This window comes from Magnolia sinica, chromosome 1 (genome assembly GCF_029962835.1).
Source record: "Magnolia sinica isolate HGM2019 chromosome 1, MsV1, whole genome shotgun sequence".
NCBI lineage: Eukaryota > Viridiplantae > Streptophyta > Magnoliopsida > Magnoliales > Magnoliaceae > Magnolia > Magnolia sinica.
In genome coordinates, this window is record NC_080573.1 from 112,668,959 (window position 1) to 112,790,854 (window position 121,896).

Genomic DNA, 121,896 nt, shown 5'->3' on the forward strand with positions numbered 1-121,896 from the left:
GCGTCTCCCACTGTGTCGTGGTCGGTTGGGAGGGGGTACGACCTTACCCACCCGAGGGTAGGGGGCATAGCTAGGCTGAGTTTGACCAGCTCATAAATGGGTCCGCTATCGACGTGCCGGATAGGTATTTACAAACTATTAGCCAGGCGGATAGTGAGGTTTCTTAATCTCACTTGGACTGTGTTGATGGGAGAGGGGCAGTGCCATTTGGAGTGTATTAAACCCTGATGATGATCCCAGAGATGAACTGTACTGATATGTGAATTTAGTGAGCAGGAGTTGCATACTCATTCATGCATTCATTAATTCACTATTCACTCGGGTTGGTGGTGCACAATTAATTGTTACGTGTGCCTTCGCAATGGCTAGGATTTCGATTGGGGCGCACGACTAACTTGTGATAAGGAGTTTACCACATTGAGTCTGACTATCCAAATTTAGGTATGAGACTAGTTTGGATAGAAGTCCCTTATAATGGACCCCATAGCCTGCGATATTACGTACTATCATCGCGACTTCACACTCTAGTATGGTCATTCCATTTGCACCGCATATTACATGACATTCGTGGCATATGGCATCTTGGGTTATTGTGTCTCTGCATTTATATGGTCTAGGTACGGCTAACGCTATTTGTGTTACTCATCAAGAATGTATATTCCATTGCATCCTCTGCATTTGATATTTGGCTCTCTTGGACTCTTCATTTGCATAGTTGATTTGTATTGTGTATTCTAACGTTGAATGACTCATGATCTTGTTAATACTTCTACTTACTCTGACATTGAACGATTTATGGATTACCAGTATTTTCGGTATTGTATGACCATGGCATTGTATTAAATACTTGGCACTTACCTTGTGCACACACTTACACCACCCTCTAAGCTTTCTATAAGCTTATGCACGATAGATGCGTCCAGGTGATGTTAGGTTGCAGCAGTGTTGAGCTTGGAGCGTGCAACGGTCTTCTAGAACTTGACTTTCGATTTATGTATTTCCCTTTCAGCATTGTACTTAAATGATTATATTAGTGGATATATGATGATGATGTTGCCTTTGTGAATTGGGTAATCTTGTGGTTATGCTTATTACAAGTTAAATATACAAAAAAAAATCCTCCTTATAGGATCCCAGGATCGGAATCTAGCGTATGGACGCTAAGAGCCGAGAATGGGGTACTAAGGAGGCTGTCAGCACCGGATTCGGCGGTCGGGATTCCTATGAAACCAATTTTCGGGTTTGGGGTATGACAATAACTGTCGACAGTGGTTAGGCCACAAGGAATGCTTACGCGCTCCATATTGATTAAGTTAGCGTGCGCTCATACCAATCGAACTTGTCTAATAAACCGATTGGCCTATTGTGTATTTACCATGTATGGACATCATTACTTGAATCTAAGGTACCACTTACCAATGTAAAAGCCCGTTTTAACCATGGTACCACGATCCGCTAAGACCCATGAGCCGAGCATGGTGGTATGGGACACCGTGGTCGAGTTGTCGGCCTACGTTGGGGTGGCAAGCCTCTCCGTAGTGACCAGTGAACAACTCAAACTCGTGAACTGAGCATGGTAGTATGGGACACCGTGTTCGAGTTGTCAGCCTACGTTGAGGTGACAAGCCTCCCCATAGTGACCGCGAGTATAAACAATGAATTTGCCTATCGACTGCTTTCATCAGGGGTGATGCCCTACAAATTGCTTATTGTATGTGATTAACTAGGATTGACGACCTTAGATGGATCCTTCGGTTGGGTCAATGATATAAAGGGAGGTACCTTAGCTTCCCAAATATGCTGTATGAATGAGCCTACTTAATTACTTGGCTAACACGACCATGCACCGCATTGCATTTGCTTTGATGAGGAAGATGCACTTTAGGGAGCTTGTCAAGCACGAACTTGGTTGTCGAAGTCGCTTGTAAGGGAGATTCATGCGAGGGCATGCGTCATTACTACATACCACCCCTGCATTAATAAAAGTAGTTAGGAAATTATTGTTGTATTGCTTTATCATTACTGCTTGATTGACTTGATAACATGTTAACGTTTGCATTTTGGTACCACTGAGTTGATTACTCACTCCCACCCTGGGACGATGTTTTAAAACATCAACCAGACTCTGTTGTAGATGCAGGTGATGACAAAGCCTATACGGCGAAGTTGGACTTCATAGATGAGGAAGAAGAATTCTCCTACGTTCAGCTCTCAAGCGGGTCTATGTAGACCTCATGCTGATTCGTCGGGACTACAGGGACATATGGATTAGTTGAACACTTCACATTTTAATATTGTTTATTTTGAAACAATACATATATAATTTCAGCCCGGTTACATGATCATACTCCAAAGGTTGTAAAACACTTACTTGTTCGTACACATATGTTTTAGTCTTCCACTTGCTTGATTTAATCATATCTAGAGTATGATATACTGTTTTGGTATAATCCTACTCATGTTTAACTCACTAATATGGATGAAATCAGAACATCATTATCCATGTTGCATAAGTGATGTGCTGGATCTCGGGAGTGGAGCTTTGCTTAACACTTGAAATCCAGGGCGTTACACTAGTATTACAAGAAGCTCCCGCCTATTTATTCCGGTAGGACCAAGTAAGGTGACAGTTTTAGCCATGAACATTCAGTTTTCTATCAGATCATATGTGCTCAGAGATCAAATCGGTATTGGGGTTTATCCCATACCATTGAAGCAATCAGGTACATCCGATTGCATTAGATGTGTACCTCATAGTATTGGAGTGACCCATAGTCCATGTAAGCTTGATAGGAGTAGAGAAGTGGTTCTCAAAAAGTAGAGTGGCAATCCACATTCCGGTAAGAGAATTTTGGAAGTCTAGATAGGGCTTACAGTTGAAATTTGAAATATGTAAAACAATAAAATTAAAAATGATGGCCTTACAAGTGGTTTGATTTGGTCAGTACTATCTACCTCAATAACTAATTTTATTTTTTTTTAATATTTCAAAAGTGTTGTTTATTTAGTTGAGTTCCTAGTTCTTTAATAAAAAAGTGATAAACTAAAATTGGAAATTTCAAGAAAAACAACTTTTATAGTTTGGGTGGACTATGTTAAAGCCTAAAGGAAGCAACTGTCTCCTGCAATCAATTACACTCACAGATCTGATTTTACCAAAAAAAATTTCCTTTATTTTCAATTAGAATACATTGAAACCATCTCTTCTTAGTGAATTTGACATTGTATTGATTGATATGACTGCAGTCGAATCCAGTTCTTAAAGCATTTGGCAACGCTAAAATATTACAAATAATAATTCTAGGTCAGATACTATTCCAAGCATTTATTTCTTTTTGATGTATGTTGCTCTTTGAATCCAACGAGGTGTTCAATAGATTAATACTTAACACAATGAACTTCCCATCATTTGTATTGATTCTTGACAATTATTTTAGTTTGTAGATTCTAATATTCAAAGAATTAAATGTGAAACGTTCTAAGGTGCTTTTGCGGTTTTTCTTTTCTCATAATCTTGGAAAAATGCCATTTTTAATCTGGGTGCCTTTTTTTCAGCGAGGCATTTTACAATCACGAAGGAAGACCAGGGAGCCCAAGGACGAGAATGTGACACTTAGACCAACTGTATGAGAGGGAGAGAATGTTTACGGTGTCGCCCACATCTTTGCATCTTTTAATCATAATTTTATCGTAAGTCCCATTTCTTTTCTTTCAGTTCCTTTTTGCTTCTCCTAACATTCTTAGAGGCCCCAATCTTTTCTTCTTCCTTTTTGTTTTCCCTGGATTGCAGCATGTGACAGATTTATTTGGAAGAGAAACCATGGTCCGCTTTACTGGTATGAGATGCCTTTAGTTTTGAACTTTTTTGGTTAGATGCTTTTTGGAGAAGAGTTGGTGCAACATCGATGCTAATTTAAGTGAACAAGGTATCCTTTTTTGCTATAAAGAATATAAAAACAGCTGTATAAATTTACTCCCAACTTGCAGGATAAAATTGATTTTTCTATTTAGAAAAGAAAACATACAGCTGCATTTGAAATTGACTGTTTTGAAGTAAGGCTATCAATGGGCAAGTCTTGGGCCTTCCAAAATCAATATTTTGAATAGGACCTGCTCGTTAGGCTTAGTCTAAACATTTAAAATACAAGCCGAAGCCAACCCCAGGCCTGGCCTGTTTCCAGCCCTATGTCAAAGTAGATTTTTAGAGACTATTTGGGAGCTTGTAAAATAATATGAGAGGAAGTAACAATTTCTTTTTCAAGAAAGCATTTGGAGAGAAGATACAAAAAATAATAAAAATAATAAAAACACCAAGTGGAGAGTCGGGAATTTTTTAGGATCTCTATGGAAACACATTCTTGGAAAATATTTTCCACCAAAAAGCGAACTCTCAATTAGGGGAAAATGTCATTTTCATGGAAAGTATTTTCCGCCCAAATACTTTCCAAGCTTCTGAAACAGGCCCTTGAATTTCAATTGTAATGAGAACCATATATTACTGCATCTTTCTGCGTTAACTTAAAACGCGTCCAAGAGACGCTACTTCTTTGAAGACTGCTGTAAAAATTTGAAAGCAGTGTTATTATTTGTTCATAAAACTTAAAGTCTGATTATTGGTCATTTAATTTTCTACCATTTTGCGATTCTATTTCCAGTTTTAGGACTTCATCTTGGTTAATATTGATGAAGCTAAAATGATTGGTTACATCTTTATTTTATATAGGCAGGATGAAAGTCAAGGCAGACAGGGATGAGTCTTCCTATGCTGCCATGCTTGCAGCACAAGATGTTGTACAACGCTGCAAGGTATGCACTTCCATTTCCACTCTCACTAGTTGGTATTTAGGTGAAATTGGTAAATCATTGGTTGAGATTGCTTTCACTCTTGTGAATTGACTGAGGTCATTGGTATGCATGTACATGCATCCATTGTGTGAACTGGAAATCTTCTTCAATAGTTATTTAGGATTCATGCATATTTTTCCATACAATCACATCGATAACTTCATCACAGATTAGAACATGCATACTAGATCTATGATGATGATAGAGGTGATGGTGTTTTGAGCAGTGACATTCATTGTTGATGTTCATTTTCTAATGCTTTTTGTAGGAGGTTGGAATCACTGCCCTGCACATTAAGTTGCGCACAACTGGAGGTAACAAAACAAAGACGCCTGGTCCAGGTGCCCAGTCTGCTCTCAGGGCCCTTGCTCGGTCTGGAATGAAAATTGGCCGTATTAGTAACACTCCTATACCTTTTTGTGAGCCTCTAACAAACTTGTCTTTGGTCGTCTTGTTTATTAGCCTCAGTTATGAAGGTCCATTTATTTTTTTCTAGCTGTCAAGATCTAGTTAGGTTCCATTACCATTGCATTTTATCTTCAATATGAATGAATTTTGCAATTCAATACTACAAATTATTTTCACCATCCTTACATTGGTGGAAATTAAACTTTATGGGTTCTTGTGTGGGTAAGAGGGGCTACCCTGTGGTTGGAATTAATTGCAATGATAATGGCCATGTTCGCAAGTCTGTTGAAGGTCAAATATTGCATATCAGACCCTATTATTACCTGGGTTTTCAAACATGATACTGTTTAACGGCCCGATTTAAAACATGTTTGTGTTGCAGGGCGTGTTTACGAGCCTGGACTGGGAAAAAGGTACTAAAAGCATGGATTTAGTGCTCTGAAATCACCAAGGCAAGCGACGGACCCCAGGAGACCAAGATCGACGGATGTGCATGCCAGGGATTCAAGAAAATCAAGAAATTGGAGCTTAAGTGGCCCAAAAGACGTCCAAAATGCAAGATCACAGGGTTCTCGCCATCCGATCAGCTCAAAACTTTATACATGGCCTGAGGGTCATAAATTAACCGTACACGTAAATTTTCATCCATTGGATCGCTGTGGAAGGGGCTCAACGGACAGATCAGCCCACAATTTACTGATCTAGGACCCACCTGATCTCTGGATACTCCTCATCTTATGTCTCAACGCCTTAAATCATGAGAAGAACAAGATGGATGGTGTGGATTTCTCATAATCATCATACAGTGTACATAGTACACTTTTTGCACTAAGACTGCATGGCAACACAGGGACGTCTTCCTCTCCAATTCAAATTTTCGCCAGCGCGAAAACAGAGCTCGCGGCTGGCGTTTGTGGGGCCCAGGCATTGTTCAAAAGACAGATCTGGACCGTCCATTGTGACGAGAGGTTGGGGTAGACCCTCGCCTAGGTGTCGTTTTACCACCATGCAAGCTATTGTAAGATCCTAGCCGTTAAACGTAGGATGGACGGCGGAATAAAATATCGTATGGGCCACTCCAATTTCACTCCAAAAACATCCCTTCCAAAATGTTTTTTTGAGTAGATTCCAATGTACGGAATGGATTTTTGTCCTGACATCAATCAGTGGGCCGCCATCCATCACAGCGCGGACGCAGAAGCTCTGTTCGCAAACAGAGTTCGCGGTTGATCTCTATAGGCCTCCATAGGACAGCAACGGTCTGATCTGGACTGTCCATAAGAAGCCCACGCTCCCCATCATCCTAACCTAGGTGACGAATTTTCAAGAGGCAGCAGAGATATATTTTCATCCGTTCAAACGCAAGATAGACGGCAGTGAGAGAGATATTCCGTACCACTAAAGATCCGATCCAAAACCATCCATATACGACCGGTTTTTCTAGGTGAGCTCAGTGGACGGAGTGGATTTCCTGTCCAACTTCGATCATGGTTGCATGTGTAAACAAAACTAAAAAATTGTTGGTTTTCTCTATTGCGTAAAACGTCTCCAACTACGAAACAACCGACTTGCTTGCTGTGCAAACAGCCCGGCCGACCTACATCGGGTTATAAAAGGAGAGAGAAGAGAGAAAGGGAGCCATCATCTGGGACAGGGAGTGCAGCCGTGAGGGCTGGAACGTGGGATGAGCGTAAGGAAGAAAGGAAGAAAGGAAGAAACGGGAAGGAAAGACTAAACGTGAGGCTCGGTTTTGAGGTTAGACAGGGAGCTTGGGCTTTCTGCAGGACGGGTGGATTGAGAGCTGCCGTGGAGCGTGTGGAGAAGTGCTGGACGTCAGGGCTGAAAACGAGAGAGAGAGAGAGAAAAGATGAGAGAGAAAAGATAAGAAGTTTTTTTTCTTATTCTCTTTTATTTTTCGTTTTCTTTTTCTTTTTATTCGCTTTGAGTTCAAGCCATTCATGTTTGGCTGAACCTCTTAGCTAGGGCTAAGAGGTGAAGCCTGTAGCGAGATGGGAGACTTTATTTAATTATTTAATTGTGAATTAAACTTGATTGTGGTTGATTATTCAAGGAATATTTTTCTTAGTCTTTAATGGTCTGTTGTGACTGAAATTACAATGGGTTTGCAATGGCTTTGAATATTTCTTTCCTCTTTTTTTTTTGTGTTTATGAAGTCAGGAAGCCTTGTTGTTCATCATTGTTCCATGGGCATGGTAGGATGACAGTACCTTTCCCGATCTTCATACATTGTTGGTTGGTTGGTAATTAGTTTAATTCTGTTGTTTACTTTGTCTCCTGGGCATGGTTTGGTGATGGAATCCATTCTAATTCATATACCTCTCATCTCTTGAAAATCAGATCAAGTAAGTTCAGTTTGAGTTCCATAATCCTTGATGCAGGCATAAGATCTCCCTGATCTCTACAAGTGGATCCTCTGAAACCCTAGTTTCCTTCCTCTGAATTCCTTAAAGCTTTAGATAATTATTCCACAATTATTTCTTAAATTCTACTTGGTTTAGATCACATCTTAGTCTATTTCTAGTTCTACTTGGTTTCAGATAACATACAGGTATCAGTCCCTGTGGATTCGACCTCGGTCTTACCGAGTTTATTACTACATCACAACCCTGCGCTTGGGGTGTGAACAAGTTTTTGGCGCCGTTGTCGGGGACTGACGGTTACGTTTTCTGGGATTAATTAATTTTAGAATTAGGTTAAGATTAGGATTTTACTAACTTTAAGTTAAAGTTTTTTGTTTATTTTATTTTTAGAAACTAACATGTTTTCCTATCTTGTAGGATCCTGACATAAACTTTTAAATTGGTAATCCCTTTCTAATTCCTCTACTTTTTCTATTTTTAGAAAATTGTTTATTTTTAGAAACTTCCCTCTTTTGTTTTTAGAAATAAGGTTAGTTATTTCCTTTCTTTTAGAGATTCTTTCTAATTTTAGAGACTAACTCATCTTTCCTTTATTTTTAGAAATTTTCTAATTCTGGAACTTTCCTTCTTAGAAATTAACTTTCTAATTCTAGGTCTCCTTTTTAGAAACTAACTTTCTATTATTTTCTTTTACAGGATCTTAACATAGGAACTTCTCAATTGGTACCTTCTTTCTAACTTCTCCTCTTACTTTATGTATTGCTGTAGGATTCTTCTTTTTTCTAGGATTAGACTCAGAGTTAGGGTTCTACCATGGAAGCGTGGGTACGTACATATGCCGAGATGGATAAGAGATATTGGGGAATGCCTGAGGGTTGTGGAATTCAACGTATACCTCAAGATTTTTCTCCATCAAAAACAGACATTGAGAACCGACTAAAACGTTATGTTCCATCTGTTAATAGGGCCGTATATGATCGTAATTATGGAAACGAGGATTATTATCAACCATCATATTCTCCCATGTATGATCAGTATGACTATTACCAGGGGAAACATCAAAATTTAGAAGATGAACCAACTATATGTTATAATGATTACCCTCTTGGATACCCTTCCATTGATATCCAACCAGAAACAATCCAAGAGGATTTAGCTCAGCGTAGCCTGGCCTATCTCACGGAAATGAGAAAATCGTTGGAAGCGCTTAATTCGCGCCTTGATAAGATAGAGGAGGCTCGGTTATCTCAACCACAATTCATTCCAGAAATACAATGCGAGAAAAGTGAGCCTAACTCGCTTTGGAAGAACTCTGGAATTACAAATGAGGAGTTGGATTCTATCAATGAGCATATGGTTCAATTTTCCGATGAGTTGATCTCGATGACTGTTCAAAGGAATGGTCAAGATGCGTGCGATGATGCTTATTGGGATGATGATCATGAATATACAGCCCAAAGTCCCCTAGAATCAATCTCAAGTTTGGTCCAGGTCAATGATCAAGATGTACATGAAGTGGTCGGTCATAATGAGCCACTCCCTTCACCTGACATGTCTGATTTTAAGGTAGAGGATGAACCCCTTACAATTGGCCCTTCTAACTCTTATGAAACATGTTTGGACCACTCCTCTGAATTAAATGATGATGTGATTCGGGAGAAGGACGAGTTGCTCGCTACGACCTTGGAAATTGAAACCACTAAGTTGAGACCACCATCTGAGCTGTACACGTTTGACAATTCAACACCTCGATTGAGTAGTTTCAATGAACAAAGTAATCATATCGATGCTTCCCCTATTGATTTTCAATCTATCTGTGTAGGGCTGGAGTAAGAGAGCACACCTCCGTTTACCTTTAAAGACAATGGATTCCTTGGGCAGATCATCACAAGCTTTAATGTGGAAAATGAGTCACCCTCAGCTGAATGTCCCAACTCTTTTGATGATTGTTTGGCACACTTTGCAGATTCAAATGATCCCATGATAAGAGACATAGTGAATGCCTTGCAAGACGACATCTCGGTAGTCATCACTGACCGAGAGAACCCTTACTTTGAAGCCCCTTCTTCCACATACCCTGAATGTTTACCATTAAAGGAGGAGGAGCTGAAAATTGAACCGAAATCTGACACTTCGGAATGTGTTAAGACTACACCACTTCCTAAAAATTTTTCTCAATTTGATCTACCTGTAGTCTCTAATTCACCATGGGATACTAACTTTGCAACTTTTTCTGACACAGGTGAATCATATATACTTTGGTACCTCAAGCGAATCAACAGCAAAATTTTAATAAGGTACATAAGTTTCTCTGGAAAGTCAAGCTCCAGGGCATCCAAGCCTATTGCAAAAAGGGCTTTTGGATGATCCTATTGAGAAACTTACTGAGAAACTTATCACGATACTGGCCGGAAGAAGAACCTTGCGACATGATCGAGTAGTTTTTCCCTGCTTTCATAGGACTAAGATAGTTGCTTTATTTGTCTGGTTGAAGACGGTAAACTTAGCGCTCCTGGGAGGCAACCCAGCTCTTCATTTCATTTCGTTTTTATCATTAGTTAGTTCAATGTTTGTGGGTAACATTACTGCAAACCCTCACGAGACTACAACTTGTCCACTAAGGGTAACCTAGGGGTTTAAAGGCTTGTTGCATATGCTAAATGCAATCGAGAGCACCTGCGAAAGTGGTACAGGTAGGGTTTTATTTTTGTCATTTTTGTGTTACTTTCTCTCTCGTGCTGACCGACGCCCATGCTGCGATTTCTTGGAAAGTATCTCTCGATTCATCAGCCAGGTACTATCTTCCCATCACTTCATATTCATTTTTTGTTGCCCTAAGTGCATTGCACGCTCATATCTTTTACATTGAGGACAATGTAGATTTTTGATTGGGGATGGGAGATTAGGTTTCCTAATCAGTGTTTTTCTTAGTCTTGAGCAGAAATTGTGAAAATTTTTAAATTTTTCTAGAATTTCGTATGAATTCGAAGCGATTTTGACGGCCATCTTGGACTTAGAATTACAAGATAAGTGATGTTGGAATTAATGACTCTTGGATTCAACTATTTGTTAGATTTCACAGTTAAGTTAACACTATTAATCCATGATTAGAAGTTTTAAACACTGATTGAATCCTAATTTTACATGTCACATCTCGCTTACACATTAAGGTTTCATTCGATATTGAAGGATTAATTTGGTGATCACTAAGCTTGAAAGAAACCAACTTGAGAAATTGAAAAGATTGGGCGAATGGTTTTCACCATAGGTTTGCTCCCTACAGGTGAAGGTTTGATTCCCCAAGGTTGACATTCATAAACCGATCTTTACCATAGGTTTGCTCCCTATAGGTGTAGATTCGATTCTCCTCCTTGGCTGTACTTTTAAACAAGTTGACATAGTGTGAAAATCATCAAAAGCTGGAAGAATGAATCAAGCTTTGGTTTAGGTGTTGGTTATCATGAATTCTCTTGTGGTTGCCAATGATATCCTGAAATTAAGAAGTGAACCTTAATGATAAGCCGAGATTACATGATACACCCATGGAATTCAATATTTAGAATCGTTCTAATTAATGGATTAATATTTGAGCTTGATTATGAAGTATCATGCGCTTGATTCCAGGAGAAAGTAATGCCAACATTCATGAATCTTAGAATTCGAGTATCTGAATTGTTTTCATAAATCTCTTGAGTTTGTAGAAATTGTCCTGTAATTCTCAATTTATTTTTCGCATACCTTGCTCAGGACTAGCAAGATGCTAGTTGGGGGTTGTGTTGAGGGTCAAATATTGCATATCAGACCCTATTATTACCTGGGTTTTCAAACATGATACTGTTTAACGGCCCGATTTAAAACGTGTTTGTGTTGCAGGGCGTGTTTACGAGCCTGGACTGGGAAAAAGGTACTAAAAGCATGGATTTAGTGCTCTGAAATCACCAAGGCAAGCGACGGACCCCAGGAGACTAAGATCGACGGATGTGCATGCCAGGGATTCAAGAAAATCAAGAAATTGGAGCTTAAGTGGCCCAAAAGACGTCCAAAATGCAAGATCACAGGGTTCTCGCCATCCGATCAGCTCAAAACTTTATACATGGCCTGAGGGTCATAAATTAACCGTACACGTAAATTTTCATCCATTGGATCGCTGTGGAAGGGGCCCAACGGACAGATCAGCCCACAATTTACTGATCTAGGACCCACCTGATCTCTGGATACTCCTCATCTTCGGTCTCAACGCCTTAAATCATGAGAAGAACAAGATGGATGGTGTGGATTTCTCATAATCATCATACAGTGTACATAGTACACTTTTTGCACTAAGACTGCATGGCAACACAGGGACGTCTTCCTCTCCAATTCAAATTTTCGCCAGCGCGAAAACAGAGCTCGCGGCTGGCGTTTGTGGGGCCCAGACATTGTTCAAAAGACAGATCTGGACCGTCCATTGTGACGAGAGGTTGGGGTAGACCCTCGCCTAGGTGTCGTTTTACCACCATGCAAGCTATTGTAAGATCCTAGCCGTTAAACGTAGGATGGACGGCGGAATAAAATATCGTATGGGCCACTCCAATTTCACTCCAAAAACATCCCTTCCAAAATATTTTTTTGAGTAGATTCTAATGTACGGAATGGATTTTCGTCCTGACATCAATCAGTGGGCCGCTATCCATCACAGCGCAGACGCGGAAGCTCTGTTCGCAAACAGAGTTCGCGGTTGATCTCTATAGGCCTCCATAGGACAGCAACGGTCTGATCTGGACCGTCCATAAGAAGCCCACGCTCCCCATCATCCTAACCTAGGTGACGAATTTTCAAGAGGCAGCAGAGATATATTTTCATCCGTTCAAACGCAAGATAAACGGCAATGAGAGAGATATTCCGTACCACTAAAGATCCGATCCAAAACCATCTATATACGACCGGTTTTTCTAGGTGAGCTCAGTGGACGGAGTGGATTTCCTGTCCAACTTCGATCATGGTTGCATGTGCAAACAAAACTAAAAAATTGTTGGTTTTCTCTGTTGCGTAAAACGTCTCCAACTACGAAACAACCGACTTGCTTGCTGCGCAAACAGCCCAGCCGACCTACATCGGGTTATAAAAGGAGAGAGAAGAGAGAAAGGGAGCCATCATCTGGGACAGGGAGTGCAGCCGTGAGGGCTGGAACGTGGGATGAGCGTAAGGAAGAAAGGAAGAAAGGAAGAAACGGGAAGGAAAGACTGAACGTGAGGCTCGGTTTTGAGTTTAGACAGGGAGCTTGGGCTTTTTGCAGGACGGGTGGATTGAGAGCTGCCGTGGAGCGTGTGGAGAAGTGCTGGACGTCAGGGCTGAAAACGAGAGAGAGAGAGAGAGAGAGAGAGAGAGAGAGAGAAAAGATGAGAGAGAAAAGATAAGAAGTTTTTTTCTTATTCTCTTTTATTTTTCGTTTTCTTTTTCTTTTTATTCGCTTTGAGTTCAAGCCATTCATGTTTGGCTGAACCTCTTAGCTAGGGCTAAGAGGTGAAGCCTGTAGCGAGATGGGAGACTTTATTTAATTATTTAATTATGAATTAAACTTGATTGTGGTTTGATTATTCAAGGAATATTTTTCTTAGTCTTTAATGGTCTGTTGTGACTGAAATTACAATGGGTTTGCAATGGCTTTGAATATTTCTTTCCTCTTTTTTTTTGTGTTTATGAAGTCAGGAAGCCTTGTTGTTCATCATTGTTCCATGGGCATGGTAGGATGACAGTACATTTCCCGATCTTCATACATTATTGGTTGGTTGGTAATTAGTTTAATTATGTTGTTTACTTTGTCTCCTGGGCATGGTTTGGTGATGGAATCCATTCTAATTCATATACCTCTCATCTCTTGAAAACCAGATCAAGTAAGTTCAGTTTGAGTTCCATAATCCTTGATGCAGGCATAAGATCTCCCTGATCTCTACAAGTGGATTATCTGAAACCCTAGTTTCCTTCCTCTGAATTCCTTAAAGCTTTAGATAATTGTTCCACAATTATTTCTTAAATTCTACTTGGTTTAGATCACATCTTAGTCTATTTCTAGTTCTACTTGGTTTCAGATAACATACAGGTATCAGTCCCTGTGGATTCGACCTCGGTCTTACCGAGTTTATTACTACATCACAACCCTGCGCTTGGGGTGTGAACAAAGTCCTTACCTACAACCACCAAGTCGGTGGATTCATGAAAATAGTCGGGATTATTTGGAGCAATGGATTTTGTTCTAAAAAATTTTATTTTGTTCTGTTTGTTTCTTGGCTTTGAGATGGGAAAGGGTCAAGGTTAAAGGGGACTAGAGGAAAAATACCGTTTTTACAATTTGACCGTTGGCAAGTTATCAAAGCTGATCATTGGCACCGGCACGGTTTAAAACCGTTCCTAAAATTCCATCTCTAAAATTTAAAACGGTACCCACAACGGTTTTGAACTGTTCCAGTTATTTTGCAATACCTCTTTTGGCAACGGTTTTAAACCGTTCCTAAGGGATTTAGGAGCCCTTTAAACCCATTCATAAATAATGATTTTGGTGTGGTGTCAAGGTAGCAAGAGAAGCCCATAGAAGTCAATCATGGACCCCACTGGTCTAGCCATGAGCAGTGGAAAAATAATGATCAATGGCTGTCAAACATGATCACTTGCCACGCTGCATGCTGGATCTAGCTTACATATATTAGACACAAGAACCTACTTAGTTCCTTATTATCCACAAAAAAGAACCTATTTTATTCTTATATATATATATATATATATATATATATATATATATATATATATATATATATATATATATAACATAGAAATTTTTTAGTGGTCAAACTAATTGTTTTGATGGAGACAAATCTATTAAAGATGATAACAATTCTGCCATGATATCATATTAAAAAAAAAAAAAAAAAAGACCAAGAATTTAAAAATAAAAAATTGAAAGAGAATGTAGAGGAGAGTTAGGTAGGTAGTGGGAAACCCTAACTCTCTCTAGCTTTATTTATAATAACAAGTGCGGTGTTACAATGGTGTTTGTGTGCCATGGAACGTAATCTTGGTCCAATAATCATTTATTCAACTAATTTGATTTATCTACTCATCCATGTGAGAGACTTATTCAACACTTTCAACATTACTATCAAAGGCTATCTTAGAGGCGGGGTCCAAATTAACATGGTTGGACATGGCATACCAATGGTCTGGATTACTGATTCATGGGTCCCACTGTTCATAACTTAAAAACCATGTGTGTATACCATGCACAGATCTGAGCCATATATATTAAGTAGTTTTGACACTCTCCTTGGCGACCAAGGCTTTTAGCCGTTGCAACAGCCAGTCGAAGTCATCTGAACTCTTGATGAGGCTGAGACGCACGTAGCGGGTTCCCGCATCAAAAAGGCTGCCCCTGCGGCCGATGATGCCTGCGGATCTCAGGACACTGTCGCAATCTTTATCTTCCTTCCTCTCACACTTCAGCCAACCATAAGCTGCCACGTGTACAATCATAACACTAGTCAGCAGAGTTCACACGTGCTAATGTGGCATGCGTATGTGATCAGGTGGGCCACATTGTTTGGGTGCTCTGGCTCAAAATCAGGCTGGTTTATTCCTTGGGTGGTCCATGGTGTTCGAAAAAAGTGGACGGCTGAAACGGGTTCTTTCTGGCCGTCCATTTTTACAGTACGTCTGAGCTTCCGGTTTGCACAAATGGGCCTATCTTTAAATGATCCAAAACGTTAATATGATAGGCCCCACTATGAATAGCCCGCGTAACAAAAATCCCACTGCCTTTCTCTTGATTGAATCTGAACCGTTTGTGTTTTCTGTCTTAACCGTCTATTTCTTAGCCACCTATTGAAGCCTCAGGATTTCCAATATGAGGATTTTTGTTTCATGGACCGTCGACGGTGAGGCCCACTGCATCCGCAGTTTCTGCTGTACAACCATTATACCTGAGCACTGTACAATCAGAGCCTAGAGATTGCACGGAACTTACAAGTGGGCCCGTTTTTCAGAGATCTAAACCGTTGATATTATGTCATGAGGTGGCTACTGACAGTGCTATGTGGGCTCCAACCTGATATGTGTGTCCTATCCACGCCATCCATACATTTTTTGATACTATTTTATGTCATGAGCCCAAAAATAAAGCAGATAAAAATCTAATATGGACCACACCACAGGAAAAAATGTGGTGATTGAACACTCACCATTAAAAATTTCCGAGGGGCCACCAAAAGTTTTGGAGTAAGCTGATATTTGTGTTTTCTCCTCATCAAGGTGTGCGTGACCTAATGAACTGGTTGGATGACAAATAAGCATTACAGTAAACCTTAGGTTTTTTAATGATGGGCATTCAATCTCCACTGTTTTCTTGTGGTGTGGCCACTCGAGATTTAAATCTCCCTTACTTTTTACGCTCATGATCCATAATGATCTAAAAAAATAGATGGACGGCTTGGATAAAACATATATATATCATGCGGGGCCCACAGAGCATTGTGGGTAGCCACCTCGCTACGGATTGTCAGTAGAGCATTGTACAGTCACGGTCTAGAGATTGCACAGTACGTACAACTGGGCCCGTTGTTCAGAGATCTAAACTGTTGATATTATGGGCCATCTCTGTCTAAATATAGAAAAGAATTAAGACTTTCGGTGGATGGCCAATAAAGAAAACAACGGGATCCTAATCAACAGACCAAATATTCTGCACCAATGATCAACAAATCTACTGGATATTTCATGCATGGGCCATCCAACGTGAGGCACATCACACTAACGGTTCTGATCGTTGAACGTTGCCCCACAACCATAAAATAGAGACTAATAAGCATGGATTCTGGTTGGGTGAGAGTTAGAAAGAAATGCACCTGGAGAAGGATCTGTGATCTTTTTGAAGTAAGAGCAGTACTTAGGAGCCAGTTTCTGGAGTGAGAAACGTTTTGACTTGGATAAGATATTGTTTAATCTGACCCATCGATCCCTCATCGTGTTGTGTCCAAATTCGAAGAAGTCTCTTCCTCCATCTTTTAAGACAGTTTTGAGAAGCTTGAAAGCCCTCAATTGGGTGTCGCGTGAGACACCTTGGGTGTTTTGCTCTATATACATGCTCATCTTTTGATACACGTCCTCATCTTTTATCAAGGCCCACCTGCAGAAAATTCATGATCATGAGATACCCATGTTATGGTCACCCTGATCAACGGTTATGATTACAAAGGAGTGACAATGCTGCCTGATGGGCTAAACATGTAAGACAATACATAAGGGAAATACAGAAGATCAAGATTCTCGTCAGTGACATTAAGGTATTGAAAATGTTTTCCTTATCAGGTACACTTTAAGGTTATGGCATTGAATTTCAATTATCAATGCATAGACGATCCATGAATTCCACAGTACAGATTTAGAAAGACATATAAAAACAATCTGAACCATTGGTCAGTTTATCTTAAATCATTTTTGTTTAATTTGTATATGTTTAGCCGGGCCTGATTTTTTACGCATGACATACGCATTGCTGGGATTGCCTGATGAGTGGCTATAACTTTCCAAGCATGTTTTTTTTCACAGGGGAGATGAATGTCACTTTGCAACGATAGAGTATATATAGCACTGAGAATTACCCGAATCTACTACCAGCATGGCCGGTAGTCTTCGACAGTGTGAAAATCATGACATCTTCATCAGCTGGAGCTGGGATCGCGGTGAAATGTGGCCAGTAGTAAGTACGGTCATGGATTGTTTTGACAGATGGGCCTCGAAGAGTAGGTTGATGTAGCCGTCCATCAGGATTGTTGGGTGAAGTTACAAATTCAACAAATTCCATGGATGAATCAGATTTGTTTTTCCACATGCGTGCGTCTCCTTCCCATTCGTATTCATCTGATTCAAAAAATTCGGTCTGGGTTCTGAATGCCTGTAATTTGGTATCTTGGTCAGGTTCAATCTCATGAAATATTCACATTTTCTAAGTGTGAAAAATATATAGATTAAAGTAGAATTCTTTTTTTTTTTTTTTTTTCTTTCAATATAACACAAATGAGACTATCTTTTGCAATTTTTCAAAAACCTTAGAAATTTGAAAATCACAAATCACTTTGAAGCTTTCTTGAAATGGGCTACAAGCCAAAAGGTGGCCCAAAGTATAACTCATTGATACACCACACTCTGACAGCTTAAGCTTTTAGAGTAAATGGTTGTTTGACATGGTATCAAAGCGAAAGGTCTTATAAAATGGAAGGTCTTATGTTCAAATCTCAACAATAGCAAATATGCCTGAAAAATCAGGTCCAGCCCAAGGACCTTGACAATCAAGCCCAACCTATTTATTGTGTGAGTGTCCCTCCACCCTCGTACAGAGACATGTATGAAAGTTGAAATTGGAAATTAAAACTAAATTTTTTTTTTTTTTTTTCAATTTCCCTAAATTTAAACATTGGAGTTCAAAAACAATAATTAAAAATGCAAAATATGCAAAATCATGAATCAGTAAATACTGTAAACAATCAAATCAATTGAACAATCTAAGCCTCTGATTGTGATGATTGAACACTAGTTTGTTGAAATATTGCCCCTAGATTTTATTTTATCTTTTTGCATTTTTCACCATCCAAAAAATCAGAAAGCCAAATCACAACCGACCAAATTGTAGAATCCACTGTTTGAAAGTCACAACACCAAAATTAGATCAGCTGACAAGTCGTTGCTGGGCAATTTCATCATTTAAGAAAAATAACCTATTTAATGTAATTGTCGTTGGAAATACCCAACTGAACGCATCGAAATGAAAATCACTTAATAAAATTTGTTAATAAAAAGTTTCTTAAAAAATAAAAAGATACTGGGTTGTCAATTCCAAAAAATGAGGTATTATTTTATAAAATTCCCCAAATTAAAATGCAAAAGTTTTATTTAATCCTGTTTATATTCCAAATTAAAATGCAAAAGTTGTATTATTAACCGGGTAATAAGGAGCTGCCGCTACGACGCTCGCCGGTTGTGACGAATTATCTTCCGAGAGTGCATACACAGCTGCATTAAGAAGTTGTGTTGCTCCATCACCAAAAATAATGAATCTACCATCTGTAATTGCGTTTCTGGCGATGGCGTGCAGGCGTTGGATGAGTGTCCTGAGCTCGATTGAGATGGTTGAACGATCACTGAAACTGTAGCTCATACGGTGCCATCCCGCTATGACAACGGCGCTGCTGGCTGCGTGCTTCTTCCAATATGGCTCCAAGAACAGTGGATCTCCACTGCAAAGATGGTATAGACAGAAATAAATCATAATGAATGAACTGACCAATTACTGAAGGGTTATTATTCTTCTTGTTTTAAATTGGGGTTGCACATGCCGAATTTGCGAAATACCATCAGATTGGCCATCGATTCCTATTTTAATTTCTCTTTTACTATTTAAAATAAGTTTTAGTTTGATTATAACTCTTCATCGGTTGGGCTTTAGGAGTTGCGCCAACATGAAAAGTGATTAGAATAATTAGGAGAACAGCATGGTGAAGCCAAATAGTACACGCAGAAAAACATGCGCACTAGTAGGAACCACAACCGTCTATTTATAGTTAGTTGCAAGGGTTGTAAACTCATATAATCATTCATAATCAATTTACGAATTTTTTAGAATACTATTTCTATTTTCTTGCTTTATTTTTTTCCTTGTGGATTCAAAAAGTCTATGTGAGGAGTCCAATGATCGGGGAAGATTGTGATCAACCTCATCATGTTCATCCCCGCATCACATAGTAACTCCTAATATCAACGGTTTGGATCAACTGAATCTTCGCCTCACTTGGACAAACTGAAATTGGAATAGTGATTACACCATCTCCTATCATTAAAAGATGGTTGGTGAGAATCTAATAAGAATCTCAAGATGTGAATTTTTATACACTCATTTTGAAATGAGGAAGTAGGCTACAAATTGTAGTTACATCTCTTTCAAGAATGTAAATTTGTGTAACTTATCAAAAGTTATGATAGTTAACATCTTCAAGCCACTACTCGACTCGAATCCAAATGAGTAAGTACAAGTCACCAAGGAATTAAAAACCATGGTTGAAACAAGAACGAAGCATACCTATCAGCATCGGCAGGACAATCGGGTGTGAATTTGGAGCAATCGGGCCCTACGTAACAAGAATGACACTCGCAAATGGGCTTGCCGTCCGAACCAATGGACCCATCTAAGAAAGCTTCCCCATGACCAGAGCAAGAAATAGAAGCAACAGCTTCTGCCTCCAAGGCAGCTTCCTTAGTCCATGTGAGTTCATTCTCATGGCTTGAGCATGAGCCAAAGAAGAGATTGAGAGAAATAAAGATAGAGAGATAAAGAAAGTACTTGAAGCAATCCATCTTGAATGTGAGCTTCTTTTGTGAGGTTTGCTATGTGAGATCTTATCTTTTTATAATGTTTATAAGTAATGGTCAAATATTCTTAAAGAACTTCTCGGAGATATTGTCTTGATTTACAAGCAAATGATCTTTACTCTGGCCATGTGCATGGATTCATATTCAATAATCCCTGCGGCTTTCACTTTGACACGCATTCTCTTGGAAAATGAGAGAAATCTTCAACGCTTGTGTTTTTGTCAAAGAAGCCCTCTCTAGAGTTCCTCATTCTCTGTTACTTGCTTTGTGGTGTCTTCTAATCTAATTACGGGTAGCTTTGTAGCCTGTATTTGGATCTATTGCCTCCTTAAATTTTTTGGATAACCTTACTTTTTAGGTGGGCCACAAGGGACATCGAATGACTATTTTTTTTAAGCCATTCATTTGTTTTGATACCTTGATCTAAACAAGGTAGCTCAGCTGATCCAAAGCTAAGATGTCACACGTGTCATAGGAGTGGATGTGTGCGTGTTTACATGATGTGTGGAATTAGCAGACGTTGTTGTGTTGTATGTATTTATGTCTAGATCTCACACGCAATTAGTTGGTTGTATTTGTGTGGAAGCGGATTGGCTGCTGTACCGCACACCGGCGATCTAGCTAGTGTGTTGACGTCAGCAAGTTCTGTGGGTCCCATCATGAGGTGTGTGTTATATCCAAACCGTACATTCATTTGGAGAGCTCGTCATAAGGCTTGAGACGAAAAATAAGATAAATATCAAGATCAAGTGAACCACACTGCAAAAAGCAGTAGGGGACTGAACGTCTAACATTGAAACCCTTTTAGGTATCACAGAAGTTTTGGATCAATATGATATTTATTTTTCCTCTTCATCCATGTCTTTGTGACCCTATGAACAGATTGGATGGAAAATAAACGTTATGGTGGGCCCTACAAATGTTTTAAGAGTGAAAATCACCATCCCGCTGCTATTTGTGGTGTGGTCTAGTTGAGCTTTGGATATAATTCACTTTTTGGCTCATGCTGTAAAATAATCTCAACAAATGGATGGACGGTGTGGATATAATAAATACATCATATTGAGGCCCATGTAACTTTGATCTCCTTTCAATCAGACTTCGAGGAACATCAGCGCACGCCTTCGCACGGAGCTTACCAGGGATGAAAGTCAAGCGGGTTGGGTTGGGTCACTCAACCTAGCTTAACCGAAGGTTTCTATGCTTCACCCCTAACACAATCTTAAGTTAGAATTTTCAATACAAGTCCAACTCATGGTTGGTCTAATATTTTTGTTATTATATTAATTTATTATATTTCAATCCAAATTTTATTCTTTTAACTATGATTTTATTAATTATATATGTAATTATTTATGGTAAACAACTTTTTTTTTTTTTCTAAACAAATAAGCTAAAATATAAAACTACTCTTTTAAAAGTAGTGTTGTGTAATATGCAAACTATTTGACAGAGAGAAATCCGGCATATTTTGATAGTTTGAGTCATAAAAAATGAAGTGGACTAATGAGACTTGAAATTTCTTATGCCTTCAACACAGACAATCTACACTTAATTATTATTTATAACTTATATATTGATTGGTTCAAGTTAGGTTGAACAACCAAAGATCTCAGCTCAAGGTTGACCCAACCTATATAGGGTTAGTGTTTATATAGCCCAAGCTTAGAGCCAAACCCAATTTATCCCAACCCAATGTCCAGTTGGTCACATGTGGTTGAACCCGCCAGACTTTCAGCCCTAACGCGTACCCACACTAGCTGGTGTGCGGTACACCAGCCAATCCGCTTCCATATGTAATGCCGTGCGGGTAACATTCTACTCGTCGAACAGGTTATGTCATCATGAAAGTATGTGGTGGAAAAATGAGGTCCATGCCTGTACTCGACCAGATTGACGGCCGTCCATTGTTTTCTACGGAAGCGGATTGGCTGGTGTACCACACACCACCAATCTGTCTGCTGTAGATACGTGTCTTGCGAAGTCGAGTGCTGCCGCTTCTCAAGCTCCGAAGTTGTATGAATGGTTCAAAGGATATCAAAGTTAAATGTCCCTCAAAATTATGTATTTATTATATCCACAACGTTAATTTATTTTTCAAGGCCATTTTAGAATGTAATACCAAAAATGATTCATATCCAAAGCTTAAATAGACCACACCACAAATAACAATGGGATAATGATTCTCACCGTCAAAACATTCTTTGCATCAAAACATTCGTTGCGCCTCACTATACGGTCTATTTTCCATCCAACTTATTCATAAGATCACACACACTTTGGATGAAGATGAAAAACAAATATCGTATTGATCCAAAACTTAAATGACCCCAAAAGGGTTTCAAGGGTAGACGATTCAATTCCCTGCTGCCTTTTGCACTGTGGTCCACTTGATCTTTGGATCTTTCTTAGATTTTAGTTCACGCTTTACCACAATCTCGTCAAATTGAAGGACGGACGGTTGGGATATAACACTTACTTGTAATAGGACCCACAGAACTTGGTGACGTCAACACATAAGCTAGATTAGTGGTGTATGGTACAGCAGCCAATCCGCTTACGTAGAATCTACATGTGGCCCACATGATGAGAGGATTGCCTAATTTTTCTGTCCTGTATGCTTATTTGTGATGCTAACGGATTAGACAGGTTGGATGTTATTCAAAGATCACGTGTTGACAATTAAATGCACGTAAATTCGTGGATTTTGACTTCGTGGGATTTGATTGGGCCATGTGAATATGTGATAATGTCGGCGTTGAGAAGATTGGTGCATCAAATTGCAGTTGGATGTCTTTTTTGACTGGTATCATCGTTATCCGATTGATTGTGCGTGAGAGATCATCATCTGTTTCAACGTTGCTTATTTTGCTACCTACTTTATCAGTTCGTGCGGCTCATTTTAGTATTAGATCTGCCTCATTTTTTGACTCATGGCTTAATATGAGCTGGTAAATATGATGGACGGGGTGGATTTCTTATAAACAACACGGTGGACCCCACCTAACATCTAAGAGCAGAAACTTCCCACCACTTGGCATCCCAGGTATAATGTATATCTCTTGGACGCGAATTTCCACGACTTGCGGGGGAACCATGCAACGAAGGTCACAAACAAGGCGGCTTCGGTGGATCCCTGATTGAGGGGCCCAACTTGATTATATGTAATATATCCATGCCCTCCATGCGTTTCACCGGATTATTACAGGGCATAACATAAAAAAGTTCGGCGGCAAAAAATCTCAGGTGGACCACACCACAGGAAACATTTGTGAGTAACATTAAAAACTTGTTGTGGGCCACGATCAAGCTGATATATGTGTTTTCCCCTCATTCAAGGTTTGTGTGACTCCATAAGTTTGATGGCAACGAAAAGTTATGGTGGGCCTCAAGAAGCTTTAAATTGTGCATGTTCAATTAGAAGTGGGCACTGAGTCACGTCGGACCAAGTTAGGTCCAACCCGACTCAATCCGGTTTTGAAAAATGTCTAACCGGAACTCGATCCAGCTCGGTACCGAGTCCAGCATGCCTAACTCGTTTTGAGTCTGAGTCGAACTGGGTTGATTCGAACCAAGTCCAACCCAGAGTCAGATCGAGTTGGCACCGAATTAGATAAGGATAAAATGGATGAATGGGAGGGGATAAAATAGAGAGATGGAGGGAATAAAATACATATATCATAGTGGACCTCATATAGTTTACTCGTACTAAGTTACTCAGTATGCAACTTACTTCCTTCCATCTCCACCATTTCATATGCGTAGTCCATCCTCTTAACATAAAAATAAAAAACCTTAAAGAATAAAAAAAATACACTTGATCAGTTGTTGGTTGCCACTTGCAGGAGAGAGAGAGAGAGAGAGAGAGAGAGAGAGAGAGAGAGAGGACGAGGAGGAGGAGGGCTGAAGGGTTGCTGCCGCCTGCCAGACAAATGGAATGGCTGATGGGTGCCGGACAGGAATGGGTTGGATTTTTTAGATCAGGGCGTGTGGCCAGTAGTATAGAGAGGATTAGAGTCGGGTTTGAGATCGGGTCGAGTTGGGTTGAGTTACTTAGTAACTCAAACTCAACTCGGTTTGAGTTTGAATTGGGCAAAGCCTACTTGGTTCGGACTAGGTGTGTACACGGGTCGATTCGAGTTGAACTGGGCTCAACCTGGCCTGGCCTGGTCACCAGCCACACCTATCCTGAACTCAGCCCGGCCCGATCACCGGGCCAACATGTCCAGCCCGAACCCGGCTCGGCAGCAATTGGGCGAGTTCGGGCCGAGTTCGGGCCAGTTTTGAACCTGAGTTCAGGCCAATTTCGAACTTTCGAGTTCGGGCCAGTTTCCTCATGTGTTTTTAAAAAAAAAACACTTGTAGTAGTAGACATTAATATTAAATTTGACACTCCACTGATAACGAAATGAATAAGCCTTTTCCAACATCTTTAAAGAAGGAAATATTGCATGAGGGAATTTTTATTTTTTATTTTCCTTTTCATTTCTTAATTTAATCAGTAAAAAATAGGTATAAATACACATTCGGCAAGTTCTTCAACATGCATGGACATGAATGTGTGCATATGTGATTGGAGCCATGTCAATTACATATCACTGCAACAATGTGACAATGGTTATGCTTGGGTTTTCCAAGTTCTGTCCAAGAACCATGATATAAGTGTGTTGCTTTTTTTGTCAATATAATTTGCTTTTCTACTACAGGTATACTTCATGAAAACAAACACAAAGTTATGGGTGACAGAGTTCATCATTCACACCACATGATGCAGATGTTGTGACCATCGACTACATTGAGTGACAAGATCAGGGCCGTAAGTGTCACTGATAGTCTGGCAGAGCGGTGGACATACTATTTCTTCCTGATTTGCTCTGGATCACCCTGGATGGTGGACATCCAATTTCTGCCACAATGCTGATGTCCAAATGCAGTTCTGGATGACGGACATCCCATCTAAACCAGACTATTTTGGTACAAATCCAGTTCTGGACGGCAGACAATGCATTTCCACAAAGTGAGTTTTCTTATACTTCACAGGAAACCTCCTTGTTTTAGTTCCTTTACTTGAACAACAAGGGAGTTTAGTAACTTTTCGTTGATTTTAGCAATGTGTGGATAACATTAGATGTTAGGAAAAGGATACAAGAGTCCAAAAACGCTTGCTAGATAGGCTAGAATAAAAGTGTTTTGTAATGTATGAGAAAGGGACTATGGAAATCAAAAGTTTGTAATAGAGAGGAAAACAGAGTGGGCTCTCCTCCTCCTTCCTTGAATTGGGTATGGTGTTTGGGTCGGGCTGAACTGGGCTCTAGCCAAACTCGGCCCGAGCTCAGTTTCGGGCTGCGAAAAATGGCCCATCCCGACCCGAACTTAATTCCGAGTCGGGCCGATTCGAGCTATTTCGAGCCGAGTCGAACGAGCTAACCGGGCTAGCCCAGTTCGTGTACACCCCTAGTTCGGACCAACCCATTTGGTTTGGATCAAGTTGGATCCGAACAGTCGGACAAGTCAAGTTAGGTGAGTCGAGTCGGTTTGTGCTCAGCTCTATGTTCAATTACCCCTATTTTTTAAAGGTTTGGTTCACTTGAGATTTTGGATCTGCTGCATGTTTTTGGTTTCATGCCCTAAAATGAGCTGCTGAAATAGATGAACGGCATGTATCAAGGTAAGCCCCACAGTGTGATTGACAATTAAAATCTTTTCACGGATCACAAAAGTTGTAGATAAGCTGATGTTTGTTTTTTCCCCTTTATCCATATACTGTGGATCACAAAAGTTGTAGACAAGCTGATGTTTGTTTTTTTCCCTTCATCCATATACTGTGGATCACAAAAGTTGTAGATAAGCTGATGTTTGTTTTTTTTCCCTTTATCCATCTATTGTGGACCTTATCGATGGCAAATAAACATTACAGTGAGCAGTAAGGTGGGCCTAGAAAGTTTTTAACTGTGGACGTTCAATAACAACCATTTCCTATGGTGGGGCCCACATGAGATTTGTATCTGCTACATTTTTTAGCCCACGCCCTAAATGGATCTATAATACATACATCAAGGTGGGCCCCACCGTCAGGGTCGCACCTAATCCGCTCCCTGCAACAAAAGAGTCTGCGGGGCTCACCATGATGCGTGCGGGGCATCAACTTGGTCCATCTTCGGCGCAATTTCATCTTTTAGACGTGAGCCCAAATATCGGGCGCCGCTTCAGTGGATCCCTGACTGTGGCCATACCATGATGTATGTGACTTACATCCATGCCATCCATCCGTTTTGACATATCACTTTAGGGCAAGATCCAAAAAATGAAACAAATCCAAATCTTAGGTGGACCACACCATAGGAAATAGTGGTGATTGAATATGCACCATTAAAAACTTCTTGGGGGCCATGCGAATGTTTATTTTCCTTCTAAGCTGTTGACAAGATCACAAATACTGGGATGAAGGGACCACACAAATATCAACTTGATCCAAAACTTTTGTGGCCCTCAAAAAGTTTTTAATGGTCAATCGCTATGTTTTCCTATGGGATCATTCACCTTAGATTTGAATCTGCTTCAAATAAAATGAGTTATTTCAAAAGTCAAAAACATGGATGAACGGCATGGATTTAAGGCATAGACATCAGGTTGGGCCCCACAATCAGGGATCCACCCACCTGAAGCACCCTGAAATATCAGGGCTTCCTAAAACTTAAGTGGGCCGCACCACTGGGAACAACAAAGCTGGGCACGGCTTCCATCGAAAACTTCTTGGGCCCACCAAAGTTTTGGATCAGGCTAACCACAGCCATTAATTTAGAAGGCCTTCGTCTTTGAGTTCAAAAATTGCAAGCCTAGATTGAACCCAAATCATCATGGGTGAACTCAAGACCAAGTCCAACCCACATGCCTCAACTTCGGCCCAAGCCAGTGACAATGGTGTATTTTTCACGACACGATTCGCATTGACCCCTCTAGTACCCACGTCAGTGTTGGAAAAGCTCCATGGGCCCATCATGATATCATGATGTATGTGCGTTGTCCTTTCATTTTGCGCCCTCCTTTCAGGGCATGAACCAGAAATGAGGCAGATCTAAATCTCAGCTGGAACACCCTGTAAGGAATTGGTGAATGAACATCTACCATTAAAAACTTCTTAGGGCCCACTGTAATATTTATTTGCTATCCAACCTGTTGATTCATGTTGATTAGATCACACGTACCTGGACGAAGGGAAAACACAAATATCAACTTGATTCAAAACTTAAGTGGCCCTAAGAACTTTTTAGCGGTTGTTGTTCAATCACCACTGTTTCTTATAGACTCGAGATTTGGACCTTAAACTCTAAAATGATACGGATAAATCACTACCAAAATAGGACAAAAGCTACGAATAAATACCGTAGTGAAATATAACTACGGTTATCCTCCATAGCATGACTGTAGTCCATCCATATTCAAAATCTTAGCTAGGGATACTAATAGCTACGGATTATATCCGTAGCTATATTTTCTGTAGCAAACTTTATATCCAGCTACAGATAATATTTGTAGCTCGAAGTATGACTATATCCGTAGCTATTGGCCAAAGTGAAAGATGGCTACGGTGTTTAGATATCAAACTACGATTATTAGCCGTAGCTAGTTTCTATTTTTTTTATAAAAAAAAATAATGGCTTATTGTTGCTAGTGCATGCCCTGATAGATTAACTCATCTAAAAATTCTGGATTCAACAATAAAAGAAATACGCACAACAAAGAATACACAGCAATGCATCTATGTAGAGAGTACCAAAAGCTCAAACACACATGTTGTTTGAGTATTCATCCAAGTGAAGCCTCAGATTGTCATAGTAACTGCATTTCCACAGAGTGCAAGTACTCGCACTTGGTCATTCACTAAGTCATCATTGGCCAGAAACACAAATAAAATCATCAAAGCAGATTCCAAGTAAAGGTAAACACACGTCCAAGACAGAGCAGGTGAAAACAACTACATAACCATGCAAACACAGTTTGAAACCAAAATAGCACATACAAAAACGTCAGACTTGAAAATCAGCACTTAGGATCCAATAAATCCAAAAATGCAAGCTTTGTTTTTTGGAGTTGTTGTGCATATTGGGGTGCCTGAGAACTTAATATATCACAAACATCTAGCACTGTGCAAGAAAAAATAAATTTGGCTGTTCTTAAGAAGTATAGGTGACAATCAACAGTTGGATCCAGTGGTGATGGCTGACTGATAGTTCAATCTTGCAAGAACATTGGTCAAATACGAGTGATGAAAGTTCAGTAATCAACACTTTCTCCACGCGTGCACAAGTAGGCAGGCATACATATACAAAGACTAGTTCCAGGATGATTACCACACGCATACAAAATTGTTGTAGGCAAGTAGCTTGTGCTTAACAAACCATAGGTAAGCTTTCCAATATTGAAACATCTGATCAAATCGGACTGTAGCAAAACCAGCTATCCAAACAGACCACAACCCATCCCCTCGACAAAAAACTAGTAGCAATCAAATGAATCCTAACAATTTGACGTCCAACTCATACCTGTTGACAATAGAATTGGCATTCTGCCATGCTCCAACAGCCAGGCCCTCAGCTGGGACTGCAAAGAAGTATCGAAAGGAAGAAGTCAGGCCCTCCTGGCGCACAGGCAGAAAGCCAGAATTTGAAAACGGTCATCTGCAGCAAAACTCATAGAATTCCTTTAGAGTTTGAAACTCTTTTATTTTTTGTGCAACCCATTAACTGATCTGGTAAATTCTCATAGGAAAGCTTCTTCTCTTCTTTTTTTTTTTTTCAAAGACATCATACTTACTAGTCTAATCCAGATCTTCAGAAATATGAACCCCAGTTCCCAATCCTGATACAGGAAGAAAACTGAGCTTTTATCCACAGGCACTCGCATTAGCATAATTAGCAACTCGAACAATAAACCAATCAGCACATGGATGATAAATATCTGAAATATGGACATGCTTGCAATTAATCATCATGTAACAAGCAAAATTGTTATAGCAGAGACATTTTAACCAAGGTGAAGTTACTTACCCATATTGACAACAATTGTACACACTTCCAGATTTGGGCTGACAGATCCGCCGCTCTCCGAGTTTTAACATATTCAATTGAATACCTAGCCCCAGCTACGGCAGTCCAGATGATGTAGCATCCAATATTAAAGGCATATAGATCTCAGGAAAGAAGCAAAGAACCATATTAGTTTCTCATAACTTTGAAAATGCAACTTAAAAATCTTTAGTTTAACTTTCATTTTGCATGAGTATGTACATGCGACAGCATTATTCAGCAATCTAAACCACTCATCTTACTGGCTTGTTGTGGAATGTGTATGAACAACACCACAAAAGTTTTCTAGGTTAGAATATCCTATTCATCCATTATTTGGCCTTTTCTCCTTGAATAACGACTATTGGTGTGTCATTTTTCTCAACCACACATTTACAAGCAACAACGGAGGTTTAGATTGTCCCACTGGGAAGAATTTTGGCACATGGTCTGTCCATGATGGGGAGAAGGAACCAAGAGCTATTACTAATAGAGAAGTTTCCTTCCATATCGCTTTCTATATACACAGGTGTGCATGAGTGCAAGTAACCTTAATTCAATTTCAACTTCCAATCTCCAGGTTTTGCTCTCTAATACACCCTGCCCAAAAAATAATAATAATAATAATAATTAGAGAAGCCATTCAATTGCATGAACCATATAATCACGAAATAGACTATACGACATCTCTAATTTCTTTCAGAATTACTTGTAAGTTCATTTTCTTCCAAATAGACTATTCCTCTCTTATAGCCATCTGTAGCGGATCCCCTCTTATAACCATTTGTAATGGATCAAACACCAGATCTTACATCCCAGGCATATGTTCAAAAGTAAAATCTAAAAGAAATGGTAGTTGAATCATAATTGTTATTATCAGCCCCTGATAAACGGAAAACTACCTACATTAACATGTTTTCTCATGCCTTCCCAACACTGAAACACCATAACTCGACTCTTTACTCAACAACATTAGTAAGGTCAATTTGATTGAAGTGCTGGGAAGACGACGCCAAAGAACATTTTACCCTTTCTAAGAAACCATGAATTTGTTAAAAATGCAAGAAGAGGCATCAAGCATGACAAGAATGCACAAAATAATCATATCAACTAAGGGGTAAACATAGGCACAAAATAATCATATCAATAGAAAAACTAAATCATGAGAAGTAGTTTCCCCATATCCTCCACAAAATGCACATCTCACCTCTCAACGACATTAGTTTTATTCAAGATCTTCAAAAAAGGTAACAGTGTAGAGCAAGTTTAGATTGGTTTGCATAAGCAGCTTCCTAATCCTTGAAGAGATCTCAAAAGTAAAATTAGTTCTATTGGCATGAGAAGAAAATGGTTTTACCTATTAAATATAGATAAACAAATATAGTGGGTTTTAACTATTAAAGATAGATAAACAAATATAGTGGGTTTTAACTATTAAAGATAGATGTTTAATTCACACTCTTTCCTGTGGTGTGGTCCACTTGAGCTTTAGATATGCTTCATTTTTGGGCTCAAGCCCTTAAATTAAGTGGTAAAATGGATGGACAAAGTGGATAAATTACATAAATCACGACAGCCCCCATAGAGTTTACTCAGTATGCTTAGCATATACCGAAATGAGATCAACTCATTTTTAGTGTCTACCAAACAGGCTAAAACTAAACAAAGAGCAAGCCTTACAAAAAATAAATAAATAAATATGAGGATGACAAGTCTCCGATCCAAGTCATGTAAGCTCATACCATATTTATGATGCTTCGAATGAGAGCATGATGATACATAAATGGGGTGACTTGGCCCGACTTAGTGTCGACTCAGTCCTACTTAGATGACGTACAAAACGAAATTGACAAGACTTGAATGATACTGAATCTTATAGGATGATATTGTAAAACATGTTGGCTATTGAACAATGAACTAAAATATGGTTCAATTTCTTCTTTTTTTTTTGGACGGAACATATGGTTTCATTGTCTCTTCCTTCTTACACAAAATGCATGTATTGAGAGTGACAGCTCCATCTTTTCTAGGTTTTCCAGCATAAGGACTTTATTAGCGGCTGATATTTGTGTTTTAGATGAAGCTGATATTTGTGTTTTCCTTCATCCAGGTCTGTGCGACCTAATCAACATTGTTTTCTTGTAGTGTGGTCCACTTGAGATTTGAATCTTTTTCGTTTTTGGGCTCATGACCCGCAATGATATGGAAAAATGAATGGACAACATGAATAAAACAAATATATAGAGCCATTACAACTTATCGCAATAATTAGCCACAAAAAATCTTGCACAATAATTAGCCACAAAAAATCTCGTACAAGTTGGATCTCAAATCTAATACACACAGGACTTTTAAATTATCCAAGCTAATCAGGCACTTAACACATCTCAAAACACAAATTTTTTGTATTTGGCCACACAAATACCAAAAATGAAAAATCTAACATCAGAATAAATTGTATAATCACTTCATGACATCAACCATGACCAACAGACTTGAGATCATGTCAAACCAAAATCCCTGAAAATTGTTCCATGGCTGGGCAACAAACAAGTATTACAAAAATCATCACCAAGAGTTCAAATCTTCACGGATATGAGAAATTTCACTTTTGGGATTTTGCAAAACATGCACCGTAGGGATGCCACAAATCTCCCAAAAAACTATGCATGAGTTGTACAGGTCAAAAATCAAGAATTGGATTTTGTTTTTGAATTTTTTTTTTCTTATTTAAGAAAACATCATCTTACCAAAAAAAATAAAAAATAAAATAAAAATCATGATAATTCCTCTTAAATCATCCTCCACTAGGTGATATGGTTCTTTTCATTCATGGATACCACTGGCCGTACAGTGTGCATCAGCAATCTTATCGCATTTCATGTGTTTTCCCATTCACTTCAAGGAACCAATTGTAACACTAGTGATTAAAAGCAAAAAGAGAGGCTCCTATTTCCAAATCCAAGATTTTTTTTCTTTAGTAAATATCAACAATAGAATATATTTAAACATATATGGGCAATGCTAATGTCCCAACCTTCATGGGGATGTTAGCAATATCCCCAAAGGTCTTGAATGACACGTGGAATAGCCAAACATGGATTAGGACTGTCCATTCATTCAATACCACCATAGAGATTGAGCACTTAACAACTACTCACATTTAATCAATTAGCAACCAATATCTTCTCTTAATCTGTGTTCTAATGAGCTAACTTTCTTTGATACTAATTCTTGCTTTGGTCAATAAAAAGGCTATGTGAGGGAAGAATCTAAGTGGATGGAGGGTGTAACCCGTCCCATATTTGCAGGGGCAATGATGAAAGCCATATAGAGAAATCCATCACAACCTTTTGGGATTTCATAAAGACAGACAACAAGTAGAAATTAAGAAACCTTTTATCGACCAATCCACAAGTGGAAGACCCAAAGGACTTACATTTGCTAGCTGACCTCACAAAGGCTCTCCAAAAGGTGCATTCAACTCATCTTTTTCTCTTCACACCTTACTTCTCTTTAGTTAGGTTAAGATAAATTAATAACAAACCTCTTATATGAAAACTTGTATAAACGAGTCGATCTTTTGTATATCAATGAAAAGAATTACCTAGTAGCTCCAATTACAACTGTTATATCTAATAATAGCATATTACAAGATATTTATAGCTAATAACACTTATCGTGATACACATTCTTGAGGCATCATCATGTTAATAGTGTCCATAAACACTGGTTTCTACAAATTAGGCCCTTGGTATGGTGATCCAGACTATTGATCTTATATTCCCTACTCTTGATGGTGGATTCTACAAATTAGGCCATGGTGATCCAACCCTGTCCTACCAAGATTTGACTATCTATCAATTGCATCACTTGGAATGAGATATGGTCCTATGGATCTGACGCATCCAAACATGCATTCATTGCTTGTACAAAGCTTTTACATAATAATTAAAAAAAAAAAAAACATTTAATCTCAGATTCAAGGTGCAGTAACAAGGAAATCAACAAAACCCTAGAAATGTAAGGGAGAGAGAACCTTTGAAGAGGAAGAAGCCTCAATGTTAGGGGGAGTGAGGGTGAGGGAGAACCGGTGGAGGTAGCGCTGCTGAAGATCCGGTGCTGTTGAAGAAGATGTGAGGGTGCAGGAGCTCGAGAGAGGGAGAGGGAGACGGCGAGGGAGAGGGAGAGGGAGATGGTGAGGGCGCTGACGATGGGAACGGAGAGAGAGAGAGAGAGGGAGGAAGATGAGAGAATAAAATAAGGAATGGAGAGAGAGAGAGAGAGATGGGGGGAGATTTGGGCGCGACTCTGTTTTGAGCGAGCGCCCATTTTTGGGCGCAGGGCAATGGACGGTCCTCTTAGGGGCTTCATGGGGCTCACCATGATGTATTTGCTTAATCCATTCCGTCAATTTTACTAAAACATTTTTATCCATAATACCAAAAATAAAGTATATTGAAGGCCTAGTGGACCGCCATAGGAAGCACATGTGATTTAATCTCCATGTTTCTTACCGTGTGGTCCACTTTAGCCTTTGATCTAGCTGATTTTTGGTTTCATACCCTATAATAATATCTAAAAATAGATGGACGGTTTATATAAAACATATATATTTTTTTAGGCCCTAAAGAGCCCCTTACACCACCGTTAAGTATTAATGGTGTGTCCCATCTTTAGCTACAGATTAAATCCGTAGTAAATATAGCTACGGTTTAAATACATAGCAAAAAGATAATGTTATTTGTAACCTTTGCCCCTTTTCTGCTAGTGAATGGATGAATAGATTAGATAAAACACATACACCATGGTTGGCTCACAGGGCTTTTCCAGCACTGACTTGGTTAATGGAGTTGTTACTAACAAATTCAAGTCCCATTTTCTAGTCAACATCCCTTTCAAAACCACATAGCTACGTTGAATGTTGGAGCGGATTAGGTGTTATCCTTACTGTGGGGCTCACCTTGATGATTTGTTGTGTATCCATTCTATCCATCCGTTTCTCCAACCCATTTTAGGGCGCAGTTCCAAAAATTAAGTAGATACAAATCTTAGGTAGACAACGCCAAAGGAGAGGCCTTACCATTAAAATTTTCAAAAGTCCCATGGTAAAGGTTTTTCGTAATGCTTAATTCCCATCCAACTTATTCATAATGGTTCTCGAGATTTTGATTTTCTTAAAGTTTGGGTTTGCATACTAAAATGAGATGAAAAAATAGATGAATCGTGTGGATATACAGAAAATATATTACAATGGGCCCTACATAGTTGGGGTAACACTTACTAAGGGGGTGTTTGGCGCGTGGATTTAATAGGAATGAGGTGGGATAGAATTGTCTTAGTGCAATGAATACCCACTAGAGATTGTCTTAAAATCCCTAGTTTGAAAGGACATTGCATTCCATTGTATGTTATGTTTGGATTGAGCTATGGATGCAACGAAAATCTATCATCCTATTAAATACATTGTCAAGAGAAATCACATGCAACCGACCTTTCTAGTGTTGTGATGATGTTAAAAATTGTTGTGGACCCTACTATGATTTATGTCTTATATTTATATATATATATATATACCATCCATTAATTTTACGATGTCATTTTATGGCGTGGGCCCAAAAATAAGGTAGCTCCAGAACTTACATAGACCACACCATGGAAAGCAATGAGAACAATAACTGTAATGTCCCGGATTTTCACTGTTTAGGATTTTCAAAAACCCTTGAAAATTTTTCGCTATAATTACCTCACATTGTCACTATTTAGCCCTTAATAGTCGAGGTGAGCCTATTGTTAAGTATCAAATATTGCTTATTTTCCATCATCTATATCTTGGTTTTATGAACATTATACTGCTTGCTATTATGTTTTACTCATGTTTGTATTGCGAGGTGAGTTTAGGAGCTTAGATAAAAAAGAATGTTAAAAGCATGGATTTCATGCTTAAGAATCACCAAGTAAAATAATAGACCTTTAGATACCAATATTGAAAATTTCAAGACCCCAAGAGTCAAGAAAACCAAGTGAAAAAGGAATGAAGTGCAGAAATTCGCAAGATTTAAGCTTAGATGATATCGAAGATGTCATCAAAGCCAGTCTTCGATGTCATCGAAGCCAGTCTTTGATGACATCGAAGAATCTTAGATGACATCGAAGAATTACAGGAAAATCAAGTTTGGTTACTGGACAAATTGGATGCGGTCTTCGATGACATCAAAGCCAATCTTAGATGATATCAAAGGCTGCTCGATGTCATCGAAGAGTTTATGCAGAGCCTAGGCGAAGTGAGAAAATTTGAGGTAGTTTCCGAATTTTTTAAACCAGTTTATAGGAGGGAGTTCCTCACTTATAAATAGGGCTTCCACGGCATTCCGAAGCATCTTTCAGAGCATTCAAGGCCAAGATCTAGATTTTTTGCTAAGGTTTTTAAAGAGCTTTCAAGTTTCATAGTTCTTATTTTTCTTTACAATTTTTTATTTATTTTTCTTACTTTCTTGTCACTTTTTATTTTTGTAATTTAGTTATATTTTTCTAGTTCCCTCTAGCCCAAGCTAGAAGGGAAGTACATTGATTCAATTATATCATAAATTATGATGATTGATTGTTTTTAATGATGAGATGAATTGTGTATGCATGTTATCAATTATCTAGGTCTAGGTTTTTTATCCTCATGTGAGATCCATATGTTTCCATCTTATGAGATCCATATTGATGGATAGGCTTAACCTAGATTAATTAGATTTCTTAGATGGGAGATGTTCTCAACCTGCTACATTTCTTTGATTCATTATCTCATGGATATTGAATGCTTAAAATCACTGACACATGAGAATATATATATATATATATATAAATGATGCTAATACATGATTCTCTAATCTTTTATATCATTTATTAAAATATTTAAACTATTTTATTTTTCGATTAGGTTGACCATAATGCTCAGATCCTAATTGTGTTATTAAAGTTATTATCATTTATTGATCATTAACCTATGTGTGTAACTTTGAAGCTTGTGTGTTGTTTTCAAATTAATTGAATTACATACATTCAAAACCTTCAAAATCAAATTATCTGTTTAATTTTCGTTACTTAGTTTTACATTTGATTCTTTTTCATTCTCATAAATTATCTCCCTATGGGATCAACCCTGTATTCACAGGATATTACTTACGAACCTCTGCACTTGGAAGCAAGCAATGAAATTTTTGGCGTGGTTACCGGGGAGAGACGGAGATAGATTAGATTTGTGCAAGCTAGCTAAGGTAAGTTCTCTTCTAAACTTTCCAAAATTTCTATAGATTTTCTGTTTTATTTTAAAAGGAAATTTAGTTGGGTCTTTCAAGCAGTAACTATGACATAAGGTTGCCCTACTTAGGATTTCATCACCCAAGTGTTATAGTTGTCCTACAGTTGTTGTTTAATCACAAAGATCATCCGCTGAATATATTTTCCAAATTAGCATAGTTTAATTTCTTCATTAATTTTATTTTATTTTATTTATTTTACTTTATGGTTTAAACCCTTAAGTTCGGCTCTACCTCCTGAGTTGTTGATTTATTTTACTTTGTGAATTAAACTCTCATGGTTGGCTCTACCGCATGGGTTATTGCTTAAGTTTTTATTTTTATTTTAAGTATTATACTTGCTATTTAAATTGGTGGTATTTGTTGTGTGGGGTGTGGATGGTTTATATCCTGTTGGAGTAAAGATTAAAACAATGGACTCTCTTCCAAAGGTGGACTAGTCCTAAGCCTTGATCATTCATTTAGGAGAGGCAATCAACACCACTTGGATTCCATGGCAGACCTAGTTGATAATGCAAATCCAAATTTGTCAGATCCAACTCTAATCTAAAACAGAGAAAATCAATAAAATTTTCCTCTTGAGGATAAGAATGAAGTTCATAAGAATGTGTTACACCAACCACGGACTTTACGTGGACATTTATACCCTGAGAGATCAACTTTACAATCTTGCATAGTGTTCCTTGCCACACAAGGAACATTGATTTTAAACCAGGTGTGATTCAATTGATTCCTAAAATTCATAGCTTGAATTATGAAAGCTCCTACTTGCACCTCAAGGACTTTGAAGAAGTGATTGCAACATTACAAGTAAACAATGGCAGTAGGGATGTATTTAAACTTAAGTTATTCTCATTTTCTCTAAAGGATCGTGCCAAAGCATGGCTCAACTCTCTAAGACCTCATACCATCACTACATGGCAAGCCTTAAGTAGAGAGTTTTTAAAAAATTTCTTTCCCGAGCACAAAACAAATACACCGAAACAGGAAATCATGTCGTTCTCCCAAAAGGGGAATGAACTGTTTTTCCAAGCTTGGGAGCACTTCAAAGACCTTCTACTCACTTGCTCACATCATGGTTATGAACTATGACATTTGATTGATGCGTTCCGAAAGGGTCTCACCATGGATACCTGTTAGTTCATGACGATGATGTGTGGTGGAACCTTTCTTGACAAAGATCATAATGAGGCTTAGGATTTTCTAGACATGTTAGTTAAGAATACTCAGACATGGGATGTCTTTGCTAAATCAGATCAAACTAGACTCATTCCTAGAAAGAAAGTGGGGATGTATGTCATTAGAGAGGAAGACGACCTTAATGCAAAATTCGTTGCATTGGCTAGAAAGGTCGAAGCCTTGGAAATTAGGAAGGTTGATATGATTAAAGAAAATACTTCCTTAGGTAATTTTTGTAGCATTTGTGATGGTGCAGACCATGACACAAAGGATTGTCCAATCATTCCAATTGTACAAAATATCATGTATGAGCATGGGTAAGCAAATGCTATAAATAACTATCAAATGTCAGTTATACAACCAATGGGAAACACGTACAATCTAAATTGGTGTAACCATCCTAATCTTAGTTGGAGGAGTGGACCACAAATTAATGCACCTAATGCACCTTGAGTGCCTCTACAAAACAACTTTGGGGCATCTAACAATGTACCATATGTGCCCCCACCAAAGTGATTATCTGTGGAGGATGCATTGACCATATTCATGAACTCTCAAGCTCAAATGAATTAGTTTCTAATCTAATCAAATCAGGAATTAAAGACGGCCGTGGCTATGATTGAGACTCAACTAAATGCTAGTGAAAAAAGCACACTTCATTCTCAACCTATGTCAAACCTTAAAAATACACATTTCATTAGAGAATCAAATCCAAGTGAGCTACACTATGAACAAGCTAAGGCCATCATTACCTTGAGAAGTGGAAAAGATGTCAATAACAAGATAATGCAACTAGTAGAAGTATCGGAGGATGAGCCGCCGTCTCAAGAGAATGATGAACCGGCTATGATTCAAGAGCCGAAACAATAAAAGGATAAATAGACTAAGTGACATGAGCCTCCAGTTTCGTTCCCATCTAGACTTCAAAACCCGACCGTCCCTATGAAATATCAAGAGGTGTTGAATGTAAAATCTTAAAATTTCACGGCCAGAGTTTATACTCGTGCCTAAGAAAAACAGGTGTTAATAATGTATAAATTAGATACCTTAAAATCGCACCCTATTTTTTTATTTTATTTAGATCACATGCAGATACATTCATGATGGTAATATTCACAAGAATAAAATCAACTATATTGATTACTTCATCAGAGTAAAAGAATTTAGTAAATAATCAAGTGCCTTCTCAATGGAAGCTTATTACATTTATCGAGTTCGCAGTGGAAGTATAAAGCTAGATCATAAAGTTATCTTTTTATCCTTCAATTGTAATCTTCCATAGAGAGATGGTTCTTTAGGTCTACAATCTGTACATCACCTACATCATCTATACGGTTGGAGAGGGTCAACGCCTACTCATAGTGATTGTTATCCTTTAAGATTAACAATAATTCAAAAGATTAATAAAAGTATGTAAGAGTTTTGATGTCCAGTAGTTCACTAATACGAGGAATCAGAATGCGCAAACAACCTACATGAGATGTATGCCTAGCAAAGTGCATGGAGCTTATCATACGTAGTGATCATCACAATGTGGAATACGATTTATAGAAAACCCGTCTTGACCCGCTTTCCATAACTACGGATATTCGCCGGCATGACCAACGCTACCATAAATTTACGTGAATACCTCAAGGCACACAACACATGAGGCAGATGAATTACATGGCATGATTTGATCATGGAACGACTATTTACAACATCCAATCTCGGAAGTGATGTGACACTACATTTGTGAATTACACACATCGATTTGTACACCACTACCTAAAAACCCATGGAATTACATGACGACCAAAAGGGTCTCTACCCAAAGCGCATTACGTCCATGATAGATTATTTGAATCACTAGTTGTGATACATCTTAATACATCACTTGCACTTATAAAGAATACAAACTGAATCATGGAGGTTCTAGAATATCAAGACACATGCCCAAGCCTTAGAAGTAGATAGTACAAGACCAATATAATAAAGAGAAAAGTGGCAATGGCCAACTCAGTAAAGATAAAAGTGACAATGGCCAACATAACAAAGAGGAGAGTAACAATGGTCAACTCAATAAAAGAATAGTAGTAATGGCTAACTCAACAAATAGACGAGTGGCAATGACCAACTCAATAATAAGGAGAGTGGTAATGACCAACTCAATAAAGAGGAGAGTGGCAAGGGTCAACTCAATAAATTGATAAAGGCAAGGGCAAGGCTTGTATCCATCGCCCCACATAAATTCATAAAGATCTCATGTAACAACATTATACTATAATCTCAAAGGCCAAATAATTGATGGTAAAACATATAATTACAGGAAGAACTCAAAGTAACACGAGGCATGTTAAAGGCAATATAGAAATAACACAAAGGCATATAAAGGCAAGGTAAACAAAATAACTTAAATTAATGTAAGCCTAAAGGATAAAACCCTTACCTTGAATTGTCCGATTGTCTACTAGTAACATGCTGATCTAAGGGATTCTTAGCATCAAGCCTGTTTCTTTTATCGTACTCCACAGGATTCAAACAGTTAGGATTTAGAGTCAGGTTATGGTTTCTACTAGATTGCATCTAGGTTTATCTGTTATTCCCTACGTCCATTATCATGAAAAGAGGAAGAAGGTTTTGAAAAGGGAAAAGAGTTTGGATTTTGAACCTGGACCGGAATTTGTAATAGACCAGTAGGTAATTGGTGGCCGTTCAATCTTCTCTTCTTCTCTCCCTCTCTTTCTTTCTTTCCTTCCTTTTCTTTATTTCTCCTTTTCCTTCTCTTTCTCTTTTTCTTTCTCTTTCTTTCTCTTTTCCTTTCCTTTCCTTCTTTCTTTCTTTTCTTGCTACTACATCCTACAGGGAGTTGGACGTTGCTCTCTCTCTCTCTCTCTCTCTCTCTCTCTCTCTCTCTCTCTCACGTTGCTTTCTCCTCCCTTTTCGTGTTGCGTCTCCTCTCGACGTTGGAGGAGTATTCTTTTTTTTTTAGTGGAGGGGTGAGTCTTTCAGACTCTTCACAGCCCCATTGCATATGGATTTACATGGCCCTGCTTCTTGTGCAGCAAAAGTCGGAAGGAAGCTTACGTAATGACTAAAATCGGAGCGGCCATAGATCCGATCTTCCCGATCTGCCTTCTTAAAAGTAGTCAGATTGCTCCTTTCAGGGATTTGGATAGTCGGGATCGAGGTTGTGCTCCAAAGGTTGGCCGTCCAATGTACAAAGGAGTTCGGTTCAATCCAGATTCCTTACCATTCGCGTCTGCTGCAGAAGACGCTTCTTACGCTAAAGTGGGGTCCATGATCAGTGTTTCCTAGCGGAAGAACCTTACTCACGTCAAAAGTGGGTTTGCGAAAGGTCTTTTGTAGCTTGTGCCATCGCCCGACCATTCTGGGAGTTTCCAACAAGGCGAGGCCCTCGTCTAATGGATGATGTGCAAGCATGAGAGTTCAAGAATGTGTAAGGGAAGCTAGGGTTTGGTCGGCCCCATCTTACGGCCATGATGGACGGGTCAGATCATGCAAGTGGATGGTCTTGGTGGGCCACAACAAGCCTCAAACGGGAGCTGTCCGTTCATTGGGTGCATCACTTAGGTCATTTGCGACTGTTTCTGTGCACACATGTGCATGCATGGATGCATATGGCTAGCATGGGTTTAGTCAAATTTGTCTCCCAGATATAATGGATGGCTCAAATCATCCATTCGGATGATGATAGAGGCCCATCGTTGTCACAGTGGACGAACGACTATCTCCCTTTGCAATTCTCATCGGGTCAAACCACGTTTGACCCGATTCTTGATTTAGTGCACTGCCGATGCACTTACGCCGTGTATGCTCTAGTTATAGTGGGGTCCACAAATATTGTTTTCTTGAAAAATCTACTCCGTTCACGTGAAAGGAAATGTCTAACTATGACTACCTACGCGGTTTCTTCACTCGATGGACACCAAAATCAATGATTACTGCTGATTTATTAATTTGGGTCACTTCTATAATGATCTAAGCGTTGAAATTTGACATGTATAGTTAATTTGTGATACATAAGCATGCTATAAGGTTTCACGTTAAAAAGATCATGGGAACCATGTGATCTAGAATTCAGGGTCTAGGTTAATGACATTTTCGTAATTATTGCTTATCTGAGAGTTTTGTCAAATCTAATAGGTCTACATGGTAGTAGGCACATTTATAAGTAATTCTTATAAAATGACTTATATCTAAATCATTATGGATAAGGAGTTATTCAACGATTTAGTCAAGGAAAAGTACATATATCGAATTACGTGGTCAACAGTTGGATGACTTGATTCATAGATGAAGATTGTTCTCAATCGGTCAGATTCACGTTAGAGAATAGATGTAGGGCTATGTTAGCTAGATTGGTCCTATACACGTGTACGTAATAGGTTAAATTCATGGTAACACTTGAGAACTTTCAATACTCGAGTATTAAAAAGTTTGGAGTGTTACATTGGATGTGCTCCAAAAGGTTACTGCCAATATTCCTCAACTTGATACCGTTAGACAAATTCCATCATATGCTAAATATCTTAAGGACTTATGTACTATGAAGAGGAATTAAATGTGCACAAGAAGGTTTTCCTTACTGAGAAAGTGAGAGTTATGATTCAGAAAAGGGCTGTACCCAAATACAAAGACCTGGAAAGTCCCACTATTCCTTTTATTATTGGGAACTTCCAAATTAAGCATGCTTTGTTAGATTTGGGTGCAAGTGTTAACTTAGTACCTTATTCGGTTTACCAACAAATGGGGTTAGACAAGCTTAAACCAACCACAATTACAATCCAACTCACTGACCGCTTCATTAAGGTACCAATGGAAATCTTAGAAGACATGTTAGTCTAAGTGGAGCAATTCTACTTTCCTACGAATTTTATTGTACTAGACACTGAACCATGTGTAAATGCTAGCATTCAAGTTCCCATTATTTTAGGCCGCCATTGCTAGCAACTTCAAATGCAATCATCAATTGCAAGAATGGAATGATGAAGTTATCTTTTGGTAATATGACCTTAGAACTAAATATTTTCAATCTATGTAAGCAGCCCATAGACAATAATGAGATCTATGAGCTGAATTTTATGGACTGCTTGATAAAGGAAGAGGAATTGGAACCTAGCCTATTTAAGAAATTGATTAAAGTCTTTGGAAACTTAAAAAATTCTAATTTATAAAAAGTGCTTACTGAAATTTATAATGATAATGAGAGCACTACCACCCAGGACATTGGTATGTACCAATGGAGACTGCGCACTCAAATCCTATCTATTGAGGACTCGCAACCTCTGCCATCACCAACCAATGTTCCAAAGCTTGATTTAAAACCACTACCAAATGAGCTTAAGTATGTATAATTATATGAAAATAAAACTTATCCTGTGGTGATTTCTTCATTTTTAGACAAGGATCAAGAGATTAAATTGTTGAATGTTTTAAGGGACCACAAAGGAGCCTTAAGCTGGACCATTTCTAACAATAAGGGTATAATCTCTTCTATATGGACCCATCGGATCTACCTCGATGAGGACAACAAACCAATTAGACAACTTCAAAAGCATCTCAATCAAAACGTGATGGAAGTTATAAAAAATGAGGTGATTAAATTATTAGATGTGGGAATCATCTACCCAATATCTCATAGTTTTGGCTAAGTCCAACTCAAGTAGTCTCAAAGAAATCCGGAATAAATATCGTGTAAAATTCTAATAATGAACTTATACCAACACGTGTCACCATAGGTTGGCGTGTTTGCATTGACCATAGAAAATTGAACCAGGTCACAAATAAGGATCATTTCCCTCTATCATTCATTGATCAAGTTTTAGAAAGGGTAGCAGGTCACTCCTTCTATAGTTTTCATGATGGATATTCTGGATATAACCAAATAGAGATAGCCCTGGAAGACCTAGAGAAAACCATGTTCACTTGTCTATGTGGCACGTTTGCTTTCAAACGGATGCCATTTGAATTATGCAACACCCCAACAACTTTCCAATAGTGTATGTTAAGTATTTTTTCAAATATGATTGGGAAGTTTCTTGAAGTTTTCATAGACAACTTCTCCGTATTTGGGATTAGTTTTGACGAATGCCTCAACCATTTATCTCTTCTCTTATTTAAGTGTGAAGAGAAGCACCTTGTCTTAAATTGAAAAAAGTGTCATTTCATAGTTCAAAAGGGAGTTGTTTTGGGCCATGTTATTTTCAAAAATGGAATCGAGGTAAATCGCTCAAAATTAGACATTATTGCTAATCTACCTATTCCCCGAACCATAGAGATATTAGATCACTTTTAAGGCACGCCGAATTCTGTAGAAGATTCATCAAGACTTTAGTGTCATTACTAGACCTTTGACTAATCTTCTTTAAAAGGATGTCCCATTTAAGTGGACAAATGAGTGTGTAAGTACCTTTAATAAAATTAAATCATCCATTACCACTGCACCTATCATGCATCCACCAGATTAGAAACTTCCTTTTGAACTAATTATGTCATAAGGGCTATTTTGGGCCAAAGGAAAGATAAACGGCCCTACATTATTTATTATGTGAGTAGAACTCTAAACTCAACCCAAGTGAACTACTCAACAACTGAAAAGGAGTTATTTGTAATAGTTTTTATTTTGAATAAGTTTAGGTCTTACTTGTTGGGATCCAAAGTGGTCATTTTCATGAACCACTCGACTTTGAAATATTTGTTATCAAAAAAGGATGCAAAGTCAAGATTTTTGAGATGGATCCTCCTACTTTAAGAATTTGACTTAGAGATAAGAAATAAGAAAGGAGTAGAAAACGTAGTGGCCGGTCACCTTTCTATATTGGTGTTAAATGATTCCATTGAAGAGATGTATATCCAGGATACTTTCCCTGATAAATAATTATTTCTGATCTCCAAATTGCCTTGGTATGCGGATATAGTGAACTATCTTGTGACGGAAAAAATGTCATATCATTAGAAGTTATAAGATATGAAGCGTTTTGAAACCAAGGTTAGGAACTTCTTGTGGGATGACCTGCATTTATATAAATATGGGACTGATCAAATTTTTAGATGTTGTGTCCCAGAAGATGAAGTTCAAAGTGTTATTTCCTTTTGCCACATGGAAGCATGTGGTGGCCATTTTTCTGCTAAGAAAACCACTACAAAAATCTTGCAGTGTAGTTTTTACTAGCCCACCATGTTTAAAGATACACATGCTTTCTATGTTGCTTGTGATAGATGTCAAAGATTGGGAAGAGTGTTTCAGCGCAACATGATGCCTTTATCCCCTATTTTACCATTAGAGATTTTTTATTATTGGGGTATTGATTTTATGGGCCCATTTCCATCTTCATTTGGATTTCTTTATATATTGGTTGGTGTGGACTATATTTCTAAGTGGATTAAAGCAGTTCCAAGTAAGACCAATGATAACAAAGTGGTCATACGATTCCTCAAGGAAAATATTTTTTCTAGATTTGGAACTCCAAAAGCCAGCATTAGTGATGGCGGGTCTCATTTTTACAATAGGACATTTGAAGCTTTGAAGAAGAAATATGATATCAAGCATAAAGTGAGCACCCCATATCACCCACAAAAGAGTGGGCAGGCTGAGATTTCTAATCGGAAAATCAAATACATTTTGGAGAAAATTATAAGGCCAAATAGGAAGGATTGGTCCCTCAGACTATTCGACACTTTATGGGCTTATAGGACTGCTTATAAGACCCCAATTGGAATGTCCCCATACAAATTGGTGTATGGGAAGGCTTGCCGCTTGCCTATGAAATTAGAACATAAAGCTTACTGAGCAATCAAGAAGCTAAACTTTGATATGGACTAAGCAAGTGGACAAAGAAAATTAGAGTTGAATGAATTAGAGGATCTAAGGAGAGACTCCTATGAAAATTTTAAAATTTACAAAGAGAGAACCAAAGCTTTAAATGACAAAAACATCCTAATGAAGAATTTTGAACCTCAGTAAAAGGTCCTATTGTACAATTCTCATTTCCAATTCTTTCTAAAAAAGTTAAGATCAAGATGGACAAGCCCCTTCATTGTGAAGAATGTTTTATACTCATGGGGATGTTGAAATTGAGAATCCACGTAATAACAATGTGTACAAGGTTAATAGTCAGAGATTGAAGCCTTATGTGAAAAACTTTCATTTGGAAGAGGAGTCCGTCCCTCTTCATGAGCCAAAATATTCAGATTGATACTCCTAGTCTGACAGAGCATTTTTGTAGAATTTGTATAATATTTATTTTTTTGTGACACTTAGCATGTGCGTTTCTTCATGATAGGTATTATCTATCATTTCTTTTACTTTTATTGTTCTCTACATTACATGTATCATTACATTGGGAATAATGTAGATTTTAAGTTCGTGGGTGTGAATATCATCTATGTGAGTTATTATTATTATTATTATTTTTTAATTTTTTTTACGTTTATGGGAAATTTTTCGACATTTTCAAAATAAAATTGTTTTATACAAGAATGTAACATGATATTTCAAAGGCAAAGTTAATACTTAGCCTAGGTTCATTGTAGTTAGAATTTTAATAACTGAAACATATAAACTTGATGTAAGACCCGTGTCCTAGTCCGTACCGTTCCATTAGCTTCCGCGATCCTTCCGGTCGAATTCCGGCAACCTTCGCACCGTTTCCGATGTTTGCACGCGATCCTAAGCTGAGTCCCGCTTACTGACGTTGGCTCGATCCGAAATTTGTATCATAGCGACCGCGTCGTCGCCGCGGTTCCAACGCCGCAACTCGCGCACCGAACCAATACCCAGGCTAGAAGATGTCGATTTGTGTTTATTTCAAAGAAACGCCATGCGTTGCGAATCTCGAGGGAATCTCTACAATAAGTCCCATCAATCAACTATAAATGCATCCTTTATCCAAGTACAACCACCCCACTCCTCCTTTCCCCATAAGTCAAACCTCTCTCTCCCTCACCATCCCTCTTTTACCCATTTTTCAAACCAACCCATACCTCATTAATTACAACCACCACCTCACCCATCCACATCACTCCCATCATCTCACCCTCTCTCTCATTTCTCAAATCTCCCAAGCAATAAAAATTTCACACGTCTAACCCCTCTCTCCCAAACCACAAGCGTGGTCCACCTTCTCATCTTCCATCTACACCCTCTCATCTTTCATCCACACTATCAAAAGTCCATCAACCTCCATCAAAAGGCAAGCTAAGGAGCATTGGAGTCTAAGGGACCAAGAAGAAGGAAGATAAGGTGGGTGATCTACCGTTGCTTTCAATTTTAAGTGCCACTTGTTGTGGGACCCACTTGATGTATGTGTTGTATCAATGGAGGGCCCATAGTGGCGGGGTCCCTCCTCTTTATCACCGTATATCCCTCTCTCTCTCTCTCTCTCTCTCTCTCTCTTTCTTTCCCCTCCCTAGAATAAAGTGGGCCCTACCAAATCATGTTAAATCCACTCCATTCATCAATGGTGAGGCCCACCACATTTTAGGCAAAAATCCACCATCTGGTGGGAATATATATATATATGGTATATTATACTTATATTATACTAATATATAAATATACATATATATATATAGTTGGTGGGCCACGTCCATGTGGGACCCACCACAATGCATGTGTTTATCCATACCGTCCAGTGTCACTGGACGCTGGACAGACGAGGCTAACATGGAGTGTGTATACTGACATGGGTGTGTACTTGCAAAAGAAAAGGAAAAAAAGAGAAAGAAGAGGTGGGCCACTCATGCAGGCCCCACCTTGATGTATATATTTAATCCAAGTCATCCATTCCATTCTCGGGATTATTTTAGGCGTTGAGCCGAGGTATGAAATTAATCCGAGCATCTGGTGGGCCGTAGCATGGAAAATGGTGATCCTTACCGTTAAAAATTCACTTGATGACCCTATACATGAAAATACCTCGGATATTAGACCCGTTGGGCTTGTCTTGAGCCATAGGAGCAAGTGGATGGAGTGGATTTTGTTGATATGGGCCCCACCTAAGAAAATCTGTGGAAAAACAGATGTTAAAAAAAATAAGCAGCAGCAGCAACTGCTGCCGCTGACAGAAGGCGCAGGCTACTGACGGACGACTGGCTGGGCCTCACGGCTCCACCTGTGGGCCCCCATCGTGATGTGTTTTGAACATCAACACCATGCATTTGATGGGTCCCCTCGGTCCAGGTGACCACCCCAAAAATCAGCTGTATTCGGAACTCCGGTGGGCCACACCATTTAAAATCATGTGAAGACATGCCTAAACATATAAAATCAGTTGGTGGGGCCTACCTGAAATTTGGATGTGACTGAAACTTGGTCTGGACCCTCAACCAGGTGGGACACGCACAATGGGTAGACTGGATTTGTGAACCACATCATGGTGGGCCCTAGTCCACGTGATCTCATGAATAGATTGAATAGCAATAAACATTACCGTGGCCCATGGTCCATGTGAACGGTTTGGATGGCAAATAAATATCACTGTGGGCCCCAGTCCAGTGGGCCCTCCTCTGGTCCACGTGACCTTATGAATAGATTGGATGATAAATAAATATTACAGTGGGCCCTATCCTGGACCATGTGACCTTATGAACAATTGGTTGGAAAATAAACATTATGTTGGGCCCTAGGTTGCTTGGAAAATAAACATTACTGTGGGCCCCGGTCTGAATGACCTTATCAATGGGTTGGATGGGAAATAAACATTATGATAGGCCCTACATGGGACCCACTTATGTATGTATTGTAAACCATACCCTCCATTAGAGTGGGCTCCATCATGATGCATGTATTTCATCCAACTGTCCAACCATTTTGGAGATAATTTAAGGCCCATTGTTGAGGCCCATCTTAATGTATTGGTGGTCCTTGTTGAGGCCCACCTTGATATGTATATACGAGACCCATGTATGAGGCTCATTTGATGTACTGGAGGTCCATGGGTCAAGGCCCAATAGGACGTACATAAGGCCCATTGTAGTATAATTCCACCACGGTATATGTGTTGATTTTATAGTGGGCTATACCTTGGGAGATATGATGGTTTGACGTCCACATTGAATAGATAATGTTGGTTAAATGTCCGCATTATAACTCTCCCTAAGGCCCACTGATAGGCTCATACTTGTAGTAAGTAGGTCATCTAGGCCCATCTCCGTTATACACAGAGCCCATCTCTTTATACATGTTTGGTATAGATCCATGATTCATGATCATTCGCATCATATGTATGCCTGATGTGAGGATTGACCGATCATAACATATGCCTTTGGGCGGACTGTTTATGGGCTCCCTGATAGGCGAAGTTGCCCCATTTAAGTGCATGGTACATGCAGGACTGTTGCATGACTGATAGTGTGACTCATGCACTTGCATTTATGTGATTGTAGTTACTGTATGCCCTAGTGACATTAGGACCATAGCCTCCACAGACACATCGTGGATGGCAGGATTGGATACCGAAAATATTTAGTTCTAGCATACGGACGTCATAGATGTCCCTGGGTGAAAATTTCTAAACCCAATGGTACTAGAGGATGACTCCAATGTCGAGACCGAGTGGATACACGAGCGCGGGAGGGCCGTATACTAGTAGGCCGCATCTCCCACTGTGTCATAGTCGGTTGAAAAGGGGTGTGACCTTACCCGCCTGAGTGAGGGGACAATTTCTAGGTTGAGTTTGACCAGCTTGAGGAATCGGTCCGTTATCGACGAGCCGAGCCCGATATTGGCAGGTGGATAATGAGGTCTCTTCCACCTCCCAGTTGTGCGTCCGGATAGGGGCGGCAAGCTGGCATAGAGTGTACTTGACCCCGGTGATTATCCATACTGAGAACCGCACTGATTTAATGCTCTAGTAAGGAGCTGCATTGATATGTGGATGAGGATTGACATGCTTGACTCGCATTCTGCATCACATGGCCTTGGTATGGCTGATTACATATATGTGTTCATCAGCATGATTCCACATTTTTCTCACCTTGCATCCTGAGCACGCTCATATTGTGCACACACTTACACCACCCTCTAAGCTTTCTATAAGCTTATGCACGATTGATGCGTGCAGGTGACGCCAGGTCGCAGCCGTAGCATAGCAGCAGCAGGAGTGTGCGGTCGAGCCTTTAGAGTTTTTGTTATTCGCATTATCTTATATTTCCTTTCAGACGCATTGTACTTAAAATTTTTTATCATAGTAGATTTTGTGATGGTGTTTTTGTGGTTATTGTTCGTGGGTTATGCTTTTGTTATGCTCATTACAATTAAACTGATGATTTGAAATCCTCCTTGTAGCATCCCAGGATCGAAACCTGGTGTATGGGTGCCAGGAGCCGAGAATGGGGTACTACGAAGGCTGTCGGTGCCAGATTCGGCGATCGAGAATTTTGTGAGCCCGGTTTTCGAGTTTGGGGCGTGACACTTGAGTTCGATTATCTAATCACTATTTTAGAGTGAGTTGTAATTTGATGTACTAAATTCACAATACACCCTAGCTAACTAAGTGAAGAATATGATATGTGAACTAGAATAATAAATTTTGATTCAAACAAAGTTGAATAAACTAATACCATTGATATATGCTTTAAAAAAAATATGACCATAACAATCGTGTCAGTAATCCGGAGTAAGGATACTTAAGTATCTATTGTTGTTACCGTTACAATTACGATACCTTAGGTTATAAAGCAAACCCAGTGGGAATCTTCATCTAAGGGTGATCTATAATAGTGAGGATATAAGAAAAAAGGGCATGAAGGAAATGAGATAACTAGAGATTTCAAATTCTTGGAATGATTGAAAGGGGTTAGGATAGAGAACATGCATATTTCTCAAAGTTAGACTAGTGTCATTGAGTACCTAAGTATATTGGATCATAACTATTTTAAATTTTGATTAGGTTTCTGAACTCAAAGATGTAATGAATTAGGAAATTAAGATTCTAACTAATTTCAAACTTAGTATAAGTATTGCTTTGTTTTGGAATTCATATGATTAATGAAGGCATAATTATATAAATTTCTAAGTTTTGAACTATTTTCCATGTTTTCAATGTTTGTGGGTAACATTTCTGGAAACCCTCACGAGACTATAATTCATCGACTAAGGGAAACCTAGGGGTTTAAAAGCTTGTTGCATATACTAAATGCAATTGAGATTATTTGCGAAAGTGGTGTAGTTAGAATTTTTGTTTTCATTTTAATTTTTCTAGAATTAGTTTTTATTCTTATTTTTATTTTTTTGCCCTTATTTTGCTCGGGATTAGCAAAATGATGGTTGGAGGGTGTGTTGAGTGTTAAATATTGTTTGTTTTCCCCTCATCTATATCTTGGTTTTATGAACATTATACCGATTACTGTTATGATTTAGTCATGTTTGTGTTACAAGGTGAGTTTAAGAACTTAGATTAAAAAGAATGTTAAAAGCATGTATTTTATGCTCAAGAATCACCAAGTAAAAGAATGGACCTTTAAAGATTTCAAAACTCAAGAGTCAAGAAAACCAAGTGAAAAAGGAAGGAAGTGGAGAAATTCGCAGGATTTGAGCTTAAATGACATCGAAGATGTCATCGAAGCCAGTCTTCGATGACATCGAAGAATCTTAGATGACATCGAAGAATTACAGGAAAATCAAGTTTGGTTGCTGGACAAATTGGATGTAGTCTTTAATGACATCGAAGGCTGTTAAATGTCATTGAAGGGTTTATGCAGAGCTTACGCAGAGTGAGAAAATTTGAGGCAGTTTCTGGAGTTTTCAAACCAGTTTAAAGGAGGGAGTTCTTCACTTATAAATAGGGCTTCCTAAGCATCTTTCAGAGCATTCAAGGGTAAGATCTAGGTTTTTTTTTAGGGTTTTTAGAGAACTTTCAAGTTTCATTGTTCTTGTTTTTCTTTACAAGTTTTTTATTTATTTTTCTTACTTTCTTGTTGCTTTTTATTTTTACAATTTAGTTATGTTTTTCTAGTTCCCTCTAGCCCAAGTTAGAAGGGAAGCATATTAGTTTAATAATATCATAAATTATGATGATTGATTATTTTTAATGATAAGATGAATGGTGTATGCATGTTATCAATTATTTAGATTTAAGTTTTTTATCCTCTTGTGAGATCCATATGTTTCTATCATATGAGATCCATATTGATGGATAGGCTTACCTATATTAATTAGATTTCTTAGATTGGAGATGTTCTCAACTTACTACATTTCTTTAATTCATTATCTCATGGATATTGAATGCTTAAAATCACTGGCACTTGAGAATATATATCAATGATGTTAATCCATGATTATCTAATCTTTTATATCATTTATTAAAATATTTAAACTGTTTAATTTTCTGAGTAGGCCGACCATAGTTCTCGGATCCTAGTTGTGTTTTTAAAGTCATTATCATTTATTAATTATTAACCTATGTGTGAAACTTTAAAGCTTGGGTGTTATTTTCAAATTAATTGAATTTCATACATTCAAAACCTTTAAATTTAAGTCATCCATTTAGTTTCCATTACTTAGTTTTATATTTGATTTTTTTTTCATTTTCATAAATTATCTCCCTGTGGGATCGACCCTATATTCACAGGATATTACTTACGAACTTCTGCACTTGGAGGCAAACAATCACATATATACGGGTGGTACTAGTAAAAAACCGCGCAAATCCTATTAATCAACCGTAAGAAGCCAACGAATCCACCAATCACTTAAACATTAGGTTTAGCCTTGTAATTTGTTCACATAGAGCCTATTTCTAGCCAACCTATCACTGACTAATCAAGACAACCTTAACTAAATAAAGACATACCAAAAGTCGAGACAAGTATGTGTCAGATCTTAATTAACAAACCAAATCAATCCAATTACTCATTTTGCCTAAGAACCAACGATTTATGGTTATTAGGATCGAATTGTTGTTTTCGTTAATTAAAAATTGGTTATATTATAAACTTAACTAATCCAAACCCTAATCAGTCGGCACAAGAAATCTCATTACCCAATTCATTTCAAAAATGTCTTGATTATCCAAATGAGCTCTAAACTGCTCGTTTGTTGGCCACTAGTTTCGAAATATAGAATAATATCTATCTCACTAGGCTTGACGTCCATCGCAGGTGGTGAATCAAGATAGTGCCTATAACTACTCAACTTGGGCGGGAAAGGAAGTGCTTGAAATGCGCAACTCTCATAGTAATGAATCTGAAACCTAAGTAAAAAAGGCCCCTCCACTCATTCACGAAGTTGCGACTTTCTGACTGTTAGATTGTGACCAAACTCGAGGTACGGGTCAAGGATATTTCTCCACCCGTATCCGTATAGTAGTGTCCCTGATCAATTACCGACGACCGTCCATCGTAAGTAGGGTCCCCTCGGTCAATCAAGGCTCCGATCTCTACCAAATTCAGACCAATCACTCATCCGACAATGGGGCACCTATCACATGGCACAGATGGGTCAGTGGGCCCCTAGAATAGCCTTATAGGCCAGGATTCAACCCACTAGGGGCATGCATATTAGAAAAAAGACCCCTAGGGCCATTTAGACACGAATTACAAACTATTTAAACCCAAAAATCATACTCCCTCACTCCCATACGAATTTTTCTATTGCAAGGGAGAGAGGGAGTGGGGAGAGTGGAAGAAGGAGCTCCTTAGGGGATCTAATTTTAGGAAAATCCCCCTTACCCTCTACCATAGAGAGTGGCCCACCGATGATAGAAAGGTAACCCAAATTTCAGAATTGTAGAACTATTTGCATGCACCCTTACGAGTTAATTCCATCGGTGCAGGGCCTCGATACACCAATCCGCGGACCTGAAACCTTAGGACAGCATCACGAATCGACAGACTACTCCTAGGTGTGGACCATTACCCTTAAGTTGTCAATTATCGAACCTATGTGTAATACCTTCCATGAATTGTGAATTTTGCCTAGAATAATTGATCCTTTATTGCATGCTATAATAGACTGTTTTGCTGAAATTTTCATGCCCATCCTCTCATCATTCCCTGTATTTTGGCCCACGTGTGTTGTGGATCAGGATGATTTATGGTGACACTAGTAACATCCAAGGACTACACTTGATGGATGGAGTGGATTTCACATTTACAATACAATACGGTGGGCCTACAGTTCTTGAGTTATCTTATGCGCTGGGTATAATAGAAAGTCCGATCCCTCTTGATGGGAAGCTCTAGTGCGGCCCACCTTGATGAATGTGTTGTAAATCCCTAGATGTGTTGTACCTCTTCGAGAAATTTCCTACTGTACAACCCATTTATGGCCCACTAACTTTTTAAAGCCCACTTATTTTAACCTCCCCAGAACCATCTGTACGAACAACTTTTCACAAGTCAAAAATGCCCCTGCTTTATCAATTTCACTCCATTCTGTCCCTTATGCCCAAATACACGCCCGAACTCATTTCTATCATCCCTATTTCTTATTTTCACCCATTTTGTTCATTAAATCTCCATATAATCTCCATTACACTATCACGTTACATCTTCCATGTTGCATTCTACTCAACCCTAAGTGCATTCTTTTTCTGAGAGGACGCGGATGCATTGATAAACGTGAAATCTTTCTCCAAAGAACGTATTTCACATCAACGCACTCTTATTTTTTTTTCTCGAACAAGGATTTCACTGAGTGTTAGGGAGTGATTGGAGTTCGTGGTCAATTACCTTGAATTTTAAATTCTAGGTAAATTCTTAAGTGTTTACCTAGAAGTTTGTGATCAATTTCATGCATTGCTTAGTCAATTTTACGTAGCTATCCAATATACTTCAAGAAGTTCGTGGTCAATTTGATGAAGTTTCGTGGTCAATTTCACTTAGTTCCTGGTTAATATACTGAATTGATTGGTCAACTTCATGCACTACTTGGTCAAATTCACGCATTTTACCGTCAAATTGTGGTGCATTTTTGTAATACGACTGTGAATTTGTAGTGCATTTTTTTGTGATACGACTATGAATGTTATATATTGAATACATTTGTTACTTTTTTTGAAATTACCAATTTCTTACTACTACGATTTAAATTTCCAGTAAGACATTCATTTCATGGTCAATTCACTTCATTTCACGATTAATTCCATGCATTTCATGGTCAATTAACTTCACTTCACAGTCAATTCCATGTATTTTACGGTCAATTCCATGTATTTCACAGTCAATTCTATGCATTTCACGATCAATTCCATGCATTTCACAGTTAATTCCATGCGTATCCCCCTCACTTCACGGTCAATTCAATTCATTTCTTGGTCAATTCCCTTCACTTCACAGTCAATTTCATGTATTCCACTGTCATTTCCCTTCACTTCCCGCTCATTTCAATGCATTTCACGGTCATTTCAATTCATTTCACGGTTAATCCCCTTAACTTCACAGTTAATTCCATGTATTTCACGGTCAATTTCCTTCACTTCACGATCATTTCCATTCATTTCACGGTCAATTTCCTTCACTTCACGATCATTTCCATGCATTTCACGATCAATATCCTTCACTTCACAGTCAATTCCGTGCATTTCATGGTCATTTCTCTTCACTTCACGGTCAATTCCCTTAACTTCACGATCATTTCCATGCATTTCATGGTCAATTCCCTTCACTTCACGGTCAATTCCATGCATTTCACGGTCAACTCCCCCTTCACTTCACAGTCAATTCTCTTCACCTCACGGTCAATTCTGCTGTTTCCCCTTCACTTCATGGTTAATTAAACTCCCCTAAGTTCACACACTTTGTAGTCATTTTCAATCACTTCAGGATCGAGAAGTGAGTGTAATTCATCGTGAAGTGAGTGAACCTGCCCTAGAAGCCAATGAAATTAACTACGAAGTTAGTGAAAGCATCGTGAACTGAGTGGCATATCCCTGCAATTTAGAACTTTGAAAATCTGACCGCTAAGTCGGTTATATTTGAGATAGTACAATGGCGGATTTCCTACTACTCGGTCAAATCAACCTTATACGTGTGAATACTAAACAAGTTATATTATTGTGTTTGTTTTCAGAAAATGACTTCGATAATCATCATATGCTCATATGGTGGGGAGTTAACGAAAATAATCGATACATGTATAAGGGTGGAGACTCGAAACCTACTGCCTTGGGAGTTGACACTACATATGAACAATTTGTATTGAAAATGCACAGAGTTGCAAAGAGTAGACCTGAGGACTATGATATAAGGTTGAAAGTACTATATCCTTGCACAAATGAATCAGTCCCTCCAGCTGTAACTGGAGACGATGAAGATGTGAGAATGTTCCTAGTAACACAACTGAAGCATTCAGATCATTACATCTCTTTATTCATTGAGACAACGTAGCACGTTAATGAGGCAGTACTCAAAGACCCGGTGGCTTACAGTGCGTTCGAACATGACACTCCAGGTGTTGGAAGTTTTGGTGAGGAACATGGATTGAAATATGAATATATGACATCACCTTCATAGTTTCCTCTAAACAACACTCCAATACCCGAGTCTGCTCAGCCATCAAACTTCATGATAAGTTAAGTAAGCACGTCGGTTGACTTCAAGTTCAGAAGTGAATATATGGCATCACCTTCATTTACAAGAGTAGATTTACCCTCAACATCCAACACCAGAAACGTAAGTGAAAGCGACATTCCATTGCCCGAGCATGCTCGAACATCAGACTTCACCACCGGCCTTCCCATTGTGCCTTTCGAGGATGCTGGTTTCACCAATACAGACCTGTCACTATATTCATATCCACTTGATGACCTGATTGATATAGTCATTGGCCAAACATTTAAGGACAAGAGCCGATGTAAGTATGTTTTGAGCCAATTTGCAATTCGTAATAACTTTCAATACAAGATCCTGTATTCCACATCTAAGAAATTCACCGTGGCATGTATGAAAGATATGTGTGAATGGAGGGTACATGCATCTAGGGTGAATGATGCGGGGATATTCAAGATTAAGACTTATAGGTCCATACATACATGTGGAATGTCATGAATGAAGAGCAATTATCGGCAAGCGAGCAGTAAGTTGGCCAGTGAACTGGTTGTCAATCGCATTGAGCAACACCTGAGATTAAGGCCGAAGGACATTATATTCGCAATGCAAGAAAAATATAATATTCTTATTAGCTTTAAGAAGGTATGTCACGCTAAAGACATTGCAATCGATCGCGTAATGGGGTCTTATGAAGACTCTTACAAAGAACTCCCGATGTACTTGCATGACTTGAGGATGACGAATCCGAGGACAATGACTGCCCTACTTGTGACTCAAGAGACGATGAGGTTTGAGAGATGTTTTGTTGCGCTCGAACAATGCGTCAGAAGTTTTCAAACATCTCTGCGAAGGGTCCTACCCATTAACGAGATGCATCTAAAAGGTAAGTACAAAAGTATTATATTCGTTGCTACGACTTTGGATGGCGACAATCATATATTTCCAGACGCTTTTGGTATCGGAGAATCAGAGAACAGCAGCAGTTGGAACTGGTTCCTTACCTACCTCAGCAATTTGTTAGGAGATCTATCTGGTCTTATAATCATATCAAACCGGCATAAAGATCTAATGAAAGAAGTTCTCCATATCTTCCAAGTAGCAATCCATGGCTACTGCGCATACCATATATACCGAAACTTGGTAGACACGTTCAAAGACAAGTCATTAGAAATCAACTACTAACAAGCTATAAAGTCTTGTAGGAGGGCTGAGTTCAAAAAGTTAATGCATGATATTAAACTTGCCAACCCCCCGGTATATGCATGGCTGAGGAAAATAGGGTATGAAAAGTGGGCATCTTCTCACTTCCCAGGAAAAAGATTTAATTTGGTCACTACAAATATAGCTGAGTGTGTTAATGCTCTATTTAAAGAAGCACGAGAATATCCCGTTACTATGTTGATAGAAACGGTCAGAATAAAAATTCAAGAGATGTTATATAAGAGAAGAGAATCAGCATCATTATTCGTTAGACCGTTGACACCGTGGGCCGAGAAATAATTAAAGGATCTCATACCGAAGGCACGAGATATTCATTGTCACGTAATTTCTCGGGATGAATACTATATTGTGGGAGACTACAATGATACTGTCAAGCTCAATGAGCTTTCATGTACATGTCGCGAGTTTGAAGTAAAGGGATACATTTGTTTTCATGTTCTTTCAGCATGTATAAACTATAATCTTCCTCATTATTCGTATTGCTCCGTGTTGTACAAGGGGAGAAATTACCAGATCATGTATGAAGATTCCATGTACCCAGTACGGTACAAGAGTAATGGGAAATTTCTTCTAGATACAAGGAGTATTGTTCGAGTATCAAGCCCCCACTACAGACGAGGTCAGCTGGAAGACAGAAGAAGACACGGATCCTTTCCCGTGGAGAGGAACGAACAACAAAAATATGCAGACATTGCAAACAAATAGGGCATAATCGTGAGAGTTTCAAATTTCTAATACCTCCAGAATAATGTAATTTGTAGTGCATTTTTTGTAATACGACTGTGAATGTTATACATTTTTTGTAATACGACTGTGAATATTCTACATTTTTTATAATACATATATCAATGTTATACATTTCTTGTAATACATATGTTGCTTTATTTGAAATTGCGAATTTCTTACCACTACGATTCACATTTTCAATAAGACATTTAATTCACAGTCAATTCCTTTCACTTCACGGTCAATTCCCTTCACTTCACGGTCAATTCCATGCATTTCACGGTCAATTCCCTTCACTTCACAGTCATTTCCATTCATTTCACGGTCAATTGCCTTCACTTTATGGTCAATTTCCTTCACTTCACAGTCATTTCATTGCATTTCACGATAAATTCCCTTCACTTCACGATCAATTTCAATGCTGTAGCGCTGGTATGCTAGGTGGGGCCAACGTGATATTTTTGTTAAATCCACAGCGCTCATCCGTTTTGAGAGCTCATTTTATTATAAGTGACCAAAAAAAAAGGTGGATTCAAAACTCAAGTGCACCGTACGAGAGGGAAAACTGGGGGAAAGAGTTTCCTACTGTTGAAACCTTAATGGGATCTACCTTGATGTTTATATGCCAGCTAAACCGTTTATAAGGTCATTCCCACTTGAATGAAGTGAAAACACCTAAAATTTCTCCTAATATGAAACATTGTGGCTACACGGATGTTTCAAACGGTGGTCACTCAATCTACACTGTTTTCTATCGTGCGGACCACTTGAGTTCTTGATCTAACTCATTTTTTGTCACGTCTCAAAATAAGCCCTCAAAACGGATGGCAGTGTAGATTTAACAAAAAAAATAAATAAATCGCTTTGGGCCCACTCGCAAGAACTTCAGGCAAAAGCTTTTGCTGGAAATCCGTGTCTGGACGTCGGGACAGCCGGAGGCTACGAGGGCCACGGAGGGGCCACCGTGATGTATGACTTTTATCCACACCATACATCCATTTAAAAAAATAAATTGCAATTAAATTGAAATCCAAAGGAATCAAGTCGACTTAATCAACTTGCAATTTTTGCATGATTTCATATGTTCTAGACATCCTCCAATGATTTTGAAAAAAGAATATGTTCCTTCTTCAAATCTGTATTATGCAGAAGAAATAAGTAGACTTGTGGAACATCCGAGCCATTAAAAGCATGGACCACGCCACAAAATAAAGCTGGCCCACTTGCTAGGTAGGCTTACTGTCAAAATCAATGGATCCCAGCATAAAAATGCAATAGACCAAAATGAGTAGATAATGTTCTTAGTGTGGCCCATCTTTTCAACTGCCCGTATCTCTTACACAATGACACGTTAGTGGGAAAGAAGGGAGCTGGATGTGAGAGTTCATATACAGTGCCTGTATCTGATAATTTCATATACACCCATTGAATTTCATTTATACTTACAATATAAATCACTCATGTATCATCATTGACCAATCATAATCATAATCAACACAATTGATTATGATATCTAAATACAGCATTATTATGATACGTGGCATTCATGTATCATCATTGACCAATCATACTCGATCAACACAATTTATTATGTTATCTAAATGCAGAATTATTATGATATGTGGCCATTTGCATTGTATACACCAGATTTAAGATCAGATAAGTGAGGCCAATGGTTCAAAAATCCAGACCATTGATCTGTTGGGTCCCACGCAGGACAGAGATTGAAAGGCTTAGATTTTTCCTATCGAGGCTATCTTAGAGGTGAGGTCCAAACATGGTGGGACATGGCATGCCAATGGTCTGGATAACCGATCCATGGGCCCCACTAATCAGAACTTAAAAACCGTGTGTTACCATGCAAAGATGTGGGCCGTGTATTAAATAGTTTTGGGACCCTCCTCGGCGATCAGGGCTTTGAGCCGTTGCAACAGCCAATCGAAGTCATCTGGAGTCTTGAGGAGGCTGAGACGAACGTAGCGGCTTTCGGCACCGAAAAAGCTACCCTCGCGGCCGATGATGCCTGCGGCTTTAAGGACGCTGTTGCAATCTTTTTCTTCCTCTCTCTCACACTTCAGCCAAGCATAAGCTGCCACGTGTACAATCATCACATAAGTCAGAAGAGTTCACACGTGCCAATATGGCATGCGTATTTGATCAAGTGGGCTACATTGTTTGGGTGTTCTGGCCTAAAAATCAAGCTGATTTACTCTTAAAAGTGGTCGATGGTGTTTGAAAAAAGTGGACGGCTGAGACGGTTCTAATTTTCTTCTGGCCGTCCATTTGGTCTGTGCGGTGTGGCCCATCTGAAGAGTGAAACAGCCTGATTTGAAGGGTCACGCCCAATCTGACCCTGCAAAATCCCACCCTTTACATGCTGCTTGATAAAATTATAGTGATTGGATAATCCAAACCATTGAATTAATAGTATGATGGGAGATGTGGTTCCCAAATAGTACAAATGCAGCTACGTGCAGGGGAAAGTTTTCCCATGCACTAGCCCACTCGATCATCTCCCCTGCGTAATGAATAAGGATGATAAAACAGAGGCTAGAAGCCTAGAAGAGTATACAGTACGGTGGCTGTAGGTTTTTGTACAGTACGTCTGAGCTTCTAGTTTGTACAAATGGGACCATATTTAAATAATCCAAGACGTTGGTATGATAGGCCCCACTATGAATAGACCATGCACCACAAATACCACGGCTTTTCTCTTGATTGAATCTGAACCATCGTTATGTTGTCTTTCTTAACCGTCTATTTCTCAGCCACCCACTTAAGCGTTAGGATTTCCAATCTGAGGAATTTTTGCTGCATTTTCTATGGTGAGGAACACTGTAACCACAGTTTCTACTGCACAACCATTCTGCCAGAGCATTGTCCAATCAGGTTATTATACAGTGCTAGGGGCCTAGAGATTGCACAGTAATTACAAGTGGACTCATTGTTGGGAGATCTAAACCGTTGATATTATGGGCCACAGTGTATAAATATATATTTATAAAAGAATTAAGACTTTTGGTAGGTGGCTAATAAAGAAAAGAACGGGATCTCAGTCAACAGCCCAAATATTCTGTACAAAGAGTCAAAAAATCTGGATGATATTTAGTACATGAGCCATCCAATGTGAGGCACATCACACCAACGGTTCTGATCATTGAACGTTGCCCCAAAACCATAAAATACAGACTAATGAGCATGGATGCTGGTTGGGTTAGAATTAGAAAGAAATGCACCTGGAGAAGGATCTGTAATCTTTTTGAAGTAAGAGCAGTACTTAGGAGCCAGTTTCTGGAGTGAGAAACGGTTTGATGTGGATAAGATATTGTTTAATCTGAGCCATCGATCACTCATCCTGTTGTGTCCAAAGTCGAAGAAGTCATTTCCTCCATCTTTTAAGACAGCTTTGAGAAGCTTGAAAGCCCTCAATTGGGTATCACGTGAGGCACCCATGGTGTTTAGCTCTGAATACGTAGTCATCGTTTGATACACGTTCTCATCCTTTATCAAGGCCCACCTGCGGAAAATTCATGTTCAGGCCAATATTAGCCGTTAAAAGCTTACCCGAAACTCCCTCGACCCAATTCAGACTGACCCAAGGACTTATCGAAGCTATCTAAACACTTAAACAGGGTCAAAATGACTCCTTGTATGCCATCAGAAATCTAAATTCCGCTAGCATACTTTGGACCAATCAAAAGTTGCCACGTGGCACCAAGAGCCATGAACTCATTGCACCTCAGAATTCATGACTAAGAAAGTAGTGAAAATCAAATTTCCGCTATTTTCCTTAATAAAATTAAAAAAAAAAAAAAAAAATCAACTTTACTACCATACACAAAATTCCTAGAAGAAATGTATAGGAATTTGAGCCAGTTGAGTTATAAGAGAAAATCTAACTTCTTTATGTAGCTATTTGCCCTCAATTTTTTCTTAAATTATTTAATTTACTATTCCATCAGCTAATGATCAAGTGTTTCCTTATGGGTGCTAGTAACCAATTAAAGCTTGCCACATGGTATTTTACCTTCCAACTTTCCACGAGTTATGCAAATGCCACCAAACCCATCTATAAATAACCAATTTCTTTCATTTCTCACAATCAATCCCCTCTCTAGAAAAAAATAAAAAATAAAAAATTCTCAAGCTAAGGAGAGAATTGTGAGAAGAGAGAGAAAGAACCCGAGCCTTCGATCACAGGATGGATCTCATGAACTAATGTCGAAGTCTAAGATATCTCGCTTCTACGAAGAGTGTCGGGCCTTCTTTTTCCTCTCTCATATTTTCATTTGTCGATTATCCCATGTGGCTTACACACTGCTTTTACTTCGCTTGTAATCACACCACAGTATTTTCCTTCTCCAAAACCACCTCTACCGTATTTTATTCTGTTTTTAACCCAATGCACCCAACATACATTTTGTCTTATTGAGCAATTGGATCTTAACACATCAAAAATTGAGAATCAATTTTTTCTTTTTCCCTTTTTTACTTTAAGCAATAACAATCTCATCGATCAAAGTAATTGTTGAGCCTCCTTGGTTCTGATTGAAGTTGTGCAATAATTCCTTTTAGTTTTGGATCTTGTTGATAATTAGGTTGCGGCAACTAATATCTAGAGCTTAAAGTTTTCAAAAATTCTCAAATCCCACAAAGTAAATACTACACACTTGCGGGCGAAAAGGGTGCCTAACCCCTCCTCCATCACCGATGCTCCCTACTTAGAATATCTGATCACAAACCAACGGTTGAAGTCCATTTTTCACAGGGAACCTTCATTTTCCTTGGTCTATCACTGTTCCGTCTGATCAAAACCAAGGAGGCTCAACAATGACTTTGATCGACTGCTTATTGGTGACTCCAAGTCAATTGACTCATCATCCAATCCAATTGTTACTTAGAGAGCAAGAAAGAGCTCCAAAATCATTGGCTAGTAGGGACTCCAAGTCAATTGACTCATCGTCCAATCAAATTGTCACTTTAGATAGCAAGAAAGAGTCGGACACATGGGTTTTGATACAAGGAGAGTCATTTGATGATCTGAAAGAGTATGGCCCATGATAAACACTTTTCTTTTTTTTGGTAATTTTTTAACGCACGCACATACAATTGCTTATTTTGGACTTTATCCAAATAGTTGGACCATTATAACTTGTGTAAGATGATGATGGATGGCTAAGAACTTTTGGTGCAAGACATACTGTACGTGGTGATCTTATATCAGTGGCTTGTGGGACTTAATCTATATGCGGAATAGGCCCACGGATCTGTCTGTGCATGGGACATAGCGATCAGGGGTCGGATAGCTTACCTAGCTGAGACGCCGCCATGGAAGCCAGATAAGAATACCAGAATACCTATAGAGCTTAGGATCTTCCTCTCCTTCACACCCTTTCTGCAATTCACAAGATGGGACTCGAATTTCTGTTGTGGTGTAGGATCGGGGACCCAGCTCTCTTTTATAAAATCTATGGAGAGAGAGTTTCAAACCCATCACAACTCTCTCTCCCACGCTCCACATTGTAGCATCCTAATGCAACTCAAATTCCTGTCTGCGTAAGACAGCTATAACATTCCAGCCCTAGCACGCAGAGCTGCGCAGATAGACTGCGCAGCGCATCACATGAAGTGGGGCCCACTGTTCTACTCAATCATCCAGTCCAACTGTATGACAATCCAGACCGTTGAGCAGTGAGGGCCACTAAATAGAGTTCTTACAATCTCCCACTTGGGCCTCATTGAGCAACGTTAGTGATAGTCATATAAAATTATTTTGAAAACAAGTTTTGATCTTTTAAGAAAATATCTAAATGGTTAACCAAAAAAACAGTTGGACAGTATGAGTAATGCTATTCAATCTGGTCCATCAAGACAGTCAGTATCGAAACGCGGTAGTCATCACAACATTTAATTTAGGCGAAGTGAGTCTAAGCGCGATCACAAATACTTTCAATCTTAACAACATAGATCACGAACTAAGAAATGTAGTATAAGGATTATACATGTTAGTATGGCAATATGTGTCTATCCTTAAGAGGTCCTGAAGCTTTTAATGTTTCCAACAAGACACGACTGTAGTTCTACTTACTCAAAATTTGCGCATATATATAGAGAAGTAGAAATAAATCTTTATATCAAAATCATCCAAACAAACTGTATAAAACGAGATCTCTAAGTGTCTATGAAAATCAAAGTATGCTCAATTCCCACTAATTGAAAACATCTATAGGATTAATGACTCCCATGGATGTTACATGCTCCTAAAATGGCGTGTTAGGAAGCCCTTTAGTGAGCGGATCTGCAATCATCTGCTTAGTACTGATGAATTCCACGGACACTTAACGATTTTGAACCATTTCCTTTACAACAAGATATTTAATGTCGATATGCCTCGACTTTGACGAATGCTTGTTGTTACTAGAGAAGGAAATAGTAGCCAAATTATCGTAAAATATTCTCAATGGTTTCGGGATATGCTCCAGTACCCACAAACCTGAGAAGAAACTTTGTAACCATAGTGCCTGATTAGATGCCTCATGGCAGGCAATAAATTCAGCTTCCATAGTGGATGAGGCTGTGGTAGATTGTTTTACGCTTTTCCACGACACAGCTCCTCCCACCATCATGAAGATGTATCCTTAAGTAGACTTCTTAGTATCAACGCAGCCTGCGAAGTCTGCATCTGAATATCCCATCAACTCCAACTGATCAGACCTTCTGTATGTGAGTCCAAAGTCTTTCGTTCTCTAAAGATACCGTAATACTTTCTTTATAGCTATCCAATGTTGCATTCCTGGATTAGATAGATATCTTCTCAACATTCCAGTGACAAAGGAAATGTCCAATCACGTACAGACTTGAGCATACATGATGCTTCCTACTACTGATGCATACGAAAATTCTTTCATTCGATTCTTTTCTAAATCATTCTTTAGACACTGAAATAAATAAAATTTGTCGCCCTTCACAATGAGCGACTTTCTTGAAGCACAATTTTGCATGCCATACCTTTCGAGTACCCTAGTAATATAGGCCCTCTGTGACAAGCTGAGCAATCCAAGTGTTCTGTCACGGCGAATCTCAATGCCGATGACGTAAGAAGTTTCACCAAAGTCTTTCATTTCAAACCTTTAAGATAAGAATTTCTTTGTGTCATTCAACATTCTGGTATCACTGCTAGCTAACAGAATGTCATCAACATACAAAATCATCATAACGAACTTACTCCCACTAGTTTTAATGTAGATGCATTCATCTGCAGTGTTTTCTACAAAGCCATATAAAGAAATTACTTCATGAAACTTAAGGTACCATTATCGCAATGCCTGTTTCAACCCATAGATGAACTTCTTAAGTTTGCAAACCAAATATTTTAAGTCAGTAACTACAAAACCTTCGGGCTGCAACATGTACACATTCTCATTCAGATCCCCATTGAGAAATGCAATCTTTACATCCATCTGATGTAACTCTAAATCCATATGAGCTACAAGAGCCATTATGATCCTGAATGAGTCTTTCTTGGATACTGGTGAGAAAGTCTCCTTAAAGTCAATGCCCTCACGTTGGTTAAAACCCTTGGCAACAAGTCTGACTTTATATCGTTCGACATTACCTTTAGAGTCTCGTTTGGTTTTAAATATTCATTTACAACCAATCGGCCTTATTCCAGTGGGTAACTCTACAAGATCCCATACTTTATTGTCCTGTATGAATTTCAACTCATCTTTCATGGCATTAAACCAACGAGAAGGATCAGCACTTTGTTTGACTTGTGTAAAGGATTCAGGATCCTTTTCCACCCCTATGTCAAAGTCATATTCCTGTAAGTATACGATGTAATCGTCTCGATTTACAGGCCTTCTCTCTCTTTCAGATCTTCTTAATGGTTCAGCTTGTTGGGTCTGATCTTGATTTTTCTCATCAGTGGTTTGTATATAAGGTTCTACGTGGTGCTCTGCAGTGACTGCAGAATCGACTGCATCATTAATGTCCACGTGATCTGGATTGACTATGAAAGGAGTCACAGTCCTTTGTTCCTCAAATACAAAATTTCTTATGTTCGTGCTTCCACTATCTTTAGTGTCCTCAATGAATCTGGCATTCTCAGTCTCAACAATCCTGATGGAGTGGGAATGACAATAGAATCGATAGCCTTTTGATCTTTCTAGGTATCCAATGAAGAAACAACTTATGGTTGTAGGATCAAGCTTCTTTTCATGCGGGTTATAAATTTTGGCCTCAGCAGAACAACCCTAGACATGTAGATATCGGAGACTTAGTTTTCTCCCATTCCACAACTCAAAAGGAGTTTTGCTTACTGCTTTGCTGGGAACCCTGTTTAATATATGAACTGCAGTTTTGATCGCATCACTCCACAGATATTCTGGCAATGTTGAATTACTGACCATACTTCACACCATATCCATAAGGGTGCGGTTACGTCTTTCAGCAACTCCATTCTGCTCTGGAGTACCAGGCATAGTGTACTGAGCAACAATGTCATAATCCTGCAGGTATTTAGCGAATGGCCCTGGATTACGTCCTGATTCGTCATATCTGCCATAGTATTCACCACCACAGTCAAATCTGACAACTTTAATTCTTTTATCGAGTTGATTTTCAATCTCGGCCTTAAAGATTTTAAAAGCATCCAGGGCATCTGATTTCTCACTAATAAGGTATAGGTACCCAAAGCGAGAGTAGTCATCTATAAAGGTAATGAAATATTTGTGGCCACTCCATGAGGCTGTAGGGAATGGTCCACAGATATCTGTATGTATAACCTCTAATATATCTACACTCCTGGTTGCACCTTTCTTTCTCGTTTTAGTCTGTTTTCCTTTTATACAATCAATGCATACTTTATAGTCAGAGAAGTCTAGAGAATGTAAAATTCCTTCTCGCACAAGCCTGTCTAATCTCTCACGAGATATATGGCATAGCCGCCTATGCCACAACATGGAGGAATTCTCATAGTCTAGTCTTCGCTTGGATCCCACTACATTTCCATGTAAGGTATTGATATTATAAACGTGAGAGGCAATCAAGTTTAACTAATATAAGTTGTTTACTAAAGAGCCAATTCCAATTTTAATGGAATTAAAGTAAATACTAAAATTTTTATTTTCAAAGTGGAACAAATATCCCAACTTATCCAAACAGAAAATTGAAACTAAATTGCGCCTTATAGACGGCACATAGAATGTATTTACTAAATTCAAAAATTGACCAGACTTCAACTTAAGCCTATGGACTCCTATTACCTCTACGTCAACTTTGACACCATTGCCTACGTATACTGAGCGCTCCACATCAATTGGTGGCCTGGCCTATAGTAATTCCTACATAGAAGTGCATATGTGAATAGTAGTTCCTAAATCTATCCACCAGGAATCTGTTGACATATCGGTCAAATTAGATTCAAAACAGACAAGAACAGAATGATTACCTTTCTTTATGAGTCAATCCTTAAAACCTTCGCAGTCTTTCTTTAGATGACCCGTCTTTTTACAAAAGAAGCACGATTTGCCTTTAACCCGTTTGCATTTAGATCCATTTCCAGATTGATTCTCATGGTTTCCAGATGGAGGACCAGAAAATCCATTATTAGAACCTTATTTCCTCTTCCTTTTACCTTCATTTCTTTGCCCATGCCCTTGTCCTGAAGTCACCATATTAACATTTTGAACTTTTATCATCTATCTGATCCTGTCTTCTTCTTGAACGCACTGAGTGATGAGTTCATCCAATGTCCACATGTCCTTTAGAGTGTTATAGTTTACCAGGAACGTGCCGAATTGGGGAGGTAGGTTGTTCATGATCAAATGAACCAGTTGATCATCAGTGAGTACAAGCCCTAGAGCATGGATCTTAGAAACAACTTCAATCTGTTCTACAATGTATTCACAGATGTTACCTTTTCCATCGTAGGACAAGCAAGTTAATTTATTCAAAAGAATGCCCACTTCAGATTTATCAGATTTCTTGAATCTTTTTTCCATTTCAGTCGGGAAAACTTTAGCCTTATCTGTTTCAGGCATGGCACCCTTCATCGATTCAGAAATTGAATACTTAATGACTTTCAGGCATGTATCATTTGATCTAAACCATGCAACCTATCGATTATATTCAGCTTCAGTGGCATTATCAGATGGCTTTGGCGGTTCTGGTGTTATTAGGGCAAGATCTAATTGAAGACAGCCCAGTACAACTTCAATGGCGTTCTTCCATTGAGCGTAATTAGATCCATTAAGGGCAAGGACTTGATTCTGGTTAGTTGGGATTGCGAGTGAAATAAAGGAGATACATATATACTCACATTAGTTCATAGTTTCACAAATCAATTTCGTGAATGTAAACAAATATCAGGCAAAGTTAACCAATTCAGTTGCTAAGGGAGGCATCAACTGAATTATCAAGGATGACGATGGGCCCAACCATCTCATCCTAGTGAGAATCTGTTACATCATCATCATTCCTCCTATGGGCAGTAATGATAACATGTTAGTAATCCTCCTGAATATGAAGCTAAGTGATATCAGTGATGTAAAACTGAGACACTCAACACCTGTGGGTGAGATGAGTCTTTCAGCTTTACATTACCTATACCATTTACTCCACCCGTTCACTTGACTGCCATACAATAATCATCTATGTTTTCGTTATCGTACGCATGAAAATGTGAACGCAACTATATGCAATCCACTTATCCCAATGTTACAAGTTTGTACTTGTAGAATTTTCATCGATTGAGGTCACTATGGTAGCTAACACAACTGAATCCAAAACTACAAATATAGACTGCAAGATTATTATTATAATCCTACCTCTCTATGGATTATATCTTAATTATTCTAATGCGGCCCACTAGATAGTTAGTTTTGATCATTGGAAAATAGATGATCTAAAGAGAGAAACTGTCAGATATGTTTCGCTTTCTACGATCTAATGGTCTATGTAATAATATTAAGGATGGGTAATGGGCCTAAATAGGGGCTTCATCAAAATTTAATCTGTATGATCTATACATCATTCTTAAGGCACTCATAATTAGAATAGAATTATCACAAGATGGGTGGTAATAATCAATAATACGTTCAGTTCAATTATAGTATATACACACCCTTGATCCCCAATTAGTGAATATTCTACATGAGATGCCTACGGAATACATAATAGATGATTTAGATCTATTAATCAATGTCCACAATGTAAACACAATGTTTACAAAGTCAATCATATATGACCTTGGCCCATCAATGGTTATGAAAAATCAGGCCCATGGATGTCTTTTAGAAGACTAATGGCCCAAATATTCAGTGGAATGTGCCCAAGGGTCAGAAATGGGCTTACACATCATGTCAGGCCCGGTTCAAAGATCCAGAGAGTGGATCCGATTGAACTGAAATCGGGTCGAGAGAACGGATCCAATTAAACTAAAATCGGGTCAGAGGACCCGTCCTCTTATAAGGTCGGTTTTCGACCTAATTCCAGTCGCAACGAAGGAGAAAAAAAAAAAAAAAAAAAGCAGGTCGTTTTCGACCAGATGTCTGCGGCGAGGAAGGAGCCAGTAGATCTCGACCCGCTGTATGCAATCTCGGAAAAAGAAGAAGAAAGAGAGATGAATCTCATCTGTTCTCCTCTGTCCGCTCGATCAGATGAAGAGAAGATCGACGATGGCATCTCCCTCGATTCTATATGAGACCCAAATTCCTCCAAATACGTCGAACATGGTCATGGTTGAACGATGTGGCTAGTTCAAAGCTTCAACAGCCATGAATGGAGGTGGATCTAGAGAAATCGAAGTTTCTCAGACAACTCCAGTGGAAGAACCAATCGTTCATGGCGGCCTTCACCAATTCATAGGTATGGGTATACAAATCCCTAATTAACGGGATTTAGAGTTTCGAATGATCTTTAATTCATGATTTGGGGTTTAGAATCTGAAATCCCCAATATCTGAATTTGGGATCAAAATCCCTAATTCTGAATTTGGGATTCAAAATCCCTAATTGGATAACTGGATTCCAAAATCCCAATTTGGGGTTTTCAATCCAAAATCCCTAATTCTCAGAATCTGGGAATCTGGATTCCGAAATCCCTAATCAGATGTCTGTATTTAGGGGTTCGAATCCAAAATCCCTAATTTAACTGGATTTAGGGATTCGAAATCGCAAACCTTAATTATCTGCTGAATACAGGGATTCTAAATCCCTAATCTTAGCTGAATTTTTGGGGTTTATGAGACTGAAATCCCAATATTGGATTTGGGATTAAACTCCCTAAACATTAATACAGCTTCGAATTTGGGAAAAAATAAACCCTGATTATCTATATGGGTTTTGAATCTGAAATCCCTAATACGAACCTGAATATGAAAATTAGATGAATCTGATCATCATGCCTTTGCACAGTGGCTCTGATACCAACTGTGGGACTTAATCTATTTGCGGAATAGGCCCACGGATCTGTCTGTGCATGGGACATGGCGATTAGAGGTCGGATAGCTTAGCTAGCTGAGACGCCGCCATGGAAGCCGGATAAGAATACCAGAATACCTGTAGAGCTTAGGATCTTCCTCTCCTTCACACCCTTTCTGCAATTTACAAGATGGGACTCGAATTTCTGTATGGTGTAGGATCGGGGACCCAACTCTCTTTTATAGAATATGTGGAGAGAGAGTTTGAAACCCATCACAACTCTCTCTCCCATGCTCCACATTGTAGCATCTTAGTGCAACTCAAATTGCTGTCTGCGTAAGACAGCTATAGCGACCCAGGTAATTAATCCCACAATGATTTTACTAACCAATATGTTTAAAACATTCTTTCAATATTATTAATACTACCTATACTAGTCATTTTTTAAATTTTATTTCAACCGTTCAAATCAAAAGTTAATGTGGATTAGAGTTTCCAAAACATGAGGAGGGCATTTCTATTTGGGTATTAAAGATCCGAACAATGGGAATATGATTCACAGTCTATGAAAGGTGATTCTCAACATTGCAACACACTAGAGAACAAGAAAAATAGAAGAAAATCATAAGAAAAAACCCAAGAAATCCCACATCCATGAGGACTCACCTCCAGGCCGTCATCTTTTGGACACTGATCAACAGTTCAGATCTCTAATTAATTTTTTTCAGGTGACAGGGAAGGAAACTTTTGAGAAATCATGGTTAGACATTTTACCAATACCAATACTTGAACTAGGTTATTTTAACTTCTGATCACCAAAAACTATTTATTTTCCTTCGAAATTCTAATTACACTAGCTCGAGCCACATGTGGGGACGAGTCATCTGTGTGTAAGATGGGGCCTGCTCATCAAGCGATTCCATACATCTAAAAACTAAGGAAATATTGTCATCAGGTGGACCAGACATGTATCAGTTTAGTCATTTTTGTTTATATTGTATATGTTTGGCCAAGCCTAGTTTTTGACATTTTACATCTGCATTGTTGGGATTGCTTGATGAGTGGCTATAATCTTACACACAAATGTCTTTTTTATCACATATGAGGTGAATGTACTTGTGCAACAATGGAGTATAGAACTGAGAATTAATTACCCAAATCTGCTACCAGCATGACCAGTAATCTTCGAAATTGAGAAGAGCATGACATCTTCATCAGCTGGAGCTGGGATTGCAGTAAAATGTGGCCAGTAATAAGCATGGTCGTGGATTGTTTTGACAGATGGGCCTCGAAGAGTAGGTTGTCGTAGCTGTCCATCAGGATTGTTGGGTGAAGTTACAAATTCAACAAAGTCAGTTGATGAATCATTTGTGGTTTTCCACTTGAGTGCGTCTCCTTCCCATCCAAATTCATCTGACTTGAAAAATTCGGTCTGCCTTGCGTATGCCTGTAATTTGGTATCTTGTTTATGTTCAATCTCATGAAATGTTAATATTTTCTGAATGTTAAAAACATGTTTAAGAGTATAAAAACTCAACTCGTGTGTGGAAGTTATTAGGTATTGAATTTCATATAAATTTTGATTTTCCATACGTGTACTGATTCTACACGTGTGTAGGACCCTGCCGCCATCCGCACTAGGCACACGTGCCAATATGGAACATGTGTGCGTAATCAGATCTTTCTATCATGTGAGCTACACTATTTAGATGGTCAGCCTAAAGATCACTTCATTCACACCTTAGGTGAGCCATAGAATATAAAATAAATGGACAGCTATAAGAAAAGGGATTTTTATAAAAACACTACCTCATGCTTTTGGATTTTACATTCCAATACCTTTACTAAAAAGGTTTTCATTAAAGCCACCTTAATTATTAGGTATATTCATTTGGGCACCTTCTCTTAGATTTCTCTAAGGGCTGTTAAATTAACTAGGTTATTTTTCTCAAATGACGAAAAGATCCTTCTAATTGTACTTTCATCAAACAAGTGTTTGAGACATTAGGATTGTTCAATCAATCAGGTGAATTCTATTGTGAAGTATCACTCTCATGACATGTAGTATTCAGTATACAGGTGGGCGCTACAACTTCAAAATTAGGTATTATTTATAAAATCCTATAAAAAGAAATCATTTTAACGCTTGGAGGTTGTGGCCCACCTAGAAGTGGAACGGCCTGATTCGTCGAGGCATTAGATCTAAGCATCATTCCGAACCAGATGGGAAGCTCTGATCTCACACGTGTATTCAATATTGGCATGTGTGCCTGCGCGTAGATGGCATTATGGCTATCAGGCTGGGCTGGTGTCGCAAGGATGGGCGTGACGAAAGAAAATAAGAAAATAGACATATATAATAAAATCGAATTTACAATCCTTTAAATATTGATACCAAATCTTGAAAGAAGTTTCGGAATCAAACTCCAACTCAAACTTCCTAAAATTCGTAACTTACTATATAAATAGTAAATTTACTATTTATGGCAAATACCTTATCTGGCTTAACCACGTTATTCTTCTAATTTTTCTAATTGTAATCAACTCCTAAAGCTCAATTGATGAGAAGTTATAATCAAGCTATGGATTTTCGACTGTGATGGAATCTCGCAAATTCAGCATAGACAACCCAGCATAGTGGGGTTGGTTGGCTAAAGTAGCTTCTCCTTCCCAAAAACATATATGGTATGTCAAGTAACTCATTCCGGTTTGTGAGATACGTCTGTTGTAAGGTTCTGACGGTCCGGATCACCTCCACCTCTGAACGGGCCTTCTTTGGTCCCTCTTAGACATGAAAGTGCCCGCGACCCGCTCTACATCAGCTGGCCCATCGAGCTTTCAAGCATGTCCCACTTCAGGCCAGCTTGGGCAGGACTCAGGATCGTCGCCACAGGCTACGCCTGGGCCTGTTTGTTTTAGCCCACCGCAAGCCTGGGCTCAGGTTGGTCCTAGTTTTTACTTTGTCAGCCAAGCTTGGACAGATCTCGGCCCAGCTGGGCCAGATAGACAGTGTTCCCACACGTGTGTGGAATTAGGAAGCATTGATTTTCTTTAATCCTTGTTTATATTTCAAATTAAAATGTAAAAGTAGTAGTATTAACCGTGTAATAAGGAACTGATGCTACGACGCTTGCGGGATGTGACGAACCAGCTTCAGAAAGTGCATGAACCGCTGCATTAAGCAGCTGCGTCGAGCCATCACCGAAAACGATGAATCTATCGGTCGTGTTTGCGTTACCTACGATGGCGTGCAGCCGTTGGATGAGTGTCTTGAGCTTGATCGAGATGGATGAACCGTCACTCAAAACGTAGCTCATCCGGTGCCATCCCGCCACCACGACAGCGCTGCTGGCCGCATGCTGCATCCAATAAGATTCCAAGAACAGAGGATCTCCACTGCAAATATGGTATTAATAAGAAATTAATCATGATGAATGTACTGATCAACTATTGAACGGTTTGGATTCTTCTAATCTGGGGAGTTTTGATTTATGGGCCATTTACAGTGGGCCCTGCCCCAAGACCTAGATCACTTCTTCTTTTTTTTTTTTTGCCTGCGTCTGCTTCGTAGAACATCCAACCTTTGCACAAAGTGGACCACAACAGAGAGCTCACTTGGTTTGAAAATAGGACCAATCCACTCATTAGGTGGGCCATAAATGGACATTATTTTCCATTGATTTCAACGTTGTAGCCTGAATTATAGGTGGGGTATCATGGTTTTTGAATAAGGTGAACTTTATGGTGCGTCCCACCTCTTGAACGGTTAGGATGTTCCAGACAAGTGATATGCTGGTAGGAAAGAAAATGCATGTTATTTGGCAATGAGCGGGAGTTGACCTTGCCTGGCCCTGGTCCCTGCGCCTAGAGTAGAGCCGGGCATCAGTCAAGTCAAACCCAGTATGGGCTGACCCGACTCTTCCTGTTTTGAAATAGACCATACTTGAACTCAACATGTCTTAGTACAAGTCCAGCATGCCTTACTCAATCCAAAGTCTGGGTCCCGCCTGGACTAATCGAACTAAGTCCTACCGGATCACAAGTACCAGGTCAGGTGCATGCACGGGCTGAAATCACAAGTCATAACCTAAGTACACTTGCCATAATTGACGCCTCTCCATCAGCTACACTGAATTAGATCTGAATTTATATAAAAGGTAGAGAGTAATGCTCACATGCACACCTTCTAACGTGAGCACCCATGTATACCTTTGCACACATGTCATGAGCACATAATGTTAATGGTCCATGTGATGCGGCACCCCTTGAAACTCTATAAGCCCAATTTTAATCCTGATCCAAAACTCTAATAAGTCATAGCAAAGAGAAATACAAATCAAGGGAGGAAATTGTTTCCTTATGCCATAGCCAACCAGAGTTTTGTATCAGGCCAATAATTGGGCATACAAAGTTTCAAGGGGTGCCACAACATGTGGACTGTTCAGATTATGTGCCCATGACATGTGTGCAAAGTTGCACAGGGGTGTTCACCTAAGAAGGTGAGCAAGTAGCATTCCTCTCTCTCTCTCTCTCTCTCTCTCTCTATGTATATATGAGTCTAGTTTTGGATCGAGTTGCGCAACTACTGAGTTGGATTTTGGGGCGAGTTGAGTTGAGTCACTATGTGACCCAAACTCGACTCAGTTTGGGTTCGGATTGGACAAAATCTAATCGGTTCCTATCGGCTCATCCATCCAATTTGGATCAAGTCAGGTGTGAACAAGTTAGATGAGTCAAGTTTGTTAAGTCAAGTCATCCTGTGCCCAACTCCACCTGCACCCTGGCTCTAATATGACTAAAAGGGACCTGGCTCACTCTGTCTTTAAGGGGTTGGCTCCAAAAATAAAGGGTGACAAGGTATGGAAATAGTCAAATATAAGAAAATTTCAGAAAAGTACTCCCCACACAATGAATGCAGGCATAACAATGATTATGAAAGTATGATCTTAAATCCAAAAGTGCTTTTAAACTGTCTTCAAATCTTCCAGTCTTTTGTACAATAGTGACCCACTTGATGATTGAACTGGTCCACCAAACCCAGTCAGACCATTTCATCAGTGGCCATGGCTTGGCCTGGCCTACACCAGACATTGGTCATAGATTTCAAGCTCAGCCCAACCCTCCAGCCAAATTTACAGGACCTAACCTTAACCCTACAGGCCAGCTTGCTACAGCTAGGCTGGGCTACGCGACCCATTGCCACCCCTATTTGTGAACGTTTTGTTTCTAAACGTTACAGGTCTACACCACACATGGTGATAACACGAACAAAATATCAAGTTAATTAGATCATAGGATGGTCCACACTTGAATTAGGATATTTTGAATGGCCTGCATTTTATTTATTTTTTTGAATTGGGCTCACCTTATGATTGGATCCATCATATTTTTTGTTTGTCTGATAATATACCGGTGTCTAATAATATGTTGGTGTGTATGCCTTGGTCAAGTTAGATGTGAGACACATACCACACGGACCCAACAACTTGCAATTTTTCACTTTATTGTAAAGATAATGCAAAGAGAGCAGTAATATAATTTCACATCTTACAAAGTGCCTTGTAATATTGGTAACTAGAGGCACTATTTGACAAATATAGAAATGTGGTTTGTCATGGTTTCCATTGGAAAATGAATAGATCCACTATAAAAAAATTTTAAATGTGGAAAACAAGTTTATTAGGGTTTTGGGAAAAAAAAAAGGGAAATTCAACTTTCAAGAAAAAATATTTTTCACAGGTTACTTTATTAAAAAAAAAAAAAAAAAAAACCCTACATATAAGAAGAAAATGTTTTCTTTTATCAGGCAAAGTTGTTATAGTTAAGAGATTCCTTTACATCTACGCCCTCCATATTAAGTCGAGCATCGCGGTCCATGAGCACGAGAAATCTCATGTGCCTGTTTTTCTTCAAGGTAGGCCTGGGCAACCTTCTTAGTGTCCAAACCATCCACCATTACATCAGTTGAATTAGAGTACCATGGATGGAAATATTTACGGGTCAGAAATGGATTGCATGGTGAGTCCAACATAGCTGGCGTGATTTGATTGGGTCACTTTCAATTATAAAAAATGGGCACACTCAAAGTTGTCAAGTTAGGTACATATTTGACTATGCTTGTAGTGACGGCGGCCACATGACCTAATCAAAACCCGATATGTATTGTTGGGTAGATTAGGTGGTGAATGTGGAGAGCTCACTACCATGTGGTAACGTGGCAAGATTTGATTGGTGGGGCCCACAAGTAAGTCAGGCCTTATTTCAAGTTTTCTAAGTACTCAACTCATCTCTAACAGCATACAGCCTACTTATTAAATCAGTCACCACATCACCTCACCACTGGCGCTGCTGGAGGGTGGAGAGGGTGTGGATACCTGGCTGTGGGGCCCATTGTAGTGTATGTGCCTTACATCCATGTTGTCCATCTGTTTTGCCATATCATTTTAGGACGTTATCCCAAAAATGAAGCAAATCCAAATCTAAAGTGAATCACGCCATAGGAAACAGTAGTGATTGACTATTAAAAACTTCTTGTAGGTCACAAAAATTTTGAACCAAGCTGATATTTGTGTGCCCCTTTTATCCAGGTCTTTGTGACCTTGTCAATAGGTTGGATAGCAAATAAACATTACCATGGCCCCCAAGAAGTTTTTAATGGCGGGTATTCAATCACCATTATTTCCTGTGGTGTGGTCCACCTAACATTCGAAGATTATTATTTTTAGGTTATGCCCTCAGATTAGCTGTCAAAACGGATGAATATGAATGTAAGGAAAATAAATTATGGTGGGCCCCACCTTTAGGGATCCAACCACCTTGGTGGATCCAGGGATCCCTGAGGCCGCCGCTATAATGGCCACGGACTCGAGATATAAATAATATGAGATTATGTAGTGACACCAACATTACGGCTTGGTGCTGGAAAAGATCTCTTGGCCACCATGATGTATGTGTTTTATCCGCTCCGTTCATCCTTTTGCATGATTATATCAAGTCATGATCCTAAAAATGAGGCAGATACAAATCTCAGGTGGCCCACACCACAAAAAACAGTGGTGATTGAACACCCATCATTAAAAACTTCTTAAGGCCTAATGTAATGTTTATTTACCATCCAAACTGTTGATTAGGTCACCCATTAATGGTGGACATTAAATCACCACTTTTTCCTATGGTGTGGTCGACCTGAGATTTGGATCTACCTCATTTTTTTTCTCATGCCCTAATAAGATCTCTCAAAATGAATGAACGGAGTAGATAAAACACATACATCATGGTAGGGCCCACATAGCTTTTGCCACGTATGGTGTATTTGAAAGCTAGTCCAGAATTTCCCAATCATGGATCCCACTTTGGGTGAATATCCCAGTTGGATTTCCCAACTGTATAATGGATGGCCCGTGAAATGAACGGTTAGAAAGAAAATGATCAGTGATCGAAATTCAACGAACGAAATCAAATAGTTTAGATTGTGTGACTCGAGCGGATTTACCCCTGACTCAGTCAAGAAGCGAGTCACGACTCGATTCAAACCCAAACGAGTCCGAATAAATCAACAAAAAATAAAAATCCATGATTGAAACAGGAACAAACAAAGCATACCTTTCGGCATTTGCAGGACATTCAAGCGAGAATTCGGAGCAATCGGGCCCTTTGTAACATGAATAACACTCGCAGATGGGCTTTCCGTCCGAACCAATGGACCCATCTAAGAAAGCCCGCCCATGGCCGGAGCAAGAAAGAGAAGCAACAGCTTCCGCTTCCAAGGCAGCTTCCTTAGTCCATGTGAGCTCCAGCTCGGGCTCATGGCTAAGGAATAGATAGAAGAAAAAGAGATTAAGAGAGACAGATGCAGAGAGACAGAGAACGTAGTTGAAACCATGTATCTTGAACATGGGCTTCTTTTGGGCTCTCTCAAATGAGAGAGAGCTATAGAGCCGTTGAAACTTTCACTCGGCGATGAATTTTAGTTCATCGCCTATCTATTGCATCGCCTGTCTGCGGGCTCATTTGCGAGGATCTTTCTATTGGAAACAATGATTGGATTCCTAACTTAAAAGGGGGAGCGGAATAGGTACGGTCCTATCCGTGCGGCCCACCTTGATTTATGTATTGTATATCCACTCCGTTCATTAGTTTAGGAAGATAATTTTAGTGCATAAATCAAAAAAATAGGCTGATCCAAATCTCAGATGGACCATACCATGAGAAATAATAGTTAATGACCACTAAAAGTTTTGAGGGCTCGAAAGTTTTTGAATCAAGCTGATAGTTGATTTTTACCTAAATCCAGGTCTTTTCGACCTTATCAACAGGTTGGATTGAGAATAAACATTATGGTGGGCCCTAGAATGATTTTAATGGTGGGTGTTCAATCACCACTCTTTCCTATGATATGGCCCACTTGAGTTTTGGATCTACTTCAGTTTTGGGGCTCATGGTCTCAAATGATCTCATAAAACGGATGGACGGCGTGGATATACAATATATACATCAAGATGGGCCCCACGGTCAGGGCCACACCGTGTATGTGAGGCCGGGGCCGCACCCAATCGGCTCCCAAAACAACTTTACTCTTCAGATGGGACAAAGTGAATTGACAGTTTTTTGCTTTTTTTTAATCTTTCTCCCTGTCCGTCCATTTGTTTTGATATGATTATCTAAACAAGGTAGCTTACATGATGGAAAGCTCAGCTCTCACACATGTGTCAGACGAACGTGTGGAATAAGCAAATCTCTCTCTCTCTCTCTCTCTCTCTCTCTAAATATATATATAGAGAGAGAGGCATGCTCACCTACGCACCTAGGCACGTCCGCACCTTTGTACACGTGTCATAGGTGTAGAATCCGAACGGTCCATAAGATGCGGAATCCAATGAAACCTTAGGGAGTCTATTTTCACTCTGATCTAAGATTTTTGTCGGCCATAGCAAAGAGAAATTCAAATCAAGGGAATAAACTGTTTGCATTTTTCATGGCCCACCAAAGTATTTTTAGAAAGTAAAAATTCGTAACAAGGAGTTTCATGAGGTTCTGCTTCATGTGGACCGTTCAGATTTTCGAGACTCATCACATATGATGAGTTATCAAAAAAGTTCGTATGTACTCGGTACGAACTGGTTCGCAGAGAAATGCTCACACACAACTAGTTGGACCGTGAGTTTTGGTCCAACTAGCTGGGCATTTAATGAAAAAATTTCCCTTGGAATTTTAGAATGCATGTCATAGTTATGTAGAGCGACATATATGTTAAAATCTAAGCCATTCATCAGTTAGGATCCACTAAGGAGAACTTTTATGCTAAAAACTAAGAATATGCACTTTTAAGAAAAGTACAAGTGTGCATGTTAAATCTAGATCATAGGACTATTTTATTAACATCCCATTATTTTCATAAGTATTTGACATGTTTGATCATGAGATCATCATTTTTCTTTTTTGCCCCTGACAAGTTGATAATGTAATTTATCTAATGTACAGATCTGATTTTTAGTTGGATGGTCCAAATCTATAATAAGTGTATCGCCCATTCTACATTTAATGAAAAAAAAAAAAACTCTCGCAATTAATGTAAGTAAATGCTTCCATGGTAGACTTATTGCATTTTGGCATGGAAAAGGGCCGACAGCTTGAGTGGGCCCATCATTGCAATAATGTAAAATCAACCCCGTCCATTAGGTATGTCATCCCATGTTAGATCAAGTTCTCAAATTTCATTCCCATCCTTAGTTCGGGTGAATCACATGATTAGAAACAGTGTCTATGGAAAGGTTCACCCTCTAAACTATTTTCATCAGTGTGGCTCACATGAATCATATATGGACTTCATTTTTGGGACTCAGGCTTAATTTTGGTGTGATATCTAATAGCCAGAACGGATTTCATAGTTTCTTTACGATGGGCCCTGAAAAAAATCAAGAGCGGATGTCTCTCTCTTAATTTTTCTTATTGGTGTAGCCCATCTGAAACACTGATTAGCCTAATTTCTTTGCTTTGAGGCTATCACTAGATTACATGTTTAATGGTCGGAGTGGATCTTACATATATTTAAGAGTGGGCCCGTGAAAAATCTGAGGTGGGAGGGCGTGTGGTACCTGTGCCCAAAATATTACGGACGCGGGTTTCCTTCGCGAAGTTCCTGCGCAAGGATGCTGCATGGGACCCACCGAGATGTTTGTTAAAATCCACCCCGTTCATTCGTTTTGAGAGATCATTTTAGATCATGATACTCAAAAATAGATTTATATAACACTCACATGGGCCACACGGGAGGAAACATGGGGTATTCAGTGAGAACCGTTGAATCATTATTTTGGCCATAAAAGTTCTATATCAAGCTATATTTTTGGTGTTTTCACTTCATCACATTCGGAATGACATTATAAACGGTTTGGATAGCGTATAAACATTAAGATGGAGTCCAGGAGGGTTTCAACGGTGGGAATTTCTTTTCCCAATTTTCCCTCTGGTGTGACCTACTTGAGTCTTGTATCCACCTAATTTTTGGTCCCACGTCTTAAAATGAGCTCTCAAAACTGATGGACGGAATGAATTTCTATCATACATTGCAGTAGGCCCCAAACATATTGTTGGCGCAGGAACTCCCTGCGAAAGGCTTTCGCAGGAAATCCGCGTCCAAATATCACCATTTGGTGTAATTAATGCTCGTAATGTTGGCACAGAGGTGGCGTTGCGAAAGCCTTTTGCAGGAAGTTTCTGCGCAAGGATGCCGGGTGGGGCTCGGTGCAACCTATGTGAGAAATTTATTCCGTCCATCCTTTTTGCGAGCACATTTTAAGATGCTATACCAAAAATGAAGTGGATACAAGACTCAAAGGGGTCACACGAGAGGGGAAATTGGGGAAAGAAATTCCCTCCGTTGAAACTTTCCTGGACCTCCCCTTGATGTTTATATGCAATCCAAACCCTTTATAAGGTCATTCCAAATTGGATGAAGTCAAAACACTAAAAATATAGCCTGATACAAAAATTTTATGGCCATAAAAATGTTTCAACGGTGCTCACTGAATAACAACTATTTCCTCTCATGTGGCCCAATTGAGTGCTTGATGCATCTATTTTTTTTGTCACACATCCTAAAATTATCTTTCAAAAAGGATGGATGGGATAAATTTCATACAAACATATCGGTGGGGCCTACCTAGCATGCTTACGCAGGAACTTCCTGTGAAAGGCTTTTGCAGGAAATCCAGGTCGTTGTTCTGGTAATTAATCATCGTAACGCCAATCAACGAGTGATTTAAACGCAGCTTTGAAAAAGAGTGGCTCCTTAGGATAGGCTGACTATAGTGTTAATTTTAAATCTACCCTAAACATCTGATGGGTCACCTCACTTTACACCTAGGGCTCAAATTTCAGGCCCATCCATGCTTCGGGTGGACCACACAACTAGAAATAGTTGATAAAGAAAAGTTCACCTTCCAAACTATTTACGTTGGCATGGCCTACTTGAAAGATGAATGGATCTGAATTTTGTCCCCATATAAGTTCTCCTTAATGGATCCTAACTGATGAATGGCTTAGATCTTAGCAAATATGCCACTTTCCATAACCACGACATGTATTCTAAAATCCTTCAATATAGGTGTATGCATTATATAAAAGGAGGAATATTTTAATTAAATGGCCAGCTAGTTAGACCAAAAGGTGTTACTCGTAACTAGCTTATACAGGCTTGGGTCCATTCTAAAAAAAAAAAAAAGGCTTATACAAGCTTAAATGAAAATATGTCACGTCCGGATGACACCCAACTCGTCCACCAGATTGGATTCTTATGAAAAATTTATGATAGTAAAATCAGGCTGATCGCACGTTAGTGGGCCACACCTGTCTATTATTTTCTACAGACTGGCGCACCAGATGAGTGAATTGACTTCTTCCTTTTTGCCTAGTGGGTTGTTAATGGTGGGGCCAACTTATTGGACGGATTGGATGTCATTTAAAGATGACATGATGACATTTAGACGCCATTTTTTAATTTCCCACCACTTGCAGGGATCCCGTACAACAAAAGACTCTGCTGGGCCCACCGTGACGTACGTGGGGCATTACTCGGTCACAAATATAAGGTCATTCTAAAAATCCAAAGAACAGAGAAGATGGATACTTCCGCAATTGAAAACTTCTTGGGTCCACCAAAGTTTTGAATTGGGCTAACCAGAACCATTCATTTTGAAGTTCTTGATATGGCTTTTTTCTAACCATCCATACCATCAAATTAATTAGTGTTGAGTGCTCTAATCAATTTGATTAACGAAGAAAGAGGGGCCATCTACAGTGACGGCACCAGCAAGTTGGTGAAATGGGGTCCCTCCTTCCGACTCCATACTTGGAGGAATTATAATATGCAATACACCTGTGTTTTAATTCATACAAGTTGGGATTATATTTATATGATCCATACCATTGGATTGTTGGGCCACACTATGGATGTATCATATCGCAAATGTCACCTCAATCGGACAATCCTGACCTTTCAAGTAGCGATCTGCAAGCTGGTCTAGGGTAGAAATATGACAGCGGTCCACATCCAGTTGAAAGAAAGGCTTAAAACTATTGCTAGGACTTTCCAATATTGGAGACTTTTGGGGTCTACCTGTGGATAGGATTATCAGATAAATGGCCTGGATACTGATCGATGGGCCTCACATGTACAAATTGAAAACACGAGAACAATAATGTAAATACCGGGAGGCGGCAGCGGATTAGGTGCGTCCCCGGCCTCACCCAAGACGGTGCAGCCCTTACCATGGGACCCACATTGATATATGTATTCTATATCCATGCCGTCCATCCGTTTTTTTAGATAAATTCATGGAATGATCCAAAAATTCAAACAGATACAGATCTCACACGGACCCTATCATAGGAAATAGTGGTGATTGAACGCACCACCATTAAAATATTCGTAGGGCCCACTGTAATGTTTACCTAATTTTTTTTTTACCATCCAACCTTTTGATAAGGTCACAAATACATGGACGAAAAAAAAAAAATAACAAATATCAGCTTATTCAAAACTTTTGTAGCCCACAGGAAATTTATAATGGTAAATCACCAGTATTTCCTACCGTATGGTCCAAACAAGATTAGGATATGTTTAAATTTAGGTTCATGACCTAAAATTATCTGGAAAAACGGATGGACAGCATGGATATAGAATATATAGATCAAGGTAGGCCCCACGGCAAGGGCACACCTAATTTGCTCCATGTAATATACGGGACTAAAGCTGCCACCGGCGAAAGCTTGATCGTCGCTCCGTTTCTTTGGATATTTTAGCGCCGGTTAGCTGTCACGTCTTGCGTCACAAGAGAGTGGATCCCAGATTCCGGAATGGAATCTTGACGAAAATAGCGTGCGGTTTTGCCTTTGCCAAACGCATTAAATATTAAAAGGGTTGAACAGAGACGGATTGGCTATTCCCCCTGCCACCACCAGCCTGGTGGCTGGTGGTCAGTACTCTGTAGGACCCACCGTGATATATGTGTTTCGTCCACGGTGTTTCATCCATGTTTTAATATCATTTAATATCTTGATATGGAAGAAGAGAGGAATATAAATCTCAGATCCATCACACCACAGGAAAATAATAGTGATTAGATATCCATTATTAAAATCCTCCTACAGCCCACTGTATTGTTTAATTGACATCCAATCTGTTGATTTGGTCATACAGGGCCCAGATGAAGGGGAGAAAAAAAAGAAGATCAGCTTGATTCAAAACTTTTATGGCATCCAAAAGATTTTTAATGGTCAATGCTCATACAACATTGTTTCATTTAATGTGATACACTTGAGATTAGGATATACTTAATTTTTGATCTCTTATGTTAAAATGATATGGAAAAATAGATGGACAGGATGGATGAAACACATACATCATGTTGCGCGCACAGTGCATTGACCACCAGCCATTGCCTGGTGGCAGGGGGAGTAGCCAGTCTGTTCCTGTTAAACAATTGCTTAACTCCTTAAATAAACAAATAAATAAACAGAGGAAAATTGCCCCTGGGTTGAGCCCAGCGGATGAGGCACAGGTATTGAGGGGTAAACAAGGTAGGGCTTACTAGATTGTTTGTGAGAAATCCACACTCCTTATATGTGCTCAAGTGAGCCACGTAACAGAAAACAGTGGAGATCATAAGCCTAGGCATGAAACAGTCATGAGATTGCATCAGCTTTCAGTTGAGCTACTACTTTTATTCTTTTAGTTCATTCCCATGGCATGGATTTTATGACCTTTTGGGCCACTTTATAAATAATTTAAATTATATATAAACATAACAGTGGATGCTAGAAAAGCTTGAATGGCAGGCAACCCTTTTCACTGTATATAGCCTGCGTGTCAATTAGGTAGCAAGACTTAGGTAGAGATGGTCATGTGAAATTCACTGTGATGCATAGGTTTTATCCATGCCATCCATGCATTTTGAAAGATCATTTTAGGACACGAGGTCAAAAATTAGGTATATCAAAGGCTCAAGTAGACCACACAACGGAAAGCTTTGAGATTAAGAACCTACCATTGAAAACTTGATCTTAAGGTCAGAGAATTTTTTGATGTAACTCATTCTTTAACTCATAACATTAAATTAAATTATGAATCTAATAGACAAAATGGATTTGACACATATCCCACGATGGCCCCACAACCCTTAACACATGAGTTATGGATATCGATGATTTATGGCCAGTGAAGTAAAATGTAGAATCGAGGACTCCACGTGATGTATAGAGGCGATTCCAATCCATCTCAAAGATCCCTGGTATCCGCCGTGGGAAGCTCCAGTGCACGCGGATGGATGGGAATTGCGTGTGGTTGGAAGCCACAGAGATTACCATGAGAAATCCAATCCATCCATCAGTTTTTCAAGCTCACAATAGGATAGCATTAAAAAATTCAAGAAGATCAAAAACTGAGGTGAACCACACCACATGAAAATTCTAGGATTGAACGCAACTATTGGAAACTTCGTTGGGGCCACAGAAATTTTCTATATTCGTGTTTACAGTTTTATCACAGTAGTAGTAAACTTACGAAAGGTTTAGATGGAATATAAACAAACGTTATGTTGACTCTTAGAAGGTTTCAACTAACAACGTTTCCATCCTCACAGCTGTTAACGTTTCTATTCTACATTTTCTATCTGTGTAGCGTGGGAATCTTTGTGGACGTTTATAAATTCCCACCACGTGAATTTCTCTGGGCCGTGCAAGCGCAGCACGCGCACATCATGCGTGGAACCCACGCTCTCTATCATCCTTTTATGTGTGTCCCACCTGTTCACGCGCCAAGGCAGGGAAGCGGATTGGCCGGTGTACCACGGACGAGGATTGCGTCCTACCCCCGCCCGGGCAGGGATACGTGGGGCCCACCATGATGTAGGTGTTTTATCCACGCTACTTATGTAAAAGCTCCATGCACCTCACCATAAATAGCCAAACCGCTTCTGGCAGGGAAGATGCCATTTGGCTGGTAACCCTGACATAACACCAGCAAGCTACTAATGTGAAAGCTCCATGTACCTACCCATAAATAGCAAATCATTACTTTTTACTCATTTTGAAACCGACGATTATTTCCACCTCCAAAAGTGGTCCCAACAGGATTACTTAAACTTGTGGGCCACACTTCCCATCTGTTTTAGTGAAATATTTTAAGTCATGAGTCCAAAAATGAAGCGAGAGTGGCCCACACCACATGAAGCAGTGGTTGTAAAACGTCCACCATTGAAAAGCTTTTTCTTCTTTGAGCTCACTAACGTCGCACATACATGGATAAAGGTAAAACACAGATATCAACTTAAACCAAAACTTTTAGCCTCCTAGGAAGTTTTTAAGTGTAGGTGTTCAATTACCATTGTTTACGGTGAAGTGTACACTTGAGCTTTCAATCTGCCTCAATTTTGGTATCATGCCCTGAAATCAGCTGGATAAGCCACATACATCACAATAAATGGCCCCACATGTCAGTTTGCACCCCTCCGTTTGCATGAAAAATGGTGTGGGAATTACATTAATAATTAATTATTACCTATTTAATTAATGAGATTTCCCAAGGTAAATTAGAATACAAATGGCTCTTAAAATGAACAGGCAAAATGGATATATGGTGGGGATAAAATACATAAACAAGGTGGGCATAAACATGGTGGGCCCATGGAGCATTGACACTAGCTAGTTAGCTGGTGTTGGGTTCACCAACCAAATTGTGTCGACCCAAGACAGGTTTTCACGGATGCAACTTAGGTGTGACCCTAACCATGGAGCCCAACTTAATGTAGACAGGTTTTCACGGATGCAACTTAGGTGTGACCCTAACCATGGAGCCCAACTTAATGTAGACAGGTTTTCACGGATGCAACTTAGGTGTGACCCTAACCATGGAGCCCAACTTAATGTCTACATCGTATATGAACATTGTCCATCCATTTTGCCACCTTATTTTAGGGCATGGTCCCCTAAAATGAAGCATATATGAATTTCTAGAGAACCATATAACATAGGAAACAGTGGTGGTCATTAAAAACTTTTTATGATCAATGTCAATAAGGTAGCATATGGTTACAAGATTATCCATGGAGGTGCCAAAGGTCTGATGATAATCCAAACTCTCAACTTATGTGTATCCATTTGCAACGCGGCATGCATTATAGCGATTAACAGAGCCATTAAGGTGATATTTGATCATATGAATTCATTTGCAACCTATGACTTTTTTGCCAACGAGTAATGAAATGCTGGTCCCGGTCTTATTTTCTTCTAAAGCTTTTATCTCAACGGTACATTGCATCTCTTCATTGATGAAATTTCATGACATATGCAAAGTACATATGAGTGATATTAGAATGGATAGGCACAAAAAATGCATAATAATTAGGTGTTAAATTATTGTAACATTAATAAATAAATAAATAAATAAAAAAACAATGGATGATTAGTACTTACCTTTGAGGGAGAAGATGGAATTAGTCTAGTAATGGTACTGGTAGTGAGGCAATGGTAATCTTATAAGTAAGATGGGCGGTGGGATATGCGAGTGGGTTTGTGATGTAGAGCGGGTCGCGGACAGTTACATGGCCAAGATGCATCATAAAAGGCCCGGTCGACTACAGAAGTGATCCAGACCATCGGACCTTAATTCAGGCGAATCTCTCAATCCTGAATGAGTTATCTAACGTAAAATATATGATTTTGGGGTAGAACGAGCTACTTTAGCCAACCAACCCTGTTACGCCGGGTTACCCAAGCCAAATTTGCAAAATACCGCCAGATCGACGGTCGTTTTCCTATTTTAATTTCGTTTTTACTATAAATAGTAAGTTTTAGTTTGATTATAACTCTTCATCCTTTAGGCCTTAGGAGTTGCGTCCAACGTGAAAAGAGCTTAGAAAAATTAGAAGAATAGTTTGGTGAAGCCAAATAAGACACTTACTATTTTTGGCCGAAAACCTTGCGCACTAGTAGACATCACGACCGTCTATAAATAGTAAGTTTACTATTTATAGTAAGTCACGAATTCTAGGAGTTTTAGTTGTACTTTGATTCTGATTTCTTTTTCATTGCTTAGTACCCCTATTTAAAGGGTTGCGAACTCGTTTTTATGCATTCATTAATCAATTTAGAATTTATTAGAATTTATTTTTATTTTCTACTTTCTTTCCTTGTGGATTCGAGAAGTCTCTGTGAGGAGTCCAGAGAAGTTCTGTGGATTCGGAATAGTTATCCTCTTGAGGAAGACGATGCTTAACCTCACATCCTTCCCTGCGTCAGTTTGGTGGTGATTGTGCAAAAGAGAGATAATTAGATAGTGCATTTTTGTTGGAAGATGGTGCAGGATCAGGTGGAGATAAAGATGATAGTGGTGGTTGATTTGAGAGTGTGGAATGGGAAAAGTCAAAGTCAGGGATTGGTAAGACCTGTTTGGTTTTTCAATTTCCTATGAAATGCAAAGTAAATGAGACATCATTATCATTTTTAAATATTTGTTTAAATAAAAATTATAGTGTGTAAATTAAGAGTCAAATATATTTATAAAGGAAGTAGCTAAAGTAAATTGTAATCATTACATTTTTCATATTATAAAACTATCATTTTATCATGATTTGAGATTTTTGGGTTAAAAAAAAATGTTTAAAAGAAAAAATCATCATTGCAATCAAATATAAGTAATGTCACCACACAAATACAAGAGTAAGTAATCATTATCCATTTACAGCCATTTATCATTGTAAATGGAAAACTAAAAGGATCCTAAAAGTGGGACTGGTAAAAGAAGGCTCATATTGGAAAGATAGTATCATGAAAATTGACATTGCGATTAACACATACAAGTACATTTTTAGGCAAAACGATAGCTGGTAAGAATGCCTGGAGAAGTCCTTTGATCAAATTTATGACAAATATGCAGATTGTGGGCATAGCATAAGTAATCAAAGCTATATAATTGTTCATAAGTAGGTTTAGTATTAAGTTGAATTTCATGAGAAATTTTTCCAAATAAAAGAAAGGTATGTATTTTATTAATTAAATAAGATATAGTTAAAATGCAATCACTCCAAAATTATAAGGGAATATGAACTTGAAAGCGTAAAGTACAAGCAACTTTAAGAAAATGTCAATGCTTGCATGCAATAACCTTGTTTTATTGAGAAGTAGCCACATACAAACGTTAATATATCATACCATTGTGTTTAAAGACATTCTACATGTCGGTGGAGAAGAAGTTGATACCATTGATCGAAAATAAAATAAAATAAAATTGTAAAAAATCCTTCATTTCATTTTTAAAACACATCAACAACACCCACGTGCATTTAGAGTAATTATTAACCATCTTAATAAAATAATGAGCTTAAGACAAAGAAGATGTAAAATGTCTCTCCTTCCAACTCCATGCTTGAGAGGAAATATAATATGCAATACACCTATGTTTTAATTCGTACAAGTGAGGATTATAGTTAGATGATCCATATCATTGGATTGCTGGGCCACACTATGGATGCATCATATCACAAATGTAACCTCAATCGAAAAATCCTAACCTTTCAATTAGAGGCCTGCAAGCTGGTCTAGAATAGAAATAATGTAACGGTCCACATCCAGCTGAAAGAAAGGCCCAAAACTATTGCTAGGATTTCCAATGTTAGAGAATTTTGAAGCATGGTCCACCTATGGTAAGGCCTAACAGATAAATGGCCTGGATACTGATTGATGGGCCTCATATATACAAAATGAAAACTCGAGGATACTGTATATTTTCTCGGGTATGATGATGTAATACTCGGACTAAAACAGCCGATTGGATTCGGTAGTGACTCCTCCCGTGGCCAGGTCGGTACTGGTCGGTGCTGGAAAAGCCATGTGGGATACACCTTCATGTATGAGTTTTATCCACTCGGTCCATCCATTTTCCTTGCTCTTTTTAGGTCATGAGTGTAAAAAATGAGGAAGATCTAAATCTCAGGTAGACCACACCACAGGAAACAGCGGTGATTCAACGCTAACCATTAAAAACTTCTCAAGGCCACCAAAGTTTTATTTCATGCTATTTTTGTGTTTTACTTTCATTCAGTTCTGTGTGACTTAATCAACAGGTTGGATGGCAAATAAACATTAGAGTAGGATATAGGAAGTTTTCAATGATGAGCTTTCAATTACCATGGTCCATTGATCTGCCTCATTTTCTTATCTCGAACCCTAAAATGAACGGGTAAAATGAATGGATGGAGTGGAGAAAACACATACATCAGGGTAGGCCCACCGCACTGACACAAGGGGTCACTATCGAGTCGGTGTAGAAAGGAGCCAACAGCACTAGTATGGTTGTCCGTCTGTTTCTTTGGATATTTTAGCGCCTCGTCACGTTTTACGTCACATGATATTGGAACCTACAGTAGGGAATCATATCCAAGATGGGAGCGGATTGCGTCCTACCCTGGCCTGGACAGTAATCCGTCCGGGCAGTGCTCTGTGGGGGCCACCGTGATGAAAACGTCCTATCCACGCCGTCCATTCCTATTTACAGATCATTATACTATAAGAACCCAAAAATGAGACAGAAAAAAGGCTTGAGGTGGCCACAAAATGGGGATTGAAGGCCCACCATTAAAAACTTCTTGGGAGGTGCAGAAGTTTCTGATTAAGCTAATATTTGTTTTTTCACTTCATTCAGGTCTACATGACCTTATGAATAGGTTGGATGGTATTAAAAAAAATAAAAAATAAATAAATAAATAAATAAACATCACAGTGGCCCTTAGAGAGGTTTCAATGATGGGTGTCATTATCACCATGCTTCCTTTGGTGTGGTCCACTGGCGATCTAGATCTGCTTTTTTTTTTTATCATGCTATAAAATGATCTGTTAATAGGTATGGACGGAGTGGATAAGATGTTTACATCACGTTGGCCCCCATGAAGCTCGGGGGTAGGACGCAATACGCTTCCATCCAAGATAAGCTTGATGGGGCCATCATGATTATACGTGAAATCCACTGAGTCCGTCCAGGTGATAAGGCTTTTGTTTTCCGTATAAAAAACGGATCAGACCAACAGAAAAGTCATATGAGCCAAGTTTAGTCGTTGTGGCTGGCATGAGTCCCGTTCGATGAACGGGTCTGATGAAATATTTACACAATGGTGGGCCCTCACACAAACTTATGGTTGGCGTCTCATCCTCATTGTTACCTGTATTTTGGTACTCCACATGAGTTGTGAATCTTGGATGATTTTCATGGCCCCACTTTGTACTCATTGAGTGTGGTAGACTATTCTAGTTGCTCTCAAAGATCACTCTCCACTTGAAGAATCTCAAGTGGATGCAGATGGACCTGAATTACCTGTGGTCAGAAGCTATGCCAGTGAGAAATTCATTTTATAAAAGTTTTGTCTCAGGATGATATTTGTGCTGCAGTTTTATCCTAGTGCTTATGACCTAATCAAGGGTTTGGATGGCATATAAGCATCATGGTAGGCTATAAGAAGGTTTCAATGGTAGATGTTTTCATTTTACTGTTTTCAAGGAGAACGTGCAATTGCATTTTGAATAATTGTTTTGTTGGAGATATTTGAAAGCTCTGAGACCTCATGAGAGTAAGCGCATATGATCACAGTAGTATGTGTGCAACTTCCGTATTATTGTTCTATGTCAAGGTCGGTAGTATTTATGATGGTGCTTTGTTGCATTTCACAAAGTTTAAATAATGTAATGACTACCACGATCCAATAGTAGTAGCATTGATGGATCAAATTATAAAAGTATTACTTGTATTATCCAATAGTTTAATTAATTAACCATTTGAATGTTTTTTTTATTATTTTTTTATTATAAAGCATATTTTGCAAAATATTTTTCAAAATAAATCTTATACATTGATTAATGTGACACATGTGAGGGAATGTAAGAATTTTATAAGGTGGGCCTAATTGATCAACGGTCTAAATATACATAAGGGGTTGGATATATTGTGATCAGGCATACCTATAGACCCACTAAAGTTGTTCTTAAATTCTTATAGGGTAATACGCTTAAACTATGATTCATGCCCAATTTCCTTAAGGGCGTGTTTGGGCCAGCGGATTAGGCGGGATTAAGCGGGATGGAATTGTCAAATCCCACCTGTATATACTCGAGAGTCGTTTGGGACGTCTGGGATGGGAGTAGTCTCGTCCATCGTACGACCACAAGCGGTATATGGCGGGATTTCGCAATCCCAGTTCTCGAAATGCCGCCGGATAGGTGGAGCTTTGCTAAGCCCATAGGCGCGTGCAATACATCTCATGTACACACCACACTGTGCCGCCATGGCAAGTAGGTCTGAGATCCAATCCGTCCATTAGAAGGGAACCACCATGTTGATATTCTAGCCCAAGAATCGTGTTCATACAGTGGTTAGGTGGGCCACAGTTTTCAAAAAAAAAAAAAAAATGTATGTCTGTAAAAACATGTGAGTGATGTTTTCTAACCTGTCTAACATTTTTTCAATTTTGGGACCCACCTGCTTTGTGAACCTGATTTATTTTTGGAAAACATCTAGTAGGTCGGATCAACATGATGGATTGATTGGATCTCGGACATAAGAGTTACGTTGGCACATGTGTGGCGTGCACATGAGCAGTACTGCATAGGCCTATGCTAGCAAAGCTCCATCACTTGATTTCGCACCAACCACCAGCCATCGTACCAATCCCAGGATGTTGTGAGTATCTAAACAGGCGGGCGTTATAGGTCCCGAGATATAAGAATCCCATGGGACGTCCAACCGTCCACTGACACCGCCATCATTACCTTAAAACTCATCCCATCCCTCCTAATCCCATGGGATCGGTCTGGCCAAACACGCCCTAATGGACTTAAAATGCTAAAAATTATGTGGAGCCTTGATGTAGAGGAGTTGTGATGGGTTTCAAACTCCTCTCCTCTACTTATACACGGTTGGGTCCACAATCTTACACATTTTTTAAGCCGTTCTTTTCATCCACTTGCTTCTCTTAAGAGTGTAAGGTACGAAAGACTCTAGCAACCAGCTTTCAACAATAGCCTCTCAACCAGGTATGATTTTTGTCCAAATAGTTAGATCCCTATGACTTATGCATTAATTGATCGATAGTTTCTATTCCGCATCAAGTTTTACACATGGGTTTTAAGGAAGTTGTTGGTGTAATGTATATTGTTAGTAAAATTTAATCTTTCTGGAGGTTTGAAAAAAACCATTCGACTGATGATCAGCGGACCATCCTGACTTTTGTTCATACATGGTGGAATTCTTTGTGTTGGGGAAAAAACACCAGGTTCGAAGACTCGGTTATGGAATGGACCAACTCTATTGGCACTACCCGAGAGTTCAAGGCAACGTGTTGGACCGAGACGAAACAAAGCCTAAAGGAGAGACTTAGCTCGGATTTCTGAGAAAAGAATCCTGACCAAGACCTTAAGAGTCAGGAGCCATAGGAAAAATAAGACGCATAAAGTTGGCTCGGCTAACAAGGTAGCAACGTCTAGAAGGGTCGATTAAGACCCGAACGCTAGACGTCACCTGACCGACTATAAAACCGACCCATATGAGGCTGGTTATAATGTCGGCTATCGGATTGAGAAAGTACTTTGGCCATAAGCCGGTCCTGTTCTGTCTGACAGGAAGCGAAAAGTTTTATCCTTACAACCAGCCGAGACTCGTCTGTTATTTGAGTCGGTTAAGGCAGAGCCGAGTGAGGAAGAAACGGTGTAAGCTTAAATACTATTTCGAAAATCTTGTGAAAGGATTCCCGATCTCGAGGATTTCAGGATCGGGAAGTATCCATAAGTAGATTACAATCAAATTAAATCTCCTAATATTGGGGAGAGAATCCCTATACGGCGGGATCCTCCCTCTCCTATAAATGGGAGACACTCCAAGGGTGAAAGGTACGCAAAAACTCTCTCCCTAATCCTCTCAATACTATAAGACCCAGATTCCTAGCCTGACTTTGGCATCGGAGGGTCCCCTGCTCTCCCAGGGTCTCCTTTGTCTTCTTCCTGTGCAGGTACTCGAAGGTCTAAAGAGCTTGGACTAGATTTTTGCATCAACACTTTGCATGGCTCAGATTTAATAAACAAGTGATCTAGGAAAGGAAGTTGTTTCTCTTCATTGATTTGAGCCTGAAATGTAGGCTTCGGCAACGTTAATGTCAGTCACAAGGATAAGGAATAGGAAGAGCCTATCAAATTAGGGCTCAGCCAATGGATTAAATTGCATTTTCAAGATGAAAAGGAGAACATGAGAAAAAACAAAACCCACTTCTACCGTATCTAATCAGTGGACCTGTGTATTGTTTTGGAGCGTCCAAGTGATGGGCCATGTCTGAACATTTTCAAGGTGAAATGATCCTAATCTTCCAGTCAATGGATTAAATCATTGCCTTCGGTTTTTGTCGACTTTTCAAAATCAAGCTATTGTTCTTCAGTTTGCAATCAAATCTCTAGGTCCATTTCAGGTGTAAACTGTATTAGAAAAATGCAATTAACTTGAACTCCAAAGGAACCAAGTTGACTTGATCAACTTGCAATTTTGCATGATTTCATATGTACCAAACATCATCAAAGGATTTTGAAAAAGGAGTTCCCTTCTCCTTGTAAGAGAAAATCTGTATTATGCACAAAAAATAAGCAGATTATGGAACATCCAAGCCATTAAAAGCATGGGCCACGCCATAAAATAAAGTTGGCCCACCCGCCAAGCGGCCATACAGTCAAAATCAATGGATCCCAACATAAAAGTGTAGTCAATCAAATGACTGGATAATGGTCATTGTTAATTATTGCTCGAATCTGGCTAGTTAGATGTAGTCACCTGTAGGAAACATTAATTAAGTACTAAGAATTGTACCCCATGAAAAGAAAATTAGGGTTCATGAAGAAGAAGCAGGGGAAATAAAGGAACTGAGAATCGGATTGAATATCCCAGTCACCATGGATAGAAAGAAGATGGCATCTAAAATTGCAACGAGGATTTTTTTTCTAAGAAAGAGGAAGAAAGGTGATTAGATATGAATATGAATAATTTGTATGATTCTTTTAGACTTAGTATATATTTGAATGTAGCTATGAGATGTATATAATTGTATGTATGAATGTTTGATGTATAATAAAATGAAAGAAATATTTTTTCGGTATATATTCATAACATTCTATGAATGTTGAGTCATTTTGGATGAAAATCACATCTTCAAGTTGATTTTCTGTATATTTGTAAGATTCCGAGAATGTTGAGTCATCCGGGTTTAATAATGATCACCATTGTCATGTACAAGGGTCATCGTTGTCATGTACTATTTCATTGGGATTGTCGACTATCCCTAAAGATTTGAGTTAATGAATACAACATCATCTACACATATATCTAATGGCAATATTTCGAATCTACGAATACATGTTCTTGGACAACGGTTATAAACTCATTTTCTCTATATACAACAGTATTTGAAAATTAGGGTTCTGACAAGAGAAAAACAAATATGTCGGGGCATCTTCGTCGTCTCTAATAAAGTATAGAGGGAGTAATGTGCAACCATACCCAGGTACACAACCTTCATTCTAACATTATATTTCTCGAGCGTTGTTTTCGTAATCTTGTGGATTTTAGATATGAGGTCCTCATAAGTAATTTTAATGCTCACAACAACACATTTCGAGTTTTCATCCTTATACAAGAATCTCCCTTTTTCATATACACACTTACCATCAAAATAGCATAGTATGTGCTGAAGAGTCATGATCTTCAAATATTGGTGTACTTGAAAAAAACTGGGGTTATTAGGCTTAGAAAAACAATATTAAACACACACAAAAGTGAAAAATAAATGTTATAATTGTCATGTACAACAGGTCATTGTTGTGAATTTCATCGGGTCACCGTTGTCATGTGTTAGGGTCACCATTGACATCTTTAGCGGGCCGCCATTGTCATGTCCAATAGGTCACTGTTGTGATTTTCATTGTGAATGTTGTATAACTTTATCTTCTTACTTCAATAATACAAGTTACACCTACTTTCCCTTCATACTTTTTATGTCAATATTGTAAATGAAAGGTCAGATAGTAATTGGATAGAATGGAGAAGACCATGACCTTCATCTTTTTGTGAAAAATGACATAGGATAATGGATCGCTGGAGAATTAAATGGGACGTCGGAGAATATAATGGCCAAAGAGTGATGGTTTGTAATAAGAAAGCTTTGAGCGAAGAAAAAAGGTTTTAATTGATTTTTCTCTAAAAAAAATACGAAATTGAATTGGGCCCAAGAATGAAGGAAAACCACTTTAAAGGTATACTACACCAAAGGAAATAGATGGGAATGAACACCCATCATTATCAACATTTGTGGGACACAGATAGCTTAGATCAGACTGAAATCTACACTTTCTACAAGTTCAGGACTAACTGAATAAAATGAGCAGATTGAATCCATTAAAGTAAGCACAATCACAATTTCATGAGCCCACTCCATACATTTATACGAGACTCTTTTAACTTGTCCAATACTCAACACCTACACTACAAGGATGTCTGGCTTGCAACATGGGCATTTTAGTCCCTCTAAATTTTCAAAAGTTGTTAGAGGGTAAAAAATAAAAATAAGGATTGAATTACTGAAGCCAAACATTAACATTGGTAGAACCCTGAAGCCATCTTAATTAATAATAATCCCTTCAACACACACCGAAGTGAATTTCATTTATCCTTACACTACAAATTACTCATGTATCATCATTTGACCAATCATAATCAACACAATTGATTTTGAACCCTAAATGTTGAATTATTATGATACATGATACTCATATGTCATCATTGACCACTCATAATCAACACAATTGATTATGAATTCTAAATGCAGAATTATTATGATATGTGGCCATTTGCATTGTATACACCGGATTTCATATCAGATAAGTGAGGCCAATGCTTCAAAAATCGAGACCACTGATCTGTTGGGTCCCACCGTGTATTTATCATCTTGACCGTCTATCTATAGGCCAGAGATCGGATGGCTAATAATTTTTTGTCCAAACATGGTGGGACACGGCATACCAATGGTCTGGATAATCGATCCATGGGCCTCACTAATCAGAACTTAAAAACCGTGTGTTACCATGCAAAGATGTGGGCCATATTTTAAGTAGTTTTGGGACCCTCCTCGGCTATCAAGGCTCTGAGCCGTTGCAGCAACCAGTCGAACTCATCTGGAGTCTTGATGAGGCTGAGACGCACGTAGCGGGATTCGGCACCGAAAGAACTACCATTGCGGCCGATGATGCCTGCGGCTCTCAGGACACTAGCAATCTTTTTCTTCCTCCCTCTCACACTTCAGCCACGCATAAGCTGCCACGTGTACGATCATCACACCAATCAGACAAGTTCACACGCGTCGATGTGATCAGGTGGGCCATATTGTTTGGATGCTCTCGCCTAAAAATCAGGCTGCTTTACTCCTTAGGTGGTCCATGGTGTACGAAAAAAGTGGACGGCTGAAACATTTTTTTTCTAGCCGTCCATTTGGTCTGTACGATGTGGCCCACCTGAAGACTGAAACTGCCTGATTTGAAGGGCCATGCCCAATCTGACCCTTCAAATTCCATTTCATTAAAATGGACGTCCATTTGGCTGGATCCACCCTTTATAGGCTGCCTTGATAAAATGAGACTGATTGGATGATCCAAACCATTAGTCAGTAACATGATATATCTAGTCACTGATAGAAGATGTGGATCCCAAATAGTCCAAATGCAAATGTGGATGATATTTAGTGCATGGGCCATCCAATGTGAGGCACATTGGATCATTGAACGTTGGCCCACAACCACTCTACCCAATCATTCTAGAAACAGACTCATGGGCATGGAAGCTGGTTAGGTGAGAGTTTAAAAAGAAATGCACCAGGAGAAGGATCTCTAATCTTTTGAAAGAAAGAGCAGTACTGTGGAGCCAGTTTTTGAAGCGAGAAACGGCTTGATATGGACAAGATGTTGTTTAATCTCCGCCATCGATCATTCATTCTGTTGTGTCCAAATTCGAATATGTCTCTTCCTCCATCTCTTAAGACAGCTTTGATAAGCTTGAAAGCCCTCAATTGGGTGTCTCTCGAGGCACCCATGCATGGTGTTTGGCTGTGAATACCTGTTCATCGTTTGATACACGTCCTCATCTTTTATCAAGACTCACCCTTGGAAGATTCATGATCAAGAGACAACTTTGTCATTGTCACCCTAACAATGGTTATGATTTGTTAAAGTTCATTGATATACATTGATAAACCCAATGTTTTAAATATCATTATCACATAGTATATTGCACCCTTGGGATATAGATACATATCGGTTATCGCATGAGATGTATCGGTTGTATCGCCTAATGTATCGTTGTTATTGGGAAGCATGAGAACATTAGAAAATTGGTTAATTTTTTCAATAAAACTTTAGGGATTGTTGAAAAATATATTAATACACACTTAGAAATCAAAACATTACCAAAAAAAAAAAGTACATATAATAGGAGTTTCCTTTGTATGGATCCTAATATATGCGCTTTTCAATTGAACTAATGCAAGTATATTCAAAGTCTATCCATATAATTTATAAACGTAAGAAGACATGTATGGAAACATAAGCAATATATTTAAATGCAAAAGAAGAATCACTAGATCAGGTTATATACATGTTTAATTTTATGTTTGGATACAAAGATTGCAACTGATTTGCGAGAAACTAAGAAATTTTGATTTTTCTTAATTTTTAACAACTTGACCCATCTCCCCTAAATCTTGAAATCGAAGTTCCAAATCCATGATTTTTTATGGAGAACATGAAGAATTTTTCGTAAAAAATTATAAATTTGTAACCATTTGACACTGGTTTAATGTGATTTATAACAAAAACATGGATTGAAAATAAAAAATACCTACATGATCGAATAGGTGAGACATATCGGCACAACGTGTGTGTTTCATATCACACATGTGAAATACAAGATATATCGTGAGATATATCGGCTGAAATCGTCGACATTTAAAACACTGGATAAACCAACCTCTGACAACTCTAAATTTAGAGAAACTGGCTATTTGATATTTTTTAAATGGATTTTTAATAATATTGTTAATATTAGAGTAATATTTATTTTGTAAAATTCATTTCAACAGTTCAAATCAAAGGTTAATGTAGATTGGTGTTTCCGGTGTAATACTTTATATCGGGATTTCTATATGGGTATTGAAGATCTGACTATTGGGAATGTGAATCAGGGTCTTATAAAAAGGATTTCTATACGGGTATTGAAGATCTGACTATTGGGAATGTGAATCAGGGTCTTATAAAAGGAGATTCGCAACCACATTGCAACACATCGGAGAAAACACAAGAAAAATGGAAGAAAATCATAAGAAAAGACTCAAGAAACTCCTATAGGTGCCAAGACTCATCTCCAAGCCATTTCTAGCTTCTCATGACACTTCTCTTGTAAGAATTCTATTAAGTGGGCCTTATTGATCAACGGTCTGAATTGTCCCAAGTGTTAGATAGTGTGATTGGGAGTACCAATGGACCCCACTAAGTTGTGATGCATCTAAAATCATGTAAGGAGTGGTATGCTAGAATTGTGATACACAGACAGTGTTCAAGTGAGATTGGGATTACCAAATTCGTGTGAAACAACGGGGAAAGGAGTTTCAAACTCATCACCCCTCTAAAACTATAAAAACAAGTCCGGGTCCCAACCCTACACAGGACAGAAGTTTTATTCACATCCCAGTGCATTTCTACGGGTATGAGTTGCAAAAGACAACGGTATCAAACCTACAGCGATAGCATCTCAATAAGGTACGCTATCCAGTTTATCTGATCTTCATACTCAATGCACGGCACAATCCTTCTACAATTCCGCATACAGTCTACACTCTCCTCATCTTTTGAACACCGATCAATGGTCCTAATCTATGATTTTCTCAGGTGATGGGTAGGGAAACTTTTGGGACACCATGGTAGGATATTTCACCAATATCGTTCATTTGTGATATCACCATAAACCATCCTTCTCTTTTGGGAAATTCCAATTACACTGGCTCAAGGCACACACAGGGACAAGTCATCTATGTTAAGGTGGAGTCGACTCATCGAACGATCCCCGTCATGTCGATTCCATGCATCTAAAATATGGAAATTATTATCATCAGGTGGGCCAAACATGTACAAAGAGTTTGAAATTAGTCTGTTTATCTTAAATCAGTTTTTGTTTGTTTTGCATATGTTTGGCCAACCCTAGTTTCTTAGTTTACATATGACATCTTCATTGCTGAGATTGCTTGATGAGTGACTATAATCTTGCGCAAGCATCTTTTTCCGCATATGAGGTGCATGTACTTGTGCGATGATGGAGTATAGTACTGAGAATTACCCGAATCTGCTACTGGCGTGGCCGGTAATCTTCGAAATCGAGAAGAGCATGACATCGTCATCAGCTGGAGATGGGATAGCAGTAAAATGTGGCCAGTAGTAAGCATGGTCATGGATTGTTTTGACGGATGGGCCTCAAAGAGTAGATTGTCGTAGCCGTCCATCAGGATTGTTGGGTGAAGTTACAAATTCAACAAAGCCCTTGGATGAATTGGATGTGTTTTTCCACTTGTGTGCGTCTCCTCGCCATTCAAATTCATCGGACTTGAAAAAATTGGTCTGGTCTTTGTATCCCTGTAATTTGGTATCTTGTTCAAGTTCAATCTCATGAAATTTTAACGTTTTCTAAGCTTAAAAACATACATTAAAAATACAAAAAATTGACTTGACCAAAAACCCAGTTGAGTTGAGTCTATCATAAACTCAGGCATGTTTCTCAAAAACTCGTACTAGTTTCTTGAGCCTTTTCAGTATTAATTAATATTTAGAAGCATAAATAATGTATTAAATAACATCAAGCTGTGTTGAGTGGAGTCAAGTTTTATTTTCTCGAGCTGTGCCGAGTTTTCTGAGTCAAGTTGCATTTTTCTCGAGTTTTGATCAAGCTGTGATCAGATTGACTTTTTCTCGAGCCTTCATGAAATCTGGTTGATTTGCCTCAAGCGATATCATCGATACAAAGGAGTATATAACTACAATTTTTCATAATATCACTATCAATATATTATCGATGCATTGCAATATTTTGGAGAATATCACACAATACAATAAAGAAAGTAAGCTTAAGCTTGGTTTCTTATCACCCACATGCAATATCGTCGGCTAATACATCGGCCTATACTATGCTGCAATTACTAGTTCCGAGTAATATATTGAGAATTTCTCATGACATGAGATCATCGGCAAAGACCGCAACACTGAAACACTGAATTCATAGCCCCATTGGATGTATTTTTATCTTTAACTATCCAAAAAATTCAAGAAGGCAAATCGCAATCGATTAAATTGTAGAACCCAATGTTTTTAAGAGGGCGTTTGGATCATAAGTTAAGCTACTTATGCCTTAAGTAGCTTATTTTAATTTCTACTTATTAAACTGAAGTGATTAAATAACCTTAAATAAGTTACTTATAATTAATCATAAACCAATCTTACTTATCTATTATTGTAAGTAAAAAACGGAACTTATTTGGTAGTATCCAAATGGCCCTAAGTCACAGCCCCAAGATTAGATTGAACCATCCTAACCTCTTGGTTGTAAACACTTTTCTGATGAGAGAGCATTCTCATCCGCAGGGCATTTTCATCATTTAAGAAAAATAATCTATTTATCGAATTGTAGGTAGGAAACCTAATAGAAGGTACCAAAATGAAAACCACTTAAATTAGTAAGGCATATTAATGAAAAGTTTAAAATTTAAATAAATAAATAAAACACATGGAATTAAATTCCAAAAATTAGGTATTATTTTATATTTTTAAAAAAAAAAAAAAACCAACAAAAGATCGTTTTAACTGTTGGTTTAGTTTGTTCATTGTGGCCCACCTAAGAAGTTGAAGGGTCAGATTCATTGAGGTATAAGATATAAGCATTCATTGTGGCCCACCACGAAAGCGCTGCTGGCCGCATGCTGCATCCAATAAGATTCCAAGAACAGAGGATCTCCACTGCGAATATGGTATAAATGAAGAAATTAATCATGATGAATGTACTGATCAACTATTGAACGGTTAGGATTCCTCTAATCTGGGGGTGTTTGGTGCATGGGCCATTCATAGTGGGCCCTGCCCCAAGACCTAGACCGCTTTCTTTTTTGCCAACGTGTCTAGAACATCCAACCTTTGCACAAAGTGGACCACAACATAGAGGACTCTTGGATTGAAAATAGGAACAATCCACTCATTAGGTTGGCCATAAATGGACATTATTTTCCATTGATTTCAACGGTGTAGCCTGCCTTATTAGTGGGCCATCATGGTTTTTGAATAAGGTGAACTTTATGGTGCGTCCCACCTCTTGAACGCTTAGGATGTTCCAGACAAGTGATACGCTGGTAGGAAAGAAAATGTTGTAGATGAAAGTTCAGATCCATGTCGTTTGCGAATACGGGTGGCAATGGGCTGGGGATCCAGCCCTGCGGGGGCCTGGTCCCCGCGCCCTGACTCTAATTTGGTTAAAAAGGCCTCAGCTGGCTCTGGCCTTAAGGGGTTGGCCTAAGAAAAAATGTGACATGATTAAGGGTAGAGCTGGGCATCCACTCGATTCAGATAGAGTTAGGGTTGACCCGACTAGATCCGGTTTTGAAATAAGCCTGACCTGAACTCAACCTGACTCAGTACCGAGTCCGGCATGCCTGTCTTGATCTGAATCTGGGTTTGGACTCGACTAATTCAAACCGAGTCCGACCTAGTCACAAGTTCCGAGTCCGGTTGAGTTGGTACCGAGTCGGGTCGAGTGCAGCGACTATCCACAAGCTGAAATCAACTCAAAACCTAAGTGCACTTGCTAGAATTGCAGCCTCTCCATCAGCTGCACGGCATCTCATATATGAAACATCATATCTAAGTTTTTTTTAATATACATGTACAGTCGAGATTCACATCGAGTTGACTGAGTACCGAGTTGGATTTCAGATCAAGTCAAGTTACTAGGTGAGTTCGGATTGGACGAAGTCAACTCGTTTCAGATCGACTCACCCACTCGGTTCGAATCAAATCAAGTCTAAACAAGTTAGGCAAGTCGAATTTGTCGAGTTGGGTTGTCCTCTGCCTAGCTCTAATTAAAGGCTTGAAATAGTCAAATATTTGAAATTCTTCAGACAAGTTCCCCGTGAGAAGTGAGTCCATGGCATATCCAAATATGATCGTGGGTCCAAAAGTACTTTTAAACTATGCATGTACATAAAATAAAATGAGACTCGAATCATCCACTCCTTTATACAACAGTGGCCCACTTGATTATTGAACTAGTCCAACGGGCCAGATCAGGTAATTTCATCACTAGCCTGGTGAACACCAGGCGTTGGTCCTAGATTTCATGCCCGTGCCAGCCCTACAGGCCAGCTTGCCACAACTAGGCTGGACAGCTTAACCCATTGTTACACTTTCTAAACATTATACAGGTATGCAACAAAACATTAGGTTAATCAGATAGCCTACATTTGACTTGGGATATTTTGAATGGTGTACATTATTTTTCATAGATCGGCCTACCTAATGATTGGATTCACTATATTTTTAGCTCCTCTAATGTTGGGATGCATTTATTAGACAGGTTCACACCATGTGAGCCCCACAACTTTTGATTTTCTACTTTATTGTAAAGAAAAGGCAAAGAAGACAACTACATAAGCTCCTCTTACATTGAGGTGCCTTGAAATATTGGTAATTGGAGGCATTATTTAGTAAAATTCAATTTCTTGACAAATTTTGTAGTAAAAATCCCAATTATATGAGGATAAAAATGTCAAGGTCCCAAGTACACTAAATGGAAATAGTTCCCAATTATATAAGGATAAAAATGTCAAGGTCCCGAGTACACTTTGCTGGTTAGACTCCGACTGTATGGTGAGTCCAACGTAGCTGGGTGGTGTTGGGATTTGGCGGAATTTGATTGAGTCATCTACCATTGTCAAAGATGGGCCTACGCAAAGTTGTTAGGTCAGTACGTGCCTAACCACGCCCATTGTTGACAGCGGCATATGATCCAATCAAATTCTGATACATGGTGTTGGAATCACCACACAACTTGCAGAAGTAAATTAGGTAGTGAGTATGAGGAGCTCACCATTTTCTATGATGGTGTGGGCGACATAGTGAGATTTGATTGGTGGGGCGTATGCTATTAAAAATGATTGTGTACTTTCAAAGTTCTTTTTAAGCTTGTTTGTTTTTCAATTTACAATGTGAATACAGTATAAACAAGTAATTATTAGTTTATAACTTACACAAATATTTTACTCTTTCACTTGTTTGAAAATGCGCTAGTATTTTCATTTGAATGAAAAGTACTGACTTAAATTTGTGGGCCCACTTGACACTTGACATAAATGACATATTTGCGCCTTCAACCCATTTTACTACAAAATTTAGGACATGGGCAAAAAATGAGGTAAATCTAATGCTCAAGTAGCTCAAACTCAAGGAAACAATGGCCTTAACACTCCCATAGTTGGAAGTTGTTTCCACACATGGATAAGTGGAAACACAAATATCACCTTGATCCAAAATTCAAAAAGTTCCAAAAAAAAAAAAATTGGTAAGCCGTCTATTCCCAATGTTTCCTCTAGTGTGGTCTACTTGAGCTTTGGATCTGCTTTTTTTTAGGCTCATAACCTAAGTTCAGCTGGCACAGAGGATGGATGGTGGTTAGGGGAATGTCATCTCGTAATTTTGAGCTAAATTCAATCTACTAAGAGTGAAAATTCTGTGGGCACGACCATGATGTGTGTATTATATGTAATCCTTCCATTCATTTTCTCAAGTCATTTTAAGTCCCAGGCTAAAAAAAAGGAGTCAGATCCAAAGTTCCTGGACCACAACACAGAAAAAAGTGACTTCGAAGGTGGGCGTCGCTTACTTTAGTGTAGTCCACTTGAGCTTCGTACCTATTCCATTTTTTATCTGCCAAAATAAATAAAAAGCCATAGATAAAATGTATACATCATTGATACGTGGCAAGGACGGCAAGCAAATCGAGCCAACCATTTACCTGTCAAATCCTACGGGAGAAAATTCCAAAGTTAATTATTATTACTTGTTTGGCTGTCAAAATCCTATCCAACAAAATACCGAAGAAAATGGAGCCGGCACTTGATAGTTGTAGGCAAGCTTGTTTGGAAGGGAAAGAAGACTCTTTTTTTGCTAAAATTTATGGGCCCACTGTTATGTATGTGTCTGATCCACGCCGTCCATCCATTTTTCCCGCCCATTTTAGGTCATGAACCCAAAAATGAGGCAGATTCAAAGCTCGAGTGGACCACACCACAGGAAATTGGCCGTTCAATTCTTCTTGGGGACACAGAAGCTTTAGATCAAGCTGATATTTGTGTTTTTCCTTCATCCATGTCGGTTGAACCTTATGAAAAGGTTGGAAGGGAATTGATCGGTGATCGAAATTCAACGAACGAAATCAAATAGTTTAGATTGTCCAGTTAATGAAATTTTTGTGCGAGTCGAGAGGATTTACGCCTGACTCAATCAAGAAACGAGTCACAACTCGACTCGAACCAAAACAAGCGAGGATAAGTCACCGATAAATAAAAAACCATGGTTGAAACAAGAGCAAAGCATACCCTTGGGCATCAGCAGGACATTCGGGCGAGAATTCGGAGCAATCGGGCCCCCCGTAACGCGAATAGCACTCGCAGATGGGCTTGCTGTCCGAACCAGTTGTCCCATCTAAGAAAGCCCGCCCGTGACCGGAGCAAGAAAGAGAAGCAACAGCTTCTGCCTCCAAGGTAGCTTCCTTAGTCCATGTGAGCTCCAGCTCGGACTCACGGACAAGGAATAGATAGAAGAAGAAGAGATTGAGAGAGACGGAGACAAAGAGACAGAGAAAGTTGTTGAAGCCCATGTGTCTTGAACAAGGGTTGTTGAAGCCCATGTGTCTTGAACATGGGTTTCTTTTGGCTCTACCAAATGAGAGTCCGAATCCTACTATATCCATCCCTACCAAAATAGGGAAAGACCCTCTACGCCACCGCCTCTCTCTATCTATAAATAAGAGTACCCCCAATGGTAAAAGGTACGCACAATCTCTAGCCATAAGCCCTCCATTCAACCGAGACCCTGATTTCATACCAACCTCAGGCATCAAAGGGTCCCCTGCATGATCTAGGGTTTTTTGTACATGTCAATCCAGAGAGAGCTAGCCAGATTTTTGCATCAACAGTGACAAATATCCTTCTCCATAATTTCTCTGCCTGGATATTTCTTAGGAGATTTTCAAATTTTGACATTTTCTCATAATATTATTTAATAAAATAAAATATTTTAAATATTTAATATAAATTAATAAATAAATAAAACAAGAAATTACATATAAACTGAATTATATTAGATTTTAAAATTTTTTTCATCAAGAGTTGAAAAAAATTATGATAACTGAGATTTCTATAATCTCACCATAATGATTGATGAAATAGTCCATACATGGTAGGACTAAAGATCAGCCATCTAGATTAATGAAATTTGGGTCCACTCACAGGACCTGAATATTTGAGGTTTATCGTTTTGGAGGTATCATTCAACATTCAGCCGGATATTTTATATTCAGTTGGATAGTTCATAGGTCATTACTGTTGCTGAAAAATACCAGCACAATGTATGCACAGCAAAACTATAAAAGGAAAGGGCAGCAAATTGCATCCCGCCCTGCCAGGACAATAATCCATCTAGGTAGGGGTTATGTGGGGCCCGATATGATGTATGGGTTTTATCCATGCGGTCCATTTATCTTTTCAAATCATTTTAGGATATGATAAAATAATAATAATAATAATAATAATCCAAAGCTCAAGTAAACCACAACACAAGAAGAAACGTTGATTTTCTAAGGATTGCCATGATGTTTATTTGCCATCCAACCTATTCATAAGGTCATGTAGACCTCAATAAAGGGTCAACAAAATCCAAAACTTTTGGAGCTCCTAAGAAGTTTTTAATGGTGGGTGTTTAATCCCCATCGTGTGGTCCACTTCAGCCTTGGATTTACTTTATTTTTGGGTTTGTACCTTAAAATGATTTGTTAAAATGGATGAATAGCTCAAACTTCACGGTGCACCTCAAATAGCCTTGTTTGGAGAGATTATTATCTCGGCAGGACAGGACGTCATCCACTTCCTAAGAAAAAAATCAAAATAAAAATAAGAGATAAGAGGTATAAAGATTTAATAATATGCATTTGTTCATGGAAAAACAATTTAAAACTTTCTTTTACACTAAAGCAAAAGAAATAAAAATTATAACTTCTCTAGTCAAGAAATCAAGAAATACCGTAGGAGAATTATTGATATGAAGAACATAGGCCCCACCATCAGGGATCTACCGAGCTTGGTGGATCTGGGGATCCGATCCACCAAAGCCGAGCCCGGCACCGACAAGTTGGGAAAATGGGTCCATCCTTCCGACTCCATACTTGACAGGAATTATAGAGAAATTTGCGACTGTGGACCCCACCTTTTATCCAGCAGGTTTTATGAAGCAATACAAACTTAGTTTGGGAACTTAGACCTGCTCGTACGGACAGCGAATTTGAGGGCGAAAATACCCCTCCTTTCACGGAAATGGATTGGGTACTCCGCCTGCCACCAGCCAATGGCGGATGGTCGGTGGTCTGTGGGCCCCACCATGATGTATGTTTTTCATCCATGCCGTCCATGTATTTTTCCACATCATTTTATGATATGAGACCAAAAATGAGGTATATCCAAATCTCAATTGTACCACATTGCAGGAAACAGTGTTGAATAAGCGTCAACCATTAGAAACCTTTAGGGGGCCCAATGTGATGTTTGTGAGAAATCCTCCCCGTCTAAGTTCATTCATAGGGTCACAAAGACCTGGATGAAGAGGAAAAACAAATTTCATGATGATCCAAAACTTCTGTAACCCCTAAAAGGGTTTCAATAGTAGACTTTCAATTCCCCACTGCCTTTTACAGTGTGGTCCACTTGATAGTTAGATCTATCTTATTTTTCGTCTCAAACCTTAATATGATCTCTCCAAATAGATGGACGGTTTGGATATAATACAAACCTCATGATGGGACCCACAAAAGCAACAAAAAAAAAAAAAAAAACATAGACAGCCGCGACACTACCGCCGTGGCAATCTGGCTACGGTTATAATTCGTAGCCATAGTTATCGAAAATTGCAGGATTTTTAGATAAACTCGCTGGACACTTCTGGACTTTTTCGATAATATCGAAAGACCTCCGATACATATCAAAGGACATGTGAAAAGTAGGGGCTACGATTATGGCTACGGTTATAATCCATAGCTATAGGCTCCCACTGACCTTAACTCACTAGCCCTTTTTTTGTTGTTGTAATCCCCACGGCATTCTATGGGTCCCATTATGAGGTATGTGTTATATCCAAACCGTCCATCTATTTGGTGAGCTCGTGTTAAGGCTTGAGACGAAAAATAAGACAGATCTAGCCATCAAGTGGACCACACTGTAAAAGGCAGTGGAGGATTGAACGTCTACTATTGAAACCCTTTTAGGGGTCATAGAAGTTTTGGATCATTATGAAATTTGTTTTTCCTCTTCATCCAGGTCTTTGTGACCTTATGAATAGATTGGATGGAAAATATATGTTATGGTGGGCCCTACAAAATTTTTAACGGTGAAAATCAATTTTCCCGCTGCTCTTTGTGGTGTAGTCCAGTTGATCTTTGGATATGATTATTTTTTTATATAATGCTCCCAAATGATCTGGAAATATGGATGAATGTTGTGGATATAATAAATACATAATTGTGGGGCCCATGTAATTTTGATCTCTTTTGAGTGGGGGCAAACATGAAATTGAGCAGGGGCGAACTAGAAATTCAACGGGATAAATATGAAATTGAGCGGGGCAAATTGAAAATTGAGTGGGGCAAGGGCAAACATGAAATCAAGCGAGGGAAACTGAAAATTGAGCAGGGCAAACACTTTGTCTTGTTTAATCAAATCGTGATGTGGTAGGGATTGTTAGTGAGAGGACTACATTTTTTCAACAAATGACAACTTAATTCGCGGATCTAATTGATTTTTGGCTCCAAGTTCAAGTGGAACTTAAAGACTAAGTGGATTTTACATATTAAAACATGGTAAGCCACGTGGAGATGATTGATAGATGTGGGGCCCATTGTCAGTCATTAAATGGCCAGAAAATAGGCAGTCAATACAAAATGTAGATTAGATTCTCCCGCCTTTTTACTTTCATTAATACAATAGTAGTACTTGTACTATTTGTATTACCAAAAGTTAAAAATAGTGGCTCTTTTTTCTATAAATGATGTGGGTTTAAATATCATCTTTGTATACCCTCGATGTGGGTTCTTAGCTTAAAAAAGTGAGGCCATTGATCTGTTATCGAAACCATTGGTCTACTGCATCCCTCGAAAAATGAGGCCATTACGGTGAATTTCTAGTTTGCCCCGCTGAATTTCTAGTTTTCCCTGCTCAAATTCCTGTTTGCCCCGCTTAATTTCATGTTTGTCCCACTGAAATTCATGTTTGCCCCGCTGAATTTCTAGTCTGCCCCGCTCAATTTCATATTTGCCCCGCTCAATTTCATGTTTGCCCCACTCAATTTCTAGTTTGCCCTGCTCAATTTCATGTTTGCCTCGCTCAATTTCATTTTTGCCTCGTTGAATTTCCAGTTTGACCGCGAAGTGATTGAAATTAACCACAAAGTGAATGAAATGGATTTTCGACCATCGACCTGATGGAATCTTGAAAAATAACTAGGTTTGTTGGCTAAATTAGCTTCTCCTACCCCAAAATCATATGTGGTACGTTAAGTAAATCATTCTACTTTAGAAGATATGCTTGTTGAATAAAAAGATAAAGAAATGAATTAAAAGAGAGAATAAAAAAATTATATACTTATATATACATATTTATATAAATATGTATTAGAGAAAATTGTAGGTAGAATAAAGTTATCCATGTAAAAAAATAAAAATAAAAATAAAAAATAAAAAAAATTTGCATAGATCGACACGGACTACAGTTTTGACTATGATTATAATCCGTAGCTATAGGTAAAATACCTTCATTTGATATGTATCGAAAATTGTAAGATTTTTGAGGCAAACTTGCTGGAAAGTTCTAGACCTTTTTCAAGCATATCGAAAGACCTTCGATATATTGAAGTACGTATTGAAAGACCTTCGATACATATCAAAGGACATATTGAAAAGCAGGGGCGACGGTTATGGCTATGGTTATAATCCGTAGCTATAGAAAATACCATAGCCATAGACTCCTGATTATTTATTTATTTTTTATTTATTTATTTTACTGCTGTAATCCCCACCACCTTCTGTGGGTCCCATCATGAGGTCTGTGTTATATCCAAACCGTCCATATATTTGGCAAGCTCATATTAACCTTGAGACAAAAAATAAGACAGAACTAACTATCAAGTGGACAACACTGAAAAAGGCAGTGGGGAATTCAACGTCTACCATTGAAACCCTTTTAGGGGTTACAGAAGTTTTGGATCGTTATGAAATTTATTTATTTTCCTCTTCATCCAGGTCTTTGTGACCTTATGAATAGATTGGATGGAAAATAAATGTTATGGTGGGCCCTATAAAATTTTTAACGGTGAAAATCAGTTTTCCTGCTGCTCTTTGTGGTGTGGTCCAGTTGATCTTTGGATATGATATTCTTTTTTTGGATAATGCTCCGAAATGATCTCGAAATATGGATGAACGTTGTGGATATAATAAATACATAGCTGTGGGGCCATGTAACTTTGATCTCTTTTTAGCCGTTCGTACAACTCTCAGTTGGAGGAGCGTCAGCGCTCGTCTTTGAAAGGAAGGGAGGGGTGTTTTCGTCCTGAAATTCGGTCTCCGCACGTGCAAGTCTAAGTTCCCAAACCAAGTTTGTATTGTTTCATAAAAAGAGCTGGATAAAATGTGGGGTCCACAGTCCCAAATTTCTCGGAATTATATTATGCAATACACCTGTGTTTCAATTCGTACAAGTGAGGATTATTGCTACATGATCTATACCATTGGATTGTTGGGCCACACTATTGATGCATCATATCATAAATGTCACCTCAATCGAACAATCCTAACCTTTCAATTAGCAGCCTGCAAGCTGGTCTAGAATAGAAATATGGCAACGGTACACATCGAGCTAAAAGAAAGACCAAAAACTATTTCTAGGATTTTCCAATAATAGAGACTTTTGGGGTCCACCTATGGAGAGGCCTAACAGATAAATGGCCTGGATACCGATCGATGGGCCTCACAAATACAAATTGAAAACTCGCGGATAGTGTGTATTTTCTGGGGTATTATCATGTAATTTCCGCACTAAAGCGGAAGCGGATTGGCTGGTGTACCACACACCACCGATGGTGTGTTGACGTCACCATGTTTTTTGGGTCCCATCATGAGATATGTATTATATCCAAACCGTCCGTCCATTTGATGAGCTCGTCCTAAGATTTTAATATTAAAATAAAACAGATGTGAAGATAAGGTGGACCACATTGTAAAAATCAGTGGGGATAGAACTTCTACCATTGAAACCCTTTTGGGGTCACGGAAGTTTTGGGATCAATATGATATTTGCTTTTCCTCTTCATACAGGTCTGTGTGACCTTATGAACATATTGGATGGAAAATAAACTTTATGGTGGGCCCTAATAGTGTTTTAACGGTGAGAATCATTGTCCCGCTGTTAATTTTGGTGTGATCCACTTGAGCTTTGGAAATGAATCTTTTTTGGGATCATGCTCTAAAATGATCGGGACAAGTGTATAAACGGCATTGATCAAATAAATATATTAATGTGGGGCCCACGTAACTTTGATCTACTTTGAAGTTTGAACCGCTGGTACAAGAGCTCGAGGAGCGTCAGCGATCGTCGTTCGCACGACTAAAGCCGCCAGGGAACTTTGTTAACTGTTACGTCTTATGTCACCAGAAAGTGGAATCTAGATTCCTGAACCGGATACGACGTAAGCTTGTTAGGCCCACCATGTTGTGGACGCGGATTGCATCTCCCCAGCTGGGAACCGGCAGCCGTGATGTATGGGTCTTATCCACACCGTTCATCCATTTTTTCGTATCATTTTGGGTGATAATCCCAAAAATGAGGCAGATCCAAGGCTCAAGTGGACTATACAATGGATATTAAATTCTTACCGTTGAAAACTTATTGGGGCCATGGGAAGTTTTGGATGGAGCTGATATTTGTGTTTTCTCTTGATCCTGGTCTATGTAACTTTATGAATAGGTTGGATGGCAAATAAACATCACGGTGGGCCCTAGAAAATTTTCAATGGTGAGAATCATTATCACCGCTGCTTCCTAAGGTGTGGTCCACTTAAGCCTTGGATCTGCCTTATTTTTAGACTTCTATCCTAAAATAATACAAAAAAAATGGATGGACGGTGTGGATAAGACCAATACATCACGGTGGCCTCTCAAAGCTCCTCCCCATTCCCAGCTCGAGACTGGCGGGGTAGGACGCAATCCGTGTCCCCGCGTTGTATATGTGAAATCCACTCCGTCCATCAGTTGATAAGCCTTCTGTTCACCGTATGCATATACGGATCAAGCCAATAGGAAAAAATAAATAAAGTTAGAAAAAAAAAAGAAAAAAAAGAAGTAAATTTATTACTAAAACCTAAAAGTTCAGGCATTGTGACCGGCATGAGTGTTGGATGAAGCTTATTTCTGTTTAGGCCCTTCGTTCTGATGAGTCACATCCGATGAATGGGTTTGATGAAATATATATACACCATGGTGGACCCTCACATTCCCTGTATTTTGGCCACATAAAATGTGGATCCCTATTATTTATGTAATTATGTCCCGCGAAGTATAGTCGAGGAGTGCGCCCAATGGACGGAGTGGATTTCATGTATACACAACACTGTGATTTGTGGGGCTAGAGTTCTTGGGTGTCCTACGCTGGGATGCCTACGGAGGCTAATTACAGATGGTCAGAAGGTCATTGGAAGCTTGTGTGAAGGTCATGGAAGTTTTGTATCAGGATGATATTTGTGCGAGCAGTTTTATCCCAGTGGTGTGACCTTATAAACAGGTTGATGGCCTGAAAATATTATAGTAGGCTCCGAGAAGGTTCAACATTTTCATTGGTGCGGGCCACCTGAGTTTTGAATATGCCTAACTTTTGTAATCTTATCCTAATGTGAATAGAGCTAGGCATCGAGTCGGGTCGGACCAAGAAAGGGTTGACCCAATTCGATGTGGTTTTGAAATTGGCTTAATGCAAACTTGAACTTGACCCAACTCACTACAGAATCCAGCATGCCTGACAGACATGGACTAATCTGGACCAAGTGTGATCCGGTCACAAGTATCAAGTTGGGTCAAGTCGATACCAAATTGTGTCAGGTGGAATAATGGGTATCCACGGGATGAAATCACAACTCAAAACATAGATTCACTCGCCAGAATTGCAACATCTCCATCAGCTACCTGAAGTCTCATATCTGAAATGTTAAATCTGAGTTTTTTTTTAATATATATGTATCAGCTAAGTTCTGGATCAAGCCGAGTTAGCATCGAGTTGGATTTTGAGTCGAGTTGAGTTACTGGGTGATTCGAACTCATCTCAGTTTGAGTTCAGATTGGACGAAGTCAACTCAATTCAGATCAACTCACCCACTCGGTTCAAACAAGTCGAGTTTGCCGAATCAGATCATCTCATGCCCACCTCTAACTGTGAGTGTGAAGTGGGTTTGGCTAGTTATGCCTGGCAACTATTTAGTGTTTTGTAGGCCTCACCATGATGTATGTGTTTCATCTATACTGTTCATCCATTTTTCAATATCAATTTATATGGCGAGCCAAAAAAATGAAGGTAGATCTAAATATCAATTGGACCACAGCACAAGATGCAGTGTTGATTGAATGCTCACCATTAAAAACTTCTTAAGGCACAAAAGTTTTGAATTAAGCTTATATTTGATTTTTCCCTAGATGTTAAATAAACATTACAGTGGGCCTTTGGAGGTTTTTAATGGTTAACATTCAATCATTATATGTTTTTCGGTGGTGTGGTCCACCTAAGTTTTAAATATGCTTCATTTTTTGTTTTAAGCCGGACGAACGGTGGGCACAAAACACCTACATCATGGTAGGGCTCGCAAAGCACCGATCAGTAGCCACCAACATATTAGCAACATCACTAGCCGAACATGGTCCCTTCTAGGATGCCTGTGGGATGTGGTGTGTCGCCACCTGCCCTTGACTTTCGGAAGGTCCAAAACTAAGCGAGACATAAAACTATAAGAATAGGCATAAAACATCCATAAATTCCACCATGATATTTATATGCCATCTAAACCGTTCATAAGGTCATTACGGATAAATTATTGGCATGAATATCATCCAGGTCTAAAACTTTTGTAACCTCACAAAGTTTTCAATGGTGAACATTTAATCCCCTCTGTTTCATGTGGTGTGGTCCACTTGAGATTTAGATCTGCCTGATTTATGGAATTCTATCCCATTAGCTTTTTGGGCGGGCACAAGCACTTCATGTTCCTACAAGCGTGATGTGTGAAACCACGTTGATAAAGTAGGATGCGGATTGGGTAATAGCACCAGCAGACGTGGGCTCTGTGGGGCCAATGATGGGGTTTTCCTCCTCAGTTCAGGAGAGAGACAGTGCAGTGGGTTGAAAATTCGGAGTAATTCACTGCGCTGCTCGACCAATCAAGTGGGCTGCTCAATCGGTCGTGGGTGGCGCTCGACCAGTCGAGTGGGGCTCGACTCAAAGTCCAGTGACCAATTGATGTATTTTCTCCGAGGTGCTCGACCAGTCGAGAGAGGTACTTGACCAGTCGAGGACTCGACTCGACCAGTCGAGCTTACGCAGATTTGAGTCTGGATCTTATGCGAACTGCGGAAATCTCAGGCCTTTCACAACAAGGTGCGGAAGGGAGTTTCCTAAATTATAAATAGGGGTGCTTAGGGCTTTTCTAGGTAATGCAAGAGGGTTTCCTAAATGGTTTAGGGTTATCAAAGGTGTGTGTGTGTGTGTGAGAGAGAGAGAGAGAGAGAGAGAGAGAGAGAGAGAGAGGAAGCTTGTAGAAGGGAGGTTATGCTCGTAGAGGTGATCTACTGTGCAATCAACATCTCAACGCTTCTACGTCCTCGTAATCGGTGAGATCTCTCCATTTTTCTTTTATTCTCTTATTATTTATCCACTCCTGCATGAGTGAAGAAGGTTGTAATATTCTACTTCATAGTGGATTGTTGATCTGGACGAGGTCCCGTGGTTTTTATCTCTTTGAGGGTTTTCCACATAAAATCTTTTGTGTCATGTGGTTTGTGCTTTGATTTATTTCATTGCTTTATTATTCCATAATTCTGGTTTGTTTCGGGAAGCTAGATCCTAAGGTTTTGTGCAAGGCCCCCCAACAAAGTGGTATCAGAGCTAAGTTCATTGAACGGAATGGGATCGGTTTTGAATTATGGAAGGTGGCTCATCAAGGATGATCAACCTCAATGGTTCTAACTAGACCATATGGAAGGCTAAGATGGAGGACTTACTTTATTGCAAGGAACTATATTCTCCAATTTTAGGTATATCAGCAAAATCTAAGGATATGTCTGATGATGATTGGAAGAAGATGAACCGGAAGGCGGTGGGGTTTATTAGACAATTGCTGGATGATTCTGTGTTCCACCATATGTCTACGGAGACCTCAGCCACTAGCCTATGCCTGAAATTAGAAGGGCTGTATGAGAGGAAGACAGTCGGTAATAAAATCTTCCTAATGAGACGACTTGTGAATCTCAAATTCAAATATGGTGGTTCTGTGGCCGAGCACATGAATGAAGTCAGCAATATAGTGAACTAGCTCTCCGCTATGAAGATGGTCCTAGATGATGAATTGCAAGCTTTGTTATTGCTTAGTTCATTGCCTGATAGTTGGGAGACATTGGTGGTGTCTTTAAGTAACTCTGTGTCAGGAAAGATATTTATGGAACAGGTAACTAGTTTCTCTTCAATGAGGAAGTCTTAGGGTCTACTCAACAAGAGGTCCTTGTGACACAGGAACGGGGGAGAGAAAAGAACAGGAAGGGCGAGAAGGCCCGAGATAAATCAAGAGGCAAGTCGAGTACCAGGAAAGATGTTGAATGCTGGAATTGTGGCAAGAAGGGCCACTATAAACATGAATATCGTAAGAATAAGAACGACAAGAAAGGAAATGGAAAGGAGAAGAAAGATGAATCAGATTCCACTGCGCTCGATTCAGATGGCGACGTTGTAGTTATTCTTTCAGCAGATCACGGCTACGAGTCAGGACACCGACTGGGTGATAGACTCGGGAGCTTCTTTTCATGCGACTCCATGCAGGGACTTCTTCACAAGTTACAAGTCAGGTGACTATGAGACCGTAAAGATGGAAAATTCTGGCGTATCGAAGATCTTAGGGATCGGTGATATTTGTATGAAGACCGATGTGGGCTGCACATTGGTTCTCAGGGATGTGAGACATATCCCAGACCTTCGCCTCAACTTGATGTCGACGGGAAGGTTAGATGATGATAACTATGAGAGCCGGTTTGCTGGTGGGCGCTGGAAGCTCATCAAGGGTTTGTTGATTGCAGATAGAGGAAAGAAGTGTTGCACCCTTTACAAGGCAAGTGTCAATGTGTGCGTATCCATAGGTGGTGAAATCCCACTATGGGTGAGTGTGTGTGCGTGTGTATAAAAAAAGTGTCAGTGTGTGCAAGGGTGGGTTGAACACAGTGGAAGATTCAGCTATTGATATGTGGCATAGGCGTCTAGGCCACATGAGTGAAAAAGGGCTTCAGGTACTAGTGAGGAAGTGGCTCCTTCCAGACGTGACGGGTATTCTTTTCAAAACCTGTATTGATTATTTATCAGGGAAATAGCATAGAGTTTTATTTGTTAAATCTGTTTCTCATGCTAATAAAGTGCATGCATTAGATTTAGTTTATTCTGATGTTTATGGTCTTATAAGGACAAAAACCTTGGGTGGGGCATTGTATTTTGTCACTTTTATAAATGATGTATCTAAGAGGGTTTGGGTTTATGCTTTGAAATCTAAGGACGAGGTCTTTAGTGTGTTTAAATTGTTTCATACTATGGTCGAGAGAGAGAGAGGTAGATCATTGAAGTGCATCCGCACTAACAATGGTGGTGAATACATTGGCGACTTCCATGAGTATTGTAAGTCCCTAGGTATACGGCATGAACAGATAGTTCTCAAGACCCCCCCAGCATAATGGTGTGGCTGAGCAAATGAATCGCACCATTATAGAGAGAATCAGATGCATGTTATCCCATGCAAAATTGCCCAAAACGTTTTGGGGAGAAGCAATATACACAGCAGTGTATCTGATAAACAGGTCTCCATCGGTCCCGATGAATGAAGAAGTGCCTGAGAAGGTGTGGACTGGATAGGATCTATCGTACAGTTATCTCAAGGTATTTGGATGCATGACATCTGTTCACATGCCAAAGGACGAGAGGTCCAAGCTCAATATGAAGATCAGGCAGTGTGTATTCTTAGGGTACGGTGATGAAAAATTCGGTTACAGATTGTGGAATCTGACAGAGAGGAAGCTCGTCAGGAGCAGAGATGTGGTATTATTTGAAGATCAATGTATAGAAGACATTGGTAAGCTAGAGAAAAATCAGCCTAGTTCAGGTGAGCTAAAGGACATGGATCCAGTTATTCCTCTCGTGGTGCCTGATGATGGGGGAGTATAGCAAGGTGCAGAGGACAAGGGAGTCCCTTAAGAAAATGGACCAAGGGAGGAGCCCCTACTTGATCCACCTGTTGAGCAACAACTGAGGAGATCATCTAGGGACAGACAGCCGTCCAAGTGGTACTCACCGCATGAGTACATTATGCTGACTGATGGGTGAGAGTTAGAAGATTATTTTGAGGCCCTAGCCGACGAGCATAAGGAGAAGTGGTTGAAAGCTATGCAAGAGGAGATGGAATCCTTGCATAAGAACCACACCTATGATAGAGTGAAATTGCCTAAGGGCAAGAAAGCTTTGGGCAACAAGTGGGTATTCGGAAAGAAGGTTGAGCAGAAGAATTCACAGATGAGGTTCAAGGCCAAACTTGTGATGAAAGGGTTGAATCAGAGGAAAGGCATACACTTTGAGGAGATATTCTCACTAGTGGTGAAGATGACATCTATACGGGTGTTGCTTGGGTTGACGGCTAGCATGGATTTAGAGATAGAGCAGTTAGATGTTAAAATTGACTTCCTCCATGGTGACCTGGAAGAAGAGATCTACATGCACCAATCAGAGGGGTTCGAAGTCAAGGGCAAAGAGCATATGGTGTGTAGGCTGAGGAAGAGCTTGTATGGGCTGAAACAAGCTCCATGGCAATGGTACAAGAAGTTCGAATCGTTTATGTTGAAGCATGGGTATGACAGAACGGAGTCAGACCACTGTGTGTTCACTGCAAGTTCTTAGATAGTGATTTCTTAGTTCTACTATTATACGTTGATGACATGCTCATCATGGAAAAAGACATCTAGAAGATCAACAAGCTGAAATAGGAGTTGGGCAAGTCATTTGCGATGAAAGACTTAGGCCTGGCTAAACAGATCCTAGGAATGAAGATAACCCATGACAGAAGCAGCATGAAGCTTTAGCTGTCACAAAAGTGGTAATTGAGAAAGTCTTAAAGCGATTCAATATGAATGTAGCAAAGCCAGTCAGTACTCCACTGGATGGTCACTTTAGATTAAGCGACAGACAGTATCCCAAGACGAAGGCAGATGTAGAAGAGATGCAGAAGATACCCTACGCGTCAGCTGTAGAAAGTTTGATGTATGTTATAGTGTGTACACGCCCAGACATAGCACATGTGGTTGGTGTTGTCAGCCGGTATCTTACCAATCCTGACAAAGAGCATTAGACAGCGGTGAAATGGATACTGCGGTATCTGAGAGGCTCATCCAGGTTGAGCCTATACTATGGTGATGAAAAACCTGTGTTAGAGGGCTACACAGATGCAAATAAGGCAGGTGACATAGACTCCAGAAAGTCTACATCGGAGTTCATGTTCACATTTGCAAGGAGAGCGGTTCTTGGCAAAGCAAGCTACAGAAGGTCGTAGCATTGTCGACGATAGAGGCCGAGTAAATTGCAGTCACAGAGGCATGTAAAGAGATGCTTTAGATGAAGAGGTTCTTACAAGAACTTAGCCTGAAGCAGGAGCAGCACGTGGTCTACTACGATAGTCAAAGTGTCATACACTTGAGCAAGAATCCAAGTTAGCACTCCAAGTCGAAGCACGTAGAGATTCGGTATCACTGGATCAGGGATACTTTAGAACAGAAGGTGTTACAGCTTGAGATGGTCCACACGGACGATAATGGGTCAAACATGATGACCAAGGCTTTGCTCAAGGGAAAGTTTGAGGTTTGTAGAAACCTGGCTGGCTTGAAGAAGGTGAGATTTGATGGGGTTTTCCTCCTCAGTTCAGGAGAGAGACAGTGCAGCGGATTGAAAATTCGGAGTAATTCACCGCGCTGCTCAACCGGTCGTGGGTGGTGCTCGACTAGTCGAGTGGGGCTCGACTCAAAGTCTAATGACTAATTGATGTATTTTCTCCGAAGTGCTCGACCAGTCGAGGGAGGTGCTCGACCGTTCGAGTGGGCCGTTCGACTGGTCAAGGACTCGGAATGACCAGTCGAGCTTACACAAATTTGAGTCCAGATCTTGTGTGGACTGCGGAAATCTTAGGCCTTTCGCAACAAGGTGCGGAAGGGAGTTTCCTAAACTATAAATAGGGGTGCCTAGGGCTTTTCTAGGTAATGCAAGAGGGTTTCCTAAAGGGTTTAGGGTTATCAAAGATATGAGAGAGAGAGAGAGAGAAAGAGAGAGAGGAAGCTTGTAGAAGGGAGGTTATGCTCGTGGAGATGATCTACTGTGCAATCAACATCTCAGCGCTTCTACGTCCTCGTAATCGATGAGATCTCTCCATTTTTCTTTTATTCTCTTATTGCTTATCCACCCCTGCATGAGTGAAGAAGGTTGTAACATTCTACTTCATAGTGGATTGTTGATCTGGACGAGGTCCCGTGGTTTTTACCTCTTTGAGGGTTTTTCACGTAAAATCTCTTATGTCATGTGGTTTGTGCTTTGATTTATTTCATTGCTTTATTATTCCATAATTTTGGTTCGTTTCAGGAGGCTATATCCGAAGGTTTTGTGCAAGGGCCCCCAACAGCCCACCGTGATGTATTATCCAAAATCAGATTGGGTAAGCTTTTATCATACTGTGTAAAGCTGTTGGGCCCACCATGATTGTACGTGGTTTATACACGTTGTCTGTTTGTTTCTCCCTGTCATTCCCATAGTTATGTTTATTTGTCATCCAACCTGTTGATAAGATCATTGGATGGAAGGAAAACACAAATATCGGCTTGATCCAAAACTTATGCGGCCCTAATATATTTTCTATGGTAGACGTTTAATTCATGATGATTACAATTGTGCGATCCACTTGAGCTCTTGATATGCTTCTTTTTTAGGTTCAAGCCTTAAAATTATATGGTAAAATGGATGGAGGAGGGGATAAAATACATAAATCAGGGTGGGCACCACAGATTTTACTCAATTGGCTTCCATTTAATCCAGAATAAAACATATAGATCATGATGGCCTCACATGACCGTCCTTCTGTAGCCAGGTTCTGGTGGGTAGGGGTGCACATGGAACCGGTAGAACCGGTAAACCAAACTGGAACCGACCAAACCACATAGTTTGGTCTGGTTCTGAAGTGCACCGGTTCCAGTTTCAAAAATTAAAGAACCGATTAGTTCGGCTCGGTTCTCAGTTTGAGGTTATGTAGAACCGAACCAAATCGTGAATTAAACAGTAGAATCGACCTTGGAACCGAACTTGGAACTAAACCATCATAAGCCATAAATTTAAAATAAAAAATAAAAAATAAAAAAAGAAAAAAACATAACCTCTTGATTCTCTTCACGCCGCCCCTGTTGCCCCCATTCCATTCTCATCTCTCTCTCTCTCTCTCTCTCTCTCTCTCAGTATATTTTAATTGTCTATTTGACTCATGATTTATGGTTTACAATAAGCCCTTTGATTGTTTCCATAAATGTATTTTTGCACACGTTACATAATATCTAAACCATTCATCAAATAAATCACAACACGGATGGACATGGTCTGGATTTAAAATAATAAGAATAATAATTTTAAAAAAACATGCAATTAAGCTGGATTATAAAAAGCCAAGAACCGTAGAACCGATCTAGAACCAAACTGATTTTTATGATCCGGTTCCAATTTGGTTCTAGGGTGTAAACGGTCTGGTTCGGATTCTGATTTTCCTGGAACCGTTAGTAACGTTTCAGTTTTGGGGTGACCGGTTCGGTTCTGGTCACCTCGAAACTGACCGAACCGACCCATGTTAATACCCAATCCAAAAAACAACAAAGTTGTATGAGCCTATCATGCATAACTCGGAAGTAGATTCCCTACTGAGTAACAAAGTAGACTAAGCATACTGAATAAACTCTGCGGGGTCCACCGTGATTAATGCATTTTTTCCACTCCGTTCGTCCATTTTAGCAGATGGGCTTGAGCCCAAAAATAAAGTATATCCAAAGCTCAAGTGGACTTAACCACAGGAAACAGAGTGAATTGAAATTCTATTGTTGAAAAACTTTCGGAGGCCACAGAAGTTTTGGATCAAGCTGTTATTTGTGTTTTCCTTCATCCATATATGTGCGATCTCATGAACAGGTTGGATGACAAATAAA

At 39.2% G+C, this 121,896-nt stretch overlaps 3 protein-coding genes and 1 pseudogene across 3 annotated transcripts; 1 reads left to right on the forward strand and 3 right to left on the reverse strand.

Annotated features, from left to right (window-relative positions):
* Positions 1 to 14,594: 14,594 nt before the first annotated feature.
* On the reverse strand, positions 14,595 to 20,089 carry LOC131254324 (tryptophan aminotransferase-related protein 3-like). Its single transcript, XM_058255315.1, has 5 exons — positions 19,732 to 20,089; positions 18,598 to 18,892; positions 17,261 to 17,553; positions 16,505 to 16,785; positions 14,595 to 15,118 (listed from the first exon to the last, which is right to left on the reverse strand). The coding sequence occupies exons 1-5, from the start codon at positions 20,004 to 20,006 to the stop codon at positions 14,910 to 14,912; spliced, it is 1,353 nt and encodes a 450-aa protein (XP_058111298.1). The 5' UTR covers positions 20,007 to 20,089; the 3' UTR covers positions 14,595 to 14,909.
* Positions 20,090 to 56,562: 36,473 nt separating this feature from the next.
* Positions 56,563 to 57,246, forward strand: LOC131248392 (uncharacterized). Its single transcript, XM_058248663.1, has one exon. The coding sequence runs from the start codon at positions 56,563 to 56,565 to the stop codon at positions 57,244 to 57,246; it is 684 nt and encodes a 227-aa protein (XP_058104646.1).
* Positions 57,247 to 59,388: 2,142 nt separating this feature from the next.
* On the reverse strand, positions 59,389 to 78,454 carry LOC131254314 (tryptophan aminotransferase-related protein 3-like). Its single transcript, XM_058255308.1, has 5 exons — positions 78,036 to 78,454; positions 73,535 to 73,829; positions 71,588 to 71,880; positions 61,248 to 61,528; positions 59,389 to 60,100 (listed from the first exon to the last, which is right to left on the reverse strand). The coding sequence occupies exons 1-5, from the start codon at positions 78,326 to 78,328 to the stop codon at positions 59,892 to 59,894; spliced, it is 1,371 nt and encodes a 456-aa protein (XP_058111291.1). The 5' UTR covers positions 78,329 to 78,454; the 3' UTR covers positions 59,389 to 59,891.
* Positions 78,455 to 97,005: 18,551 nt separating this feature from the next.
* LOC131248399 (tryptophan aminotransferase-related protein 4-like) lies at positions 97,006 to 105,967 on the reverse strand (annotated as a pseudogene).
* Positions 105,968 to 121,896: the final 15,929 nt, after the last annotated feature.

Coding starts and splice junctions, on each gene's coding strand:
- LOC131254314 (XM_058255308.1), bottom strand. CDS start 78,328: ATGTTCAAGATACATGGTTTCAACTACGTTCTCTGTCTCTCTGCATCT. Junction 73,830..78,035: donor TGTCCTGCAAATGCCGAAAG/GTATGCTTTGTT, acceptor CCATATTTGCAG/TGGAGATCCTCTGTTCTTGG. Junction 60,101..61,247: donor GATTACAGATCCTTCTCCAG/GTGCATTTCTTT, acceptor TACACGTGGCAG/CTTATGCTTGGCTGAAGTGT.
- LOC131254324 (XM_058255315.1), bottom strand. CDS start 20,006: ATGGATTGCTTCAAGTACTTTCTTTATCTCTCTATCTTTATTTCTCTC. Junction 18,893..19,731: donor TGTCCTGCCGATGCTGATAG/GTATGCTTCGTT, acceptor CCATCTTTGCAG/TGGAGATCCACTGTTCTTGG. Junction 17,554..18,597: donor CGGCAGCTCCTTATTACCCG/GTTAATAATACA, acceptor ACCAAATTACAG/GCATTCAGAACCCAGACCGA.
- LOC131248392 (XM_058248663.1), top strand. CDS start 56,563: ATGAAGAGCAATTATCGGCAAGCGAGCAGTAAGTTGGCCAGTGAACTG.